This window comes from Elephas maximus, chromosome 22 (assembly GCF_024166365.1).
Source record: "Elephas maximus indicus isolate mEleMax1 chromosome 22, mEleMax1 primary haplotype, whole genome shotgun sequence".
Taxonomy (NCBI): Eukaryota; Metazoa; Chordata; class Mammalia; order Proboscidea; family Elephantidae; genus Elephas; species Elephas maximus.
In genome coordinates, this window is record NC_064840.1 from 8,883,330 (window position 1) to 9,020,302 (window position 136,973).

The 136,973-nt window shown below is 43.4% G+C and overlaps 2 protein-coding genes across 4 annotated transcripts; one reads left to right on the plus strand and one right to left on the minus strand.

The window, feature by feature from the left end:
* The first annotated feature begins 26,833 nt into the window (after positions 1-26,833).
* ATP2A2 (ATPase sarcoplasmic/endoplasmic reticulum Ca2+ transporting 2) lies at positions 26,834-75,749 on the plus strand. The gene is made up of 20 exons (XM_049865442.1): positions 26,834-26,951; positions 27,574-27,591; positions 27,677-27,759; positions 35,327-35,431; positions 39,043-39,181; positions 55,386-55,466; positions 57,031-57,116; positions 58,269-58,733; positions 61,924-62,012; positions 62,481-62,583; positions 63,570-63,701; positions 68,264-68,386; positions 68,482-68,700; positions 69,954-70,289; positions 71,241-71,461; positions 71,909-72,111; positions 73,422-73,507; positions 73,809-73,942; positions 74,514-74,631; positions 74,730-75,749. Exons 1-20 carry the CDS (start codon positions 26,834-26,836, stop codon positions 74,994-74,996), a joined length of 3,126 nt encoding a protein of 1,041 aa, XP_049721399.1. The 3' UTR covers positions 74,997-75,749.
* A 23,370-nt stretch (positions 75,750-99,119) lies between these two features.
* On the minus strand, positions 99,120-120,575 carry ANAPC7 (anaphase promoting complex subunit 7). 3 transcript variants are annotated; one of them, XM_049866235.1, is made up of 11 exons: positions 120,392-120,575; positions 116,152-116,338; positions 115,058-115,177; positions 111,777-111,888; positions 107,948-108,101; positions 107,065-107,207; positions 105,469-105,586; positions 104,749-104,945; positions 102,454-102,678; positions 101,663-101,813; positions 99,120-99,974 (listed from the first exon to the last, which is right to left on the minus strand). In XM_049866235.1, the coding sequence occupies exons 1-11, from the start codon at positions 120,490-120,492 to the stop codon at positions 99,785-99,787; spliced, it is 1,698 nt and encodes a 565-aa protein (XP_049722192.1). In that variant the 5' UTR covers positions 120,493-120,575; the 3' UTR covers positions 99,120-99,784. The 3 variants fall into 3 exon arrangements, with proteins under 3 accessions (XP_049722192.1, XP_049722193.1, XP_049722194.1); XM_049866237.1 differs by lacking the exon at positions 99,120-99,974 and adding an exon at positions 99,986-100,146 and having other exon boundaries at positions 120,392-120,562; XM_049866236.1 differs by lacking the exon at positions 115,058-115,177 and having other exon boundaries at positions 120,392-120,562.
* Positions 120,576-136,973: the final 16,398 nt, after the last annotated feature.

A 136,973-nucleotide genomic window follows, 5' to 3' on the forward strand; every position in this document is an offset into this window, starting at 1 on the left:
TCAGGTTATAAGATAAACATACAAAAATCATTTGGATTCCTCTACATCAACAAAAAGAACATCGAAGAGGAAATAACCAAATCAATACCACTCACAGTAGCCCCCAAGAAGATAAAATACTTACGAATAAATCTTACCAAGGATGTAAAAGACCTATACAAAGAAAACTACAAAGCTCTACTACAAGAAATTCAAAAGGACATACTTAAGTGGAAAAACATACCTTGCTCATGGATAGGAAGACTTAACATAGTAAAAATGTCTATTCTACCAAAAGCTATCTATACATACAATGCACTTCCGATCCAAATTCCAATGTCATTTTTTAAGGCGATAGAGAAACAAATCACCAACTTCATATGGAAGGGAAAGAAGCCTCGGATAAGCAAAGCATTACTGAAAAAGAAGAAGAAAGTGGGAGGCCTCACTCTACCTGATTTCAGAACCTATTATACAGCCACAGTAGTCAAAACAGCCTGGTATTGGTACAGCAACAGGCACATAGACCAATGGAACAGAATTGAGAACCCAGATATAAATCCATCCACATACGAGCAGCTGATATTTGACAAAGGCTCAGAGTCAGTTAATTGGGGAAAAGATAGTCTTTTTAACAAATGGTGCTGGCATAACTGGATATCCATTTGCAAAAAAATGAAACAGGACCCGTACCTCACGCCAAGCACAAAAACTAACTCCAAGTGGATCAAAGACCTAAACATAAAGACTAAAACGATAAAGATCATGGAAGAAAAAATAGGGACAACTTAGGAGCCCTAATATAGGGCATAAACAGAATACAAAACATTACCAAAAATGATGAAGAGAAACCAGATAACTGGGAGCTCCTAAAAATCAAACACCTATGCTCATCTAAAGACTTCACCAAAAGAGTAAAAAGACCACCTACAGACTGGGAAAGAATTTTCAGCTATGACATCTCCAACCAGCGCCTGATCTCTAAAATCTACATGATTCTGTCAAAACTCAACCACAAAAAGACAAACAACCCAATCAAGAAGTGGGCAAAGGATATGAACACACACTTCACTAAAGAAGATATTCAGGCAGCTAACAGATACATGAGAAAATGCTCTCGATGATTAGCCATTAGAGAAATGCAAATTAAAACCACGATGAGATTCCATCTCACTCCAACAAGGCTGGCATTAATCCAAAAAACACAAAATAATAAATGTTGGAGAGGCTGCGGAGAGATTGGAACTCTTATACACTGCTGGTGGGAATGTAAAATGGTACAACCACTTTGGAAATCTATCTGGCGATATCTTAAACAGTTAGAAATAGAACTACCATACAACCCAGAAATCCCACTCCTTGGAATATACCCTAGAGAAATAAGAGCCTTCACACAAACAGATATATGCACACCCATGTTTATTGCAGCTCTGTTTACAATAGCAAAAAGCTGGAAGCAACCAAGGTGTCCATCAACGGATGAATGGCTAAATAAATTGTGGTATATTCACACAATGGAATACTACGCATCGATAAAGAACAGTGACGAATCTGTTGAACATTTCATAACATGGAGGAACCTGGAAGGCATTATGCTGAGCGAAATGAGTCAGAGGCAAAAGTACAAATATTGTATAAGACCACTATTATAAGATCTTGAGAAATAGTATAAACTGAGAAGAACACATACTTCTGTGGTTACGAGGGGGAGGGAGGGAGGGTGGGAGAGGGTTTTTTTACTGATTAATTAGTAGATAAGAACTGCTTTAGGTGAAGGGAAGGACAATACTCAATACACGGAAGGTCAGCTCAACTGGACTGGACCAAAAGCAAAGAAGTTTCCGGGATAAAATGAATGCTTCAAAGGTCAGCGGAGCAAGGGCGGGGGTTTTGGGACCATGGTTTAAGGGGACTTTTAAGTCAATTGGCAAAATAATTCTATTATGAAAACATTCTGCATCCCACTTTGAAATGTGGCGTCTGGGGTCTTAAATGCTAAAAAGCGGCCATCTAAGATGCATCAATTGGTCTCAACCCACCTGGAGCAAAGGAGAATGAAGAACACCAAGGTCACACGACAACTGAGAGCCCAAGGGACAGAAAGGGCCACATGAACCAGAGACCTACATCATCCTGAGACCAGAAGAACTAGTTGGTGCCCGGCCACAATCGACGACTGCCCTGACAGGGAGTACAACAGAGAACCCCTGAGGGAGCAGGAGATCAGTGGAATGCAGACCCCAAATTCGCATAAAAAGACCATACTTAATGGTCTGACTGAGACTAGAGGAATCCCGGCGGTCATGGTCCCCAAACCTTCTGTTGGCACAGGACAGGAACCATCCCCGATGACAACTCATCAGACATGAAAGGGACTGGACAGTAGGTAGGTGAGAGATGCTGATGAAGAGTGAGCTAATTATATCAAGTGGTCACTTGAGACTGTGTTGGCATCTCCTGTCTGGAGGGGGGATGGGAGGATAGAGAGAGTTGGAAGCTGGCAAAGTTGTCACGAAAGGAGAGACTGGAAGGGCTGACTCATTAGGGGGAGAGCAAGTGGGAGTACGGAGTAAGGTGTATATAAACTTATATGTGACAGTCTGACTTGATTAGTAAACGTTCACTTGAAGCTCAATAAAAGTTAAAAAAAAAAAAAAAGTCCAGACTTAATGGTCTGACTGAGACTAGAAGGACCCCAGAGGTCACAGTCCCCAGACCTTCTGTTAGCCTAAGACAGGAACCATTCCTAAAGCCAACTTTTCAGACAGATTGACCTGGACTGTGGGATAGAAAATGATACTGGTGAAGAGTGAGTTTCTTGGATCAAGTAGACACATGAGACTATGTGGGCAGCTCCTGCCTGGAGAAGAGAGGGCAGAGGGGGTCAGAAGCTGGCTGAATGGACACGAAAATAGAGAGTGGAGGGAAGGAGTGTGGTGTCTCCTTAGAGGGAGAGCAACTAGGAGTATATAGCAAGGTGTATATAAATTTTTGCTTGAGAGACTGACTTGACTTGTAAACTTTCGCTTAAAGCAGAATAAAAATTAAAAAAAAAAAAAAGGATGTACAACGTTTTCTTTATAAACTATATTATGCCCATTGAGGTAGATGTCCCCGGAGACCATGGTCCCCAGCCCTCAGCCCAGTAATTCGGTCCCTTAGGGAGTTTGGATGTGTCTGTGAAGCTTCCATGACCTTGCCTTGGTCAAGTTGTGCCGACTTCCCCAGTATTGTGTACTCTCCTACCCTTCACCAAAGTTACCACTGGTCTGTTGTCTCCTTAGTGTTGATAAAATCTATTGCAAAGATTAGTTTACAGGATTGGGCTGGCTAGGCAAGTCTGAAATCCTTAGAGTGGGTCATCCAGAAGGGCAGGCTGGAAACTCTTGGACTTTGCATTCCACAGATGAAATTTCTTCTTCCTCAGGGAAGACTTGGTTTGCTCTTAAGGCCTGATTGGATCAGGCCTATCCAGATTGTCTAGAAAAATCTTCCAACTGATTATGGGCTTGGATCCCAACTACAAAATACCTTCACAGCAACACCAAGATTAGTGTTGATTGAATTAACTGGTTTTTTTTAATGTGGTAACCAAATTAACACATAAAAGTGACTATCACAAGTACCAGTCAGAAATGAGGGTGGAGAGAGAGAATGGGGTCAAATCCTCTGAGTTTTTAGTACAGGGTTTCCCAAAGCATGAGACTAATGCCAGTATAAGTATGTGCAGAGAGGGCACATGGGCAGACTTTAGCCGGTGCCAAGCATGGCATTACAGTAACAACAAGTATGTCATGGAAAAGCGATTCCCCTTTATAGTCACCTTCAGTCCTCCCGACTAACTGGGGGAGAAAGTCTCAGTTTGGTGCTCTATGATTTTTAACACCTGTAGCCTTTGCTGATAACCTCCCTTTTTTTTTTTTTTTTTATTTAACAGAATGAGCAGAAGCTGGCAGGCAACAGTATATGACAGTATTTAATAATATTTTTGTTGCATTTATGCATTTACTTATTCATTTTTGTTGTATTTATGTTTACATTACTTTTCTATTTATGGCAAGTGATCCTGGTTTTCCATTTATGGTAGTTACATGTTTTTTAAGTATTTTTAAAGTGTGCTGATGTAAAGAAAAATCTTACATAAATAACAGGAAGGTGGTATTTGGATACAGCAAAAATCACAAGGCGAATCCAGGCATGACTGAGGCTTAAGAAGCACAATTACAGGCCATGAGGAATGATTTAAGATGATTCAAGAAATGTTCATAATTGTTGAAGCCAAATAATGGTAAGTAGAGGTCCATTATACTATGTTTCTTTACTGTTGTTATGTTAGAAGACATCTATAATAAAAAACTAATTTTAAAAATGTATATATAAAGCTGGTAGGATGAAAAGGATGAACCAAGATGGGAAAACATTAATGGCAAGGAGACCCAGTAAGTTTATGATTACTTTCTCAGGGAGTCAAATTCCTGTTATCGTCCCTTATTCCAGAATTCTCCAACTGGATGTGACTTTAGTAGATGTCTGTTAGGATCCAAGGAGGGAAATTGGGCTCATCGTGAACCCCCTTTAGGTCTGGAATTTCATTTTTCCAGAGCTAAAGCAAGATAGGTCAGTTCATTGACACAGGTTCCAGCCTACCCATTTTCCCAGTAGACATTCTATCAGTAAGTACTCAGCCCAAAAATTTTTGGGCTGAAGGGAAGACTAGATTTTTAAAAATTTTTCTCTTTCTCTCTTCAACCCTACCCACTACTGAAACTAGAAGGTAAGGTCTCAAAGGGCAACAGTGGTATTTGAACATCTTTGTGTCTCCTTCCATCCCTGCTACCCTTTCCCACATGCCTAAGGGGGACCTCTGAATACCAATAGGTCAGATCCAGTGGTTGAAGCTCAAGGAATCAAGCACTGACAGATGCTAGACTGATCCTGGTTAGCATGGGGTTCAGGATTTCTCGCCTTCAAGAGTAACAGTAACCCAGCTTGCCCGCTGGTGGGCCAACTGCACAGAGAAACAGACTAGAACTTCCTGGTCTGATACGGAGCTTAAAGGGATGAGCTGAGCAAGGACCCCATCCTTCTATGACTCAGGAATTGAACTGAGCATACCTCTGGCCCTTGCCCTGTAAGAACTCAGTGCTATCAAACCCTTCAAGCCACAAGTTACCATGAGGAGCAAGAGAACTAAGAGGGAAGTTCTGCTAAAGGTTTGGATTCTGTGCGTGTGAGCGTCTGGGAGCCAGTTGCAACCCCTCAGTGGCCTGGAGAGCAGAATGACAGAATGAGGCCTGCAGTCTCCTGACAGTTCCATCTCTCTCCCTAAAAGGAAGAAGAGGGAAATAAGAAACAAGTGGCAAAGCTTCCCAGATTTAGAAAGTAAAAAATAGCCGATACGGAATCTGCAATGGCTCGGTCACTGGGAATTCTGGTCCTGGCCCGAGCCCTGCTCCATCTGCATCTGGAGTCGCCCTCAGAGGCCAACCCAGAGGGAAAAACAGGATGGAGCCACCTGAACCCAGAGCACTTGAGGTAGTCAGAGAGTTGAGTCCACAGAGTCAAGAGCAAGGGGTGAAAGAGGCTCCCAAACTTCAGGGGCAAAGCTTAGAGGCAAAGCAAGAAATATAGCAAGGACTGATGATGAGGTGGGCCAAGGTCAAATTCAACTGTGGGTGTGCCAGAGGTTGGCCAGGAATGAACTCGGGAGGGAAGCCTGTCTGTTGTGCAGGTGTGCCCCACACACATGCCTAGGCAGGCTTCCCTGACAGACCTCAGCAGGCCTTGTGGTCCACACCACAACACACTCTGGAAGGCCCAGAACACCCTCTTCATGCATGCTGGCTATTTTCCATGATACCCCCATGCTGATTTTGTTCCTCTAATATTTTTGTAAAATATTTTATTTTTGTTGTTGAAAATATACACAGTAGGACATAATACCAGTTCAACAATTTCTACATGTACAGGTCAGTGATACTGATTACATTCTTCAAGTTGGGCAACTATTCTCACCCTTCGTTTCCAAATTGCTCCTCCCTCATTAACATAAACTCACTGCCCCCTAAGGTTCCTATCTATCCTTTTGAGTTGCTATTGTCAAGTTGATCTCATATAAATAATTATTTAAAAGAGCACAATGCTTAAGGCAGACATTCTTTACTAATTAAGTTAACCACTGTTTGGTTGTTCCTCTAATATTTTGCAAATCAGTTATATACTTTGCCTCTCTAATAATAATAACCAGTGATAAATAGCATTTACTGAACGCTTATTACAAAGGAATTACATCATATAGAGGGAGTAAGGTGGAAATTAACTACACTCACCACAACCCTTGAATCCCTTTAATTAATTGCCAGCAAAGTACCTTACGTATGACTTAGCGTACACAAACCCATGCAGTCATTCTCAGGCAAACTGAAGCTTTGGAACCGCCAAGGTGTATCTCATTGGAAGGATCAAAAGGAATGTGTGCATGCAGAAGTCTGGGCATTCATACCATCGTGCCTTTACAATCACTCTGAAATACCCCTAATGGGGAGGAGAGGGGAGCAGTGGAAAATTCCTGCTGACCTGCAGGTTTTAATGGATTCTCTTTTTTTTAATATTAAGGTACTCCCCAAAGCCTGACAATAGAGAAACTGTCATCAGCCAATACCCCAACACACACACACACACACACACACAAAGTGCCAGACCCCAGGGCAATGCCAACCCCAGCATCTTCCAAGCGGAGCAGCATTCACAGTCTGAAAGAAGGCTGGGACCTGATTGTCACACCAGGATGAGTTCTCTGTAGTACAAACCAAACAGCCTATTGACAGGCAGCTGCAGTGTGAACCCTAAAAGAAGTCTCATCAGCCTTGGAAGCAGGGCAAAAATCACATCTCCCCAAGTCTTCTGGGGAAGAGTGATACAGTGAAATCCTCATCTTTGATTTTTTCTGGGGAACCCAACATTGTAAAAGGAGCCCTGGTGGTACAATGGCTAAGCACTCGGCTGCTAACTGCAAGGGTGGTGCTTTGAACCCACCCAGTGGCTCCGTGGGAGAAAGACCTGGCGATCTGCTCCTTAAAGATTAGAGCCAAGAAAACCCTATGGAGCAGTTCTACTCTGTCTCATGGGGTCGCTATGAGTCAGAATCGACTCGATGGCACCTAACAACAGCAACAACAGTGTTGAAAACTGGTTATCACATAAATAGACCACAGAGAGAAGGGAACCCTGAGGATTTCACCTTTTTCTGTGTTGTCACTTATTATACTTAAATATATGTAACTGTGTAGCAACCAAAAGGAATTAAGTAGAGCAACATGTATCCACATGAATGAATCTCAAAAAACGAGAAACAACATATGATGGTGAGTAAAAAAAACAGCAAGATGTGGGATATGCACAGAATTGGTGTTTATGTAAAGTGTGAAAAATGCGAAACAACACAGCTTGCATAATTGTTTATGGATCTATATATCTGCAGTAAAAATAAGCAAGAGAATAAACCAGTTGCCTTCGAGTCAATTCCAACTCATAGCAACCCTATAGGACAGAGTGTAAGGTTTCCAAGGCTGAAATCTTCACGGAAGCAGATTGCCACATCTTTGTGCCTCTGAGCTGCTGTTGAGTGTGAATCAAGAACCTTTGGGTTAGCAGCCAATTACTTTAAGCACTGTGCCCCCAGGGTAACTTTGCATGAGAATGATAACCCTAAATTTCCACTGAGAAAGAAAGGAGGAGAATGAGATCACAAGATACTTCAATTGTACTAGTAATGTTTTATTTCTTAAGCTGGATAGTGGTATATGGGTGTTTATTAGATTATTACTGTACTTTTTCCTATGCCTGTAATGTTTCTTACTAAAAGAAAGAGGAAAAACGTGAAGACTTTATATCTAATCTTTGGTAGCACAAACAGTTTGCACTTTGAACCTACCCAGCTGTACCACAGAAGAAAGTCCTGGCAATGTGCTTCCATAAAGATTAAAACAACAACAACAAATGAAACCTGTTGCCATTGAGCTGATTCTGACTCATAGCAACCTTATAGGACAGAGTAGAACTGCCCCATAGTGTTTCCGAGGAGTGGCTGGTGGATTCCAACTGCCGACCTTTTGGTTAGCAGCCAAGCCCTTAACCACTGCACCACCAGGACTTCCTATAAAGATTACAGACAAGAAAACACTACGGAGCAATTCTACTCTGTTACACAGTATCGTCAGAATTGACTTGATGGTAACGTGTTAGTTTTGGGGGAGGGATTTTATATCCACTGTTATGTTAGTGGACATATTCGTTGTTCAGAGATTAAGCCAAATGGTTCATGTTTTAGGAGAACTGGGTCCCTAAGATTATCCTAACGTGTGTCTGTGATGTCTTCTGGTACCATTTTCAGACACTGTGCTGCACACCTCACATGTGTCAGCTAACCCTCACTAAAGTCAAACGGGGTACATGGTACAAATAAATAAACAGAGACCCAGGTTAGATAGCTTGCCTAAGCGCATAGTCATTACCTGGTGGCTATAATCCTCTGAATTTGTTTTTTCTCAATTTCCAAAAGGTAATGTGAAGAAGGAGCCTTGGTTGCTCAGTGGTTAGTGTTTGGCTGCTAACTGAAAGGTTGGTGATTTGAGCCCACCGGCCACTCTGAGGGAGAAAGATGTGACAGTCAGCTTCTGTAAAGATTACAATCTTGGAAACCCTATGGGCCAGTTCTACTCCGTCCTGTAGGGTCGGAATGAGTCAGAATCCACTCAATGGCAAAAGGTTTGGTTTGGTTTTTGATTTAATGTTGTGAAGACCTGTGGTAATGTAGAACCTTGTATCTAGAAGAATAGGGCAAAGCACGAGGTAAAGTATACGTAAGCTCTAGCAGGTAAGAAGTACTGTGCTTTCAAAGGAGTGTCATTGCTTGAAGTCTGGCTCTAAGGCCCGCAATCCTTTCCCTCTTTTTAATTGACATTTGATTGTCTGCAGTCAGATTCCTTTCAACCCCTGTGCCTGCGGCCCCTGATCTTGGGGGACTAGTGGGGTTAGACCTGTCTTTTCTTAGATTTCCACTGACTTCTCATTAAGCTGTTTTTCCTTGTGACAATGGGCTTGATTGCACATCTTGCTCTGTTTCCCTCTCTGTGTGCATACTCGGGCAATCAGAATGCCTTTCTCCCATTATCGTTGGTGGGGAAATAAAGAATCCAGCTCTCGATATTAACATGGGCAAAATTAGATCAACAGAATGTGTGGTGTTGAGACAGCAGACACCCTGCAAAGGAACACGGCTCGCTCGCGGTGGGGGCTTACACTGTTTTGTGGCCTGTTTGTGTTGCTGTGCAGTTGTAATGGAAAACGAATAAAAATAAAAATCCCGGGGCCTGTTTTGGCCAGCGCCTCGGAAGTTAATCCCACTGCCTGGCTGCACACCAGCTCAGGTCCCTGTGTTCTGCTGGTGGGGCCTCCTCCTGCACTTCTCCTAGATGTCACTTTCTGGCCCACCGGCACCTGTGCAGTGAATGGAACAGCTGTTCCTTCCCTTTTGGGGAGGCCACATCTCAGTGGGCTCAGGAGGATCAGCTCTCCCTTGGCCACAGTGGGGAGGAGGGACAGATCTGGCACCAAGAAATCAACCTGGTCCACAGGCCACTCAAGGAGGTATTTGCTACAACCAAGATCCGCGTGTGTGTGGGTCTCAGAGTGCTTGTATGCAGTCCGAGGGGCACACTCTGAGCACTAGAAGGTTCTCAGGGATGGTCTAGTTTCCTTCCAAAGATCTGTGCCCATATTCCCTCCATTTGTTTTGTTTAACGTTTTGTCATGCAAATTAAAAAGTTCTCCTTATCTGAAGTACCTGGACATTTCTGTCCCCTCCACACCTATAAATATGCTTGTGTTACATATTTGCATTGTTTTATGGGGTTTTCTTTTTTCAGTGCTTAACTCTCTTCCCCACATGAAAACTTACTGCATTTCATGGTTTGGGGAATGGATCCAAGCTCATTCTTCTCCATACAGATGATCTACTTTTTCCAAAAATATTTGTTGAATCTAACCAAAAATCAGACCCGTTGCCGTTGAGTAGATTCCGACTCATAGCGACCCTATAGGACAGAGTAGAACTGCCCCCTAGGGTTTCCAAAGAGTGGCTTGTAGATTCGAACTGCCTGCTGACCTTTTGGTTAGCAGCTGAGCTCTTAACCACTGCAGCACAAGGGCTGTGTTTGTTGAATAGTGATTTCTAATGTTATAACTTTGACAAATGATATTCTCTCTGAGAATAAGTTTTCTATATCTGGGAAAGCAGGAATGATAGCAATACCTACCAGACTGGCCGGTACAGACGGAATGAGACACTGCACAGAAGTGCCCAGCCTAGTGCATGCACAGCAAGCAAGCAGTGTGCCCTTCCTTTTATCCGCATCCTCCTATTTTTTCTAGAACCCTTTCATGTACCATTGAAATGGAGACTGACTGCAACGATCCCATGATTGTCTGCCCCAGGTTTTCTATTAGGAAGCTACTCAGTGGAAAGGTCAAAGCCAGGAGAAGATGTAGGGACTGAAGCCATTTTCCTTGAAGAGACTCGTTGTGACACATCCACTTTCTTCCCTTTCGGATGCTGTTTCTGCCCAGGCCAGAGAATCCACTTGCAGGATGTTCTCTGTGGACTCAAAATGCTTTCCTCCCCAAGGGGCTGTGTCAGATCTTTAGGGGCAATCTGGTTTTTGAGGACAGAGCTGTGGGGGGTGGGGTGGGGTGGAGGGGGCAGGAGTTGGCAGTGGGTTCGCTGCATTCCAGGAAGAGGGAGGACTCTGCTCTCTGATGAGTCACGGAGGAGAAACGTCTAATGTTTGCAACCATCTCCAGCCAACCCAGCTTTCTTGTGCTCCACCCATCCCCCCATCCCTGCAGATTGGACGCACCTGAGGAAATACAAATGTTAAGATTGAAGGAAAGCAGCTAAGAGAAGGACAGTTGTCTTGTTCCTCTGGGCTTCAGCGAGTGAGGCACAGGGCAGGGCCCTACTATGGGTGCCAAAACAAAGAAACAAAAACCCATTGCTGTCGAGTCATTTCCAACTCATAGCTACCCTATAGGACAGAGTAGAACTGCTCCATAGGGTTTCCAAGGAGTGGCTGGTGGATTTGAACTGCCAAACTTGCAGTTAGTAGCCAAGTACTTAACCACTGTGCCATCAGGGCTCCACATATGTCCCCAAATCAGGACAGATTCTAGGTGGTGCACAGGGCATGAGGACTGAGGGAAAGAGCAGAGTTGCCATGGGGACTGGGCAGGAAGGGGCCCTGCGTGAGAACCCTTCCAGTCAACCCCTAGTCTGCAGAGAGTGTGAGATAGTGTGGGAGATGGGAGCAGAGGGGATGACAGCAAAGAAACCAGCACAGGGAATGAGGGGAAGCCTTGAGACCGATAGAAGATGGGACATCATCTTTTAGGGGAAAATGAGGCTGAGCGGCTGGTGAGGGACGGAACGGGGGAGGTGTGCTGGGAGAGCACCAACTGCTGGAGCCAGACGGGCTCAGGATGCAGCCTCCAGATGGAGCGGCTCAGCATGTCAGACCCCTTCACTCAGGATACACGGTGTCCCCTCCCTCCCCCCTCCAGCATCAGGAGGGGATCACAAGGTGACTTGGGAGGACAGCCAATCTCCTGGCATCTTTCGTGACCTATCAGGTAACTACAGCAGGATCACAATAGGAGACCCAAACATGCCTTCACCCTTCCCCTGTTCTTTTTCTATTGTGGGACATCAAGGGAGCAACTGGTCAGCCAGGAACAAAGGTCCTATTCTAGGAATTTGCCCACTGCAAACCTATCCTCCGTATTCACAGTCCCTGGGTGTCGGCCAGGCTGAAACCCTACCTGCTCCCTGTGGCTTCCACCACTGCTGGAGCAACACCCTGGCACCCGGCAGGAAGGAAGGGTCCTGAGCAACTTGTCATTTAAAGTTAAAATCCGGTCCCATCAGTGCTTGTTTTTTCTCCTGGGCTCACAGGGCTGTGTCTTCCCAGCATGTTAACCATTTCACTGGTTAGGATCTAAGCACCTCGGGGTGGGGGTGGGGGGCTGAGGGGTGGGAAGCAAGCAGGGCTTTAAACTGGTTCACCCGGTTTGGAACCCCTGCTGAGAATTTGCATTTCTCACAAGTTCCCAGGCGGTGCTAATGCTGCTGGCTAGGGACCAATTCTGAGAACCACCAGTAGAGTAGTGGGTCTCACAATTTATCATGCATCACTATGAGTCGGAATCGACTTGTCAGCAGTTGGTTTTGGGTTTAAGAATCACCTGGGGACCTTGTTAAACTGTAGATTCTGATTCCGTATACCCTGGGGTGGAAATGCAAATTCTCAGCAGGAATTTCAAACTGGAATGAACCAGTTCAAAGCCCTGGAAGGAAGGCAGTGAAGAACTTTTGAAATCTTTCCACAAAAAAAAAAAAAAAAATCAAAGAACAAACCGACTGGAGGGAAAAATAGCTGCTATATTTAAACTACATTATCCCATCAGGGAGCTCTGGTTTTGAAAATCATTCCACAGTACTTTGTTTGGCACTGTTGTATAGGTTTCGTTTTTTGCTTTTTTTTTTTTTTTTTAGATGGAGTTATCATAACTTGGCAACTTTTTTTTTTTTTTTTTTTTTCAGAGCAGTAATTGCAAAGGGAGGTCTGGGCTTCGTTAACTTAGTGAGCACCTGCTACATGCCAGGCATTGTGCTAGGCACCGGGACACACCATAAATAAGGAATACTCAAGCAACTCAGTGCATGTAATGACCATGCATCATTCAATAACTTTTATTGTGGTAGAAATATATATAACAAAACTTTGCCAACTGAACATTTTTTACGCGTGCAATTCAGTGATACTGGTTATGTTCATTCCTGTTTTGCAACCACCATCCCTATCCGTTTCCAAATTATTCTACCACCACTGATAGAAACTCAGTGCCCCCTAACCAAGGACTCTACCTTTACCTCTTCCTCCTACCCCTGGTAACTGCTAACAAACTTTGGTCTCTATGTAGTTATTGTTGTTAGGTGCCATCCAATTGGTTTCAGCTCATAGTGACCCTAGGTACAACAGAGTGAAACACTGCCCAGTCCTATGCCATCCTCACAATCATTGTTATGCTTCAGCCCATTGTTGCAGCCACTGTGTCAACCCATCCTGTTGAGAGTCTTCCTCTGTTTCATTGACCCTCTACTTTGACCAAGCATGAGGTCCTTCTCCAGGGACTGGTTCCTCCTAATAACATGTCCAAAGTATGTGAGACGAAGTCTTGCCATCCTTGCTTCTGAGGAGCATTCTGGCTGTAACTTCTGCCAAGATAGATTTGCCTGTTTCATATATGTGGGATCATATCATACAATATTTGTCCTTTTGTGACTGACTGACTTAACTCATAATAATGTTTTCAAGCTTCATTTGTGTTGTAGCATATACCAGAACTTTATTTCTTTTTATGACAGAGTAATTTTCCATTGTATGTATATACCACATTTTGTTTATCCATTCGTCTGTCGATGAACATTTAGGTTTTGCCCACACTTTGGCTATTGTGAACATTGATGTACAAGTTTCTGTTTGTGTTCCTGCTTTCAATTCTTTGGGGTATATACCTAGGATTGGGATTGCTGGATCATATGGGAGTTTTATGTTTATTTTTGAGGATCCACCATTCAATAACTTTTGGTTGTGTGCCTTCTAAGTGTATATGATCTCTGTTCTCCTGGAGTTTATCATCTGCTGGCAAAAGACAGTAAACAAGTGACTTAAAATGATAAATACTATGAAAGAGGTAGAGGGTACTATTTCAGTGTGCGTTAGCTCATTTGCTGTTCCTTCTGCCCCAAATGCTGCTTTGCTCAGCTCTTCGAATATTCAAAGAGCTGTGTATTATTCATGCTTATTTCTTCCCAGGCCTCCACCAGTCACTCTCCCAGGTGAGCCCATGACGCAGTCAAGTGGAGATGTCAGGTAGGCATTTGGGTAGATGAGTCTGGAATGTGTGTTTTATAGACATTTAGATGATGGCTAAAGCAATGGGCCTAAGAAGGGAGCAGGAGAAGGAAGAATGCTAGTGCTGAGCCCAGGGACACTCCACTTTTAAAATTTGAGTAGAAGAGGGGGAGGTACCTGCAGAGAAGCCTGGAAAGAATCACCCAGAGAAGTAGAAGGAACACTTAAGCTATAATATTAATAGTTGAGTAATAAGGAGCCCTAATGGCACAGTGGTTGAAGCGCTAGGCTGCCAACTAAAAGGTTGGTGGCTCCATCCCACCCACTCCATGGGAGAAAGATGTGGCAGTCAGCTTCCATAGATTTACAACCTTGGAAACCATATGGGGCAGTTCTACTCTGTTCTATAAAGTCGTTATGAGTTGGAATCGACTTAAGGCAGTGGGTTTGGTTTTTTGTTTTTTATACAAACTGCTGTGTGAGACACAGAAAAAGGAGCAACTAATTTCTGGAATGGTGGAGATGGAAGTGTTGGAGAGGGCCATTAACAGAAAAGCCTTCTAAGATGGAGTGGAATTTGAGCTTCCATTTTGAAGGACCAATAGTTCACCAGCCAGATCCAAGTAGAAGGAACAGCCTGGGCAAAGGTAGAGAGGAAGGGATAATGGCTCATTGTGGCAGGAGTTTAGACTTAGATGGAGGTTATAGGGGGTATATGGTGGATGAAATTGAAAACTGCAACGGAAGAATTTAGGGCATCTCCAAACAAAAGTTTCCGGTGTTTGTGATTCCTCCATACCAGAGCAGGTTTTTTTTTTTTTTTTCAAAAAAATTTTTTTTTAATTTGGGTTGTCTTAGTTATCTAGTGCTGCTATAAACAGGCAGATAAAACTGCAGGTAAGCTGGTAGCTCAAGTCCCAAGAAGCAAAGGTCAGATGAACAGGAGCCAGTTGCAGGATCCAGAGTGAGGAAAAGCTCACAAGCCTTGTCAGAATGTCCACTTATATCTAATGCAGACCACATGGCCAAGGAAACTCCGTTTTGATTGATTGGCTACTCACAGCACATCCCGTCGTGGAGGTGATCACGTTATATCAAATCTCATCATGGAATTTATCACAACATCATGTGACTGCCAAACCCCTGAGAACCATGGCCCAGCCAAGTTGACACATAACCTTAACCATCACAGTCCACCCCTTGTCAACTTGGTACCTGTAAACATCTCATTAAACCATACATAACCTTTCAATAAAAACAATTATAAAGTCATACTTGCACCTAACACGATACGGCAAACACACATACAACCAAAAATGCACTAGCCGTGTTAGCATCTTATATTTTGTAAGTGAAAAAAACAAAAATATTTGTTGCGCACATGCAAAGCAGAAGTACTCCTAATAATTACAGACAGTCCTCATTTCTGCAACTGGTCACATGGTCGTAACTGGTATTTAGAACTACCTTCTTTCAAAAAAAAAAAAAAATTTTTTTTTTTTTTCTTTCACCACCCATTTTGTATTCCCTTTGCCCTCAGCAAGCACTTCAGCTGGTCATGGTTCTTTGCCTGATGGGGTGACCCAAACCTTCATTCCTGAAGGATCTGAGCCATTAGTAGTCATGTCAGAATTGGGTTGCTGTGAATTTTCCATTGGCTTTAATCACAAGGCATGGTAGTACTAAGATATGCCCTAAGGGGTCTCCTGCATTCCAGACATATTCTTCTTTAACTCCATTATGTAATATCAACTTGATTTCCTCTTCATAATCAGGATAGTCACATCAGCCAATATGGTAACTCCCCTTTTTGCCTGTTGATCCAGAGGCATAAGTAGCCTGAAGTGGCCAAGTGGCATTCTTAGCTTCCAGTTCGATGGAATTAGTGATGTGTCTCCAGTTGGGAGCATTCTTCCCTTTAGAACTAAGACCTCTAGACACACAGAGCTTAAGGTCATGGGGACAGAAAGCAAAAATCTTTTGAGTGGGTGATTAAGAGTAATAGTGAGTGGTACCACTCCCATTTCCACCCCTTGATTCCTGGACTATGATCCTGGCTATGGTAGAAATAGCACTATATATTGGATGCTGATTTAGAGCATGTGCAGCCTCCTGGAGAACATTGCCTCAACCCTGCAAGGTATTGCCACCTAGCTGGTGCCATACTTGTGTCTTTAGAAGGCAATTGCATTGTTCTTTCAAGCCAGCTGCTTCAGAATGATGGGGAACATGGTAAGACCAGTGAATTCCATGACCATAGGCTCATTGCTGTACGTCATTTGCTGTGAAGTGAGTCCCTTTATCTGAGGTGATGCTGTGTGGGATACCACAATGGTGGATAAGGCATTCTGTAAGTTCACGGATGGTAGTTTTGGCAGAAGCATTGCATGCAGGGAAGGCAAATCCATATCCAGAGTGTCTAATCCAGTAAGAAAAAACACTGCCCTTTCCATGATGGAAGTGGTTCAATGTAATCAACTTGCCACCAGGTTGCTGGCTGATCATCTTGAGGGATGGTGCCATATCAGGGACTCAGTGTTGGTCTCTGCTGCTGGCACATTACTTTCCATCTCCCAGTCTTCACCTATGGCCTCATGGGGAGTTCTTTATGGTCAGTTGACTGAGGAAGAGAAAGCTCGTGCCTCGTTTACAGATGGTTTTGCACAATATGCAGGCCCCACTGAAAAGTGGACAGCAATAGCATTACAACACCTTTCTGGGACTTCCCTGAAGGATGGTGGTGAAGGGAAATCCTCTCAATGGGCAGCACTTTGAGCAGTTCACCTGGTGATCCACTTTGCTTGGAAGGAGAAATGGCCATATGTGTGATTGTATACTGGTTCGTGGGCTGTGGCCGATGGTTTGGCTGGATGGTCAGGGACATGACTGGAAAATTGGAGACAGGAGGTATGGGGAAGAGGTATGTGGATAAACCTCTCAGAATGGACCAAAGAAGTGAAGATATTTGTGTCTCATGTGAATGTTCACCAAAAGATGACCTTTGCAGAGGGGAATTTTAACAATCAAATGGATAGGATGACACATTCAATCAAGTGGATAAGACAATGGAGTGCTCCTGTGCACATCAGCTTTCAGTCAGACAACACTCAGCTCATGATGGGTAGCTCAGGCAGCATGGCGATTTGGTGTCCCATGATTAAGTGTTCAGTCTCTACTAAGACCCAGTAACAAGCCAAAAGCTGTTTCTCAAAAGGAGAGTAGTTATCTGCAGAGGATGGAAGGGCTTTGCTCCAAAATCCTAAGGGTCTGCACTGCATTTCACCAATAGGGGCCTGCCGAGGACTCCAAACAGCATCTCTATCTGCCACTGACACTTCAAGCACCATTGGATCAACCAGATCATCTGGCCCAAGGGGCAGAGAGGCTTGCACGGCAACCTGAACCTGTTGCAGAGTCTTCTCTTGTTCCAGGCCCCCCTCAAACTAGCAGCCTTTTGAGTCACTTGATGAATAGGCTGGAGTGGTACACCCAAATGAGGAATATGATGCTTCCAAAATCTAAAGAGGCCCACTAGGCATTATGCCTCCTTATTAATTTTGGGAGGAGCCAGATGCAATAACTTATTCACTTTAGAAGGAATATCTCACATGCCCTACACCACTGACCCCTAGAAATTTCACTGAAGTGGAAGGCTCCTGAATTTTTGTGGGATTAATTTCCCACCCTCTAGCATGCAAATGTTTTACTAATAAGTCCACAGTCATTGACACTTCTTCCTTTCTAGGGCCAATCAGGATAATTTCATCAATGTAATGGACCAGTATGACATCTTGTGGGGAAAGGCAATCAAGGTCCCTGCAGACTAAATTATGCCATAGGGCTGGAGAGTTGACGTAGCACTGAGGTAGGCAACTGAAGATGTATTGCTGGCCTTGCTAGCTGAAGGCAAACTGCTTCTGATGATCCTTCAAAACAGGTATGGAGAAAAAGGCATTAGCTAGATCAATAGCTGCATCCCAGGTACCCAGAAATGTATTAATTTGCTCAAGCAATGAAACTACATCTGGAATACCAGCTGTGATTAGAGTCACCACCTGGTTAAGTTTTCAGTAATCCACTGTCAATTTTCCAAGATCCGTTTTTGGCACAGGCTAAATAGGCAAGTTTAATGGAGATGTGGTGGGAATCACAACTGCTGCATCGTTCAAGTCCTTAATGGTGGCAGTAATCTTCGCAATCTCTCCAGGAATGTGGTATTGCTTTTGGTTTACTATTTTCCTAGATAGGGGCAGTTCTAATGGCTTCCACTTGGCCTTTCCTACCATGATAACCCCCACTCCATTTGTCAGGGATCCATTTGTGGGGTTTCGGCCGGTTGCTGAGTATATCTATTCCAATTATACATTCCTGAACTGGGAAGCTCACTACAGGATGAGTTTGGGAACACACTGGACCTACTGTGAGATGGACATGAGTTAAGACTCCATTAACAACGTGGCCTCCATATGCCCCCACTCTGACTGGTGGGCCAAAGTGACATTTTGGGTCTCCTGGAATTAGTGTCAATTCAGAGCCAGTATCCAGTAATCCCTGAAAAGTCTGATTATTTCCTTTTTCCCAATGAACAGTCGCCTTGTAAAAGGCCATAGATCTCTTTGGGGAAGGTTGGGAGAAAGATTAAACATTTTTGTGGTGTATTAGTCCTTCCTCAGGGGGACCTGGCCTCCCCTTCATTCAAGGGATCGTGGGTCTTTAAACTCCCTGAAGTCTAGGAATTGGTTGAGGGACTGCGACTCTCTATTCTGGCAATTCAAGTTAGACTGCTGTTCACTTGACCTAGAATTCATCTGCTTTTACGGATCAAGTAAATATTTAGAAATCCTATCTGTTTCACTCCTGGGGACACCATGACTAAGTAGCCAACGCCGTAAGTCCATAGGAGGCAGACTATTCTGATTACTGCCTTGACTCTGCTGTCCATTACGATAACCATGCCCACCTTGTCTTTATCAATTGAGCGTTGCCCTTGGCTCCTACTACCACAGGGTCCAGTCAGCCCCATTGTAGTTAAGCGTCTTAATTCAGTTAAGGCAGTTCCTACTGTCAAATCCGACTGACATAAAATAGCTATCACAGCAGTTTTTAAGGATGCTGGGGCTCCCCTCACAAATTTGTTCCTCACGGTTGTGGTGAAAGGTGTGTCCTCTTGGGCACTCCATGTGTGGGTCTGTGGGTCTAACCTGATAAATCCACTTTAGCATGCCAATTTCCCTAAGCCTTTAGATACCTTCTTCTATAGTATACCAAGGCAGGTGTGGTACTTTGACTTGATTTAGTGTAGGCCACCACATAATCCATGCTTCAAAAATCTAACCAAATAAACTATTAGATCCTTTCCCAACTTCTTGAGCTGAAACACTGAGTGAAGAATCTGTGCTTAGTGGGCCCATAACAATAAACTCAGACTGATCCATCTTTATGTTCCTTGCATCATTATCCCACACCCTTAAGAGCCATTCCCACACATTTCCCCCAAGTTTGTTTGTATATAATTTTAGAAAAGTCAAGCAGTTGTTTTGGATTGTAGCTTACCTAGAATTCATCCACCTGTACAGATCAAGTAAACATTTAGTAGATTTCCTATCACACTTTGTACTTCACCATTTGGGGCTCCTTGGGACTTAAGCCTATTTATAGGTCTAGAAGTCAGAATGGGGGGGGGGTTTGAGAACCTTCAGCATTGTCTTGTAAAGCATCTGCCTCAGGTGATCCCCATGCAATGACTCAGACAAAAACTCTTTAGACACAGCTGGGTGGGGTTAATCTTAATAGATGGGGGTGGAGGGGCTAATGGTTTTACTGGGGAGGGTGGTTTAGCAGATAAACACGGGGTAATCTCTTCAGACGGGAGTGAGAGAGCTGGTTCTTTTGGCAGGAGTGATTCAATGGAATTTAGGGGCTCAGTGTCTTCGGCTTCTTGATTATCTGCTCATATGTCCCCATCCCAAGTTTCAAGATCCCATTTCTTCCCAGTTAGTGCCCTCATTTTGACTTAAGATACTTCTGAAGGTTGGCAATTGAATTGGCATTATAATTCAGGCATTCTTAGGATAAGACTCTGGGTTTGGTTTTCGGCAATAGCAGCTCTGTTACTACAAGAAATAAGGCTTTCTTTCAAGGCACAAGTAGAAACTTTGAGGTCATTTATGTGGCACTTGAGCTTTGACTCTGAAGCTCTGAGTTCATCTCTTTTTTTCACCAGTTTGTTTAGCAAAAGTAGGACCAACCAACCAGCTTCCTTATACTTTTCATTATGACAGAATTGTAGAAAGGTATCACATGCAATCACCAGACCCTTGCCTTTCACCAATACCTGATAGTGGTGATATTTTATGTATTTCTATTGCCACCCTCGCCATGGATTAGAAATGTCCTCTTTACTAGTGGAAGCAGAGACATCAGCATGTTGAAATTAAGACTAACCATATTTGAGAACCAATTTAGAAAACACATTCTTACAATTTTTTTTTAATTGTAAATATATAGGTAACAAAACATTTGCCATTTCAACAGTCTTCACATATACAGTTCAGTGACATTAAATAAATAAGTTCATCATGTTGTTCAACCATCACCATTAACCATTCTTGAATTTTTTCATCACCCTTAAAAGAAGCTCAGTGTCCCCTAAACATTGTTTCTTCCTTTTCCCCTCCCTCCCGCCTGCCCCTAGTAACCACTAATGTCAGGGTAGATTTTTTACTTTTCTCAGTGAAGTGGACATCCATTATTTTGCTGGCCCAACATTCATTCCCCTTCTGATGACTGCACTATGATTTTCCTTTGGGGCATTGTTTTCCAGGGTCTGGGTCTTTGAATGAAGGCATTAACCCACCCAATCACCTGAGAACTTGTTAGAAATGCAAATTCTTGGGCCCCACCCCAGATCTTAAGAATCAGAATTCGGGAGAGGGTGGTGGTGGTGTTGTTAAGTCCTTTATGTCCATGCACAACAAAAGGCTCAGCTATCTGTGTTTTCACAGACCTCTCTCCATTGGAATTAGGTGGTAGATTAAATGGGAGATGTCCAGGGCCATGTTTGCCACCACCTGGAGAGCCTGAAAGTAAAAAGCAAGGGCAATCCAGGCAAGCCAAGAGATGGAGATTCACAGTGACTCTGAGCCTGTGGATCAAGCTGTTCTGAACTGGGAGTCTACTCTCAGTAAGTCCTTTTTTTGCATAAGCTAGTAAATTGGGTTTTTGCTACTTTGCTATCAAAAGAGTAGTTATTAGTGGGGGGGGGAGGCAAATTCTGGAAAAAAGACATTCTGTTGAGTTTGGTAGATTCTCATAAATGTTATAGTTTGTGGGCATGTAGAAAAAGTGGTCACTAGGCACTAGCCTGTGTTCAGTAACACAAGTGATATCAAACTAAGCACACTTGCGTGAAAAGATCCCTTCTTGTTGTTGATAGGTGTGGTCAAGTCAGCTCCGACTCATAGTGACCCTATGTACAACAGAACGAAATACCTCCTGGTCCTCCACCATCCTCACAAATGTTGCTATGTTTGAGCTCACTGTTGCAGCCACTGTGTCAATCCATCTCATTGAGGGTCTTCTTCTTTTTCACTGACCATCTATTTTATCAAACATGAGATCCTTCTCCAGGGACTGATCCCTCCTGATAACATATCCAAAGTATGTGAGATGAAGTCTTGCCATCCTTGCTTCTAAGTATTCTGGCTGTACTTCTTCCAAGATAGATGTGTTCTTTCTTCTGGAAGTCCATAATATATTCAGTATTCTTCACTAACACCATAATTTAAAGGCATCAGTTCTTCTTCAGTCTTCCTTATTCATTGTCCAGCTTTTGCATGCACATGAGGCAATTGAAAATGCCATGACGTGGGTCAGATGCACTTTAGTCCTCAAAGTGACACCTTTGCTTTGTAACACTTTAAAGAGGTCTTTGCAACAGATTTGCCCAATGAAATATGTCCTTCGATTCCTTGACTACTACTTTCATGGGTGTCGAAAACATCCCTAGAATGTAGATTTGGAGACTTGTAGACAATACGAATCTTAGCAAAGAATTTGAGAGAGGCTTCTTATTAAATTCTTAAGAACAGAGGAAAGAAATGTGGGCTGGATAATGGTGTGGTGGGCTAGAATCTGCATAATACCATAAATGACTTTCCTTGGCAATTTAAACAGCACAGGCAAATCTGCCCACTATCCCACTCAACAAGCTTGTGACCAGGAGTGAATGAGACATGGCGGGTGGATGCGAGTCAGCTGGATGGTCTTAGTTCCTGCCTGCCTCTGATGGTGCAAATTAGTGACTTTTCATATCATATGATCCTTAAGGCAAGGTGACTGCATCAAGTGCTCAACCAAAGGGAGAATGAGCTGTTCCAATGCTGTATAATAAAGTATTATGTGTGATTTGGGCTGGGAGAGGGCTGTATTGTAAGATTTTTACTTTACTGACTTTGGAATCCATAGTTAAGCTGGTTTATAGCATTTGAACAATTAGATCCAGTTGATTAGTTCTTTTCAATCTGGGTGATTCTCTAGAAGTTCTGTTGGATAAAGACATAGAAGGCATGCTGATCAAATCTGTGGGTAATCCAAAGCTGGGAGGTATAGCTAAAACATCTCTTGAGAGATGAAGACTCCAAAAGACCACAACATACTGCCAATATGAACCTGCTAACATTCAATTACAGGCAAAATTTCATCTGGGTTAAAAAGAATTAACAAAGCAAGTACATGCTGAGAAGATTTAACCTGTCCGCAGCTCACATACAGAGGACTCTGTTTTGAGTTGACTGTTAACACAGATCAACCATGTGCAGGTGAAAGGATCCAGAAGGTGGGTAGTGATAACTGTCCAGAGTTTTGTGTCCGTTAGTGGGCATCTGCAGTACTGGATGACAAGGATGCTGAGAGGCAGCAGAATTATGCTGTAGGAAGAACAACTCAGGGACTGAGCTGCTCTTTTTCAGCTGGGAAAAGAGACTTTTAGCACAATAGACATCTTGAAAGGGATATCACATAGAAGAATTAAAGTTATTCAGAGTGGTTCCAGAGAGCTAAACAAGAACCAATGTATAGAAGTTAATGGGAGGTATATTCATATTTGGCCCAGAATGAGACTGCTTTACTGTTTAGAGTGGTCCCAGTACGGAACAGGCTGCCTTTTGCAATCTCCATCACTTTACAGGAGGCGCATGGAAGGTTGGGGAGCTGACTGGAGCCTCTCATTTCCAAGTCACTCTTTTTGTCTCCCTAGCTTTTTAAACCAGGCTGCCTGACCAGCTTCTGTCCCCCTTTATTGATGCCTTTGAAGTTCTTTGATTAAATCATCTGTCTTTCTGAATCACAGGTTCCCTTCTTCTTTTCTCTCCCTGTCCTCAATTTATTGAATATAGCTGGAATCCTTGGTGGAAAAAAGAGAATATTTATACAATCCAATCTTGTTTTTAACCTTGCTAAGAAGAAACAAGTGTAGTTCAATAGATGAAATATATTGAGCACAAGTTTACTTCTACATAAGAGAAACTAGATCCATCTGCCTATGGGAGGCTGGGTTTATGGTAAATTTGGCCACCTATAAACATGCTTCAATATTCCAATTCAGAGATATCAACAGATTGAGAAATCAAGGGTATAATAAAAAAACCAAACTATTTGCCAGCGAATCAATTCCAGCTTATGGCAACCCCATGCGTGTCAGAGTACCACTGTACTCCATAGGATTTTCAATGGCTGATTTTTCATAAGTAGATTGCCAGGCCTTTCTTTCAAGGTGCCTCCGGGTGCACTTGAATCTCCGACCTTTCTATTAGCAGCCAAGCCCTTGACTATTTGCACCACCCAGGGACTCCAAGGGCGTAATAATTGGTATGATAATATAGAAGGGGGCAACCCTAGGTGAAAAATCCAGCCTACAGGAGATAAAAAATACTTGTGAAGAACAGCCGAGCCGAGGAGGGTGATGGCAATGTGGTAGCAGTACCAATGTGAACTTAAACATTACTCATCTCTGAGAAACCTATAATGTTGTCTAGCTTTGCTTTTGTTTATTTTAAACCTGATGAACCTTCATAACCATTCCTATGAGGCAAGTAGTTCAGAGTTCCTCCTATTTTTCACAAATTGGAAATCAGTGATCTTTGGCTCAGCAAAACTTCCCTGAGGCCCTCCCATGGGCAATGCCCTTTGCAAGCCATTGAACAGTTGGGGATGGGGGGACTCATTCATTCATTCCAATAGTAGGCACTCAGTAATTGATGAGTGTATACCAGAGACCGCTCTGGGTACTGAGGATGGATGAGACAGCCAACATCTTTTCATGGAGCTTACCTATATCCTAGTCAGGGGAGATAGGCAGCAAACAGCACCACAAAAATGCAAAATCAGGGATAAGAGCTGTGAAGAAAACAAAACTGAATAATGTCATAGAGGGTGCCTGGGGAGGGTAGCCATTTCAGATAGAGTAGTCATCAAAGACCTCTCTGGGAAGGTGATGTTTAAGCTGAGCTCTGAATGATAAAATGGAACTAGGCATGTGCAGGTCTGAAAGACCACCATTCCGGTTCTTCCAGTACAAAGGGCTGAGGTGGGTCAGGAGCCCCTCAAGAACCTCATGATTGCCCAGAGGCGCTTACAACTGTCATGTAGAGTCCGGACCACAGAATGAAGATCCAAAGTCAGATGCCCAAGATAATTTCCAGGCTGAGAAGAGGTACTGATCCTCCTGCCTGTGGTGCTTCTATCAGTGCTGAGGGAGGTGAAGCTGAAGAATCGGTAAGAAATGGCGGCGCAGACCTGGTGTCCAGGGACAAGAATCACCAGCCTTCTATCACCACATCCCCAACGATGGTCACGTGCTTCCTGCAAGAGGCTTCAATCCTGTGACCCAACCAGTTTCTACCTTGTTCTTTCAGTGCACTGCTTTACGCGAGCACTTTTTTTTCTTGTTTCGTGTAGGGCTTTTTTGGTCCAAGTATCAATCAGAACTGCGCGCCAGCCTCCACTCCTTGGAAATAATGAAATGAAATGACATGCCTGTTTTTTTCACTGGGGTAATATACTATGATTTGCATTTGCTGAAGGAATTTATCTGAAGTCCTGAGGCTGAGCTGTCTAGGACAGCTGAGGTGCTTTTTGCTCCGCTTTTGTTCATGCAGACGGTACACTACTGCCAAACAGTTAAGTGGCCTAAATGCTTCCTTCTGAAATACGCTTCATTAAGAAAGCTTCCCTTCCTTGTGAAGCCAGTATGTTCAGTTTTGCTCAGAAATTCAATGCAAAGGTCCGTCCCTTTAAGTAGGAATTTCTTTATATTGTCGAAATTTCTTTTATCTTGCTTGTACCTAAGCTTCGTACAGACCCCAGAAACAAATTATCTGTGACTTAAGAATAGCGTTAGGAACGAAGTCCCTTCTATTGGGGAAAGTGGAGTCTAGAAAATCACCTTCATCTTCTTCAAGTCCCAGCCAAGCATCCGACGCAATCCTAGCTGCAATTTAGCAGTTACGGTAGCATAGCCTGTAACTTCTATGCAGACATGCATCACAGGCGATATGGGCTATTACAAATAAAAAACCTCCCCCTCCCTCAGACTGGGGTTCCCTGTCAGGGTACAGAGCCCGCTGGAGAAGGGCTGATACGGCGTGCGGTGGCGCCCCGGCTGGGGACGTGGGTTGCGGCGTTCCTGAGGCGACAGATGAGGAATTTGAACCGTGTGGGAAGAAAGCTGCGGAATTCCTCCCCTCGGCTCCTTGGGGATCTGAGGGAGACGCACTAGCACCCAGAGCGCGGTCCTGCAGACAGAGGCGAGACCGCGAGCCGAGAGCACCACCGAGCGCGCCTTGGGGAAGCCCAGCGTGGACCGAGCGCCTCGGCCTCGCCCTCGCCTTCCCGGCCACCCACCCTGGCCGAAGTAGGCCCCGAAGGGCGTTTCCTCGGGGCCGCGAGTGCACGGAGGGAGGCCCCCGAGGCCAATCACACTCTGCCACCCTGGGTTCTGCGTCTGCGGGAGAAGCGCGGGCCGGGAGCCGCAGGACTGAGGAGACGCCGGGGCGCGCTATCCGCCATCCCGCTTCTGCCCTCGGGCCGCAGCGCGCACTGCGCGGGCACAGCGGCGCGCTCCGGCCTCGATCCGGGTTCCTGGGCGGCGCGCGGAGGAGGCGGGGCCTGCGCGGCGGCGTGGGCGCGAGGCGCGCGATAGGGAGGGAGCCGCGCGCGGGGAGGGGGCGGGGCCGCGCCGCCCGCGCCGCGCTGGGCGCTCTCGGCCAATGAGCGACGTCCACATGCCGCGGCGGCGGCGAGAGGGGAGGCAGCAGCGGATAAATGCTATTAGAGCAGCCGCCGCGGAGCCGTCCCCGACGCCACCTCATTCTCCTCCGCCGCAGTTCGCTCCGCCGCTGTCGGGGGTGCGGGGCTGAGGGAACAGGGCGAGCGCGCCGCACACCACCCCGCTGGCTCGCCTCCCTCGCTCCGTTCAGCTCTCTCAGGGGTCCGCCGGCGTCCCCTCCTGCGGCCCAGGCGGGGCGGCTGATCGCCTCAGGAGAGCGGGAAGCACTGGGGGCCGCGGCCTGCGCTGCCGGCGGGCCGTTGAGGGTGAAGGAGGCCCTCCTTTCTGCCGAGGGTCGGAGGGCCGGGGGCCCCCAGCCCGCCAGTGCGGGCGCCGGCGCGGACCGGCCTCGAGAGGGGAGGTTGTCGTGAGAGGAGGCGCGGGGTGATTCAGCGCCCGGGAGGCGGAAGCGGCCGGAGGAGGAGGCGGGGGAGAGGCCGCGATCGGCCAGCGCGCGCCTGGGCGCCCGGGGTGGCACGAGCCGGCGGCGGCCCGAGGGCGAGTCTGAGGCGAGGAGGCCGCGGGGACGCGAGAAGAGGCTGGCCGGGCCCCCGCCGCCATGGAGAACGCGCACACAAAGACGGTGGAGGAGGTGCTGGGCCACTTCGGCGTCAACGAGAGCACGGGGCTGAGCGTGGAGCAGGTCAAGAAGCTCAAGGAGAGATGGGGCTCCAACGGTAGGTGCCGCGCCGGGTGCGGGCGCCGCGTGGGCCCGAGCGCCAGGGAAGATGGCTGACCCGGCTCCGCCGCGTGGGGCTCGGCCGGGCGCCCGCCGGGGTCTGCAGGGCGGCTCAGGGCCCGGCCCCGGAGAGGGGCTGCGGCGGGCCGCCCCGTCGGGCTCGACCCTTGGCGCCCGGAGCTCTTGACCTTCCCGGCGCGCAGCTAGCGCGGTGGCCCCGTTGGAGGGAGGGCCGAGCCCTGCGAGACGTGTTCTCGTCCCGCGCCGCTTTCTGAGGGCGGCGTTGCCGCTGGGAAAGCCTCTGCTCTCGTACTCCCCGAAGTTACACATCTGGAAGAAGTGATGACATAGCTGAAACGACTCCTTCCTTCAGGAGGCCAGTTTCGCCGCGATGCTTTCCTCCTTCGGGTTAGACATAAGGCCCCTAAAAACTATTGTCTATTTCATTCTAGTATGCTTCATATTAAAAAAAAAAGATTGTTCATGTATCTAGGTCTTTCTTTCAAAGACAGAGGTGCTGATAATTTTAGCAGTTCTTTTCAGAAAGGCAAGAGTACTAAAAATTTTTTTTTTCTTGCCCTCTTTCGACATGCTGCTTGGCGAATTTCTTCATTTTACAGAGTTACCGGCTGAAGAAGGTAAGTCATCTTAAAAGGCCCCCCCCCCTCTTTGGTGTGCTGGTGTTAAGATGACAATTATAACAAGTATGTTTGTTTCTAACAGGAAAAACCTTGCTAGAACTTGTGATTGAGCAGTTTGAAGACTTACTAGTTAGAATTTTATTGCTGGCAGCATGTATATCTTTTGTAAGTATAAAGAAATTTATTTCTTCTCCCCCCCCAAAAGTTGAGGATATTCCATAGATGAAAAGCCAGAAAACAGTGGTGTCCATTGGAGGAAAACTTAGAGATTTATGCTGTCTCCATGTTTAAAAAAAAAGAAACATGAGATTTTCAGGTTATAAGCAAAACACTTGAAGCCATTCGTGTGCAGTACATATTAATAGATGCTTGATGTTTACAATGTAATTAGAAATTGTTCCCAAATGTGGCAGGGTCTTAGAAATTTTGTTTTACTACCAAAAAGTTCTTCATTGGGAGGCCTTTTTGGGTTCATCCATTGTTATGTTGTAAGATCGTACTAAGATGCTGTCTGGTGCCTCGTCAACTGTAAATAGAACTTACAAAAGGAATATTCTAGTTGCTTTCCCTTCCTGGTAATGGCAAGGTGACAGTTGTTCCTGAGAGTGACAAGAATGATGACGGCAGTGATGGCACCACTGTTGACCAAATTTGGTCACTGACCTTTAGGATGGTATATTTATCTAAATTGGACCCCTGTCTTGAGTGACTTCTGGGTTGAGAGAACTAGATTCAGTACATTGGTTCTGAATCTTAAAAGAAAAAAACCCAGCATAGGGTTTTTTTCTTGTTCTGTATGTGCTTACCGGCTGGAGTCCTGTACGGTTGCTAAGAAACTGGTGAAATGCAAAGAACTACAATAGAAAGGTTTGAGGGGGGGCGGTATGAGAGGATATTTCTAGGCTATTAATTTTTTTTCTGTTCACTATTAATTTTGTATTGCTTTTTTTTTTTGAGCCATGCACTTTTTTGGTAGATTTCCTAAAAACGTTCGTGAGCAGGACACAGATGTTCCTAATCCTCAAAGCTTGAGATCCCTTTTGTTTTTAAATTAGTTACAGCATTTTATTCTTACGAAAACCGTGATGGGAAGTGAAATTCATCCAGGCGGTACTTTTTTCTGGCTTCACAAAATTGACGCAGCTTGAAGGTTTCATTTTTGTATGTACGTATGCAAGCCCCAGGGATCTATCTCAGTCTGTGACAATCATGGATAGAGGACTATTTTGAGAACTAAATAAACTAGAAGTGGGCATTTAATTAGTTCAGGTGAGGGAAAGGATTGCTTTTATCTTCGTTTTTTTAAGTAGAGGGTGTCAAGAGGTGAACATCTGGTGTGATTTTGTACGTAAATTCTGTCTACTTAGCCAAGTGATATGTAGCCATTAATAATTCACCATCCCCATACTAGAGTCTTTTCTGTGGTGTTCATTGAATAAAATTGAGAGCATCGCATAGCAAACCGTTTAGCATACTGAATCACTCCATATCTCTTGTGTGTATGTTTTTGATTTAATCTTTTTAAAAATTTCCTCCCCTCCCCCGGTAAATGCTGCTGTATCAAATGAGATAAATTGAGTAGACCTGTTCGATTAACTGGAGCTGTATTACGTTGCCACCGGGCAAAACAAGTGACATATTTGGGCTAGTATAATATTTATATTTAAGTAGGCTACATAATTTTGAAATAGTCTCAGTTCACTTTGGCAGATAATAGGGTCCAATTAGGGTTCAACAAACTGTTGCCAAGTTATTCTGTCTGTTGTAACTTAAAGCAGTGTTAGAAATAATGTTGCTGATGTTACAATGAAGTATTTACTGGCTGTTTGGGTGGTTCTTTAACTCTGAAGTCATTATTAGGTGTTAATAGTTTCTAGGCATTTTCAAATGGGTTTTAAGTTTGCTGTGAAGTAGGACGTTGGCTTTTTAGAGCTATATTTTGGATTTGAAATTTGAGTTACGTTTGTGGTAACTAGTTGGGAGTTATTGTTCAGGAAAGAGCAGTGTTATGTTTCTGTTTTTGTGGGTTGCTAATTAACAAATGAATACTAAGTGTTAGGAAGTAGTTTTACTATAGAAATCACTTAAATTTGCCTTGCTTTGGTTTGTTTGGTCAAGAATTTGTGGGTGTTAAATCTGTTTTGTTGATTTCCTTCTTGTGAGGCTGGCACTGCTTTATTGTACTTGACCTTTTCACTCCTCATATCTTTATCTTTCAAAAGAAAGCCCCTGAGTCTTTTTTTTGTGGTAGTTTATTCCTGTTAGTTAAGCAGGAAAAATGTGGTAGGGTATTCTCTTTTGGAGAAGTAAACAGGTAGTTCTTACATACACATACACGATGCATCATCGGGTCCTGTTGGAGTTCAAAAGAAATGTTAGGCCTTAGTAGTTTATTTTAAATATCAAACTAACTAGTAGACTAACTGTTAACCATAGTTAATATTTTGCTGTAGCAGAAAGTTAGAAATGGTATTAATGTTTTATACTTGTGACTGGTAGGGATAAAGTTTAGTTAATTTGTAATATTCACCAAAAAGAAAATTTTTTCTTTTAAGTCACTTGGATTGGGAGAAGTGAGCTATATATTTCCTGGTACGTGTGGAATAATATTAAAAATTCCTCAATTTAACATTTGAGGCCCTCTCATTTCATTTTGTCTTTCTATCCTCAGTTACTGTCATTACCCTTCACATAGCTCATTATATTGCTGCTTAACTGGAATGCCCTCCCTTTTTTATTGAGTACCTGTTACCAGTCACAGTGAACAAAATGGACAAAGTCCCTGGCCAGGGGTGTACATGTTAGTGGGGACAGTCTGTTAGATACTGATAGTGCTGTAGAGAAAAATAAAGCAGGGAGAGCAGTCAGGAAGGGCCTCTAAGAAGGTGACCTTCAGGTGAGCATTAGGACCGTATTCGTCTCCAGTCAACTGTAAGGTCCTCTCTGGTAACACAGGTTCTGTCTACCTTTCGTCCACCTCAGCCACTTAGTAGATGGACCCTAGAATGCTAGTAAGGTTTTCCAGACTGCCACTGCTCACATTTGAAAATTTGTGTATGTCTTCTTTCTGTTAGAACTCCTTGAAAGGTATTCGTCATTCCTTACGGCGCCTGGGGTAGTGCTTTTGATAAAGAACAAGTAATTAAACAGATGAGTTTGTGGAGGTAGCATTTTCAAAATATGAGATTCACTTTGGTTTTCTCTGAAGTATATATTTAGGAAGTATTTGATACTGCATCATGTAATGCTTTTAAATTTTACTGTGTGTTTCTAGTATCTTTTTTTTTTTTAAGGAAAACATAATGGACAATTTTACTGGTTTTCCTAATTTATTTAGAGACTTAAAATATGGTTGGAAGGGTGAATGTGTTTTTGTTTTGATTTGTTTAGAAGATTGTATTCTTAAGTCTGAAAACATTGAAGGGTGTTATTTTTGACATAAGTTTTGTCTCTAGATCAGAGAGAATGAGATCTGGTTAATAATGGTCTAGATTTTCCTTTTTTTTAATTGTGCTTTAGGTGAAACTTCACAGCTCAAGTTAGTTTCTCATACAAAAATTTATATACACATTGTTGTGTGACCCTAGTTGCCTATCCCTATAATGTGACCACACGTTCCTTCTTTCCACCCCGGATTCCCCGTGTCCATTCAACCAGCTCCTGTCCCTTTCTGCCTGCTCTTCCTGCCTCCTGACAGAAGCCCCTCATTTAGTCTCGTGTATGTACTTGAGCTAAGAAGCACACCATTAATGAGTATCATATTATGTCTTATACTCCAGTCTATTCTTTGTCTGAAGAGTTGGCTTTGGGAATGGCCTTAGTTCCGGGTTAACAGAATCTGAGGGCCGTGTCTTCTGGGGTTCCTCCAGTCTCAGACCATTAAATCTGGTCTTTTTACTAGAATTTGAGTTCTGCACCCCACTTTTCTCCTGCTCCATGTTGAGTTCCCTGTCAGCGTGGTCATTGGTGATAGCCAGGCACCGTCTAGTTCTTCTGGTTTCAGGCTGATGGAGTCTCTGGTTTCTGTGGCCCCTTTTGTCTCTTGGGCTAGTATTTTCCTTGTGTCTTTGGTGTTCTTCATTCTCCTTTGCTCCAGGTGGGTTGGGACCAATTGATGCATCTTAGATGGCCGCTTGTCAGCTTTTAAGACCCTCAGTACCACTCATAATGGCCTAGATTTTCAATGGCTGAAAGAATATTTGCTTCCCACTTTTGAAAATTATCGTAACATTACTGGTGATCCTTTTTTTTTTTTTTTTCAATTTGCTAAAGTGTTTAATTTTTGATGCTTAAAAAAAATTCTGGTGTTTGTTTTTTTTGGGGGGGTGGGCCTTGTTAAGAGCTCAGCCCTTTATTTCCACATGTAGGTATATATGGAAACCGAGTCACAGTATCATGACTTTTCCCCAGTTTATACCAGAACACACATTTTTACCGTGGATTAAAATTTGCTTTGTTTGCTAATCTCTGCTATTCAGTATCTTTTGGCTGTCAGATCAGAAGTTAACAGTGCTGTGCAGAGATCGGTCTTCCAGATAACAGTTGGAAGATACCCTGTCCTATCCCATTTAAACAGTTTAAATTGTAGTTTAGTGTTGGATTAGCAAATTGTTACTTCTAAAATGTTACTGTGAAAAATTGGCAGATTCGAAACTTTGAACTTGCTTGCTAATGTCAACCCCAGAATACAAGTACTGTTATTAATAGTATAAAGCAAAGGGAAGAAGAAACACTGTTCAATTTATACCTAAAATTATACTGCAGTAGCCTTTCCTCTTGCTTTCCTTCCATATTGGTTAGGAAGTTGGTTATCCTTTTGGTTTCTTAATGTTTAAGTTTGTGTACTGCCACTTAGGGTCTTGTACCTTAGAAGTTGTATGAACCCTTATTTATTCACGCATTTATTCAATAAATATATAATCATTTTTCTTCTGTATAAGTAAATTTTGTATGTTGTTAGTTGCCATCCAGTCCGTTCTAACTCACGACAACCCCATGTGCATAGAGTAGCACTGCTTTATAGGGTTTTCAATGGCTGTGACCGTTCAGAAGCAGATTGCCAGGCATATCTTCCGAGGCATCTCTGGGTGGGTTCAAACCACTGATCTTTTGGCTGTTAGGCAAGGGCTTAACTGTTTCTGCCACCCAGGGACTCCTTAAATTTCGTATAACTTCTGGTAAACCACAACATGAGCTGGTTGTACTGTAACGATAACAGGGCATCTTTTATTTTGGTGGTAATGTCACTCATCTGGTTTTCCTCCCCATTCCCTGCTCCTTCATGTCTCATGGAGTCTTTTATTTGTCAGTATCATCTTCCCAGCTCCTTGGGAGGCAAAAACGGTTAAGCACTTGGCTGCTGACCAAAAGGTTGCACCAGAGAAGAGGCACCTGGGAAGAAAAGCCTGGTGGTTTACTTTGAAAAGGCCACAGCCGTTGAAAACCCTGTGGAGCAGTTCTTCACTGCACACAGAGGGTCGCTGTGAGTCAGAATCGAATCTGTGGCACCTGGTCTGTTTTTTGTGAGTTTTTTGTCTTACTGTCTTCCTACCCATACAACATAGAGGTTTTCTGATCGGTAGAACAAAACTGTGATGAGACATGATCTGCACGGAAGCAACTGGATGGGTTCTTGCTAGTTAGTTCAGTATGGCAGCCTTTCATTGTGGGCTCTAGCATTTAATTCTTTGGGTTATTTATGGTTTCAAAATAGGCTTTTAAAAAAGTCTCCAGGAAACTGGTGGTTGTCAGTGTTAATAGGTTTGGCTGGCACCGTCCTTCCATCCAAAAAAGATTTGCCCACTAGTTTCTTAGCCAGGCCATAATTAGCTTATCTCTGTAGAAGTTTCAAATAACAATATGAATGCCTGTGTTCACTACACATAAGCATTTGAAGGCCTTCTGCATTGTACATATTAAGACTGTTACATGACTGAGGAACATACTCTGCTCGTGAAGAGGAACTGCACGTTTCTCGAAAGGCAGAGGTTTGCTGTGATGATAGGCCTGTTACCGCTTGTCCTAGGCTTTTCCTGTGCTCCAGCTGTTACAGGGTATTGCTCTAAGTTTGCTCCTCGGACCTAGCTGCCAGGAGGGAAACGCATACCCGCCTTAACAAGGTGTGAAGCTTGTCTTAGAGTTGCTAATGCCTCACTGACCTTTTCAAAAGGTCGTGGTTACTCTTCAAGTTGAGCAATTTTTCTCCCCCAAGAGCTAATTAAGTTTCTTATTTCTGATAGGCTGTCTTTGGCAAATGTTTGGAAAGCTAGTATCAGTACAGCTGTGATCTTGCATCTTTCAAAATTTATAACTTTCTAGAGAAGTTTTCATTCAGGCATTCGGCCCGGCCTTAACCCCAGCAATGCCCTGGTGAAAGCTTGTGGCGGCATCTGTCGCTCTCTGGTGTCTGCCCTGCCTGCACTGGCGGCTGCGGCAGTTGGCATCTGTCAGGAGCGTTTTCCTCCACCCTGGTCCTGGGGCCTCCTGGGTTTCTTCTTGGTCAAATGGATATGTCTTGTTAATTTGTCGTTACTCTGTTGTTCTTGCCCGATGACATATTGGACCTTGCCTTGATTGTCTTTCTGATTGTTTGCCATTTGTAGAAGCTGACTTTAAAGTATTCCACTAGATTCACATGTGTTTCATGTAGTTAGATAGCTTCATCATTGTCGTAAATCCTGTCTAAATATATGCTAAAGGAGATCTGAAAAGATCCCATTCACTGTCCTCTAAATAGCTGTCTTAAAAAAAATGTTGTGAAATACGTAACCATTTTAAACAGTTTTTTTTTTTTTTTTAAGGCAAATCTCATTACCCAGATTGAATCATTAGATCCATTTAACACCATTTCTGGATTGTCTGGTACTTTACAAAAACTGGTTCTTAGATTTTTAACCATTTAGAAAATTTTTTTACTATTTTCTTTTATTATTCAAGATTCCGTGTTGGGGTCTTTTTTACTACCTTATGATGAATGAAGTACGGTGTGGCGCTTTTAAACCTTAACAGGGCTATGATTGTGTAAGCTAAAAGTTGACCCTCTGCTCATTTTGGGGGGGGCAGTCTTCTGTGTCCAGTTCACTGGACTTTGGTTCTCTCTGAGGTGCTGTATTGCTGTGCTAGATGTCATGGAAGGTTACCTTCAGAATACATTCCCAGTCACGGCAACCTTATAGTAATTTCCAAAGGGCCTTCAGTAATAGAACTGAAAGTAAATGGACGACTAACAGTTTAAAAAAAAAAAAAAAAAGTTTACATACCCTAAAATCTGAGAGAGTGATCGAGTTGCTTTTACTATGAATTTAATGCCACCTATGGATGTTATTTGATAGGAATACTAACCAAGTCAACATAGTTGTTAATGATTGCTTTTTACTTTAATTAAATACATAGTGTATGTTTTCTTCTGAGCTATGAAATGAATGGGATTTATTGCCCTCCCCTTCCCCCCCATAATGTTTCATTTGGGTTCTAAAATGGGGTTATTATTAAACTGAAAAATCATTTAACTCTAAGGGTACTGCTAGGATGTTTTGTCATTTGGACTCCCACAAATTATGCACAAGACATAGCTGGTTGTTTGTGTCATTACATTCTGCCACCATTTGTTTCTGGGTAAGGTAAGAAAAGAGATTTTGTCTAGTGTAATTCCTTCAGTGCCAGCCACCTTTGTTATAAAGTGGCATTAGGCCTAAAAACATAACAGTTCTAACAAATGCCATTTCTCTTCCAGGTTTTGGCTTGGTTTGAAGAAGGTGAAGAAACAATTACAGCCTTTGTAGAACCCTTTGTAATTTTACTTATATTAATAGCCAATGCAATTGTGGGTGTATGGCAGGTAAGCAGAAATTCCTGCAAGGCTAAATTGTCAATTTATGTAAGCAATTTAAACTGAGGTCATCTTTCTGGTATGTTTTCCCTGATGTGCTAAGCGAAAATCTCTGTGGAAAGTCTACATGTATTTTTTCTCATGTGTGTATATATAGATATACTTTGCTGTTAAAACTGTTCATCGTTCATGGTGGCATGAATAAGAGAAGCTACTTAACAGGGAAACCAGAAAATTTGAGAACCAGAATTTGTCTTTATGCTTTCTGGCTGTTTTCCTGTGGCAGACTTCATAAGCTCAGTGTCATCTTTTTTGTTCTCATTGCATTTTTTTGAGTTTACCTATAAAAATTGTTTAAATCCTAAATTTTTCTCCCTTCAGAGCATTACTCCTGGCTGTTTCCCCTCAGTTGTCCAGGCTTTCTTACTCAAAGAATGGAATCCTGTTTTACTACAGAAACATAAGGCGATTTTTGTTCTTATTCACAGTTGTTCTACTGCAGATAGCTCCTTGAGAACTTTTAACTTTTTTAGGACTTTGGTTCTGTTTCGTTTTTTGTTTTTTTTTTTGATAGATTTTAACAGACTCTGAGACTAATACTTCAAATTCATTTTGAGTATCGATCTTAATCTTAGATTTTTGATGGCTGTAGTCACTCCTTAAAGGAATAAAATGGCGCAGCATCTTCTAAACATCGTTCTGTCAGAATTGTAAACGTCTAATCTTATTAAATTAATAACTTTTGAAGACGTTTATGTGGTGGGCTCATATAGAAAGATGGCCTACTCAGAAGTATGTCTTAATTGTGCTGTTGCTTTTCTCACTTACTTAAATTTTTTTCTAAAAAAAGACAAATTTGTTTATATTTTAGTAGAAATGGCCCTCTTGTGAGTAATTTAGGCAAAAAAGACAAAATATACACAGAAGTAGATTATTTCCAAGGTAGTAATTTGTATTTTTTATAAATAATAATTTATGCCAGTTTTATTGCATGAGGTTCTTCAGGTACGTTCCCAATATCTTAGTTATCTAGTGCCGCTGGAACAGAGATACCACAAGTGGATGGCTTTAACAAAGAGAAATTTATTCTCTCACAATCTAGTAGGTTACAAGTCCAGATTCAGGGTGTCAGCTCTAGGGGAAGGCTTTCTCTGTTGACTGTGGAGGAAAATTTCTTGTCATCAATGCTCCCCTGGTTGAGGAGCTTCTCAGGCACAGGGACCCCAGATCCGGAGGACGCATTCTGCTCCCAGTGCTGCTTTCTTGGTGGTATGAGGTCCCCAACTCTCTGCTTGCTTCCTTTTTCCTTTATCTCTTGAGAAATAGAAGGTGGTGCAGGCCACATCCCAGGGAAACACCATTTACCTTGGATCAGGGAGGTGACCTCAGTAAAGGGAGTGTTACAATCGCACCCTAATCCTCGTAACATAAAATTACAACCATATAAAATAGAGGGCAACCACAGAATACTGGGAATCGTGGCCTAACCAAGGCCATACACACATTTTGGGGGGGGACGTAGTTGAATCCATGACACCCATTTTATGCTTATAATGATCTTGTAAGGCAGATGATAGCCCCATTTGACAGATGTGGTAGTGAGGTTCGGAGTGATTTAAGTGACTTATCAAAGGCCACAGAGCTCATAAAGTTCTGAGATTTGAATCCAGGCCCAGACTGAAATCTGAAGTAAAATCTTCCAGCAGTTTCACAAGACTTTCAAATTTGTGTTAGGTTTTGTGTTTTTTTTTTTTTGTTGTTTTTAATAACATTCTTCAATCTTAATCCTATTTCCACAATATGCAGAATGATATGAGCAATACTGGAGGGTTCTTGTCTTCTGGAAGTAAGGGAAATGATAATTGTAGAGTGAGGTCTCTGGTAAGTCACTTCCTCACCCTTCATGGGTATGGAGTGGGAAACAAGTATCATTTCTGGTCAGTGTCTTCAAGGAAGGCTTCTTAGAGGAGGTGGCAAGCAGCTGGGATTATAGAGCAGTGGAGTTTCATGGAGACTGGGGAGTGGCATCTGAGTTGGAGGGTTCAAAGTTTGAGTAGGAGATATAACTGGAGGGGTTGGGGGTTGATAGTTTGAATGCGGGGTGGGGGGCAGTGGCTGTTTAAGTGATTTTGACTGGCCATCTTTGTCCTCAAGTGTCTGAGGTGCTTTATTTTTTAAGAGTATGCTGCACCTTTGCTAACTGAATAGGAGCAAATTATGCGGTGTCCTTTGTAAGTTAGTGCTCTTGGGACATCTCATTAACCTTGAGCAGTACAGTTACACTTCACCTGACATGAACTTGAAGAGGGAGAAAAGGAGGTAAAATTGCCACTGTTCATAAATTGGGGTGTGGATCCTATGGAAAAAGAAGTTAGCTTCAGTTTGACTGTAACTGAATAGCAGCCATGCTCAGAATTTATTCTTTCTCCAATAGCAGTAACGTTTCAACTTAACTTGAAGGACCTTGATTGAAATGACGTGAATTCAAGTTTAATATTTTAGCAGTTGCGTAAGTTAGGAGGTGATTTATGTAGATATACTCATTCTTTAAGCGAATCTAATACGGGACTGTGAAATTACTTTTATTATGAATTTCCCAGATTCAAGGCTTCCTATACTTTTTCAGAGATGCATACGTAAAAAGTGAGGCACACATCCTATTTGCTGTCAGTTTTGTGACATCTTTAAGAAGGTTTAGGGATTTTTTTACAACAGGCCATACTTCGTACAGCGAACTGAAAAGAGACCACACGGTATTGAACATTAATTCTGTGCAAGTGAAGGTGAAGTTGAAGAGCTTTAGGATGAAGCCAGAATGTGAGGAGTGAGAATACTTCTCTTTGTCCAAACGCTGAGTAACTTCGCCTGGGCTTGCACTTTGTAGATAGCAGATTCGCTCCTTCACATCTAGTCGTTTTTTTCTAAAAGGAGAGAAGACGAATTTGACACCTTAGCTTTTCTTTGTTTTGTTTTTGTTTTTTTAAAAGCCATTTCCCATAGTATTTTCAATATGATTGTCATTTCAATTCTGCTTGTTTTTTGTTTTGAAATTGGGAATGAATACCTTTGTGACTAAGTCTTGATATATTTGGAGGTGATACTGTGGTAGATACGGTATGTGACTGGCGGTGTGATGGTGATGTTCCAGCCATCCATTGATCTTTAGCACTGGAGAGAGGGTTGCTTAGAAGTTATGAGGCATAACTTGATTTTCTTAATTGGTCACTCATACCATTTATTATGTACCAAACGTGGTTCTGAGCATTATACATGTCACTTTTAATCTTTACAACTCTTGAAGTAGGTACTATTGTCCTCATTGTATTGGCAATAAACCTGTATATCCTGTAACTTATCCATGAACACACAGCTGTCAAGTGGAAGAGCCTGGTTTGAGCCTGGGCCCAGACCATTATGCTCTTCCACCTTTCATGTGAGATAGAACGGACTTAAACAGCGTGGGGTGTGTGGATGGAGGTGAGGGGCGCCCATGTTCTACAATGTGCTTTCAGATGACAGGTTTTGCAGCTGCTTTTTATGTTCAGATTAGAACTCTAAGATTTGATTTGTTGGGCTGGAAACACGTATTTGGACCGTAATCTTCTGCTTTCTTTTTACAGGAAAGAAATGCTGAAAATGCAATTGAAGCCCTTAAGGAGTATGAGCCTGAAATGGGCAAAGTGTATCGACAGGACAGAAAGAGTGTACAGCGAATTAAAGCTAAAGACATAGTTCCTGGTGATATCGTAGAAATCGCTGGTGAGTTGAGTTTATCATTTCTGTTTTATTCAAGATTGTATTTTGAATGTTTTCTTTTTTTCAGGGCTTGTAATTATGTTTAAAATAATTGTCCTCATGTATGAATTATATTACTGGATTTTAGTGGTGTTTTTCTATAATTTCAAAGTGTTTTGGCATCTCCCTTCATGTGGTTGATAAGGTTGTGTTTAAGATTTTTTTCAAGATGTTTTGAGTTACTGTATTTACTAGTTTATGTACATTGTAGATCACTAACTCAAGAGAGGTGATGAACTTGATTTGACGCTTAATTGCACCAAGCGATTTGTTAGAATACTGGTTAATGGCGACACCGTTTTTTTTCTGTTTTGTTTCTTGGCACAACAAGTGTTAATTCATACTTGTAACTGTCAAATTAAGTTGATGGTTAAGGGTAATTTCATGATTCTAAAAGTTATGTTTAGAAATACTTTTAAGCAACCCACTGAGCCAGAGGTCTTAACCTGGACTCTGGGTGGGCTTCAAAGAGTCCATGGATCCCCCACTGCAAGCCCAGAGCTCTAAGCACATCTTGGAGGGCCATTGTCTTCTCAGCCCTAGATGTAGTCATGTGTGTAGACAGCCCCGAATGCCCCCGAAACCAACCAGAACAATCTATTATTATATTGGAATATTGAGATCCTCAGGCACTCCTAGCTCAGAATACTTGCTTTCTTTTTGTGCATCCTCTCATAGTAACACTTCTACTCTGCCTTGTGGGGAGGTGTGCTTCCTCTTTATTGTCTTGTTTCAGCGAAGGGAATTCTCAGGTATCTCTTGGCCTGCTTTTTACAATTTTGGCATCTGAGAAGAAATTGTCTTGTCATTTGTACTCATCTATAATTCTGGTTGTTTTTCCATAAAAACAGCATTGCATATACGCCAATAAGTTGGTTACCTAGGACTGCAAAGTATGTGTGTAAATAAATGATTTAACAACTTGCTTAAAATTATTAGCAGCGGTACATGTGAGAATGAAGTGTTTGGGATTTTTTAAACTTTTTATTTTGACATAATTTCAGACTTAAACATTACAAGAGGAGTAAGAGAATTCCCCTATAGCCCTCACTTTAAAAAAAACCCACTGCCGTCATAGAGTTTCCAAGGAGCGCCTGTTGGATTTGAACTGCCAACCTCTTGGTTAGCAGCTATAGCACTTAACCACTACGCCACCAGGGTTTCCTAGCCCTCACTTAGATTCTGCAGATGTTAATGTTTTACTACATGTACATTCTCGTTCTTTATCCGTACATACCTATATTTTTGTCTTAACCGTTTGAGACACGATACTCTTTACTCGTAAATATGTCAGTGTTTATTTCCGAAGACTGAGAACATTGTCTTAACTAACCCCAGTTCAATGATTAAAACCCGCAAATTGGTATAATAGTGTTGTCAGGTCAATAGACTTTATTCAGAGAGGGAAATCTGGCAGTGACATAGAAAATAGGTTGGAATCGGGAAGGCTAGAACCAAACCAAACCAAATCTGTTGCCATCGAGTCAATTCTGACTCATAGCGGCCATATAGGACAGAGTAGAACTGCCCCATAGGGTTTCCAGGGAGCGCCTCATGGATTTGAACTGCCTGCCGACCTTTTGGTTAGCAGCCAAGTTCTTAACCACTGCTCCACAAGGCCTCCGTTAGAAACAATGAGGGAAGGATTTTAAGAGTTTATTATGATAGTAATTCTTTGCACGTTAGAATCAGCTGGGGCATTCTTTAAATACTTGTCTCGACCCAAAGCATTGTCAGAGTCTCCCTTGGGTATGGAATTCTGGTCATGTGTAGTTTGAAAAAAAAAAGTCTCTGATATAGATGCAAAGCAGCAGATTTTGGTACTGAATGTGGGGTGAAGAGGGGTAGGATGGAGAATCAAAGATACTAGGCGGTTGGGTGTGATGATGCTAGGATGGGGAAGGAGACATGGGAGGAAGAGAGCTTGTCTTTCCACAAATGTACGTACACGTGGTAGGTCGGAGTGCAGAAACCGTCGCTTAAGTGTGTATGTGAGATTCTTTTTGATTTTGTGTGTATTTTCCCAGGTCTACAGCTTTATTTTACTTTTCAGCCTCTCAAAGTAAGATTATTTTGAGCGTTTTATGTTAGTTAGGCCATCTCGTTACCTCCCATGTCCATCCTTAGTTTGCCTCAGTAGATGCATTGGCTGGGGGGGTCGGGAGTGCTGCCTTCATACCTGGAGGCATCTTCCCTACAGCTAGCTTCTCTTCGACAATGGTGGTTTTGATTTCATTTTTCCTCTGAGTTCTGATTTCCTCCGGCCTTTCCCATCTCTGTAAGTCACTTCGGCCACCTAGTTAACTGAGCAACCTGGCATCATCCAGATTCTTCCCACCCTTCTCCACTAAACTGTTTTTAAAGCCCGTTGGTTCTGTCTCCCACGTCAGCCACACTAGTCTAGACCACCACCTCACCCTGCGATGATCACCATCTCTTCGTTTTTTTCTTCCCGTCCATTCTCCAGAGTGGTTTCTTTAAGGGCCATTTGTTTATTTATCCGCTGAAACCCTTCATTGGCTTCCCCATTGCACTTGAAGTACAACCTAAAATTCTTCCTTTGCCTTAAAAGGCCTCGGGTTGTTAGTTCCTCCTTGCCTCTTTGAGCTCGTCTCTGCCACACTCGCCTGCTCCTGCCATGCAGATCTCTCTTCAGTGTTCACTACCACCCCGTTCTCTTGACCTTTTTTGGGAAGTTGAGCATATTTTGTATCATTTATTAATCTTCCTGATGCATAATTCTCAGGAGCATAGTTTTAGTTTTCAGCCCTGATCTACATGACCTCTTACACATTGTGAAATTCCATTCCCTGTATCTATAAGTGCGTTTCTGTAATTGGTTTAACTGTTGGCATTTGGCAGCTTAGGAAGGACAAGTAATGGTCGATCCATAGTGTGTGTAACCTCAGATTCCTGTTTGCTAAGCCTGGGGAGGAGCCCTTTTAGGCGAATATTCTGCTGTCACTGCGCTCACACACATTTAAATCCATTTTCCTTTCAACTATTTGGAATTCTTCACGGGGAATGCTACAATGTCTTGGTAGTTTAACACATTTTTTCTCCAAGTTCTCCTTTCCCAGCCCTCCACCTCCACCCTGCCCATACTAATTTCTAAAAGCACATGCAGGCTTTGACATGGAGCTCTCATAGAATACTCTCTTCTTGAATTTTGACCATTCTCACTGAGGGATGCAGAGCAGAGGTGGTACCTAGTCTAGGGTAGCTGTGGGTATTTTATCAAACACTTGCATACATACTATTAGGCAGTGAGCACGTTGAGGGCAGAACTGTCACACTGACCTTTGTAATCTTGTTGAACATGTAAGAAGCTCTGGGCGAATAATGAATGAAATTTGAACGAGGAGCGTGTGAGGTAGGTTTATCCAATGCAAACGTGCTTATCGTGCAGCTTCTCTGCAGAACAGAACATTTGAATTTATATGTATGTGTTCAGTAATAATAGCTAAACAACTGGGAGTATATGCCAGAGATTGCGATATTCTTAGAGCTTGGCTTTTAACCATCAACCACACTATATAGGTATGTACTGTTACTCATATTTTACATTTGAGGAAACTTAAGTCTTTGTGGTTTATTGCCTCTGTCTTCAACTGCAGTTATTTGCTGTAGAAGGTCCAGTGGATTTAGTGTATACATAGTACGTGTTGTTGGGTCCTGTGAGTGGATTCCGACTCATAGCAACCCCATGTGACAGAGTAGAACTGCCCCATAGGATTTTCTAGGCTGTGATCTTTAAGGCAGCAGATTGCCAGGCCTTTTCTCCCACAGAGCACTGGTTGGATTCCAACCACCAACCTCTGAGTTAGCAGCTGAGTGCTTAGTAACTGTTGCACCACCAAGTAGGGGTGTGTTAACCAGTAAGCAAGGTAGCGTGGGCTTACTAATCTGTGGTGCAGTTTCACATGGGTTTCACCACCTCTTCTGATGAACAGGTGAAACTGCACTACAGATCAGTAAGCACAAGTAAGCCTGTGCGTACCTTGCTTGTTGGATAATCCATTCCTGCCACCAGGGCTCCTTATAGCATATGTGTCAATCATATTTCAGTTTGTTGGAGACCCAAGTCATGATTTTTTTTTTAACAACAGTTTTATTGAGATACAATTCAAATACCACAAAATTCACGCCTTTTAACTGTATAGTTCAGTGATTTTTTATATATCAGAGTTGTGCAGTCATCACCGCTAATCTCAGATTGTGTTTGTTATTGTGGTAAAGTAGATAATAAAAAAAATTTGCCGTTTTAACTATTTTTAAGCGTACAGGTCAGTGGCATTACATTCATAGTGGTGTGCTGCCATCACCACTGTAATTCCAGAACACTTTCATCCCTCTCTCACTAGCTTAGTGGCTGCTGGGGGCTAATGCTGCTAATCTACTTCCTGTTTTTATGGATTCGCTTACTCTAGACATTGCATATAAATGGCATCATACAGTACATGGCTTCTTCTGGCTGACTTCTTTCACTTAGCATGATGTTTAGAGGTTTATCCACGTTGTAGTATGTATCAGTATCTCATTCCTCTTTATTGCCAGATAAAACTCCATTGTATGGATAGACCATGTTTCATTTATCCATTCATCAGTTGATGGACATTCAGGTTGCCTCCACTTTTTGGTATTACGAATAATACCGCTGTGAACATTTGTGTAACACTTTGAAGAACTGCCAAGTTGTTTTCCGCAGTAGCTATACCATTTTGCAGTCCCACCAACAATAGATGGGAGTTTCAGTTTCTCTGCACCCACGCCAGTAGTTGTTATTGTCTTCCTTTTTTATATCTAACCATGAATTAAGTGATACCGTGATTTTGATTTATATTTCCCTAATTTCCTAATGATGTTGAGCATCTTTTTTATATGCTTACTTGCCATTTTGTATGTCTTCTTTGGGTAATTGTCTATTCAATAACCCATTTTAATTGGGTTATTTGTTTTTTCAGTGTTGAGCTGTAAGTGTTCTTTTTATATCCTGGGTACAAGTCCCTTATCAGATGAATGATTTGCAGAAATTTTCTCCTATTTTGTGGGTTGTCTTTTCACTTTCCTTGTGGCATCCCTTTGTAGCACAAAAGGTTTTCACTTTGATGAAGTCCACTTGTTTTTTTCTTTTGTTGCTTGTGCTTTTGTTGTCATATCCAAGAAACTGCTGCCTGATTGAAAGTCAGGAAGATTTTGTGTAGTGTGAGGTAGGGGCCCAACTTAATTGTTTTGGATGTGGGTATTCAGTTGTCTCAACACCATTTGTTGAAAAACTATTCTTTTTCCATTGAGTTGTCCTGGCACCCTCGTCAAAAATCACTTGACCATAAATGAAGGATTTATTTTAAACTCTCAATTCCTGTGCCAGTACAACACCATCTGGTTACTGTAGCTTTGGAGTAAGTCTTGAAGTTGGGAAGCGTGAATCCTCCAACCTTTTTCTAGATTGTTTTGTCACTTCTTGGGTCTCTTGTGTTTCCATATGAATTTTAAGATTGGTTTGTTAACTTCTACAAAAAAGTCAGCTTGGATTTTGGTAAGACTTGTGTTGAATTTTTAGATCAGTTTGGAGAATATTACTGTCTTAGCAGTAATAAGTCTTCTGATCCATGAGCATGGGGTATCTTTCCATTTATTTAGATCTTTCATTTCTTTCAACATTTGTATAGTTTTCAGTATACGAATCTTGTACTTTTGTTAAATTTATTCCTAAAATGTTTTAGTATTTTTAAAAATTATATTTTTTCGAAGGTATTATGAATGGAATTGTTTTCTTAATTTCATTTTCGGGTTGTTCCTTGCTAGTGAAAGGAGCCCTGGTGGCGCAGGTGTTAAAGTGCTGTATTGCAAACTGAAACGTTGGCAGTTCAAGCCTACCCAGCCGCTCCATTAGAGAAAGACCAGGACATTTGTTCCTGTGACGATTATAGCCTAGAAAACTATGTATGGGGCAGTTCTACCTTGTTGCATGGGGTTGCTGTGAGTTAGAATCGACTCGACAGCACCCAACAATGGTGTACAGAAATAGAATTGATTTTTGTGTATTGCTCTTCTACCTGGCAACCTTGCTGAACTCATTCATTAGTTCTAATAGCTTTTTATTTTGTTCTGTTGTACATAGGGTCGTTGTGAGTCAGGACCGACTTGATGGCATCTAACAACTTTTTAGTGGATTCCTTAGGATTTTCTATATACAGGGTCCTGTTACCTGAAAATAGAAATGGTTTTACTTTTTCCTTTCCAATCTGAAAACCTTTTTAAATTTGTTTTTGCCTAACTGCCCTGGCTGGAATTCTCTAGTGCAGTGTTGAATAGAAGTGGCGAGAATTGACATTCTTGTTTTGTTTCTGATCTTAGGGGGAAGGAGTTCAGTCTTTTACTGTTAAGTGTGATGGCAACTGTGGGTTTTGTAGATGCCCTTTATCATGTCAGGGAAGTCATGTCATGATTTAACTTTTAGGTTGTCAGTGTGCTCTGTGTGTTTTTGTTTGGATGGCTTCTTGGTGTATGTTGAGGCTTTTTTTACTTAAGCTCTGCTTCTGTTAGGGTTAATAATGTAATTAAACCTGCAGTTTGACACGTAGCCCAATAGTTCAGTTCTGTGAAACTAGAAATGAACTTCAATTCTAAAGATCTAAATTTTTTTGGTCAGTTGAAATCTTAACTCTCCACATAGCCCAGAGGGCTAAATGGCATGAATTGTACTTTTAGACATGGTAGCTTTTATGAAATCGGGGTGTGGGGAGCTTTCTGAAAATCTGAGAATCTGGAGAAAATCAAACTATTTTGAAGATGAAGGCAAACGCTGACTTGCTATTTTCATTCTTGCAGAAAGGAACTGACTTTTTGTAGTCATCATTTGCAGTGTTCGGGTCATCTTCTGACTGGGATGATAAAGCTTTGTGAAGACACCTGATAGGGTGGTTCTACTGAGCTTTTCTGAAGGCTAGATTGGACTAAATTCTTTTTGGGGGGGAGGGGTGCAGGGAGTTGAGGAAATGAGATTTTAGGTGTTGGCTGTATGAGCTAATAGCCTTTCGAAGGAGAAATTGTATAAGTACGCACGGCAAATGTTTATGTAAACTTTGAAAGTACTTAGAATGCAGGAGCCAGATAAAATTTATTTGGCAAATAAAAATGACAGAGACCCACACATTCATCTTCTGAAGTTACGGTAATTTTGCATTATCTTAACGCCAGGAAAATATTTCTCTGGGTGACTAGATGGAAACCAAAAACTAAAAGCAGATATAATTGTATGAGAAATGAACATCAGCATTTTTAGGCTTTCTGTGTTATCTATAATAATATAAAAGTTAGTCAAGACTTTTATAATAGCTATGTAAGTCTTAATTTTAGACTTTGGGGGGTTTTGGTATATTCCCCAGGGGATTATTTATTGATTTCTCAAGGGCTTAGTTCTCAGGAGTGTTTAAAACAAACTTCAAGTATCATGGTAACCTGGAGTTGATGACTAGCACGAGGACATAGTATCCTCTGGTGACTTCTGTCCTGCTGTAGACTCTGACACAGATCGCTTTAAGGTTATGTAAGTGACGAAGATGGCACAGTCTTAACACAGAATTGCACGGCTTCTGTAAGAAGGTAATTTTATGTTTCCAAAGATGAAGACTAAATGCTCACCAGTAGTGCCAGCAGTTTCAGGATTTTTCAAGAATAAAAAGGAAACATTTTTAAACCTGGTGGCTAAATAAAGGAAGAAGAGTTTCACTTCTGATAATCAACTTGCAGGAATGAGGTTTAGCAACATCTGTGAAGTGGCTTTTCCAAGCAGTTGAGGAAGAGGAAAGACAAGCCTGCGAAATAGACTACTCAATTCATGTAAGAAAACCTGGATTATTATCCTAATTTTTCATGATATCTGATGAGTATGGTAACAGAATCAGTACTTTTTTAAGGGGCTTTCTGGCTCTGAAAAGGAGCCCTGGCGGCACAATGGTTAAAAGTGCTCTCCTGCTAACCAAAAGGTTCATGTTTGAACCCACCAGCCGCTCTGAGGGAGAAGGATGTGGCAGTCTGCTCACATAAAGAGTACAGCCTTGTAGCAGTTCTGCTCAGCCCTAAGGGTCGCTCCCATAAACTCAGTGCCGTCGAGTCTATTCTGACTCATAGCAACCCTATAGGACAGAGTAGAACTGCCACATAGAGTTTCCAAGGAGCACCTGGCGGATTCAAACTGCTGCCTTTTTGGTTAGCAGCCGTAGGTCTTAACCATTATGCCACCAGGGTTTCCAAAGGTTCCGTATGAGTTGGAATTAACTTGACGGCAGTGGGTTTGGTTTGGGTTTTTATAGCATTTTTTGGCCTGGGCCATGAGTTCAGGTGAACTTTTCCTGCTTTTAGAAAGCTGTTGGGATTGGAGTGGCCTGGTTTTGAGCATTCAGCTAGTACATCCTTGCCTGCCTACCCAGCTTGCAGACGTGAATACTGGGTCAATTCTATGCTGAAGGGCAGGGTGTGTGTGCTCTTCTATAAAGGACCAGCTAGCGGATACTCTGGGCTTTGTGGGCCTGGTACAGTCTCTGTAGCAAAAAAAAAAAAAAAATTTCTGACAGTTCTTTAAAAATGTAAATCATTCTTAGCTCAAGGGCTGTTTTATAAACAAAAGAAATAAAACAGGACATGGATTTGGTCTGCCAGTGCCTGTAGTTTGCCTCACAGTGCTTCTGTAACTTCCTGTGCATAGGAATTGGTTGGGGAGCCTTTTAAAATGCAGATTTGGGTCTGTAAGTCTGGGGTGGAGCCTGGTGATCAGCATTTCTAACAGGCTCCCGAGAGGACCATGCTTGGAAGCAGGGCTCTAGAGCAGCGGTTCTCAATCATAGACCCTTGGAGAATTAATAAAAATCTATGAACTCTCCCCAAAGACAAATACTCAAAATTTTGTATATAATTTCAGGGGTTTTGTTTGCCCTCCTCCCCAGTAGTCCTTTCCAATAGCTTTAAAAATTAAAGTACAGGTAAACAGTATGATTAAGTTAAAAACTGCCTGGTATAAGCAATTTACATAGTGTTGGATGGAACATGGTTAAACATGATAACCATTGATCAGAGAAATAGAAGCAAGTAGGTATGACCAAATAAGGTGTTGAGCGTGTGTTTTCTTTTAATCTCCTCCCTGCCACGTGGAGTTGTTTCTCAGTGGGAAGGATGGGAGCACAGGGCTAGTTAGAGTTGAAGGTCTGAGATAACCGTATCCAGATAAGTGGTGTTAGTTGCTGTCGAGTTGGCTTAGAGTCAAGGCCACCCATGTACAACAGAAGGAAGCGTGGCCTGGTCCTGCGCCATCCTCACAATGTTGCGGGTTTGAGACGCCGGTATCCAGATAGCAGTAGAAATCATTATTTTCGTTGAGTTCCTATAAATGCATGTAGAAACAGAGATGTAAGTTCTTAATCTTAAAAGCTTGTATATATGTAGAAGAGCAAAACAGAAATAAGCAGAAATCACTGTGAGTATATTAAAAGCTGAGAAAGTTTGGAGACAAGAGCCATTCAGCATTGACTGGGTAGCTCAGAAGTTAAGAGCCATGAAAAATAAAGGAACTCTGGGAGGTCTCCCCAGCCATTAGATGACAGTGGGCTTGGGCTTGATTTGGGCCTGACCTGATTTTCCCAGGGCTGGCATTTCTTAATTGCCTGTAAGCATAGCTTCTCCCCACTCCCCATGACTCGGTGGTAGTCACAGTACCAGTAAGTGCCAGTGTTTCTATTCCACTGTGATTAAGATTTTGGAAAAATTAGAAGAAACTATGTGGTACCGGGAGTATCTTTCCTAAGCATGCATGAAACCACCATGATTGACAGATTTTGCCTGGGTAGAAATCTAAAGTGACTTTTATGTTGAAGGTAATACAACGATTTTTGAAAATATGAACTGTTCAGCATTACGAACGCTCAGGAAAATATAACATATTGAGAGTACAGGGAAATGGCAGGGACGTAAATTTAGTGGAGATGAAAATTTGTAGGAAAACTCTGCTTCTGTGAATCTACCCTACAGAAGTAATCAACTGTACAAGGGTGTTCACCACATAACATTGTAGTAGGAAAGATTAGAAACGCCTCAATGGCCATGAAAACGAGGAATGGTTAATTTGGTCCTTAGCGTGCTGTAAAACGCTGTGACCTTGAGCAGGTTACCTTTCTGTGCCTCATCTGTAAACTGAGAATAATAGCACCTTCCCTGGATTTGTGAAGATTAAGCGTAGAATAAGTATTCTCCAAATTTTAGCAAAAAAGAATGAGACAGATCTATGTTTATTACTTTGAAGGGTCTGTGATTTTATTTCAGTGAAATTTAGTGTTACGAAGGTCTAGAAGATACACACTGTTAACAGCTTGATGTATATTTGTTGGATGAGGGCAGTGAGAGATGGGGCTTTTCCCTTTAAAAAGTATATATTGCAATAAAAAGACTGGAGCCTGTCTTGGTGGGCATGTCAGAAACCGTGAGCTCTAACCTGGCTTAGTGCATCGGCTGCATCAGATGAGGGTGTTCCCTGCTGTCTCTCACATCTCCCTTACAACTGGAAACTCGTCTTCTCGGGCAGCTGTACCACTTGTCAGTTTTATCATAAAACATTCCTTAACGTGAGCTAGTACTTTTGTACTTTAGATTTTTGCTTTGGAACTACACAGAAGTCTAATTCCTCTCCATACGATGGCCTGTTAGGTATCAGAAGGTAGAAAAAATCACTTAGAGCTGGAGGGGAGCTTAGAAACTCTTATTTTAATGATGAGGATACTAAAAACTCTAAGCGTTTGTTACTTGTCCAAGAGCATGTGACGATTCGTGGTAAAACTGGACTCTCAACAGTGTGCTATAGCCTAAAAAAAGTTTTATTTCTAAATTAGTCTGAGCTCTTCCAGTTGTTTTATATTATTGATTTCAAACCCTTTGCCATCTTGATAGCTGCTCTTTGGTCTCCAGTTGAATGTAGTTAGGTGAATGGAACCTGATAGATATTCTAGATGCTTGTCTTCTGTTCTTAGAGCCTCAGGGACTTCTTTGGCAGCTGTAGTTGCCCTCTCAGTTGAAACCCCTGAGTCTTCCTGACGTGGGCTTTTCTCCTCCATTTCTAATCCTCCGTTAGTATAGATGGCTTTTGTTTTCAGTCCAAATACAGATTTTTCTTTCATTTTATTTTGCATTTTTAAAAGCTAAGGCACATCATAAATACCTGTTGCCATCGGGGTAATTCTGACTCATGGCAGCCCTACAGGACTGAGTAGAACTGCCTCATAGGCTTTCCAAGGCTGTGATCATTACGAAAGCAGACTGCCGTATCTTTCTTCCATGGAGCACCTGGTGGGTTTGAACCTCTGACCTTTCAGTTAGCAGCTGGGCACTTAACCACTGCACCGTCAGGGCTCCTTCATCATAGATGATGCTCCCCAAAACCAGATTTGGGGCAAATGCAGTGTGTTACAGTAATTTATAATGTTACTTCCTTGCTCACCCCGTGGCCTGGAATACTTGTCTGCAAATAAGGCTTCTCAAGTAAAGAATTTCATTCATCCTGCTTGACAACAAAAATTATGACTCAAAGTGGGAACATGGTAGAAATATTTGAGTCACAATTAAATGTTAAAGTAATTTGGGTTAATTCTGTTATGGCTTTTCTAAGGACCCATTTAAGTTAAAAAATAATAGTGGTATTTAGGAGGCAATTTCTGATCTTATATATAGTTTCCTCTTAGAGAAGATGCTAGTAACTGTTTGGAAACTACCACGATAAATCAGTTTTTTTGTTTTGTTTTGTTTTACATATAACAGACCTATAAAAAGGATTTTCCTGGCTAGCGCTGATTTTAACCATGAGTATTGGTTTTTGATGTAAATATGTAAAGCGTTTCAGGAATCACTGCTTATAAACATTCCTTTCTAGATTTTAAGGTAAAGAAAGCACATATAGTCATGCGCCACATTGGGCAGCGTCTGACCCACATACCTGTCCTAGTCCCATAAGGTTACAGTAGAGTTCAGAAATTCCAATTGGAGAATGGGACATAACCAGACTTGGTGCAGCAGCTTCCCTCACGCAACACGTGTATCTAGTGGACAGTAGAGGGGATCCAAGGGGATTGCAGGCTGTGTAGCTGTGGATGACCCTGAGGGGTCTGAACTGACCAAGGTAGAGGGGAGGGGAGGCTTTGCTAAGAATATGGTGTTCACACAACATCCAAATCAGAGACCGTCCTATTTCACAGAACGAATCGTGGACGTTAGGCGACACATGATTGTATTCAGAATAGTTCCAAAATGTGACAAATTATTATTTCCTTTAACTGACTCTGCTTGCATTCTTGGTGACCCCTAGAGAGTGTACTTGGAGGATTTTGTTCAGAGTGGAAATTACCTCTTCATTGCAGCAGCAGATTAAACAGCTGTGGACCTGGGGACCCAAGAAATGAATTTGAGAAGTGCCAGATGTTGTACAAATGGAAGGTGGTTTACTACAGAGTTGATTCTTTTATACCTGCCTGGCCCAAAGAGACGGGGATAATTTTTGGAGGAAAAAATGGCAGAGCATTCCCTTGGCAAGAGTTAGGATTTTCCACTAGCACTTGGCCTCAGGGTGTTGACGTGCCCCATCAGGGAAATATTACTAGATGTGATCTTCAGAACAGGACTGCCTGCTTCTCATGCACAGAACCATCTGAAATTCACAGAAGTCTGCGGACAAAGGAAAATTGTTCCGTCTTAGTTATTCAGTGGGTCTTTACTTTCATGGCTTTTCCACCTTCTTAGAGAACCTGTTTTTGGTTTTTTTGTTTTTTTTTTTTTTTTTTGAGAACCTCCTTTCTAATGGACACGATCCTAAAATGAATCTATTACAAACCAAAAGCATAGAGCAGAGTCACGCACAACAAGTTAAATGAAGTCTTTCATTAATTGAGGTAGGACTCCTTTTGCTTCTTCCTCATGTTAATGTCCTGTTGAAAATGGGAAGATGATACGAGGGCCTTCTCACAGAATACTAGAATATGGCATGTTTCTAAACTCATTTTGGATTCATGCTTTAGTCCCTTTCAAGTAATATCTCAGTTTCTAATGGAAACAGATTTAAACGTGAAACTTTGAGGTATATGTAGTACACCTCACAAGTGTTGTGAAGCTTAGGGTCCTCTTGACCTAGATCTGGCACACCTGGGACAAAGAAACATCAGGTAGTAAAAACTACTCTAAATAAACCCTTCAGGGGATCTATGACCCTAATTATTGTGGGTTTTTTTCTTCTACTAATCTGTTCAGTGCTTCTGGAAAACTTATTAAAATACAGATTTCTGGCCTCCCCTCAAATGCCCTGAAACAGACTTCTAGAAGAATGGTTCCCAAATTAATTTTTCTTTTTAATGCCTATATATTTGCCTCACAATTAGAATGACAGTTGTAAGATGGAAGAAATTTTGAAGAGAGCTTGAAGCCGATTTTTAAAGGGCTTTCCAGGTCACTCAGTCTACTCCAGCATTTGACGTATTACTGAATTTCTGGCCAAAATCAAATGTGTAGCTTCTGTACGGCAGAGAGATGCTCTTCATATATGTACATGGGCCTTTAGGGGAAGAAATTGGTTTCTTTATAATGTCAGTAAAAATATATTTTTTAGTGCCATGCATGTAAAGTATTGGTCCCACCTTAAACCAGTCACATGGCCCTGTTACCCTGGAAACAAATTTAACCTTGGCATTTATTGCCTTGAAGATAATTTTCTGTCAGTTAAGCCCTCTGAGCTTCCACTGAAGCACAGCGAAATAAATGCCAAGGCATGGCTTTTGCATCATCTTGTAGTTTGCCTTCATTTTGAGTGTTAGATTTGTATGAGTATGAGCTAGGATTTATATATGGAATTGTTTAAGTAGAATAAAGGGTTTCAACTTCCATTATGAAATCAAATGTTACACTCCTCTAGAATTGGCTGGTATGTGCTTAGCTCTTAAAGCGTCAGTGTGATCGTGTTTATGGATCGTTGGGACCTACCTCTGTGCAACACCAGATGGAAGTCTTGTCTTCTGCTCCTGTAGGATAGGGTATCAGTCGCTTCAGACAGTAAAGATACATTTTCAGGTAGTTTTTCCATTTGGGATCATATGTTCATCATTGAATTCATGCCATTTTCATGTTCAAGGGGATGTGGGATCAGATTACTTATGACAAGCCGACATAAAGGTTTTCTTTAATTTGGTTTAAATTTTTCATCTTAATGGGGGTAAGATTTTAACTGTTGAAGGTCGTCAAAGTTTAAAATACTGTTACTTCACCTTTCAGAGGGTGTGAGCGAAATTCTATTAAAATGGAGGGTTCCAGTTGATGCTGTCTGAATATTGCTGTTCGTTGCGTAAGCATTTCCAGCAGGAATTTCCCCTTAATGTGTCCCTGCAGTCAGCTGCAAGGATGAGCTTTGCCTCCTGAGATTACGCATCGCCCATCTCTTCTGTGCTGCCTTGTGACCACATTGCTTGCTTAGGCTCCAGGGTTGGTTCAGGAAGAAGAGGTGTAAAAGCAAACCACACTTGCCCTGAATTTAAAAGCTCCAAAGTGCAGGCAAATGGAAACAAAATTTAAGATTTACCAAGTGAAATAAGTCTACTTCCTAGGCAGAATGCCATTTTGCCAGATTGTATGTAAGTGCTGAGAAGGTTATAATGTAAAGTAAGTCTGGAAAATAAAGATTTGACTTAAAATGAAATACCATCTGCAATTCTAGGGAAGACTTATTTGTTATAATTTTTAGCTGTTCCTGCATAAGACTTCCAAAACCCCTTGGTTACCTTTCAGAAAGACAGGGTAAGCTGTTGTTCACTTAATGTCCAATTGCTGTGGTCCAGATGTACACTCAGTCAGCAGAGCTGGGCCATGGACAGTGTGCTGGGCACTGTTCCTAAAGGGCGTGTGAAGCATTGGCTTTATCTGTTACCGGGTCTGCGTGGTTGCATCTTTATACAGATGAGGAAAGGGCTCACAAGTGGGCCCTTGAAGAGCTATTAAAGGAACTGTTTGGGCCAGAAAAGAGGTTATTGTAGAGCTTCGTTCATTGATTTGATAATTCCAAAGGGACCAAAGGGTACAAGGTATAAAGTTGGCCCCCCTCCCGTGCCCCAGCTTCCCAGTGTTAGCAGTTGTGTTACACCTGCCCAGAGCAACTTCCTGATACCAGTGGTAGCCCGGTATACTTCATGTTTTGTACGTTTTTCCCCCAGTTATAATACACGTGCATCTTACATTTCACTTTAGTATGGATACAGTTGCCTCATCTTTCTACTGTTAACCAAAATTTATGCTGTGAACAACCACACTTTGTTGAGCATATCTACAGAATAAATTCTGGAATTTGTAGGTTAAAAAATGGCACATGTGCAATTTTGATAAATACTGTCAAATTGCCCTCCAGAGTTTGTAAAAGTTACCTTCATACTTGGCAGCATACATGGGGTGGCCATGAAGTCTGGGAACAGGGGTGAGTTAGAAATACTAAATCATACTAAATTACAGTACGGGGTGTGGTTAGTGACATATATCCAGCATTTGCAGCAGTCACGGTCACAACTCTCATTTATCACTGCACACACTGATGGGACTTCCTGGTGATTTGTCTCTCTGGTCTCTTAACTGAATAAAACTGCGCAGTGTCTAGACTTTATGGTTATCCTGTTCTGCTAACCTGGTGTATTTTCTCAACTCTTTCAAGTTTGTCGGTTTGATAGGTAAAAAGTGATCATCTCTGTGTAGTTGTTTTGGCATCTCTCTTAACTCACCCCCTTGTATGTATGTAATAAGTCCTAAGAAAAATACTATGTAAGTTACTTAATATTGCTAAACAGAAAAGTAGTCTTCAAAGTGAAAGCCTGGAGGCCTGTCTGGGCATATATAGTTAAACTCTTAAAAAAATAACATGCACTTGGAGGTTTTCCTTATTCTCTTCCTTCCTCTGTAACTCAGAACTTGTATCTACCCACTTAGAGTTTTTATGGCCCTCGGATAAGTTAATTATCTCACTTGTTTTAACAGATTTTTGTATATTTGCACTGTATGTATACTTTTTATTTTCTTTTAAAAATGTGTTAAATTTGCAGACAGACTCTTCTTTATGTAACATGATTGCCAAAGTTGCTTATTTTACCTGCCTTTTCCCCTCAACTAGTTGGTGACAAAGTTCCAGCTGATATAAGACTAACTTCTATCAAATCTACAACTCTGAGAGTAGACCAGTCGATTCTTACAGGTAAATATTGTGTATTGGAAGGTCATTAGATTCTGGAGCCTCTTCCATATTTCATGCGAATAGGTTGACTCTTGCCTGACTGTCCCTTTTATGGTATCCCATCTTAACCTTCTCTACGGTATTTATTTCTTAGTGCTTGATCAGTTAGGCTTTTTGCCAATATACGGGGCTTGAGGCATGAAGGGGGAAACGCAGCCCGATGATTTAAGAACAAAACAAACTTGGCCGTCATCTCATAAGGCACTAATTTAGTTAGCTTTTAATTTTCTTCAGAAATTAGTTTTTATTTAAAAGTGAAAAATGAAACCATTATTATGTTTTCACTTTTATCAAAAGGTTATAAATCCCTTCAACAGCAGAAATAGTAATCGTAACGTCAAAGCGTTCGTTACCTTCTTATTTTGTGGAAAGTGAATTATTACTTAGCGTCCTTTTTCCAGGCCATTATAGTTTCCAGGACTGTATTTATTTTCTTTGGAGAAATGCTAATCTCACATCTAACGTACTTCGCGATAATCAAATGTACAATTAACAAAAGTTAGAGCACAAAAAAGTTGGCAGATATTCTACTACCTGGATTGTTTGGAACATTTTCCCATTTTTGTTTAATAAAGGCACAGTCTAGGGTGGAGGGTTCCTATTAACTGGAAGTAAGGTTTTCAGAAGATTAACTTTAATACAATGCTAACCTGAATTAAATTGTGAATAAATATGAAATGTAAAGGTTTTTTCAAGATTTTCTATCTGATTACCAGTTTTTAAAAGCAACTAGTATTATAAAGGTAGTGCTGTGAGTAACCTGGGCCTCTGTTTCTTATTGTTTCCTTATGAATAGCTTGTCTATTAAAACTCCCATTAGCAGCGAAAAGCTGGAAACTAATGAAGCCATAAAATGTTGGGGAAACGGGCAGGTTGTGTGTATGAAATGCTCATTGTGCCCTTTGGAACTAACTGCCGTCTTAAAACTTCACAGAGGTTCTTGGTTGTCTGCTTTTGTTAAATAATCATACTGTAGGGTTAGGCCAGGTTGAGAATTCGATTCCTTTATGGAGCACTGAGAGTGAAGTTTGCTGCAGTGTAACTTGAGGTAAACATTTGGAGCCACTCAGATCGACCCTGAGTTTGAAGCCAAACTTAAGATATTTTAAAAGTTCTAAAAGTTAGTCTTTGACACCATGTGATCTTTGCAGTACAACTGCAAATTGCAGTTTAAGTATTGTATACACACACAATAAATGTGTCCAGTATGAAATGATACTGAAAATAAACTAAATTTTAAATTTGAGTAGTGACTCCAGAAAATAAAGGCAGTTGACTGGGATTTTACTTCAAAGTTAAGTTCCTGTATTTTGAAATTGTATTCATTTTAATCCTCACAGTAATTCTTTCCTCTAGAATTAGTTTCTGTCAGTCAAGGCTATGTTACTTCCTTTGAATGAATTGTGCCTTTTGTCCCTTTCCCGTACCGGGCATGCTGTGGAGAGGGCTGAGCTGGCAGGGAGGAGCTCTCCAGGTCTAGCATGGACAGCACACAGCTAACTGTCCTGTCTCACTACCTGCCTAGGTGAATCTGTCTCTGTCATCAAGCACACGGACCCTGTCCCTGACCCACGGGCTGTCAACCAAGATAAGAAGAACATGCTCTTTTCTGTGAGTAGTTCTTTATTCGGCACTGTTCTCAAGGAGTTTTAGTAGTCACTGCCTACCTTCAATGGTCGGGCTTTTAAAAGTGTTGGTGATTATTCCAAAGGGTAACGCTCTCTCCGTGGTCAGGCCCAGCTGTCAGCAAGCAGCAGTACTGCGTCTTAGCCATCTTTTTCTGTTGGCAAGTTTTTGAGGGGGGAAAAAAAATGATCAGGTCAAGTATCTTTTACGTTCTTACCTATAAACATAGTTTTAAAGCTCTAGGGTCGCTATGAATTGACTCGATGGCAACGGGTTTGCTTTGGGTTTGTGTGGAAAAGCTTTAGCTTGTAAAGGATGTTTTCAAAATATGCATATCTGTTGCTTGTATGTAGTTTATAAAAAAAGGTGTGTTCAGAGACAGAAGGCAAAAGTAGCAACACTAATGTTAATTAGTGAGTCTAGGTGGAAACTCATATGGATGAGTTCTCCATTGAACATGTGGAGGTGCGACGCACTCATTCAGTTTCTCTGTTGACCGGAAGAATTTCAAGTAGTGGGCTTTTTGTGGGTTAGTCTGGGAGACTAAGCACCCATAGTAAGTGATATACTGGATGGTTACAGTGAACATAATGAAGCAATGAAGCAGTGCCATTCTAGTGCAAGGAATTAAAATGAGCGAGAACTCTCGCATTTAATTTTGTTGAATTTACTGGTGCTGGAGTGAAGGTCATAAGGTGGCACCCCCTGGCGCTGGTTCCTCTTACATACAGCTGATCGAAGCAGGGGAGGCAGAGTGGTTGCAGCTAGATGTGGAGGAGAATGCTTAGGGTTGAGAGATGTGTGGAGTTTGAGAAATTGGGGGAAGGCAGAAGCATTAGAAGAAGGCAGAGGCTCCATTGAGAAGTAGAGATTCCGGGTGATTCTGTATAGAGCTTCGCTGGGGTAAGTGGGTGCCTATATGGAATTGGAATCAAGGAAAGACTTACCACCTTGCCTACATGAAATACTGCTCATTAGCAGCGTTGTGTGGCTGGTCACCTCAACAGTAGCCACAGGAAGTCCCAGTAGAATGTGGTGAGAGAAACTGGGCACCTTAAGTCAGAGTCCACAAAGCTAGAGTTGACTGGTCAGTCAGGTGTCCATCTTCTGACACATCTCCCTCTACCTCTGTCCTAGGGCACAAACATTGCTGCTGGAAAGGCCATGGGAGTGGTGGTGGCAACTGGAGTTAACACTGAGATTGGCAAGATCCGGGATGAAATGGTGGCAACGGAGCAGGAGAGAACACCCCTCCAGCAGAAACTGGATGAGTTTGGAGAACAGCTGTCCAAAGTTATCTCCCTCATTTGTATTGCCGTCTGGATCATAAACATTGGGCATTTCAATGATCCCGTTCACGGAGGTTCTTGGATCAGAGGTGCTATCTACTACTTTAAAATTGCGGTGGCCCTGGCTGTCGCAGCCATTCCCGAAGGTCTGCCTGCTGTCATCACCACCTGCCTGGCTCTTGGAACACGCAGAATGGCAAAGAAAAATGCCATTGTTCGAAGCCTTCCCTCGGTGGAAACCCTTGGTTGTACTTCTGTTATCTGCTCAGACAAGACCGGTACACTTACGACAAACCAGATGTCGGTCTGCAGGGTAAGAGAGTCATTTAAGAATCTTTCCTGCCTATTATTATTTATCCATCCTAAGAATCATGCCATCAAAGCCTTTGATCTATACTTTGATACCTTTTTATGCACTTTAAACAAATTCCATTGGGTTTGGTAGCCTGGACCCCAGGATAATTTCCAGTACTTCAGAGGAATTAATAATCTCGTTCTTAAAATCATTTCATGAGATACAGGACCTACATGGCTACCATTTTTGTATTAGGAAATTGACTTATAGGCATTCTGTAAATGGCTGTGGTGGTCCTGTAAAATGTAATGTCCCGTTACCCACTGCCATTGAGTTAATTTCGACTCATAGCGACCCTGTAGGACAGAGTAGAACTGCCCCGTAAGAGTTTCCAAGGAGCACCTGGTGGATTTGAACTGCTGACTTTTCGATTAGCAGCCATAGCTCTTTACTACGCCACCAGCGTTTCCTTAATGTCCCTAGGTTTGACTTAAACAACTTTGTAGCCAGAGTATAACTTTTGAAAAGCTATACATACACTCCTATGAACACGTGTCAAAGATTTTATTTGGTTTGTTAATGAGGAAACCATTATTAATGGTAAAACTGATAATAAGAGCACTTGAGAAACTGGGTGTTTATAGACAAAAGAATATTAGAAGAGGATTACTAGGTTAGAGTACAAAAATGGCTGGTGTCCTACAAGACAGTAAAATTCTAGGTCATCTTTTTTATAGTGCACAAATTCAGGACTTAATATGAGCTCTTAATTAATAATAAATAGCAGAGTCAAACAGTGTTCCATTTCCCTAGAAAACTGAATCACCTCTGTTAAGTAATATTTCTTTCTGTAGGTCGTTGAGAGAGCATAAGTGATCCTCTTGGCCTCATTTATAGGTTTGGGGTGATTTTTCTTATCACTGGAAGTTATTTTGGTTTTAACATAATTAAGCCTCTGAATCTTTATGTTGCCACTTTTAAATTCTTTGTCTAGTCCAAACCCAGGTTTAGAATTGATGGATGGGTATTTAAAACAAATGGGGTTGTATGGCTCTCAAGCAAGTACGCTTCTGGGCTTGTTCTACATTTCTCTAGTAGCTGAGGGATTTGACTGGTGGTCTACTTAAGTTCTCGCTCCTTGGACCCAAAAAAGTTTCCCTAAATGGGCCAAAAGCTAGTTTGGGAGGGGAGAGCATTTCACGCTTAGTATTTAGTTTTCCCTCAGTACATTGTTTAAACTTAGTCTGAAGGCTGTAATTCCTCAGCTAGTCTTTATTCCAGGAAAGTAAGCAGTGTGTGAAATTGAAATGACCAGATTTTCAAACTATGGAAAAAATTGAGTCCATTTTTATAATAGTGATTCTTTTTAGTCTCCTTTAAATGGTTTGATTTAAAATATTTTCTTTTGTTAAAAAGCTGGCCTGCTCTGAGGCAGGTATTGTGTTCCCCCTCAGCACCAGGAACTGTTCTCAACAGCATTCCACGCGAGGCGGCTTGCAGTGTGTTGCATAACTGCCCTTGACCTGGGGCCACTTTCATCTTGCAGCTCCTGAGTGGTTTCCTTGCTTACAACCTAAAATAAGTGCATTCAGATCTAGTCAGTGTGCATTAGCGTTCTGACGTCTTGGGCTCTATGAAAAGTGAAATTCTTTGGGGTCTGGACTGTAGTGTTGTTAAAGAAATAGCATGGGGCGTAGTAATAATACTAGCTTGATTTGATATTGTTTAGTGCAGTGAGTTTTCACACTTGACTTTGACTCTTAACGGCAATCCTGCTCAAGAGGTTAGAAAATTAAGGCTTTTTGAGGTTAAGTGATGTGTCTGAGGGTCACATAACTTTTAATAAAAGGTAAACTTGGATTTATAGTTAATCCTGGTCTCCTCTCTCCACTTAATTGTGTGACCTTGACCATATCATTTAACTTCTGTTCTTTGTCTCTTCTACAAAACACCAAACATCTTTGTGAAGAGCATTTTTGACAAGCTTCATATTTTAGGTGTTGTATTTGTTAGGAAAAGTACTGTCGGAGTCGGAGATCCTCTGTGTCTGACTTTGGGTGAGTCTTTTCCTCATTTGACACACTCTGTTTGGACTAGAACCTCTATAGGAGTCTTCCCATGTTTTAAATTCCATTGTATTTTTTAAAAAGCATTTAGCTCTGGGTATGCTTTTGAGATGAAGCCTTTGGAATTTAATATTGAAAGTATGTGCTATATATATAACAAATCTTGTAAGGCAAAAGAAGTTATTTTAAAATACTAAAATACAGATTTTTCTTATTGAATGTGAGTCTGAGTGCTCTGAAAAGATATTTTTAAGGCACAGCACGGCTCTTCCTGACTTTCTTAACATTTAAAAAATTTCTCACTGCAGAATGGTTTGATATTATTCTTAATTGCCCAGAGCGATTGTGGCATGAAAATGTACAAATGGGGCATCATTTTTTTTGTAAGAGAAGATTGTACTGTTTAGTTTCAGTGTGCAATGAAACAAAATCCTATTCCTCCAAACTGGGCTTCTGAAATAAAAAATTTGAAAACCAGAATAACACCTCATCCTTAAGAAAACTGCTCATGTTAACTGTATTCTATAAAATTCGGGCTTCTTTTCTAAGCATGCTTCTGCCCGTATTGTCCTGGGAACATAGTGCTGAGGGCTTATCACGGTCTACGTGGAGTTGTAGGGCTGCATAGAAAATGAGCTGTTGCCACAGCAGAAATAAGTGGGAAGGCGCCGGGAAGCAGTTTGTCTAGTTGACTCGGAATGTTTACTCAGCTCTGAAATGTGAGTTTATTCCTCCCAAGATTTTACTCTAAGGCAAGACTACCTGATACCACTTTCTCAGCCAGCATTCGAAATGTGGGGTTGGAAGCATCTAGAGAGCAGTGCTGTCTTTGGAAGTGATGTGCTGGTCCAGAGTCGTCCTAACTCAAGCGTCCTGTAGGTAGTCCTCTGTCTTTAGTGCCACTGCTGCTTATTACTAATTCATCCCGTGAGTGATGGTGTTTCTTACGCTTAGACAGACTGCCGGGACAGGGAGGCATCTGAAATAACTAAGGGGCAACACTTTCAATGCTCGGCTTAACTTAGTGACTCGTTAGTTAAAACTGTTTTTCTTAAACGAGAATGGCTTGTTGCCTTAAGCTCATGCTCTTTTCCAGTAATATGCTTATTCCTTTTAATTGCTGTTGCACTTTTTTTCTGCAGATGTTCATTCTGGACAGGGTCGAAGGCGATACTTGTTCTCTTAATGAGTTCACCATAACTGGATCAACATATGCACCTATAGGAGAAGTGTGAGTAGCCCACTTTACTGTTTAAAGAACCTATTGTGGCAGGGTTGGTATTTGTATAGGTTTGCAGTTTATCTAAAAAGTTAGGACAGCTTTCTGAATGTGACTCACATAGTTACCCGTCATCAGAGTAGTACTCCCCTGCGCCTCCCCCCTCCCGCCCCAGACTATGGGTCTATAACGCACATTTTGAAAGAGAAAGCAGTTATAAGCCAGTGACACTTTTCACCTTCATTTAGCTGCCTTGAAGCTCAAATTTTCAAATGGTATTTCTGTTTGTTCTTCACTGATACCAGTGGTGTGGGGAATTTCACAAGAATTTTGAGTCTTGCCCAAAAATTGAGTCCTGGTACCAGAAGTTTTTAGTTATTGTCTGATGTTGACTCTACCATAAAGTTTCTAAGAGCAGTCACTTAAAATCAGTAGCCGTGGCCACACTGCTTTTTAAGGGTCTGTTTTTTCTTTCAACAGGCATAAAGATGATAAGCCAGTAAGATGTCATCAGTATGATGGTCTTGTAGAATTAGCAACAATCTGTGCTCTTTGTAATGACTCTGCTTTGGATTACAATGAGGTAAGAAATTAGGCCTGGTTCTTCCTAGTTCACGGATCCCTGGGAGTGCAGTAGTTAATTAGAGCTTTGCTGTTAACCAAAAGCTCTGGCAGTTTGAATCCACCAGCTGTTCTTTGGAAGCCCTATGGGACAGTTCTGCTCTGTTCTATAGGGTCACTATCAGTCAGAATGGACTCAACTGCAATGGGTTTGCTTTTTTTTTTTATTCCTAGTTCAAGGGTGGGGTGGGTGGAATGAAAATTCAGCCTGCCTTCTTCTGCCCTTTTAAAAGTAAGTGTTCCTGATTTTATTTCCCCTTTCCAATCAAGGGCCTATCATCAGGGCCAGCCTGACTTAGCAAAAAAGGGGAGCACCTTCCTGTGTCCTCTGTAACTGGGTGTTGCAGCTGCTTACTGAGAGTTGTAGTGCACATGCCTTCGTGGTCTGTTTCTAGTATAGTTACCCTAAGTGGAGGAAACCGGAGATAGAGAATATTTTCGTGAAAACACAAGGTATTGATTGTGCTTTTTAAGATGGGTAGCATTACATCTTTGAGGATAAGGTGTGGCTTAGAGGGTAGTTTTGATGATAGTGTGATAATAGAAAATTTAACCAATAGAAAAATACTTATTTAAATAGTGAGGGAAATCCTTTGGTTTCAATCTTATAGTCAAGGTGATCCCCATCAAAATAGAATGTAAACTTTCAAATGATAAGCAATGATGAGGAATTAAAAATACCGTGTGAATGCTCTACTTAGTAAATACTGTGATTCATGGCTTCTTGTATTTAACGGACACAAAAAAAAAAAACCAATTATTACAATAAGAAAATGCATACCTGTGCTTCAAGAATATTTTTATGTATCTGGGTCATGTGCTCTATCATGGGCTAAAAAGCATGAACTAATGATGCCTGGAGGACAGGTGGCCTTCTGTGGAAAACTTTTTATTAAAGAGAAATTTACCTGTTCCCTTTCCCACTTTCTCCATCTTCACCCAATACAGGCAAAGGGCGTGTATGAAAAAGTTGGAGAAGCTACAGAGACTGCACTCACGTGTCTGGTAGAGAAGATGAATGTATTCGATACGGAATTGAAGGGTCTTTCTAAAATAGAACGTGCAAACGCCTGCAACTCGGTCAGTTATTAGAATTTGGTGTGTTGTTCCTGTCCATCGATCTCCCTAGTCCATTCACTGTCTTACTATTTAGACAACAGATTAGACCTTATCTCCTCAAACTTGCAGTATCTGCTTCCCTACATTCACTCTCAGGTAAAATTGTTTTGCTGTCTATTTACTACCAGGAAATAATGGTTTATCCTAAAACTTTTTCCTCTCTCCAGCCACCTCACTTCTTCCTTTCCCTTGATAGTAAAACTCCTCAAAAGAGCTATTTTTGTGTACTCTCTGATTTCACTCGCTCATTTTTTGAATCCACTCCAGTCCATCTTTTGCCTCTATGAGAACCCTCCTTGTCAAGGTCACCTTATGGTGAAGCCAGTGTTTATGTGCATGCGTCTGCTAGCACATGTAAAGTACGTGGAGCAACAACTGCCAGAAATAAAAGGAGACACAGCCACAATCAGAGTTGGCAGTTTTAGCGTGGTAATTTCTATCTTGGCAAAGCAGACGAAAAATCAGTAAAGATATGGAAGGCTTGAACAACACTAAATGTACTCAACCTACTCTGTATAGTTCTGTTACGCTGCTCCCACTGTGCTTTTCAAACGCATAAGGAACATTCACCAAAATAGACCACAATTGCTGGTCTGTTGAAGCAAGACTCAATAAATTGCAAAGGATTGCAGTGGTAGAGACTGTATTTGCTGGCTGCAATGGAATTAAACTAGAAATCGATAACCAAGTGTTTGGAAGCTAAACAAAACATTCTTAAATAGTCCACGTTTAAAATCAATGATGCAAGTATTCACCTCAAACTAGAAAAGTAACAAAGTAGAAAATAACAAAATCATAAATCAATTATGCGTAACTTTATACCAATAGATTTGACTATTTAGAAGACGTTAACACATCCCTCAGAAATACTGTTTTCTAAAAACTTCCACAAGAATTTTCCAGGCCCAGTTAATTTCATCGATAAAGTCTGCCAGACATTTAAGGAAGAAATACTACCACCTTTACACAGACTTGGATAATAGGAGGAAGAGGAAAAGGAAACCCATCTGATGAGGCCAGCAAGCCCCGATAGCAAAACCTGACATGGAGACTACAAGGAGAGGCAGTTACATACTACCCCGATTCTTCATAGTATAGATGCAGAAGTCCGAAACTAATAGTAGCAAATTAAGTTCAGGTAATACATAAAAAGGTTCACACAGCATCACCAAGCGGGATTCCTACGAATGCAGTCAGTTCGACATTCAGGTCCATCAGTGTGACTGCACTGCAGGAAGCCGGGTGTGATGGGACGGTGGCTGTGCAGGGCACAGGTCTGCTGAACAGACACTGGCCTGTCCAAGCCAGCATCACCAAGACCAAGGCAAGGGTGGGAGCCTCTAACCACCAGCTGGACCTGAGCCTTCACGATGTGCACAAGGCCCCCATCAAGGACCTAGCTGCCCTCGCAGAGGCCACCAGATTGGATCTTCCTGCAGTGAGCTACTGTATAGTGGGATTTCTGTGGCAAAGCCAGATCTGAGTGAAAACAAGCGACAGCAGCCGCTGATGGACTTCCCCCTGGTCTCAGCAGTAGACTGGCCACCCTGCCTGCCTCTTTGCTCAGCTCCAGAGCCTGTGGTGCGTGATGACCTGGGTGAAAAGCAGTGAGCAAACAGGTGAGAGCACACAAAGCTTGTACAGGCTGACCAGGAGCGAGAGGTGGAGGAGCCGTGTAGGGCCAGACTGCAGAAGCAGGAGAAGACAGAGAGAATGTGTTGGAGAAAGGAGGATGATGCCCTCAAAGCAACCAAGCAGGAATAAAAGGAAACAAATCAGGCTCTGGAATCTAAGTCTTGCTCTTGTCTCTGCAAGCCACTACCCCGGAAACATCCCCAGCCTGGGCAGTGCTGAAGCCATTCCTGCTTTTCTGGGTGGCCAGTGGGCTGGTGGCTCGTTAGGTCACAGCCACAAGACCCTCCGGGGGCCCCTGTAGGCCTGCCCAGCCTGGAGCATGGACTCGTGGAATTGGGTTCTGCAGATCACACCCTCTTTTTAGTGCCAGACCTGCCTGCCTTCATCAATGGCTGCTAATCGGTACTTGAGACGCCTCTGTGTAGGGCTTCTTTGTTCCTTAGAGTTCCCTGGTAGGGTAGGGACAAAAGGGAGGTGGGCAGTAAACCAGACCAAGTGTTCCTGCATTCCTAAAGGCCGAGGCCTGGTGTAAGGAGAGGTGGAAATAGCCTTTCTGGTTGGTTATGCAAAGCTATGCGAGGCTTATTTTTTCTAAATGGTCAGCTGTTGGTACCTTTATGCTTTTGTGTGTCACAAACCCTTTCATCCCTCCCTGGTAGCCAGTAGGATATTGGGGACTAAGATGACACCACAGTCAGAGCAAAGCCAGCCCAGATTGGGCAGGGGGCAGTATGTTCACTTACGTTCTTCCTCAGCCATTGAAGTATTTTGGTGACCACACAAAACCTCAGGATCTGAAAGGGTTTCGAGGTGACCAGGCAGTCCACTGTAGCCCATACGGGTAGGGAAACAGGCCTTCCATGACTTGCCTGTGGTCTCCCAGCTAACGTGAGGCAGAACTGGATTCTCACTCCAGTGCTCTTCCCATCCTTTATATCGTTTTGTCACCTTTATGACATCCTGAGAAAACAAAACTCAGACAGATTGAGTATAGAAGTATAGATTGTGTCACAGCAGACAGATTCATGATTCACAAATAGAAGTCTCATAGCCAGGAGGGTCGTGGCAACTCCTGTGGATTCCTGCCCCATCTTAAGTGGATTCCGTGAAACGGGAACAGTCTAGGCTCCTGCCTTCATTTGAAAGCATCAACCTCAACTAAGAACTGCCACCTCTTTGATCAACAACCAAGGATGGGAATCCTGGCGGGGTCACACCGCCTGTGCCATCTCTTACTAGTCGGTGTGACTAAATACCTCAGAGGCAACCTGAAAACTCAGCTTCTCCAAACTGAGGTTTAGAACTGCTTCATTCTAGACCTGGAACTACACCTCCTACTGGCAGCAAACAAGCAGCCTCCTAGAGCTGACCCACAGTACGCAACCAGTAACTGCACACCAGGGTGGAACTGGCCCTACACTCATCGGCCTGGTGTCCTCTGCCTCATCCCTTTCACAGCAGCTAGAGGAAGCCATCAGAAGTGATGTGTCATGGTGCTGGGTCACTGGGGAAACTCCTGATACAAACTCCTTGCCTCTCCTCAGAGAGAGCCAAGAACCTGACACCGTTCAAAGATGGAGGGCAAGGTCCAGCTTTCAGCCCTAGTGGCCACTGGACAGGATCCCCGCTCGTGACCATCCTGCTGGAAGATGTGACTTTGTTTTTTCTCCCCCTGGGGGCGCTCTGCTGTAGGGTCCATACCTTCCTCAGAATCACCACATACCCCTTTATTCTTCCTCCAGTTAGCTGGTCAGAACACAAGGTCAGGCACAGTGATCACACCCTGATCTTTGCTGCTGGAGGTGGCTTAGGATGGCTGAATCTACGCAGCCAGGGAAACCAGCCTGCAGACGTCAGTTATGCCGCATCCGAGAAAGGATGCTGAGGGTCTTTGGGATTTCTGTGATTAAGTATGAGTCTTAGTGGAAAGAAATGTAATTCACATCAACCAAATGAAGGTAGAAAACCACATATTCATCTGAATACATGAAAGAACAGCTTCTGTTAGAAATTTGATCTTTGTTCATAATAAATTATTTAGCAGACTAGGAACGCAGGAGCATGCCTTCAAGCTGATATATTTACAAAAAACCGCACTACACTGGGGTCCTCCCACACTGGATACCTCCTTGGGCTTCTTTGCCAGGGGGATGGTGAGGCTTCAGGGCCTCTTCTGTCTACTCTTCTCCCAAGTTGGAGCTTACGTATCGTCAGTGTGCTAAAGTCTGATACAGCAGCCACTGTAAAGGAATTAGAAACAGGTCCTCAGGCACACTAGCTAGCCACGTGTAGCTGCTACGTGGATAGTGCAGACGGAACATTTCTGTTGTTGGACATCCCTGCTGCAGCCTGACCACCTCCACCCCTTGGATTGTTTGCACTCCCCTTCCGCCTGTGCTTCACATAACAGCTGGAGCACAGAACTCTGCCTTGTCTTCCCGTTTATACAAGCCAGCTGCCTCCACCGCCTGCCATGACCGCACAGCCTCCCTCCACCATCTGCCATGGCCCCTCTAACTTCCTCCCTGTTTCTTTCCACAAACTCTGCAGCCCCATCTGACCTCCTGGCAGCACCTTGAATGTGAGTGTGTGCTTGGCCTGCGCCACCTTTTCACTGCCTGTCTTAGTAAGGCTCTCCCCAACCCTATTCAACATTGCAGTCTACACGTACACAACGTTCTGTCCCTGTTCTCCATTGCTGATGAGTCATAGCGACCCCATATACATATACCCCATATACAGTACAGTTTCATGAAGGCAAGAACGTGTCTGTTGTTCGTTGCTCTGTCCCTAATGCCTGCCATGTAAAATTAGCTCAGTGGAATATTTGTTGAGTGAAATTTTTTTTTTAATTATTATCCAATGATTGCATATTCTCTTTACAATAGGTCATTAAACAGTTGATGAAAAAAGAATTTACCCTAGAGTTTTCACGCGATAGAAAATCAATGTCGGTTTATTGCACACCAAACAAACCAAGCCGAACATCCATGAGCAAGATGTTTGTGAAGGCAAGTACAGCACCCTGAAATCAACCCATTCTCACCAGGACCAGGGTCCCCTTGAGCCAGCTAACAGTACTGTTCATCTGAACCTTTGTTTCCAGGGCGCTCCCGAGGGTGTCATTGAGAGGTGTACCCACATTCGAGTTGGAAGCACGAAGATTCCCATAACTCCGGGGGTCAAGCAGAAGATCATGTCTGTTATTCGGGAGTGGGGCAGTGGCAGCGACACCCTGCGCTGCCTGGCTCTGGCCACTCACGACAACCCAATGAGGAGAGAAGAGATGAACCTTGAGGACTCTGCCAACTTCATCAAGTATGAGGTGAGTGGTTCTTGGTCGCACCCCGCTTGTCATCGTGGCCAAAGGGCTCGCCTTCGGGTAAAAAAAGGTCAAGGTCTGGGGCTTTTACCAAGAAAGAGGCATGGTGATTTGTTCAGCCACGGGCCACATGCGTCAGCCTTAAAGCTTAGGTGGTTGTTGGAAACATACACTAGCTAACGCCTTAACAAAAGGCTGTTACCGTGAAAGTAGAATAATCAAGATGTCAGCTACATGAGCTTGTGAAACCTATTTTGCAAATTTCATGTAGATTAAGATTTTTTTAATTAGGAATGTTTTTAAAATACACATTAGTTATTGAAGGTTAAAGTAGCCAAGTTGAGAAAATCCTTCTACTTCTCTTCTGCTCATAGAACAACTTCAGATCAGGGATGTTTTCTCCGAAAGCTTTGAATGAAATGAACAAGCTCTGATGGCCAATTTCAAGACGTTCTTACTCCTAGGGTGGTTTTTTTCCCATTTCACATTATTATTATGAGAGTTAAAGAATGATTTGGTAACAAGGGGATAGTGACATTTCTAATCCTTCCTGATTAATTGAAATTAATACTATTTTATATCAGTATTGTGACTTTTATTCTTAGATGATAAGAGTCAATGTAAAATTGCATAATTTTTTATCTCATAAGAAAATGGAGAACAACAACTGGATGGTGCCCAGGTATCATTACTGAACGTTTTGATCAAAGTTTCTACAAAAGAATCCTGATCAAAAGGGGGGAAACAGAGAACAGAATTTCAAAACCTCATGGAATCCAGACTTTCTGGAGCCACAGGGGCTGGATGAACCCCTGAAACTACTGCCCTAAGATAATCTTTAAACCTTAAACCAAAAATATTGTGACATCTTAAAACCAAACAATAGTTTAGCTTAACTAGTAAAGAATGTCTGTGTTGAGCATTGTGCTCTTTTAAGATCTGTCTATATAGGATGAAGCTTAGGGGGCAGTGAGTTCATGTGAATGGGGGAGGGGCAGTTCAGAAAAGGAGGCTGAGAATGGCTCCACCACTCGAAGAACGTAATCAGTGTCACTGAATTGTACGGGTAGAAATTGTTCAATTGGTGTATGTTTTGCTGTGTATATTCTCAACAACAGCAAAAAATAAAGTATTCAAAAAAGAGAGAAAATGTAGACTCTTTTGCTCTTGATGTATTATTAGCCATGGTTTAAATTGGGGGGTGGCGGAGAGCCAGAATTTTCCTGTTTAAACATAAAGTGATTCTTTCAATTCAGACCAATCTGACCTTCGTTGGCTGCGTGGGCATGCTGGACCCCCCGAGAAGTGAAGTGGCCTCGTCAGTGAAGTTGTGCAGGCAGGCAGGCATCCGCGTCATCATGATCACGGGGGACAACAAGGGTACCGCTGTGGCCATCTGTCGCCGGATTGGCATCTTCCGGCAGGATGAGGATGTGACGTCGAAGGCCTTCACAGGCCGGGAGTTTGACGAGCTCAGTCCCTCAGCGCAGAGGGACGCCTGCTTGACGGCTCGCTGCTTCGCTCGTGTGGAGCCTTCCCACAAGTCTAAAATCGTAGAGTTTCTTCAGTCTTTTGATGAGATTACAGCTATGGTGAGTGTCCTGGGACAACACCCTACAGGTGATTGAAACTGCACCCATGCACAGCAGACTCTGATTTTGATCATTAAATTTTTCACAGTAGCTCCCTGATTTGTAATTTCTTGATTTTGTTTGGATCTGGGCTACTTCTCTAGAATCCTGTTGACCCATAGTTGGTATGATGTACGTTGCCTGCAGGGAAGATGCTAAGAGTAGCTTAAGACCCAGAGGTGCCTTCTGAATCAGTCAGGAAATATTTGGTGGTGTCTAGTCTTTGTCTTGGTTAAAATAGGCTTGTTTTTATCTTAAATTTTCTAAAAAGTGATTCAGGGTGTTGTAATCAGCTAGCTCCTGTCGCCCAGCCTTTGAAAACTCCACCCTCCATAGAACGTGCTGGTGAAACGTTCTCTCAGAGTGCCTGCTCATGACACCGTTCACTGGCTTCTTCCTCTCCTGATTGTCAACCAGAATTAGCGTGTTAGCACTTTGCTTTCTACATAACTTTTTAAAAATTAAATTTTTCAACCAGGTGTTCTAGTTATATGCCTCTCTGGCCCCCTTTTCCTTCCTCCTCACCTTCTCCCAGAGGCATCACCACTCTGAATTTGTATAGTAATTGTCTTCACACAAAGACCTGGGAATGATATTATGTATCTGTAAACCGTGTTTACTATGTCTGCATAAGTCTTTCATCCTCACTGCTTATAAGCTGCTTTCAGAAAACAGATTTTACCTGGGAAGTGTGAAATTGCCAAATGAGGCTACAAAAGAGACATCAGAGGAGAGTGAACTAAGGGGGCTTCAGGTTTATCTGTATTTTTTACCAAAAAACTTATAGAGTAGGATGATGGAGTACTTACATCCACGTGGATAATGTCAAAGAGAATACCTGCAGACTACATTCTGGAGGAGCCAGAGTGTCTCATGCAGATGTCTGTAAACCAGACTATGGTTCCCTCACAGACTGGGGACGGTGTGAACGATGCGCCTGCTCTGAAGAAGTCTGAGATCGGCATCGCCATGGGCTCCGGCACCGCCGTGGCCAAGACTGCCTCTGAGATGGTCTTGGCCGACGACAACTTCTCCACCATTGTGGCGGCCGTCGAGGAGGGACGGGCAATCTACAACAACATGAAGCAGTTCATCCGCTACCTCATCTCGTCCAACGTCGGCGAGGTCGTCTGGTAGGTCTCTGTGACGGGTCGCTTCTCTTCCTGTATCTAAGACTGGAGGTTGTGATGGCCACCTTTCGTACTGCAGCAGTTTTTCTCTCTGTGTGTGAGTTGGGGGTGGGCAGACAGGACACGGATCCCTTGTGGCGGTCATGGCCTCAGAAGGGCACCGCGGCCACCTTGGTGCACACACAAAAGAAACCCTTCGTAGTGTAGAAGTGACTTTAAATTAACCATATAAAATGGCACAAAATTCTTGGTCCTCTAAAAGTTAGCTTTAATTAGAAATTGGGTATACTAAATGTTTAATGATCACCCAAAAAATTATTTCCAGCAATTTCAGGCAACCACTGTTGCCATTCCTTCATTTTGTGGAGAGAGGAGAGGGATGATGAGGTTGGTTAAAACAGTGGCCAGAAATAAGCTGAGGTCTTCCTCTTCTTTCCTTGGTGGGAGCAGTATTTTCCTGACAGCGGCCCTGGGTTTTCCTGAGGCTTTAATTCCTGTCCAGCTGCTCTGGGTCAACCTGGTGACAGACGGCCTACCCGCTACCGCCCTGGGCTTCAACCCTCCTGATCTGGACATCATGAATAAGCCGCCCCGGAACCCCAAGGAGCCACTGATCAGTGGGTGGCTCTTTTTCCGTTACCTCGCAATTGGCTGTGAGTAGTTTCTTAATATTACTGGGTTTTAAACAAAATGTCTGTGGGGCTAAATTTTGTAATGTCGCTGGTTTTGTGAAAACTACCTTTTTCTTCTGTCCTCAAGTTAGGGTAGCAAAAAAAAATCCAAGGCTCTCTTATCATTTAATGAGCTACTTAGGCCACTCTATACCTTATAGTCCCTTGTCTTAGCATCCTTGGTGCTTCCTTGGCTTTTGTGAATGAGCAGTCACGCAAGGTTTTCCAATGTAGCCGTGTGTGCCAAGGGATAGGAAAACGAGAGAAACCCTTGATGAGATGCATTGACACGATAGCCAACACAGTGAGCTCAAACATGCCCACGATCGTAAGGATGACACAGGACCGGGCGGTGTTTCGTTCTGCTGTCCATAAGGTTGCCATGAGTCGGAGCCGACTCGACAGCAGCTAACAACAACAAGCCAAAGGATACAAAGACCACTCAGGCTGCCCTCTTCGAGCCCCTAGGTGAGACCTGAGCTGATAATAACGACCAAGATATAAATACCTGTTCCTGTGAGCAGTAAGAGCAGGGAGCCATGCATTTACCACCACGAACCCTGTGCACACACGGCACTGCCATGGGCCACGTTATGTTCTGCTTGGTGTCTGTGTAGCCCTCGTCCTCCTGAGCCCAGGTGCTGGAGAGTAAATAGCGTCCCTAGGATCCCAGAGGAGGGTGCTGTGTTATGTTTTGATAGGATAGTCTGTTAGCACACTGGGACATTATCTCATTCTGACGTCTCCCTCATAAGAAACATCCTGCAGTTGGACTGATGGCTGAGGAGGAGTGCTTCCAGCATCTGCTCCAGGAACGCCTGCCGCTCTGCACTCCGCAGTAGCCGCTCTGCACTCCGCAGTAGCCTCTCTGCACTCCGCAGTAGCCGCTCACACCGTGTTGCCCTGTAATGGCTCTGCCAGCCCTTCAGTGGCATCAGTAAAAGTGGTCGTGGTGTGGTCTGGTCCTCCAGCGCTGTCGCCCTGTGTGGGCCACACATGTGCCTGCAGCTGGTGAAAGACCGGCAGAGCTAGGCAGAGGTTGACAGGTTCCAGTCGGTTCCTTTTCTTACAAATTCTGGAGAAAAGGCTGGCTGGTTCTTCGGAGCTGGCAGCATACCCCCTCCCCCCGTGCCCCCCCACGTAGTCCCCGTGGTCAGGCTGCTGTGGCGGATGCAAGTCTGCAGTCACTGGGGGGTGGTGCACAGCATGGTTCCCCCGACACACGGTCTTTCCTCCTTGTCCTTGTGGGAGTGGGCGCCACGTTTGTGAGCACCGTGACCTTCTGTCCCCAGGTTATGTTGGTGCCGCTACCGTGGGCGCTGCTGCGTGGTGGTTTATCGCTGCTGACGGCGGTCCCCGGGTCACCTTCTACCAGCTGGTATGTAGCCACTTGTTCCCGTGCCTTGGCTACAGTGCTTTGAGTTGTTCTTGACCTCTCCTGTGGTCTCCATGTCTATCGAACAACTCCAAGGCTTATACAACCAGCAGGTTGCTTGTAAGGTCAGCAGGTTGCATCTGAGGCTATTCTGAATGAGCAGGGCTTCTCTGGGAAGTGGGGTGACATTCCGTGGCTCTCGTATGTACACGGGGGTCTGCGTGCTGGGCTTGGCGTGGGATTAGCACACGGACTTGGGAAGGCTGCCTTGCTGATCCGGACCTTGATTGGCATCTGGTTGCAGAGTCACTTCCTACAGTGTAAAGACGACAACCCTGATTTTGAAGGAGTGGATTGTGCAGTCTTTGAATCCCCGTACCCGATGACAATGGCGCTTTCTGTTCTTGTAACCATAGAGATGTGTAATGCCCTCAACAGGTGAGTGAGTCTTCATGGCCAGCCTCAGCAAGTGTTGTGCCCACAGGGCACTGAGGGCTATTGAGTCACGGTTGACTAAGAGCACAGGACAGAGCTTTCCTCCCAAAAAGACAGGAACGAGCAGCGCCAGTTTAAGAGCTGAACTTCCTCACCCCTAGGACGGAGTGGGAGCGCTAAGCCACATGCTGCCTGAGTTCTCCTGAGACGACAGAGGCCCAGAATAGGAACTCCTGACCCCCACCTGCCAGTTCCCATAGGGAGGAGCTTCTGCCCTTTAGCATTGAGAAACGGTATTCTCCAGTTAAGCCAGTGACAAAAATGGAAACTTGTAAATAGTCTGTGCCAAGGGCAACTGAAGGCAGCTCTGAGCCTGCCAGAATGGAACCTGCTGTGCCGAAGCCTAGATTTGAAATTGGAAGTTTGTCCTACATTTGAAGAGTCCCTTGGGTCGCTTAGCCAGAGGAGAAAGTAGTCAGTCCGTGGGCTCAGTCGGGTCAGGACCTGGCGCAGGGTGAGGGAGGCCCCTGCGGCACGCTGCAGAGGTGCCTCACAGACCACTCCTCGCCCACAGCTTGTCTGAAAACCAGTCCTTGCTGAGGATGCCCCCCTGGGAGAACATCTGGCTCGTGGGCTCCATCTGCCTGTCCATGTCCCTCCACTTCCTCATCCTCTACGTGGAGCCCTTGCCTGTGAGTGCCAGGGGCTCAAGCTGGCGGTGGGGCCCGGGCAGGCCGGGCGTGCTGCTGCCTGCCTAATGGCCGCCTGATGAGGCTTCTCTGTGTTGCAGCTTATCTTCCAGATCACACCGCTGAACTTGACCCAGTGGCTGATGGTGCTGAAAATCTCCCTGCCCGTGATCCTCATGGACGAGACCCTCAAGTTCGTGGCGCGCAACTACCTGGAGCCTGGTAAAGAGTGTGTGCAGCCGGCGCGGCCATGCTCGCTCTCAGCGTGCACCGACGGCATCTCCTGGCCTTTTGTGCTGCTCGTAGTGCCGCTGGTGGTCTGGGTCTATAGCACAGACACTAACTTCACCGATATGTTCTGGTCTTGACTGACAGCTTGGCCTAAAGAAGATGTTTAACTTAATCAATTAATTTTTTTTTTTATTGTTTAAAGCAACTGTCTATTTCTGCTGAATTTTCACATGAACATATTGGCTGGTGAAGGAGGTTTCATATTCTAGATTTTGTTTTGCTTTTTCTGAACTCCAGTGGGGCAAGATTTTCCTTTTTTTATACACATAATTAAAGTGTCCATTGACATGTACAGAGAACTAACACTATTTTATGCAAATATTTTTTTGTAGATGAAAAAGCATGTACAGTGTTCTGTTTAATACTTGTCCTTGTATAAAAAACATAGCTGAGCCAGCAGACATTGTCAGCAGTTAATTGGCAGCAGATTTTAGGCAAGGGATGTGTGTGGTTTTTCTAAAACTAAATAGCATGTGTCGTGTCTTCTGCATGATCATCTGGGTTTAATTTGATGTCACAGTCTAATTGTATTCCTAAGCCAATTTTTCTGCACTGAGCAGAGTCCTGCTACCTCAGTCAGTATTTTTTGGTTTGCCACTTCCTCACCCCTGGCCCTCCGCTTACCTCCACCCCTCCCCGCTCAGCTTCTCCTAGGGTTTCCCGTGGTTCTGTTTACATCAGTCTTAACAAGAGGTATGCCTGTTCTCGCTTGTGCAGAAAACATTGCTCCAGATTCAATCTACTGGGTTCATGGCCCCTCACGTAGTTTCTAAGGTTATTTATTTAAATGTCTAATGTATTTTATTGTGACAGACATTTTTTTTTTTTTTGCCAGCATTGCCTATTTCAGTGGCACTTCACAATCTAGTTTAAAAAGAAAAAATAAAACATTTTAAATGGACAGAGAAAAAAATAACTGTCTTGTTTTTAACTCTTAAATGGCTGAGCTTTAAATATCCAACTTTCTTTTGCGTTCTTAGCTCAGACCCTTAGTTAGCATTCCTGTGCTCGGTGGGAGGGTCCCGTCAGCTCAGAGCGAGCAGCAGGAGTCTGACCTGAGGCACAGGCACTCGCTGTCATCTCTGGTCCATGTTTTGTACAAACTCCTGCCGGCCTGTCCCGCCTGCTGTAGAGAACACAAGGGCAGTGTGCGTGTGTACGTGCGTGTATGTGTTTTGTAAAATCTGTAAATAGCACGTGACCAAATGAACATATTGTATAGAACTATTTTTATTTTACTGTGGCGCTAACCACCACCATCATTCCTGTGATAAATGTTTGCGCATGTTCCGAGATCAGTCTTACCAACAGTGTATAAATCATTAACAGTCCTAACTCTGGTGTTTTTCTCCAATGCCTTCCAACATTCATCAACTAAAGTGAGTATTTTCTTCCCTGTAACTTGGATGCTTTAGCTTACAAGTGACTGTCACAACATGAGATAGCTGTGTGATGCTAATGAATCAGTAGTGACTTCCTCCATCCCCAGTGAGGCCGGTGTTGCTCTGCCGTGCCAGCTACCCCGGCAGGGACGGCCTGTGGCAGCAGCCGGGTGGCACGAGAGACTCGGCGCAGCACTAGCTGACCGATGTGACTCTGCAGATGCCACACGCTGCCTAGGACAGTGGCTCGGCAGGATTTCTGGGAGGGCCACGCCAGGCAGGCCCAGGGAGCGGTGCTGGTCCAGGGCTGAGATGAGGATCCACAGAGATGTGTCTGGTTCTTTTGATCTTTTTTAGCGGCAAGGACTGGGCCCCAAACATTGCTGCCTCGTTCATTAGGAAGCAGAAGGCTGGTGAACGCCGAACCAGCCACAAACCCCGAGTCACGAGGCTACTTTTAAAGAGACTTCTTGTTTCGCCCCCTGGGTCAGTCCCTTGGTGGCCAAGACTTTTCTCTCCAGGGCGTGTTAAAGCACAGGTACCAACCCGAGGCTCCACTCAGTCCCCGTCAGCCCCGTCGTAGTCCACATGAGCGTGGCCCCGTTTGTATTTGAGGTGGCAGGGAAGGGGCTTCAGTGCTGGCCATCGGGCCAGCAAGGTGTGATGGGAGCACTTGGCGTTTGGGAGGAGTTAATGGATGTCAAGCAGGACAGGTGCTGCCGAGTGCAGAGGTCGCAGTCTAACGGGACACAAGTGGAGAATGGAAACAGGCTCTGAACATGCGGTCTCGACCCGCTGAGGCTCTCAGGGAAGGGAGGCTGCTGTCTTTAGCATCAGAAAGCAGGAGAGGAAACATGTTGAGTGAAGCATTTTAACTGCAAACCAAAACGGTGTCTGGGCTGGCTGAGCAGGGCACTCAGTACCCACTGGAACCAGAGTGACAGAGCCAAGTGTTTCGACCGAATTCCTCGACTTGGTCACATGGGTGGGGCAGCTGCAGGACCTTGTCCACCCCAGTGATGGCACCAGCCGTGGCTCCTGCAGCCCCTGGATTTGGTTTAGGCACCCACTTCCCTAGGCCTAGACAGCTGGACTCTGAATAGATGAACCCACAAAGACAGGGGTGCCTCCAGGGACGGCCAGCCAGCGCTCTGCTCCCCCACCCACCCAGCAGGAGGACAGGTGGCGGCATCTCAGACCCACTCAATACCTGCTGTCGGGCAGCCCTTGCCCGAAAGGCTCCATGTTCTCCTGACACGCAGGTGGCAGAAGCCTCTCCTGTCTGTCCTGCTTTCTGCCCCCTACCTCTCGCAGCCTCTCTGATAGGGCCGTGCCCTTTGCCCAGGGGCCCGAGGGTGCGGGGCAGAGGCGGAGTAGCTGGCCGGCTTTGCTCACAAGCAGCTGCTGCCATGTGTACCTCACAGTGGTCACGGCTGCATGGTGGGCAGACCCCATAGAGATTGTGTCTGCCGGCCACCTGGGGTGTCTACAGTTATCATGAGCTCCATGTTGCCCTTTGACCTAAACCACTGAATTCTGCAACCCAGCGCCCTGCAGTTAAGGACAAGGCAGCCTTCAGCTTGTGTGTCAGCCGGGGATGGAGACCATGAGCCGGACAAAGCTGTTTTCCCTGGCAGGGCAGGGCCTGGCCCCTGCAGAGGCTGCTCTGAGGACAAGGGGAGAGCTAGGGGCTCTGCACCACCGCTCGCTGCTCCTCTGTGCTCCGTGTCCTTAACCTCTGCACTGCTAACCACCCCCTTTCCTCTGGCCTCTCTCACTGCTGGTAAACACCCGAACCTTCTCCTGAAGCACCCACCTGCCAGCCCGCCTGTGGCAGCCTCCTGCAAGCCAGGGTGGCTTTGTTCTGCAGCCGGAAAGCCCGAGGGGTGTGTGTCACTGAGCCAGGCCTTCTGGGATGCAAGCCTGCTTGGGTGCATCTCAGGAACCGTTAACCAGAAATGCTGGCCTTAACCTTACAGATCAGACTGGGTGTCCTTTTCATCTGTCACCATTAGTCTTAAGTAAACAGTTATTCTAACATTTCCTCCCTGTGTTTCATAAAGCTGATTTCCTCTCTCTTTCCTTTTCAGCAATACTGGAGTAACCGCTTCCTAAACCATTTTGCAGAAATGTAAGGGTGTTCGGTTGCGTGCATGTGTGTTTTTAGCAATACATCTACCGACCTCTGCATGATTGATGTTGGGGGAAGGAGACAAGCTTCCCTGACTCTGTGTGTTCTGTGGAGGAGATGTGTATTAGCAGTGGGGTGTTTAGCTTTTCAATGAGAATAATTACAAATGTACAATTTAGCTGAATGAACCAGAAACCTCTCCAGAGAAGTTTGGTTTCTTTGCTGCAAGAAGAATGAGGTTCTGCAACCTCATCCAAGAACTTAGAAGCCATCAGCCAAGTCTCCATTCTTCTCTGTGCAAAACGTCCCAGCTTATGTAAATGTATAATATTCAGTTCTCAGTTGTAATGCATGCCTTCCGTTGTAAGTAGCCAGATTTCTCTCCGATGTCATTGAAATATGCCACTTTTTAATTGGCCCTGTACAGTTTGCTTATTTATAAATTCATTGGAAACACTACATGTGTTGAATGGTTAAAATGCAGCCCTCCAGTTCATAACTTCAGTCACTTTTGAGTGTGCAGACAGCTCATTTGCGCTGTATTAAACGTAACTTATTTAATGAGATCAGAAGCAGTAGACAGATGTTGGTGCAATACGAATATTGTGTGCATTTATCTCAATAAGATGCTAAACGTCAGTTTATCACAACGCATGTGTGACTTTAGATTGTAAATAGACATCAGTTGTTTATTTCTGTGCTGTAACCAACATTGCACAGACATGGTTTCAGGTAAATAAATCTATTCTACGATAACCTCCTGCTGTGGTGGTAACTTCCCTCTGGGCCGCGATGGGTACACGTGGGTCCCCAGCCCGGCGCCTGGGGACAGGGTGACGGTGGCAGGACAGAAAGAAGCTGTACCCCTCTGGTGGATAAAAGGAATTTCCTGGACTCAAGTTTTTAGGTACGAGAGCATGTGTTTGGGTGAAGCCTCTAAGATAGTCCCACCCCAGGGGGGCTCCAGGCAGCTGTGACTGCTCGCTTGCACGACGCAGAGCTCTGTGGTCCCTCCACAGGTAGACGTGCCGAAATAGGTGCAGGAATTACCTTACTACAATACGACGAAAAGTAAACCAAAAACGTTGAAGTGACCAGAATCACTCCAGGTCTCCACCACGGTCCACGACTTCACACTGTTATGGAGACACTGGTCACTAGTCGGTCAAGGGGAGGGGCGGGCAAATACCTAGGAATAAGCCAGAAACGCAACTGGAATCAAGAGAAACACCTCTTGTTCTTGGATAGGAAAGCTTCATAATTCAGCGGGAATTCACACCTTAATGATGCAAATGATTTCTAATTCGCAGAATAACAATATATGAAACTGCCAACAGATTTTAATCAAACAGGCTGATGATAATGTGAGAACTAAAAAAGCCTTAGAGCAACAGGGAGGTGCCAACGGCCTCGTTCAGACCTGAAGCTACAGTAACTGCGGTGCACTTTTGGGAAAGGTGGCATTTCAGCCTGGTGTGTCAAAGAGCTCATTCAGTATGTGGGTGGTCATCTTGAGAAAATAGAATTGAGCCCTTTGTTATATCCAACAAATTGCAAATACATCAAAAGATTTGGGAAAAAAAAAACTGTAACCCACAAAAGAAAAATGATTAAATGATATAAACAGGAGAAAACCCAAGTAGCCTTAAACATGCCCAGCCCCACTGGCAAATTACAGTCACGAGGTACTGTCCGTCAGAGTGACAAAAACCAGGTCTGCCAACACCAAACGTTGACAAGGGTGTATAAATACTGACATAGCCACTTGAGAGAAAGAACAAGATGCTTTTAACATAGAACCCAGCAGCCCCACTCCTAGAGAAGCCCTCGTACACGCCTAAGAGCCAGGCCAGAGTGCTTACAAAAGGAAATGGAAATGCCCTAATTGACCAGCAGGGATTAGTACATGGTGGTACATTCAAACCACACACAAGGGCAGTGAGAAAGAAGCTACAGGAACCACCACAGATAAACCTCAACAGAGTGCAGGAATCCCTAAACTAGAGAAGTTTAAAGTATGCAGAGCCATTCCTTCTCATCAGTGACCTGCTCTCAGTGAGGCCCGGCCATTCTGTTAGGCGATGAGGTGCCCTGCTTCAAGAAAGTCACTGGAGAAAAAAAAAAAAAAATCAGCTAACCAAATCACTGTGAAGGGGTGGACTAATGAGCAGCAGACCAGGAACAAGAGTTTGCAGAGAACAGCTCTGAGGATATGAAACCCCAACTGGATGGGGTCACTGTGGGAGGGAGAGGTGAGATGAGGTGGGCAGGCCGGGACACCCCTTACACCAGTAGCAGTGTTGGAATGCTGTGCAGACAGTGCTTGCTATGCCTGTTTGCGTGTCAGGGTTTTTTTTTTAAGTGAACATCCGAGCACATGGAAGATGAAAGGCCTTTCGAAGCATGACAAAAACTCCAGGAAATGATAAATTGACTACCTAAGAATTTAAATTTTCTAAATAGAATACTCCTCTCAAGTCAGGAAAACACAGACTGAGATGCATACAGGCAAAGGGCTAATTTCCTTCCGGTCTGACTGGCAAAGATCAAAGTTTGACATTGTTATGTTCTTTGCAGATCGCATTAAGAAACTGGTTTTCAAACAGGTACGCGCCGATGATGAGAATAAAAATTGGCCCAGTCTCTGGAGGGCAATTTGACAAGATGACCATACCCTTTGATCAAGCACTTCCACTTTGATAAATTTATCCAACAGAAATCTTCCCATACGTTCATAAAAAGCAATCATAGCTACACCAAAGACAGAAATAACCCAGGTGCCCATCAATAGGCAAGATGTTAAGGAAACTGGAGAACATTCATGCCATGGAACACCATTCAGCCCTTAAAAGGATGAGGTAGATCTGTGAGTAGCAGCAAGGAATGACAGTCAGTGCTTGCTGTCTGTCCACCAAAATAGTCATGCGCACAGCAAAACCTAAACCGCTGTGGAGTCGATTGTGACTCCTGGCAACCTCACGTGTCACAGCGTAGAACTGAGCTCCAGAGGGTTTTCTTGGTTGTGATCTCTATGGAAGCGGATCCCCAGGCCTTTCGTCCGCAGTACTGTTGGGTGGGTTCAAACTGCCAACCTTTCAGTTAGTAGCCAAGCGCTAACCTCTTGTGCCACCCAGGGACCCTATGTGCAGAGCAGTTTGTATTACATGCTACCATTTATTTTAAAAACAGGAGGGAGAGTAAGAGTTTCCAGTAACGAAGGCTGCTGAAAATAACTAAATATGTTGACACATAGGCGGCAGATGGTAGGAGCCAAGTTTCTCACTGTTGGGAGTGGGAGGTTACACATAGGCAATGCTAGAGGCCTGAATGACCCATGTCATAGTGGATTAGAGTTGGAGACATAAGGATGAACTCATGTTTAGCTTAATACTGATACAAATGCTTTCATACAGAAGTATTTGTTGTTGTGTATATATATATACACACATATTTCCCTGCACTGTCAGCTGAGAGGACCAAGAAGCAAGGATACCCCAGTAGCCATGAGCACACCTAACTCCCAGGTTTAAGTTTCTAATACCATTCTTTAACAAAAGGAACAGGGATCCTTGGAGAAATGGCTGATTCTCGGACTGGAGCAGGAAATACACATGTCCCTGAGAATCCAGAAAGTAAGACCACAGAGGTAAAGTGTGCCAGAAAGTAAGGTGCTTTAATAAAAATAAAAGATGGGACTATGTCAAAGGGACACAGGAACCAACTGAAAGAGCTCCCAATGGCCAAGGCTGGAACAATTTGAGCAACAAAGTAAATAAAGTAGTACTGAATCAGCCCAAAGTATAAAATAAATAACTGCGAGTCCATGGTGATATAATTACATGGGGGAGACGAGAAATCTCCCATGTAGAAAGACTCCAAATAAATTATATACATACTCAAACCGCAAGCAGGTGGAGCATGACTCCCCACTCCTTAAGTGTGGGCTGTAGAGTGACCTCATCCAAAGAGAACACATTATGTAGGGACAGGAGGCAGTGGGGAAGGCTAACTTTTAAGAGGAGAACCTGACAGACACTACCTCAGCCGGTTGTCAAGATGAACAAACGCGCTACCTCATTCTCTTTTACATAGGGTCGCTAAAAGGCGGAACTGACTTGACGCCACCTAATAACCACCAGCTCAGTGATAAGTCATCTTGAGACCATGTACCACTGATATGATGAGATGAAAATGGCACTTTACTTCTGTGGTCTTCCTCCCAAAAACATATAACCTCAATTTATTCATGAGAAAAACATCAGACAAATTCCAAAAGAGGAACATTCTACAAAATGCCTGACCAGTACTCCTCAAAACTGTCCAGGTCATCAAAAACTGAAACAGCCAAGAGGAACCTAAGGAGACATGATGACTAAACATAATGTGGTGTCCTGGATGGGATCCTGGCCCAGAAAAAGGTAAAAATTAAGGAAATGAGAACAAAGCATGGACTTTAGTTAATAATACAGGATCAATATTGGTTCATTAATTGTGATCAACATACTATCCTGATGTAAGATGTTAATAAATGTAAAATGATCATAAAATTAAAACGTTTTAAAATGCTGGGAAAAAACTTTTTTTTTTTTTTTGAACCCTCACATAAGCATTGAAGAGCCATGAAATAGTAAAGAATTTCCAGGCCAGAATCTAAGAGAAAGGGAAGTGGAGCCAAGATGGTGGACTAGTCAGACGCACGTAGCCATCCCTTTGCAACAAAGACCCAAAAAAAACAAGCAGAACAGACAATGGAGGTCAATCCTAGAACCCTGAACTGATGGGAGAAAGTATTAGATCAGAAGCCACTGTGAAGAAGAAACTGACTGAAAACAGCTAAGGAGTAGAGATACGGAGTGGAGGTTCCCTGCCAACCAGCACAGCACAGCACAGCACAGCACAGCCATCTTGAGATAAAGCCAACAACCCCTCAGGAGAAGCACAGAGAGACACCTTCACAGAACTCCCAATAGGGGACAGAGGAACAGTGTGGACACATCCAGAGCAAGGTAAGGTCCTGTTTGCTGGCTGCAGCTCAAGGAAGTACCCAGACACTCCCACACGTTAACCTGTGGAGCATGCTCCTAGAACCCCTGCCCTGGCGAGTAGTGGCATGAGCCAGCTGCCCTAGCTGCCGGGGTCCACAGTACAAACTCTCCCTATGTTCCCCCTCATCTAGCCCTGTCCACCCCCGCTTTATTCCCCCTTCCGCCAGTCATACCCTGCTGCTCCACAGCTGAGCAACCTGGCACAGCACCCCACCCTCCTGCCGGCCAATCTAGCTGCTCTGTAGCTGAATGTCCTGGCCCTGCATCCCTCACCTCTGCACCAGCCCCACTCTGCTGCATCACTGCTGAGTGTCCCAGCCTGCACCCTGCCCTTCCCAGCTGAGCAACCCAGCTCTGCACCCTTACCTTTCTGCTGGCATAGCCCAGCTACACTGCAGCTGAGCAACCCAGTGCCGCACTCTTCCCTTCCCACTAGCCCCACCCCTCTGTAGCCTCCTTGAAACACAGACAGCAACAATCCCAGACAGGGAGTACAGGAAGGCAACTTCACAGAGTTCTCAACAGGAGACAGAGCACCTGGCAAACAGAGAAATAAGCTTTCCCATCCCTCACACTTTTGCCCCATACACCACCTCCTCCCCCTTCCTGCCAGACCCTGCTGCGCTGCTTCAGCTAGAGTGTTCCTGGAGCTCAGGCTCACTGCTGTACCAGCCCCACACCACCCCTCCCCTCTTACCATTTGACCAGCTGCTGAACCGTGGGAAATGAGCCCATACCACTCCCTGTCCGACACCCATGCCCATTTGGCAAGGCACTATGAGCACTCCCACACAGCTGGACCAACACCAGGAGGCAGCCAGCGTCCACTCAGTCCACCCTCAGCCACTTTGCCAAACCAGTGTACAGTGAAGTGGGCTTGCCCTGCCAGCTGCTGCCTTGCTCATTCAGACCAGGTGGTGAGAGCTATCATGCCCACAGGTAAGCAAGAAACAAGGCATGCCCAGCCTGCCCACCCTGACATATGAAAACAAAAAAAAAAGCAGGATGAAACAGATAAACATATAATTAATAAATGAGGAATACCTGAATGTTTCGGAGACAATATCAAAACACTAAAAAAAAAAAAAAAAAGAAGACAGGCAAAACTAAGAAAAAAATAATGGGAAACACAGACAAAACCAACAAAAAAATAGCTAAAATCAAGGAAAACACACAAAAGCAATAGAAGAATTCAAGAAATTAATAAGAGAACAAAACTTTAAAATAAATAATGAGAAATCATACAAAAACGGCAACAAGAAATCCAAAAGATAAACAACAAAATTTCAGAAATGGACAACTCAATAGAAGGTTTTAGGAGCAAATTTTTGAAATAGAAGACAGAATCAGCAAAATTGAAGACAAATCCATTGACGCACTTTATTGGAGGAAAAAACACAGTTAAAAATGAAGACAACCTAAGAATTACGTGGGACAGAACCAAAAGCAAAAATCTGCACTTGATCTGAGTTCCAGAACGGGGAGAAAATGAAAAGTGAAGAGGGCAGAAAACTTCCCTAATATCATGAAAGATGAAAAGCTACCATCCAAGAAGCTCAACGAACCCCGTATAGGATAGATTCCAAAAGAAAATCACCAAGACATATCATAATCACACCAAAACCAAAGACAAAGAAAGAATCCTGAGAATAGCTCAAGAAAAATGAAGTTACTTACACAGGGGAAACAATAAGACTAGGCTCTGATTACTCAGCAGAAACTCCGCAGGCAAGACTCAATGGGATGATATATACATAAAACCTTGAAAGAAAAAACTGCCAACTAAGAATAATAAATCCTGTAAAACTCTCTCTCAAATTTGATGGCAAAATTAGGACATTTACAGATAAACATAAATTAACAAAACCAAACTTACAAGAAATATTAAAGGGAGTCCTTAGGTTAGAGAATAAGCAACATCAGACAACAACATGAGTCTAGGACACATGACAGCATCAGCCAGATATCAACTTGGTAAAGAACTCTCAGTAGCAAAACAAAGCTAAAAGATTTAAAACAGGGAGCCAGAGACTTCAACTGTGTTATGGATTGAATTGAGTCCCCCTAAAATGTGTGTCAACTTGGCTAGGCCATGATTCCCAGTATTGTGTGATTGTTAACCATTTTGTCATCTGATGTGATTTTCCTATGTGTTGTAAATCCTACCTCTATGATATTAATGAGGTGGTATTAGCAGCAGTTATGTTAATGAGGCAGGACTCAATCTACAATACTAGGCAATATCAGGTTGTGTCTTAAGTCAGTCTCTTTTGAGATACAAAAGCGAGAATCAAGCAGAGATCAGGGGGACCTCATACCACCAAAAAAGCAGCGCCAGAAGCAGAATGTGTCCTTTGGACCTGAGGTCCCTGCACTGAGAAGCTCCTAGACCAGAGGACGACTGATGACAAGGACCTTCCTCTAGAGCTGACAGAGAAAGCCTTCCCCTGGAGCTGACATCCTGAATTTGGATTTCTAGCCTCCTACGCTGTGGGAGAATAAATTTCTCTTTGTTAAAGCCATCCACTTGTGGTATTTCTGTTATAGCAACACTAAATGACTAAAAAAAAAAAAAAAAATTTTTTTTTTTTTTTTTAAATGACTAAGGCGATCTGTAAATGATAACAATGTCAAAACAATAAAAGAGGTAGTAAAATGGTACAGGTATAGAACTTTCAAATGCAGAGGAAGTCAACGCAATATCAAGTAATAAAAGACTGGTTTAAACTTAGGAAGGTAAGTGTGAATTTCAAGGTAACCAAAAAGATAGTTAATACAAACCTACTCATCAAAATAAAACAGAAGAAAAACATAAAGACTCAGTAGTAAACACAAAATCTATAACAATGGAAGAAATGAAAATAAATTCCACAAAAAAAGGGGGGGCAGAACTCGGCACAGGAAAGTAAGAGGAACAAAGAAAACATCAGCACCACCCACACACAAAAAAAAGCACAACAAAATGACAGCAATAAACTCACGCTTATAATCACACTGAATGTAAATGGCTTAAATGCACCCATAAAGAGAGAGAGAGTGGCAGAATGAATAAAAAACACAACCCATCAATATACTGTCTACAAGAGACACATCTTAGACACAAAGACTTAAGTATATTAAAAATCAAAGAATGGAAAAAATATATCGAGCAAACGGCAAACAAAGAAGTGGGAGTGGCCACGCTAACCTCAGATAAAAGACTTTAAGGCAAAATCAACCATAAAAGACAAAGAAGGACATTATATGATTAAAGGAACCATCCACCAAGAAGACATAACCTTAATAAATATCTACACACCCAACAACAAGACTCCAAAATATATAAAACAAACTCTAACAGCACTGAAAAGGGAAATAGACAGTTCCCACAATAATAGTAGGAGATTTAACACACCACTGTTGAAAGGACAGAACATCTAGAAAGAAACTCAACAAAGATACAAAAGGTCTAAAGGCCACAATTACCCAACTTAACATCACAGACATATATAGAACACTGGATAAAATCCAAAACACCAAAATAATACAAAGTCTCTTCTCTGATCACAATGTCATAAAAGTAGAACTAACAGGAAGAGCAAAGGAAAAAAAAATCAAACATATGGACACTGAATAACACCTTGCTTAAAAACCATGCATAATAGAAGGAATCAAAGAGGGGATAAAAAAAAATCCTAGAACCTGGAAGGCATTATGCTGAGTGAAATTAGTCAGTTGCAAAAGAACAAATATTGTATAAGACCACTATTATAAGATCTTGAGAAATAGTTTAAACTGAGAAGAACACATTCTTCTGTGGTTATGAGAGGGGGGAGGGAGGGAGGGTGGGAGAGGGATATTTACTGATTAGATAGTACATAAAACCTACTTTAGGTGAAGGGAAGGACAACACTCAATACAGGGGAGGTCAACACAACTGGACTAAACCAAAAGCAAAGAAGTTTCCTGAATAAACTGAATGCTTCGAAGGTCAGCAAAGCAGGGGCAGGGATTTGGGGACTATGGCTTCAGGGGACATCTAAGTCAACTGGCAAAATAAAATCTACTAAGAAAACATCCTGCATCCCACTTTGAAGTGTGGCGTCTGGGGTCTTAAACACTAGCAAGTGGCCATTTAAGATGCATCAATGAGTCTCAACCCACCTGGATCAAAGGAGAATGAAGAACACCAAGCTCACAAGGTAATTATGAGCCCAAGAGACAGAAAGGGCTACATGAACTAGAGACTACATCATCCTGAGACCAGAAGAACTAGATAGTGCCTGGCTACAACCGATGACTGCCCTGACAGGGAACACAACAGAGAACCCCTGAGGAAGCAGGAGAACAGTGAGATGCAGACCCTAAATTCTCATAAAAAGACCAGGCTTAATGGTCTGACTGTGACTAGAAGAACTCCAGCGGTCAAGGTCCCCAAACCTTCTGTCGGCCCAGGACAGGAACCATTCCCGAAGCCAGCTCGTCAGACATGGAATGGACTGGACAATGGGTTGGAGAGAGATGCTGAGAAGTGAGCTACTTGCACCATGTGGACACTTGAGACTGTGTTGGCATCTCCTGTCTGGAGGGGAGATGGGAGGGTAGAGGGGGTTAGAAACTGGCAAAATGGTCACGAAAGGAGAGATTGGAAGGAGGGAGCAGGCTGACTCATTAGGGGGAGAGTAAATGGGATTATGTAGTAACTTGTATATAAGTGTATATGTGAGAGACTGACTTGATTTGTAAACTTTCACTTAAAGCACAAAAAAATTACTAAAAAAAAAATTCCTACAATCAAATGAAAATGAAAACACATCATACCAAAACCTTTGGTACACAGCAAAGGCAGCGCTCAGAGGTCAATTTATAGCAATAAACACACATCAAAAAGAATGGGCGAAAATCAAAATGTTAGCCCTATAACTCAAATACAAAGAAAACAGCAAAAGAAGCCCACAACCACTAGAAGAAAGGAAATAAGAAAGATTAGACCAGATATAAATGAAATAGAGAGCAGGAAAAACAATTGAAAGAATCAACACCACCAAAAATTGGTTCTTTGAAAAGATCAACAAATCACTGGCCAAGCTGACAAAAGAAAAACAGGAGAGGACGCAAATAGCTCAAATAAGAAATTAGATGGGGAACAGTAAAACAGATCCAACTGAAATAAAAAAAAAAAGATCATAACAGAATGCTATAAAAATTGTACTCCAAAAAATTTGAGAACCTAGGAGAAATAGACAAATTTCTAGAAACACACTACCTACCTAAACACAAGCTGAGACAGAAAATCTGAACAGACCCATAACAAGCGAAGGGACTGATGAGGTAATAATAATATAAAAAAACTCCCAACAACAACAACAACAACAACAAAACCCTGGCCCAGACAGTTTCACTGGAGAATTCTACCAAACATTCAGAGAAGTGCTCACACCAGTACTTCTCAAACTATTTCAGAGCATAGAAAAGGAAGGAATACTCCCAAATTTGTTCTACGAAGCCAGCATAACCCTGACACCATAGCCAGGCAAAGACATCACAAAAAAGAAAATTACAGACCAGTATCTCTCATGAATGTAGATGCAAAAATTCTCAACAAAATTGTAGCCAACAGAATTCAGCATCATATCAAAAAAATAATATGCCGTGACCAAGTGGGATTCATACCAGGTATGCAAGGATGGTTCAACATTAGAAAATCAATCAAGGTAATTCACCACATAAACAGAACAAAAGAAACAAATTCACATAATCATCTCAATCGATGCAGAAAAGGCATTTGATAAAGTCTAACATCCAGTCCTGATAAAAATGCTCAATAAAATAGGAATACCCAAAATATATAATACATGGAATGAATATATATATTTTATATATCCATATACATATATATTTAAAATCAGGAAAGGTGTGTTTCAGGGTTGTATCCTTTCATCATACCTATTCAATCTGTATCAATCCACGAAATTTGACTCTATGAAGAAGAATGGGGCATCAAGGTTAGAGGAAGATGCATTAACAACCTGCATTATGTGAATGACACAACCTTGCTTGCTGAAAGTGAAGAGGACCTGAAGCACTTACTAATGAAGATCAAAGACCACAGCCTTCAGTATGGATTACACCGCAACATAAAGAAAACAAAAATCCCCACAACTGGACCAATAAGCAACACCATGATAAACAGAGGAAAGATTCAAGTTGTCAAGGATTTCATTTTACTTGCATCCACAATCAACACCCATGGAAGCAGCAGTCAAGAAATCAAAAGACACATTGCTTTCGGAAAATCTGCTGCAAAAGGCCTGTTTAAAGGGTTGAAAAGCAAAGATGTCACCTTGAAGACTAAGGTGCACCTGACCCAAGCCATAGTGTTTCCAATTGCCTTAAATGCATGGGAAAGCTGGACAGTGAATAAAAGAAGACCAAAGAAAAACTGACACCTTTCAATTGTGGTTGAGGAAGAACACTGAATATACCATGGACTGCCAAAAGAACGAACAAATCTGTCTTAGAAGTACAACAAGAACGCTCCTTAGAAGCAAGGATGGCGAGAGTTTGTCTTACATACTTTGGACATGTTATCAGGAGGGATTAGTCCCTGGAGAAGGACATCATGCTTGGTAAAGTAGAGGGTCAGTGAAAAAGAGGAAGACTCTCAACGAGATGGAATGACACAGTGGCTTCAACAATGGTCTCAAGCATGGCAACGATTGTGAGGATGGTGCAGGATCTGGCAGTGTTTCATCCTGTTGTACACAGAATCGCTGTTAAGTCGGAACTGACTCGACGGCACCTAACAACAACATACATATACATATACACACATACACATTCACGTAACCCAGTCCCAGTGCCGTCGGGTACACCCTCACACACAGACACACATATATATATATATAAATAAAACAGTATATACACACACGTATATACAGTACAATCACAGTCTTGGGTTGGGGGACTCTTCGCTCTGACCTCAGCTATTCTAAGTAAAAATAAATTAAAAAAAAAAGGTCAATGTACCTTTTCTGAATGTGAAAAAGCAATTCAAAATTGATCGAGGATCTAAATGGGAGAACTGAGACCATGAAATTCTTAGAAGAAAACAGGGGCATGGCTACGGGACCTAGCTTTGAACAATGGATTATCAGGTATGATACCAAAAGCACGACCAGCAAGACACAAAACAGATAAATGCGACCTCATAAAAATTAAATACTTTTGTTCATCAAAGGACTCTATTGACAAAGTAAATGAACAGACAAACCTACAGCTGGGAGAACACTTTTGGGAACCATACATCTCATAAGGGTCTAATATTCAAAATATATTTTTAAAAACTTCTACAACTTAAAAAGACAAACAACACAATCAAAAAATGGGTGAAAAAGGCTTGAACAAACATTTCACCAGAAAGGATATATAAATGAATGGCCAACGAGCACATAAAAAGATGCTCAGTGTCATCAGCCATTAAATCTGTTGCCAGCACATCAATTCTGACATAGCAACCCTATCAGACAGAGTAGAGCTGCCCCAAAGGGTTTCCAAGAATCAGATGGTGGATTTGAACTGCCAACCTTTTGGTTAACAGCCACATTCTTTTTTTTTTAATAATTTTTTATTGTGCTTTAAGTGAAAGTTTACAAATCAAGTCAGTCTCTCACACAAAAACCCATATACACATTGCTACACACTCCCAATTACTCTCCCCCTAATGAGACAGCCTGCTCTCTCCCTCCACGCTCTCTTTTCGTGTCCTTTTCGCCAGCTTCTAACCTCCTCCACCCTCTCACCTCCCCTCCAGGCAGGACATGCCAACATAATCTCAAGCGTCCACCTGATCCAAGAAGCTCACTCCTCACCAGCATCCCTCTCCAACCCATTGTCCAGTCCAATCCATGTCTGAAGAGTTGGCTTCGGGAATGGTTCCTGTCCTGGGGCAACAGAAGGTCTGGGGGCCATGACCATGGGGGTCCTTCCAGTCTCAGTCAGACCATTAAGTCTGATCTTATGAGAATTTGGGGTCTGCATCCCACTGCTCTCCTGCTCCCGCAGGGGCTCTCTGTTGTGTTCCCTGTAAGGGCAGTCATCGGTTGTAGCCGGGCACCATCTAGTTCTTCTGGTCTCAGGATGATGTAGTTGAACAGCCACATTCTTAACCACCGTGCCATCAGGGCTTCTCATTAGTCATTAAAACCAAAAAAAGCAAACTTGTTGCCATTGAATCAATTCTGACTCACAGCAACCACAAATTGAAACCACAATGAGATATCACCTCACCCTCATTAGAATGGCAATGATCTAAAAAATGGAAACCCATAGGTGATGGCCAGGTTGTAGAAAAACAGGAACACCTCTCCATTGCGGGTGGGAATGTAAAATGGTGTGGCCACTGTGGAAAACAATTTGGCGGTTCCTCAAAAAGTTGAACAGAGAACAACCGTGTGACCTAGCAATTCCACTCCTAGGTATATACCTAGGACACTTGAAAGCAGCCACGCAGACACATGTACACCAATGTTCATGGCAGCACTATTCACAATAGCCAAAAGGTGGAAGCAGCCCAAGAGTCCATAAACGAACGAATGGATAAACAAAATGTGGTATATATGTTGTTGTTGTTGTTGTTGTTGTTAGGAGCCCGTTGAGTCGATTCTGACTCACAGCGACCCCATGCACAACAGAATGAAACACTGGCTGGTCCTGAGCCATCCTTACAATCGTTGTTATGCTTGAGCTCATTGTTGCAGCCACTGTGTCAACCCACTTCATTGAGGCTCTTCCTCTTTTCCGCTGACCCTGTACTATGCCAAGCATGATGTCCTTCTCCAGGGACTGATCCCTCCTGATAACATGTCCAAAATATGTAAGACACAGTCTCGCCATCCTTGCTTCTAAGGAGCATTCTGGTTGTACTTCTTCTAAGACAGATTTGTTCGTTCTTTTGGCAGTCCATGGTATATTTAATACTCTTCACCAACACCACAATTCAAAAGCGTCAATTCTTCTTTGGTCTTCCTTATTCACTGTCCAGCTTTCACATGCATATGATGAGATTGAAAATACCATGGCTTGGGTCAGGCGCACCTTAGTCTTCAAGGTGACATCTTTGCTCTTCTTGATATATATAAACAACATAATTTTACTCAGTCATAAAGAGAGATAAGTCCTAATACATGCTACAACATGGATGAATCTTGAAAACATGCTGAGTGAAGTCAGTCAATCACAAAAGGACAAATGTTGCATGAGCCCACTTATATGAAATATCTAGAATAGGCAAGTGTATAGAGACCAGAGTTTACTAGTGGTTACCAGGGGCTGGAGGGAGGAGGGAGGAAAGGTGGGGTCACTGATCAGGAACCACTCAGTTTCCGTGTATGGCGATGGGACATCTGGTAACGGACGTGGGTGACGGCTGCACAACACGTTAATGTAATTGATGACACTAAACTGTATACTCGGAAAATGTTAAACTGGCAAATATTGTGTTATATGTATTTTTACAACAATCAGAAAAAAAAAATGAATGAGGTATCCCACAATATACGTGACTAGTACTTCTCAAAATTGTCAAGAGCATCAAAAACAAGGAAAGTCTGGGAAACTGAAACAGCTGAGAGGAGCCTAAGGAGACATGAGGACTCCATGTAATGTGGTGTCCTTAGTGGGATCTCGGGACGGAAAAGGGATGTTAGGGAAAAAGTAAGGAAATGCAAAAGAAGTACGGACTTTAGATACATAAGGATACATTAATATTGGTTCATTAAATGTAATAAATGTACCATACTAATGCAAGGTACTAATAATAGGGTGTATGGGAACGCTGTACCATCTGCTCGATTTTTCTGTAAATCTAACTAACGATTCAAAAAAATAAAATCTATTAATAAAAAAGGTGAATGAGGTCGCTTAGGGGGCACTGAGTTTCTGTCAAGGGCAATGGAAAAACTTGGCAACGGATAGTAGTAATTGTTGCACAACATGATGAATGTAATGTCACTGAACTGTACACGTAAACAACGTTGTAATGGCAAATATTTTATACAAACACACACACATGCATGTATATACACCACAATAAATAAGTGAAAATGAATGAGGTATAACAGCATTCACATGGGGTCAATTTGGTTGAGCAAAAGGTACTATGGAAGAATACATACATGACTCCACTTATGTAAAGTGCAAGAACAAGCAAATAAATGTTATTTAGGATAAAAGCATGGTAAGCTTTAACAATTAAACAAGGGAATGATGGTGTTATTTTATAGGTAAGAAAACAAAGGTTATATTTGCCTGAGGTTCAAACAACTTCCAGGATTTAAAAAAAAGAGGAAGACGAACGAATTTCAGGATAGCGGTTACCGGCATGAGGGGAGAAGAGGGGCAATTACGCGAAGTGGGCTTCTGGGGTAGCAGAAATCTTCCATTTCTCGACTGGGTGGCATATATTGTGTGTTTGTTTTATCTGTGGTCCTTTAAACAGTACATGTTTTCATACAGTTCTGTAGATATGCTTTATTTCATACACTTAAAAATTATATTTAAAAAAATAATAAAATTGCCTCCCTGCAGAATTATTCTGAACTGGAGCCACTACTCTGGGGGCTTAGGGGTGTCCACACAGTCTTGGCCTCAAGATGGCCCCCCTGGCCTCCCTAGGGTCACAGAGCTGCCCTCCAGGTCAGCACATGGTTTGAGAATTCTGGAATTTACTATCCTGGAAGGAGCTCCAGATGGGAAGACTACACGGGGTACGCTTCTCTGTCCCTCCACGTCACACACTCTCAAGTTGGTGCCATGTGAGCAGTGGGCACTCTGGGCCCACAGGCCGGACAGGGCATTGGGTGCCAGCCAATCTCCTCATGTCACAGATGGGGCTTCAGTCTGGATACCACCCTGCCTGGACCAGGGACAGGCCCCTGCTTGCTGCGACTTCCACGCAATTCCTGGACAAAGTCCCTGCTACCCCATGGGGACTGACAAGAGAGGCTGGTGCAGGTGGGCCAAGGCTACTCCACAAAATAAAAAATAGCTTCATTGTCAATCTAGCCCCAGAGGGGCCCAGCCCTCCAGGCAGGAGAAAGGCTCATGTGACGCTGTCCCCACAGACCAAAGTTTAGCCCTGGGGGGGTCTGCAACCCTCCCCCAAGCTCCAAGTGCTGACATCTCGGCCACTGAGTCCCTTCCATGTTATTTACCCCCCATGCCCAATAGCAAGGAAAGGCGACCTGACTCTGAGCACCTTCCAAAGGAACAGACAGGCTAAGTGAGCTACCCACAGTCACATAGCCAATGGCAGGCCATGAGTCTGAGGCTTCTGTGGGGCTCAACCCTCCTGGTGGAGAAGGTCGGATACCCCAAGGGAGCACTGAAGGAAGGAGGGGAAGCTCAGGGAGGTCACAGCCAACCAGCAAGCCCCCGGCCACACACAACACACCTCATCAAGCGAAGGGTCTCCCTCAGGCCCAGTCAGGGGAGATTAGACCCTGTGGGACCCAGCCAAGACCTCAGCAACTCTCCACCCTCAGGGCAGGACACAGGAGGTCCTACTGGGGAGGGCCCCAAATCCCACAGGCCCAAGACGACAAAGGTGGGGTCCTCAGGCTCTGTACTGCTGAGGGGCAGTGGGGTGGACGGTTCAGAGACTGGGGAGCCACATGGTCAGAGAGGAAGGAGAGGCCCAGGGCTGGCCTGGGTTCACAGATTCACTGTACAGGGAGGACCATGAAGCCAGCTGTCTTGAAAGCTCCAAAAATGACCATTGTGTCCTTTCACTCTGAAATCCCCTTCTAGGAATTTACCCAAAGAAGGAAAAGGCTGTGAGCACAAAGGAGGTCACTGGAGGGTTGTTTATAGACAGACAGAGCCAGGAAGATTTAAGTGGCAGCAAGAGTGCGTCGTGAGGCGCTGGCTGTCCTGCCAGACCACTGGCAGCCTTTAAACCTAGCCAGACTGAGGACGGACTGCAGCTACAGACAGACAGACTGACTGCCATGAGATGAGCTGAGGGCGGGCTATCTTATCTTGAACAGAATAGAAAACTGTAGAGACTATGGTTAAGGCCATAAGAATGCTCCAGGATGAGAGATCCTGGGCAGACGACAACAGCCTAGATGCCTCATCTGAGTCTGTTTGCTCATCTATCAAATGGGACACTTCCTCCTCACACCTCACCAGGTGTGAGGATTAGGTGTGATAATGTAGGCCAAGGTCTTGCCTCAGTCCCTGGGTACTGCAAATGGTTCAGTGCTCCGCTACTAGTCAAAAGGTTGGCGGTTGGAACCCACCCAGAGGTGCCTCGGAAGACACCCCTGGCACTCTGCTTCCAAAAGGTCACAGCCTTGAAAATTCTATGGAGCAGTTCTACTCTGAAAGAAGTTGGAATCGACTTGGCAACTAACAAAAAGGGCTTGCCTCAGACCCAGCCTGGAGGCAAACAGCAGCTGAAGCAAATCGAACCCACAGGTATTTTTCACACCTGAGATTGGTAAAAAACCAAAAATGCTTGATGATACCCTTGTTGGTGAGGGTGCAACAAGCAGTCCGGCTGAAGTCAGTATAACCATTTGGAAAGCAAACCAACAGCACCCACCAAGTGTAAATGCAATATACTCTGAGACCTAGAAATTTCACCGTAAGGAACTTGACCTCAACACCCACTGTAATAATTAACATCCACAACTAGAAACAAGTGTCCACCAATAGCAGCAGGTTACAGAAACTATTCCATCCAGAGAGAAAAGGATTCTGTGGAACTATTAAAACCACTGAACAAAGAGCAAATGACAACACAGGCTTGGAATGTCTTCAGTGGATAGATAGAATGACCCCTTCAGTATAATATCTATATATGTACAAGTAGGTAAAAACACAACACTTTTCCTAAGTTTTTTCTTGATTTCTTACTTTATTCTGTGGAGGGACACTGGGATTCAGTAGAGATTGGGCAATATATACATTTATTTATACCTTTCTCTGTCAAAATTTTTTAACCATGTGTACTTTTACCAGTCTTAGAAGAAAAGCAACTAGAATGTTCCTTAGTAGTATGGATGGTGACCCTGTGGCTAGCTTACTTTGGGTGTATCAGGCAAGATCAATCGCTAGAAAAGAACATTATGGTTGGCAGAAGGTCAGAGAAAAGGAGAGAAACCCTCCCTGAGATGGACTGACCAACAGCCACAACAATGGACTCAAATAGACCAATGACCCTGAAGATGGCACAGGACCGGCAACGTTTGGTTGTGTTGTACATAAGGTCGCCATGAGCTGAGGGCGACCAACAACGACTTTTATGTAACGCATATCTATTACAAATACATATTGTACTTTGTATAGATTGATGTGTTCCGGGGGTTATCTGGGTGGCAGAATTAAAGGCCACTTCCTCACTCTGTTATTGGAAGTATTTTCTCTCACCGACGCGAGCCCCGGCCTGCGCCATCATGGCGGCGGCGTGGCGGCCGTCGCGGACAGCCCCAGCGTCACCCGGAAACGCCCCGCGCCCCGCGCCCCGCGCCCGGCCGACCCAGCCGGCTGGCCCAGCCCGCGCCCTCGGTGCCCGCGGGAAGGGCGCGGAAGCGGAGCCTCGCCGTGCGCTCACCTCACAGGCCTCCTGCCCGGGTCCTGGGGCAGCGCGTGTCCAGTCAGGCCCGCGTCTGTCGTCGGCCGGAGAACGCGGCCCTGCGACGCACAGGGCCCGGCCCGTGCCAGGCGCTCCGCGGAGCGTGCTCGCCGCCGACCGCCAGGACGTAGCCCGGGCCTGCCCAGGTGCGCCCGCCCAGGGGCTGGAGGCCGAGCGCAGCTGAGGCCTGTTGAGACGGGTCCCTTCCAGCCAAGGCAGGGCAGAGCCCCCGGGCCCCTTGGAGATCAGGCTGGCGCCTTTGGGACCCACAGCCCCCTCCCCGGGGTGTCTCCACGTTTGGCCCGGGAGCACCTAGGTGGGGAATGTCTAGATTCCAGCATGCTTCAGTCTGAGAATTCCGGCTTTGAGCAAAGACAGCTGGTCTTCGCCTGAGTGAGAACTGGGTGGCACGAGTGTAGGCCCCAGGGCAGGGAGGCACCTGGCCCGGCCAGGTGCTGACACACACCAGGGGCTCAGAGGTGCAGTGTGAGCTGTGAAGGCAGAGGGCAGGGAACAAGGCCCTGCTCACTGAGGCTCTTCCTGAGATAGTCATCCCACCCACCCTGGTGACTTGGGCTGAATCAGCCTGGGGACAGAGATGTTTACAACAGGCACCCACTAACTGTATCCTTCACCAAGGCGGCTGGTTCTAAACCCCGAGGCCTACAGAGGCTAACCAACCACCCATGGACATGCAGCCTCCTGAGTGGAGCTAGGGCTCTGAGCAGGTAGCTTGGTGTCTGCTTCCAAACCTGTGCTACTTGCAATCTGAGGGAAAATGATAGCAACCAGTTGGGACACCTCCACACTGGCTGTGTGAGTGAAGCTCAAAGTACCAAAAGGTACCTGTGGGCTTGCTTTCCAGGGGAGGGCAGCTCAATGGGACTGGACAGCCTCTTGTCCCTGCACAAGTCTGTTTCCTGTGACTCCCTGTCCTCAGGCAGTTAGTTCTATACCAAGGGGGTTGGGGGTGGGGACAGGATAGCAGCAGTGCCCAGCGAAACCTTCAGCACCCTTCAAGTCCAGCTCCTCCCATCCTTTGTGGACCTTTGTGAGGTCCTCGGGGAGGAAATGCTGGAGCTGCCAGTAGGCAGGCCTGAGGGTGTCACTGGGATGGAGAGATCTGGAACCCGCAGGCCAGGCCAATCCAGGGGCTCTCTGCAAAGCTGAATGGGACAGGCCAAGGAAAAGCCGGGAGAGCAAAGCCGAGAAGGAAGGCAACGCTCGAAGCTTGAGGCCCGGTCCTGGTCAAAGGTCCCCTCAGGGGTGTGCTAAGTGGGAGGGGGCTGGCCTTCCAGGAGTCAGAGAAATGGCAGAGGCTTCCCCTTTCTTCTCAGGGACTGGACTGGAAGAGCTGCTCAGCCCAGAGAGGAGGAAGCACTGAGATCCTAGCAGCGACCCCACATGTGCCTGCTGGGCTCTGGAGCTTGGTGGCCAGGTGACTCCGGGCAGGCTCTGGGGCTTGTACTGAGAGGTATTTTAACAGTAACTTGCTGAGCATTTTAAACTCAGCAGTTATCAAATGTTTTGAGTTTAGTGCACATTTACATTATTTTTATACTTTTGGATATCTACTTATATCACACATTTTTTAACATCTTTTCACTAATTTTGTTTTAATGAGAATTTGGTGTTAGCTGTGACATATCCTCCCCATGACTCTCACCTCCAAATAATTAGAGTTCATTGTATACTCAAAAGGCACTGGCACCTTAAGAAACAAGGGGGAGAGGATGGACCCAGAACAGAACACTGAAACCAGGGCACCAACCTTCTCCAAGTCAAAGAGCCAGGCAGAATCGGCCCCAAACTTCGGCCAATTGAAAATGCAATTGGCTGAACCAGCTCTATGTTACCTGAGGCCTCCAACCCACCCCTGCTCCCAACACCAAGGGAAGAAAGAGAGACTACCGCAGTTACGGCAGGTAATTATGGGGCTGCATTGATGCATTCTGAGTAAGAGACCAAAGACATTAAGAGTCTATAAGAGGGCTTCCATTCTGATCAACCCAACAGCACCACTGTACAAAAAACAATTTTATTACTTTATTATTCCAGGTCCGCCTCTGCTCATGCTCTGGGTCACACCTGTTTCTCAGATCCACCCCGGCACATAGGCAAGTTACCAGATCAGCAAATAGGAAAACAGTTCTGCAAAACAGCAACTGTCAGCTTCAGGCATTACCAACGTTGCAGAAGTAAGCGAGGTGACTGGGGAAGTCTGGACAGCCCAGGACGACCACTTCTGGGAACAGGAGACCCTTTCGGAGAGGGCCGGTTCATGCCACTGTTTGGAGAGAGGACATCCTTGCTCTGGGATGTTTGGCCACTCCTTTAAACTCATTCAGAACATCGCCAACACAACGTTGTCTATTCCTCGAACTTTCAGATTTAGAAATAAGTTATAAAAAAAAGCACATCTTGTCCCAGAAGCCCCGGCCAGAGTGTGGGCCTCACAGAGAGCTCAGAGCACAGAGTCCTCCTTGGGTGCAGGAGGAAAGGGTGGAGATATATATGGAAGGTTGGTCAGGCTCAGTTCTTAAAAATGAAGTCACTATTAGAAATCCGCAGCGAGGGGCAGAGACCCCTGCTGCCATCACCTCCTCCCGGAAGTGGCTCCTACGGGCGCCTTCCGTCCACTGTGCCCTGCTCAGCACAGGTCAGTGTGGCCCAGGTGTGGCCTCCTGCCTCACTGCATGCCGAACCACTGCTCCTGGTCGGCCCACTGGGCTGCCTCACTGTCGCTGCCCTCCAGGTCCCCTTCTTCCCCACTCCCTTCCATGTCGTCCACATCCTCCTCCTGAGTGGCATCCGTGGGACTCTCTTCCTTCTCCATCTTCTGCATCCCCTCTAGAGACTTCTGGTCATTGGGGTCCAAACTAGGGGACAACAAAACAAAGGAGAGGCCTGAATCTCTGCCTGGCTTCTTGCTGGCTGACTCGTCATCTCCCTGGCCCGGCAATGAAATGACCACAGTCACAGAGAAGCTGCTAAAGCCTGGCCTCTCCAAACAACTCCGGGTTCCACGGGCTGCATCGAGGGGGTCCACCACTAGAAGTGAAAAAAGGTGTCTTTGCCTAATTTTTAGAATTCTCAGCTTGAGTTTTTCTCCATAAAATTTCAGAACATTTTCACACCCATTACCCCTAGAATTCTGCCAGAGAAAGCTACCACGTAACAAATGGAAAAGTAGCAAACAAACATTAATAAGAAAATTCAAATGTAATTTCTGTATTGAGTTTTTGAGCTATGGGGTTACAGAAGAATTATTTTCTGTGAATAAAACTGTTCCATGTTGTAATTAAAACGTACCAGTATTTCAGTAGTCAACAATGCTGTACCATGGAACAGATGTGCAAACTCCTAGGTTAGACCCCTGGACCCCAAGGCTAGCCTGTATGTGGGCATTCAAGCTCAGCAGCTAAGGGTCCTTACACATGCCCACAACCCCCAAAAGCTTCTGACATTTGTCTCCTACGCAGTCTTGCTTCTTGCCTTGTGACCATCCCCCCCGCCAGCAGGTGTCAATCCCAAGCACATCCCAGCCCTGATGAAAGGCTGCTGTTTTATTTTCTGTTTGCTCTGGGCTTCCAAGAAGCAGACAAAAACCATGTTGGCATTCTATTCCTCCTTATATAACTGTAACTGATTTGAAACACCTCCTCTGAGACCTTCCATACAGCTCTCACTCCAGTCCCAGGCTGCCCCTGACCCCGCAGTCTGCAGACTGCTATGAAAACATTTAGCACGTGGTACCAATCATGTTGCACGTCTGGCTCCCTCAGACTGCGCTCCCAGCATCCCCCCTGGTGAATGAGATGCCAGGCACACGACTGGTGCTCACCTGTCTGCTTAGTGAGTAGATGAACGTGATCAGACTCCATGACAGACAGGCCTTCACCATAACCTTACACACACACAGACAACCCTCAAAGAAATCACTTCTATGTTACGTAGTAATAATACCACTATTTATTAAGTATTTACTATGTACCAGGCACAGTGCTAAGAGCTTTACATGAAATAATCATTTAATCCTCATTTAATCATTTAATACCTAGTAAGGTTTTTTTTTAAGGTAGGTAGATATAGACAAGGAAATTTGTTAGTAACTTGCCCAAGAGAACAATAAATAGGTGATGAAAGTAGTATTCAAACGTCAAAGCTCAAGTTCTTAACTACTACAGTAGCTAGAAACATGGGAAAGGACTTAACAATGTCTGGATTTTAAAAAGCAGAATATAAAATATATACTACTTGTAACCCTATAAAAATACATATATGTGTGGGCAAAGACAGGGAGATAAGCTGTCAAAGGAAAACAGGTGTTACAGATGTGAAGAAGGTTGGCTGTGAGTGAAACAGGTTTTAAGGTTGCGAATAGACTTAAGAAAAAAATTGAGGAATCCTGAATTCCCCAAGAGCTCTTCCACTATGACTATTATCATTCTGCCCTCCGCTCTGGGTACCGACTGTGTGTACGTGTTTCTAGAAGTCCTGTTACAGAGTTCCACTGCCTCCTCTGTCCCTCCTCATCAACCTTCCCCCCGGGAGGCTACGTGCCTACCTTAGTGCTATACTATACTGGTCCATTGCTTCCTGATACTCATTGACAGCTACAAGGAAATCTCCTAGGATCCGATGCAAGACACAGTCACTCTGATTAGCCAGTGCGTTCCTCAGCAAAGCAATTCCATCTTCGTATTTCTGTTCTCTGCCTGAAAAGACAAAAACCCTTCATTTTCCTCCAACAAAATTTTGAAAATACATTCCCATCTCCATTCATCTACACGAACCACCACGATGGGCGCAACCTAACGCTGGATCTTTGGGTGTCACCGGGAGAATAACAGTGCCGCAGGAACGGGAGCAAGCTCATCGGAACTCCTGTCCCCGAGGAAGCCTGAGGTTTGAGTTCTGATGTTTGAAATGTACTCTCACCCTGACTTCCAAATGCACTGTATTTGCCAAACTAGCCCAAACCCAGGAGGTGATCACAGATCAGGACTGAAGAAACCAAGGCTAAAAGGGAAGTCAAAAGAGAATCCAGAAGGCTCAAAATAGTTCAAGCTGGATAAATCCAGTTGTGTTCAGCCCAAACTAGTTCAGATCAAAGTAAGCTAAACACGTACCAACCAACCATAGCTGGTTTCAGGCAGTCCAAAATAAAGTCAGCCGCCACCTAGCCAGGCAGGTAGACGCCAGCTCCATGTAGTTGTGCTAAACATCAACCAATCCAAACAGGCAGCAAAAAGGATCTTTCTGGTCGACTAGAACCAGCTGGGTCTGGGGAATCCAAGTGAGGTCAGGTTCTATAAAAATTAACACTGAATGGTTGAGAAAATAAGACACACTTACTAAGTAGCTCTGCTTTTTTCACCACGGCTTTAATGTAGTCTGGCCTCTGGGTCAGGGCTTTATCTAATAACGTTTTGGCTTTCTCCTGTGTGACTGGGTCTTCAAGACAAACAGTGGCTAAAAGGGTGAGGGTTTGTGCATTCGCTCCCAGAGTTTTGTAAACGTTGTTCGCCATTACCATCGCTTCACGAATACTGTTGGAGGCTAAGTAACATTCGATGAGCCCTGGGAAAATAAAACACGAGAGAAGTTCAGGCACATTACCATTCCAAGCCACGCTTCCACTCTGACAGCCTTCCAAACTGCAAACTCTCACATTTTCAGACAAAGGCAGGCTGGGGGAAAACTGATGGGGAGATTAGACGGGAGGGTATGTTGATGGAATAGCTATGAAGTTCTCTTCCCCAGAGCACTTAATGAATGTGGAAAAAGCCTGCACTGCACAAAGGCACCTTTGGTTAGAGGAGGAAACAAACAGGCCTAAGGAAACGCAGCGCCGAGGCAGCCCACCCAAACGTTGGAAGAACAAAAACACCAGTCGTTAGTCTGCCTGCTCTTGACCATCAACACATGGTCACACCGTCCAGCTGCATTCAGTCACCTTTTGTCCCAGGTTACGGGGGGAAGGCACCTACCACCCGAAATCGAACGTCTGGTTCTACAAACTAAAAGGACCTACTGCAAGCCACCAGTAGGAGAAAGGAAGATTTTTTCGTTGGAAACACAGACCCCTCAACTCAACGGAAAGCACTTGATCAGATGAACCAAATATAATGAGATTTGCAGCTCCTGCCTCTTCACACCCGCAGCAAGATGCCCTATGGGGTCACTTCAAGTAGAGTCAACTCTAAACTATTCATGCCAAAGTACTCATCAAAACAAGAAAAGAGCTTCAACTCCAAACCCACAGAAGCCCTGGCAGGTTCTGTCTGCATCTTCCTCCAACCCAGCAGCATGCACAACACGTGTGCACACTCTACCAAACACCGTCGTAACTTAACCAGAAAGTAGCTAACTCTTAAGGGCAATGTGTTGGACTCAGAATACAGCTGTTTGCTCTTATTGAGTAGTTTTACTCCCCCGCTAAAGCCACAATGGAATTTCAGAAGGAAATGGAAAGAATGCACCTCACTAATCCAGGGCCTCGACCAGGAAAGGACAGGTGCTGTACTGGAAGGTGCAAAAGCACGAGAAGATTTAACTTATAACTCGACCCATCGTTGCCCAAATCGCCAAATGGCAGCTTGAGAGCAGGCAGCCCATGACACCTCACTGGCCCACTGGAGAACGTCCCCTGTCCCCCAAGCACCCTCATTCCCAAGTGCTGTGGGGGGTTTCTATGTCGGCCCTGCTGGGCTCTGTATAACAGGCATGCTGCAGAATGGGGGGCTAGGACAGTCACAGTTTCATGATTATGATCTGAAACCAAAAGCTTGGTTTGCTAGGGCTTAAGAACGAAGGCGACACTCCCTCCCCAAGGGGCACAGCTCGCAGGGTACACACGCAGATCTGTGCCTTACCCCAGTGCCGAAATTTTTATTTCTCAAATTCGAACTCATCTCGCCGTTAAGAGCAAGTCGCTGCTAGGCTCCTGGGTTTATTTTTAAATCCTTGTAAAAATATGCTTTGGAGGAACTGCATCTTGTAAGCTCTATTTTAATGTCTGTGACTGAGTCACCAATGTTGCTGAAGCTGGCATAGCTCCTTTGAACCCTGAGGGTTAGTTCACATGAGCTTAAAATATTATATAGCAAACAAAGAGTGACCCTGATCGTGCCCACTTTGGAGGTCACAACAAACAGACCCGTTCCCACACCAACACTGCTGTACGGATGTAGAGTTCCCTATAAAGACACACCCGAGTGATCCAACACCATGCCCGGCAGTTACTGAGCAGGACACATTTTTGGGGGGAAGGAAAGATAAAAAACTACCCCCACCAAAAACAAAGAGAGTAAGATGATGGATTCTGAAAGTTCTGGAAGAATCCAGGGACAGCCCTCGGTGAATCTAACTGCCTAATGCAATGGTTCCCACACTTGTCTGCACGTTGGCATTACCTGGGGTCTTTAAAAGATCCTGACGCCATCGCCCAAGCCCAGCCACTCTGATTTAACCAGTATTAATTAGTGGCACATTTAACCAGTGTTGTGACCTGCCTGTGGGATTTTTAAAAGCCCCCTGGATGATCCTCACGCACAACAGCGTTTGGGAACCGTTGGCCTAATGAAGCTTTCGAGCCAGGTGCCTCCACACATGCAGGCTGCCACTCCTCGTCCACATTTTCTGTCTTACCTTCGTAACAATCTAAGCGACAAGGGGCGAGCCGTATGGCCTCGCGGAAGTGGATTATGGCTTCTTGGACTCTGCCCATGTTCCTAAGTGCTGCTCCCTTCAGTAGCAAAGCCTGAACGCTATTACTGTTGAGCTGAATGGCCTTGGCCCCTAAGTAGAGGGCCCGGGAGTAGCGTTTGCTGTAGAAGCTGTGACACCTAGAGGGGAAAAAAAAACAGCCACAGGCTACCTGAGAGGAGGTTCTAGAGGAACTTCATGCAAAAGTCAGAGAAAAGGCCCTACACATGCTCCTTATTACAAACCTCACTTAGAGCTTTAACCTAAGATATCACTGAAAACGCAAAACAGACAAAAAGATCCACTCAATACTGAAGGGAGAAAATCTTGATATGGAAGGGAAAAACTAAGGAAAAAGAACGCAATAACCTAGATGAGTTTGTTAGATAAGACACTGTGAAGCCAGGTCAGCACAGAGCAGCATCTCCTGGGCTGCTGGCTCACCATCTCACTCCATGTCACCCCCATCAAGCAGGGGCTCCTATCCCCATTTTCCAAATAACAAAAAGCAGACTCAGAGACGTGAGCAATGTGACCACGATTTGAATTCAGGTCTAATTACCTCTCACACCTCTGCCTTTAACCTAGATTCTATCCCGGAGGAAGCACAATTTCCCCAAGACTTTATGGAAAACTGGGAGAAAGGCAAACGGCCAAACATACCCAGAGACCACCCAGGGTTCTGCGTGCTGGTCCGAAATGTTGAAAAGGCGGCAGCCGAGGTTCTCCACGTCCTCCAGACGCCCTTCTCGAGCCAGGAGGTAGCCATACACATCCATGCCTGGGAAGGAAGGACGGAGCAAGAGGAGGTTCTTTGAGCAAAGCAGCAGGTCCTTTATAAAAGAGCAGCAACCTGGACACGCCCCACATCAGGCCCTAGCGCCTGAGGGTCTGCACCCTTTCCATTAAGGGCTCCTCCGCCAGTACTTTCAATTTCTTACAAAATCACCATCAGAACGGCAAACCTCATCCAAAAAGATAAAGGAGCAGAAGGACCTACCTCACAATCTGAACGCCCATTATTTTCGGGAACACTTTGTCCCTACATCCTGCGGCGTGATGTGTAGCTATACCAACTCATGACCAGAAAAGGCATCAAATAAATTCTCTCTTCCCAGAGCTCCAGGCAGAGTCAGGAGTAAAACGCTTGATGTGCTCAAAGTGCCGGTTAGTCTCACAAAGAGTTGGCCTATTCCAGAAAAAGCATGTAGTTCTTTCTGGAATCGAGTTTTGGCTCACTGGTTTTCCAAGCATTCTATAAAAGGGCCCCTGCTCACAGGGGTCACCCATCTCTTGCCACCATTCTCCCCTACTCTTTGCGAGCCCTGCAGACTCCCATGTTGCCAAGGTTATGCAACACTTCCTGCTGGCCCCTGCTCTCAGGCCTGAGCTTGATGCCAGGCTGCCTACTGTTGCAGATTAGTATTTCCAGAACAGCCTTCTTACCATGGGTGTGCACAGCTTGGAGAACAGGAATAAGCACCGACCACCAGGGAGACCCTGAGCAAACAAACTCATTCTGGGTCTGTTTCCCCACCTACCTGCTGTAAAGGTCCCCTCCCTGTTCTGCCATTCTCTTGGCTTAAGAGCCTGTGAGACGGCTGACTGTATGGTCACAGGCTGTATTGTTCTGGGGACCTTTTTTAGTCCTTTCCAAGCAGACCTCATCCTATCTATCTATGCTTAGTCTCACTATTCCTGGCACACGCCTTCCACTCACCACCAGTCACCTGACAGCTTCCTTTGGAAGTGTCTCTGGCTTAGCCCTTCAGCCGCATTCTTCTTTCAGATCGCTGATTTTTTGGTTGATGATCCCTAATTACTTCCTTCAATCACCTGATCCCTTTCTTAATATCTGGTTCACTTATTCCTTTTTAATTATTCTAACAACCCAGTAAGACAAAATTCCCTAAAAGGCTATATGGCTCTGGGATGCCATCCAAATTCTCAGTTAGGCACGTCATAAATTTTATAAATCATAAGGAGGGGCTATGACCCCCTAAAAAGAAAAAAAGCCAAATGATGATCTGTGGGGAGGCTTTACTTAAATTCAAGCTAAAACAACTGCTCAAAATGGAATTACAAAAGTGTTAGAGACATGTGTTAAGACCTAAAGAAAGGGAACGGGCTGGTGTAATAAATTTTTACAAAATATTTCCATGAAAAATGCTATCAGGAGTTCTGCTACAGTTCCTCCCTGTCTTCTCTGATCTGCCCCCGCTATAGCCGCGCCCGCCCCACCCCAAGAATCACACTTGCCTTTGATCAGATAAGGATCCAACATCTGCGCCTGTTCAAACTTGAGGACAGAGTTCTTATTGTCTCCAGCTCGGAAGTACAGATCTGCTAAGCTTCCCAGCAGGTCCACGTTATCCCGCAGTAAGGACTTTTTCTCCAGTGAACTTTAAGACATTAAACATTGAACCTTAAAACCGATTCTAAATCCTCATTGTTGAGTCTGGTTGATGGCTACCATTCTCTTTTCAATCTATATATTTATCATAATAAAAAACTTTAAAAACTACTGTGCACTTAGATTTTCTTACTTAAGCTTATGATTTAAAATGAAGCTGTACAGGCAAAGGTAGCAAATGCAGAATAAAGGAGAGATCTTTCACTACCCAGAAAGAACTTTCTGGTTGAAGTTTTTCCTAGGGCAATATACAGTAAACGACATTAAATGTATTATCATTCACAAGTGACAGCTACTTCTTTATTGAACCGGATGGCTCTGTATACACACCCCAGTCTCTTGTCCTTGGACTTTACCTGACTAGAATGAAAATCCAAGTCCTAAGAAGGCAACTCACATCAGATACTGCAACCAAATATGCTTCTGGGGCCTCGAAACAGATTTTCACCCAGGTTCAAGCATATGACACACTAGGAAGTCTGCTTTGCCAGGATTACCACCTCTGTAAGTACAGAGCTGAACTCAGTCCAACTGTACATTTTTAACACAGGACCAGAGGTGATTACATCTGGGACCCTTCAGTATCTTCAGACGCTAACAAAACCCCGAGACAACAGACTGCAACACTAAGAGATAAACATCTTGTTTTTCTGTTTTCCTAATTTAGATACATCAAGCCTCCAGACAAGGAAAGGGCCTCAAGCACATTAGTTAAGTTGTGGCTCTCACCAGATGGTATTAATCGCTCTCGAGTTGTCACCAGTGTGCACAAAAGCATATGCTTTGATCCACACAGAGAGCCAGTCCAAGTTAGGCACGGTCTGGATCACGTTCATTGTCATGGATGCCACCTCTGCACCTTTTACAGAAAGGGACAGCAAACCTGTACAAAAGAAAACAGGAAGGAGATGAGGCCCCGAGTCCTTTCTACACAAGAAGCAACAAGCTACGCTCTGCCCAGGCTCCACGGGCAGCTCCTCTCTTATCCTAAGCAAGACGCAGATTTACTATTTCTGGGTCAGTGAGAGAATATGTAGCAACGGTAATCTTCTGGAGGTGAGGCTTGGGCATCTTTTAAAAGTAAGGCTATTCTTATACTGATGTGCATTGCGGCACTATACACGATAGCCAAAAGGGGAAACAATCTAGATGCCCATCAGCAGATAAATAGATAAACAAAAATGTGGTACATACATACAATGGAATACTACTCAGCCAGTAGGAGAAATGAAGTCTTAATACATGCTACAGTACAGACAGAGCTTGAAGGCATATGCTGAGTGAAATAAGTCAGTCACGGAAGGACAAATATCATATGATCTCACATATAAAAAGGTAAGGAAGGGCAAATGTATAGAGACCAAAGTGTATTAGTGTTTACAGGGGTGGGAGGGAAATGCAATAAAAAAATTGCATTGATTAAGGGTCGTGTTACACAGCTAATTACCGTAACTGCTGTCAATAAGTTATACACCTGTAAAAAGCTGAATTGGCCAAAGCTGTGTGACAGGTATATTTACAACAACGCCAAAAATAAGAGTAGCTGCTGAGGCTGCTTATGTACAACCAAACACCTCATGGGATTTGGTTTCTTGGTTTGGAGGTTTAGAGTCATGGTTTCATGGAGCATCCCAGTCAGCTGGCCTAATTATGTGCTTAGTCCTTCTGCTCTACCTCCTGGTTTGCTGCATAGCGCCTGGGGTCTTAAAGGCTTGCGAGCGGCCATCCAAGACACAACAGTTGGTCTCTATTCACCTGGAACAACAGAGGAAGAGGGAGAGCCAGTGATAGGAGGAGGACATGGAATATGCGGCTAATTGCCTCCATGAACAACTGCCTCCTCTGCCATGAGACCAGAAGAACTAGATGCTGCCTAGCTACCATTACTGAACATTTTGATCAAAGAATCGATAAAAGAATTCTGATGAAAAGGGGGAAAATGCAGAACAGAATTTCAAATTCACATGAACTCTAGATTTTCTGGGGCCATGGAAGGTGGATAAGCCCCTGAAACTATTCCCCAGAAATAATCTTTAAACCTCAAACAAAATATCCCCTGAAGTCATCTTAAAACCAAACCACAATTTACTTAAACTAGTAAAAAAGGTCCACCTTGGGCATTATGCTCTTTTAAGAACCATCTATATGGAGTTTCAAGCTGAAACTGAAGAAAATCAGAGCAAGTCCACATGAGCCAATATATGACCTTGAGTATATCCCACCCGAATTTAGAGACCATGTGAAGAATAGCTTTGACGCATTGAACACTGGTGACCAAACACCGCATGAGTTGTAGAATGACATCAAGGGCATCATACATGAAGAAAGTAAGAGGTCATCGAAAAGAAAGAAAAGACCAAGATGGATGTCACAGGAGACTCTGAAACTTGCTCTAGAACGTCGAGCAGCTAAAGCAAAAGGAAGAATTGATGAAGTAAAAGAACTGAACAGAAGATTTCAAAGGGCGGCTTGAGAAAACAAAGTGAAGTATTATAATGACATGTGCAAAGAGCTGGAAATGGAAAACCAAAAGGGAAGAACACTCTTGGTGTTTCTCAAGGTGAAAGTGCTGAAGAAAAAATTCAAGCCTTGAGTTGCAATAGTGAAGGATTCTATGGGGAAAATATTAAATGATGCAGGAAGCATCAAAAGAAGATAGAAGGAATATACAGAGTCATTATACCAGGAAGAATTAGTTGATGTTCAACCATTTCAAGAGGTAGCATATGATCAGGAACCAATGGTACTGAAGGAAGAAGTCCAAGCTGCTCCGAAGGCATTGGCAAAAAACAAGGCTCCAAGAATTGATGGAATATCAATCAAGATGTTTCAACAAACGGATGCAGTGCTGAAGGTGCTCACTCGTCTATGCCAAGAAATATGGAAGACAGCTTCCTGGCCAACTGACTGGAAGAGATCTGTATTTATGCCTATTCCCAAAAAAGGTCATCCTACTGAATGTGGAAATTATAGAACAATATCATTAAGATCATATGCAAGCAAAATTTTGCTTAAGATCATTCAAAAATGGCTGCAGCAGTGTATTGACAGGGAACTGCCAGAAATTCAGGCCAGTTTCAGAAGAGGACATGGAACCAGGGATATTACTGCTGATGTCAGGTGGATCCTGGCTGAAAGCAGAGAATGCCAGAAGGATGTTTACCTGTGTTTTATTGACTATGCAAAGCCATTCTACTGTGTGGATCATAACAAATTATGGATAACATTGTGAAGAATGGGAATTCCAGAACACTTAATTGTGCTCATGAGGAACCTTCGCATAGATCAAGAAGCAGTTGTTCGAACAGAACAAGGGGATACCGATTGGTTTAAAGTCAGGAAAGGTGTGAGCCAGGGTTGTATTCTTTCACCATACCTATTCAATCTGTATGCTAAGCAAATAATCTGAGAAGCTGGACTATATGAAGAAGAACGGGGCATCAGGATTGGAGGAAGACTCATTAACAACCTGTGTTATGCAGATGACACAACCTTCCTTGCTGAAAGTGAAGAGGACTTGAAACACTTACTAATAAAGATCAAAGACCACAGCCTTCAGTGTGGATTACACACCTCAACATAAAGAAAACAAAAATCCTCACGACTGGACGAATGAGCAACATCACGATAAACAGAGAAAAGATCGAAGTTGTCAAAGATTTCGTTTTACTTGGATCCACGATCAACAGCCACGGAAGCAGCAGTCAAGAAATCAAAAGACGCAATGTATTGGGCAAATCTGCTGCAAAGGACCTCTTCAAAGTGTTGAAGAGCAAAGACGTCACCTTGAAGACTAAGGTGCGCCTGACCCCAGCCGTGGCATTTTCAATCGCATCATATGCATGTGAAAGCTGGACAACAAATAAGGAAGACCAAAGAAGAATTCAAGCCTTTGAATTGTGGTGTTGGCGAAGAATATTGAATATACCATGGACTGCCAAAAGAACGAACAAATCTATTTTGGAAGAAGTACAACCAGAATGCTCCTTAGAAGGATGGCGAGACTGCATCTTACATACTTTGGACATGTTGTCAGGACGGATCAGTCTCTGGAGAAGGACATCATGCTTGGCAAAGTACAGGGTCAGCGGAAAAGAGGAACACCCTCAACAAGGTGGACTGACACAGTGGCTGCAACAATGGGCTCAAGCATAACAACAATTGTAAGGATGGCACAGGACCAGGCAGTGTTTTGTTCTGTTGTGCACAGGGATGCTATGAGTCAGAACCGACTCAACGGCACCTAACAACATATGGAGTCAAACTGACAAAAGCAACTTGAAAGATTAGATAGGAATCTTAGGGGACAGTGAGTTCATTAATACGAACTCACTGCCCCCTAACGGTGAGAATGGCTGCACAACTCAAATAATATAATCAATGTCAGTAAATTGTATAAGTAGAAACTGCTGACTTGGTGTATGTTTTGCTGTGTATATTCTCAACAAGAACAAAATAAATAGAACTTAGGGGGAAAAGAAAGTTATTCTAATGTACAGCCAAGACTGAGAACTACTGCCCTAAACGGTAAACACACCATCAGCAGAAAAGTCTCTACCTAGAATGGCATCAAGAGCTAACGGGCACTGCCTTAGCACTTCTTTATAGCTGGTGACAGAGGGGCGCTCCTGGCCGGCCTTCTTATAGAGGTTTGCCAGCATCATGTTTATCTGTAATAAACAAAAACAGAAGAAGGTAAGTTAAGTATCTCCTGCCAAGAAAATATCTCACCGTGAAAAAGTCCTGATTTTTATTACCAGCTACTCCTTTACTTTTTACTGGAAAATCTATCCGTAGCCTCATTCTTGGAAACAAAAAGAGAAATGACCGTCTTTGCTTTTCCTAGGTTCTCTCATCCCTAAAAGAAAAGTCACATTACACTCTCACTTACCAAACCAAAAGGTCCAACAATATCTGGACCAAAGTTGCTGCCTCTGGAAACTGGAATAGCATTCATTTGAGAATTGTTACAAAATTACAGTTGCCTTCATTCTTCCTTGATCTCAAGACGGCAGATGAACCAGCCGAGAAGTACTCAAGTTTACTTATTTTAAATGCACTTAAAATACTGAGAAACTCTTAACACGGCTAGTCGAGAAGGATCAAATGCATTTTCCCCTAAAAGGAAAAGATAGCTAGAGAAGTAGAACACTTGGCTTTTCTCTGACGGTCATTCTAACGCTAGACTCTTTCCTTTCTAATGTTCAAAGCTTTGATCCACAGGCGCTGTCTGACTCACCCAAGTTGTGCTACAAAAATCAAATGGTGACTGACCTGCAGAGGTGACAATGACCCAGGTATTGGCTACACTACTTACACCCAGTGAGGGCAGGCATCTGCACCTTTAGCACAATTCAAATATGTAACTTAAGAAAGCTCTATTAAGTTCCAAAGAATGTAGAAGTTACAGGGACAGGATGAATGACTTTCTTAATAACAGTACAAACTGGAAAACAGTACTCCAATTTAAAATGAACAGATTCTAAATATAATGCAGCATTTGCCAGATCATAACCTAAGGAACAGTTAACATGAGGGCATAAGACAAAAAGTTAATCCCCAATCTCTTCAATTGTCTGTGGCTTGCTATGCAACTTAAAACCCTGATATTTACTCAGAAGAATGGCTCTCAAGAAGAAGGTCATCTGCTCCAATTATACACCTACAGTATATAAAACAATATAGTACGGCATTAATCCACACAAATTCAAACAATGAAGTAATGAAATACTAGAAATAATACTAGTTTTTATCTGGCCTCAGATTTTCCATTTTAGGCTATTTTGAAAATGCAAAGGAAGGTACTTAAAGGAAAACTCCAGCATTGGTCTCAATACTTGAAGAGAATAAAAGGTTAAATTTAAGATCCTTTTGACTGCTCGTTATTATAAACTATGGCTGATGGACCATTTGTCTCCACAAACATCAAAATTCCTTGTAAGCTACTTGACGACCGTCATTTTGAAGAATGAGATGGGTACTGTCTAGTGAGAAAGTCAGTTTTTTAAAAAAACAGATCCTTACTTGGGAAGATCATAAAGCCACATTTCACCAGTTACAAGCACAAGCAGTGATCATTTTTCAAAACTGAGTGAGAAGTTGTATGTTGGCATGTTTACTCTTAAAAGTTGAAGATTTATTGAGAATTATACTCTAACACTGGAATTTTCCTTTAACATGTGAGGGAATGCATGGCAACGTTTACTATACGCTAACAGACATTCATTTAGACGTCTTTTGACTCACTTCCTTGTCCTTTACACAGACTGAGAAACCAGTTAACTCCCCAACGGACATGAAAGAAAAGCTGTAAATATTATGGGTTTCTGTTGGAGGCACACATCTTTGTTTGCTCCTGGCTATAACAGCTCTACAGAGTGAAGGATATGAACTCCTACCAAATGCAGACTCCACCAGTCCCTCTTAGAATGATGACTGTAAACACCAGAGCGCTGGATACCACAAAACTGGGCTTTTTTGCATTATTCATTTTCCAAAATGCCCCCCAAACGGCTACAAGTTATTAAGGAAGGCATCATGGTACATTCCCAATAAATAGGGAATACACATCATTCATAATGGCTTCTTCCAAAAGGAAGACACCTTGAGTATAGTCGCAGACACCCTTCATATACACAAAAAAATTATTCTTGGGGTAAGAGAAGGCTCTCGTAGATTCCCAAAACACAATTTAGTACACAGCACCCAAGCTTCCTGTGTTGACAGGATAAGCTCCCAAATGTTTTTAATAGCAGTCACTACCATAGATACACTGGGGAAATACCCTCGTTTTAAAAACTCAGAAAGAGTAAATAATTTCTCAATGTGAGGTGCGTTAACATGTTTTCATCAAGTTTAACGGGTTACTTTTTAAAAGTCAGCAACAGTGTGGTGAAGTAGCACTAACTAAAATATACCAGGTCTTTACTGCTTCGATCCCTTTTCTCTTAAGGGCAGAAGGATGTTCACAGACATCTTCATAAAATTCCTTATTGTTAAGCGTAGATTGCACAGAACAGTTTGTCAGTGAGGAGGGCAGATGACATAAAAGTATTTTTAGAATATTAAATAATGATGTAAATCCCATCCTTGGAGCAAGGATTCTCATTGCTCTTCTAAACTGGACTTCAAAAAAACACTGTGGTCAAAGATGCTACAGAACATTACAAAGTATTTTCACATACATGAACTTATTTTTCACAAAAGTTAGCAGAGATGATATTAGTATCTATTAGTATATATCCACATCTTATAAATAAGAAAAAAAATAAAGCTCAGACTAGTTAACTTGCCCGAGTTCACAATGCACACAGCTTGTAGGCTCTGAACTCAGACAAGACACCAAATCTTTTGACTTCAGTCAGAGGTGTTTTCTTCATTATAATATGGTATCGAATCAAACATGAATACATATCCCATATACAAATAAGCACGAATAGACCTTGCGGTCTTGATTCTGGGGAAAAAAAAAAAAAAGTGGAGGGAGGCTAATAAAACCATTCCCATTATCAAATGGGCACACACATAGAATTAAAAAAAAAAAAGTTCTAAAAAAACCGTTGTTGCCACCGGAGGTGTTCTGCAAATCACTATTTCCTAGAGTAAAAAATAAGAAAGGAGAATAAGCCCGTGTAGAATTCTACGGCGACCATTTCACCAGCTGAATTTTCAGGGTCTTGTAAGAGAGTCGTTCACCTATCTCACTTATCCCCACGGCATCAGCAGAGGAACAAGGTGAGAGAGTCTTGAACAGCACGTTCCATGGACTCCCTGATGCACACAGAAAATATGGGGGAGCAGGGCTGGGAGAAGACATAACAAGGTGTTAATGCAACTTACTTTGGGAGTTCTTTGTCTTGAAGGTATCCCATCGAGTATGGCAATAGCATCTTTATCTTGTTTTAGCATTGTATAGCACTCAGCCATTTTGTATTTCACTTCAATTTCAGATGGAAGACACTAAGAGGTAATGAAAACACCTCTTCAAAATATCACTTCAACAGGCTGGCATTTCCTCAAAAAGTTAAACAGAGTTTCCGTATGACCCAGCGATTTCACCTCTAGGTATGTACCCAAGAGAACTGAAAACATAAACCCACACAAAAACTTGTACAGGTATGCTCACAGCAGCCTTATTCATAGTAGCCAAAAGGTGGAACAATCCAAATGCCCATCAACTGATGAAAGGATAAACAAATGTGGTATACGCATACAACGAGATGTTATTCAGTCATGGAGTACTGATCCATGTGACAACACGAACGAACCTTGGAAACGTGATGCAGAGTGAAAGAAGCCGAAAACAAAACACCACATATAGTATGACTCCATTTACGTGAAATGTCCACAAGAGGCTAAACTATAATTTAACCAGGCCCTTCTGATTGACACTTATTTCCAGTGTCTTACTATTATAAACAGTGCTGCAATGATCAGCCTTAGATACCCTGGAGACCTTTTGTGAGTCTACTGGATGGTTAATTTCTAGCAATGGGATGGCTCAGTCAAATGGTGAGGACATTACAAGTTATTTCCCCTTATATAACTAGTATTTATCAAGCCACCAAAATTGCTGAGAATTCTTAAATTATTTCCCATAAATTTTCCCAAGTACTCACAGTTCCAACAATCGAATGGAAATTTAAAAGTCATATTTCCATTAGAATTATAAACATTTTACGTTTAGAGTTGTGTTTGCACAAAGGGGAGGGACAACGTGTGGCTCTGGTTAAGGCCCAGACCACGTTTCATCCTACTTTCAGGTTCCTACAGAGTGAACATTGCTCTTAACCCCTAATGCTCGATGGGATGCATTCCTGCACCCAAAAAGTGGTTATCTTTGCTTCCCCCGTCAGCTCCCTTTTTAAATTACTTTTCATTTTATCATCTACATCGAATCAGCTGTCTCTAGAGTCTTCTAGTCTCTCCATTACCTGACTCTGTGGAGTAGATGCAGAATTTCCAGTCGAAGGTCTCACTTTGGAAGTTTTACTCAGGGCTTTCTTCTGCTGCAAAGCCATGGTGTACTTACTCACAGCATTGCGATACTCCTTGTCATGAAAGAGAGAATCTGCGTGATATACCAAAAGCTGGTACTTCTGAGATGGGGAGAACAGCTCACTAGAAAACAAAAACAGTACATTCCCTACATGGGTTATTTTGAAATAAATGTAGCCAAAACACCTCCTTTATTGTCCACATAAGCCTAGCACAAAGTCTTGTATAATTATAGCTTACAAAAAGGTCAACACACCTTAAATGCTAGTCCCTAAACTGGGAGGCATGAAAGTCACTCTATGCTAATACAGTCAACACATTTAGGGTATTGTCTTAAACTGCTCTCTGTTTTGGGGGACAGAAGCTGGCTGAATGGTCACCACGGGGAATACAGGGTAGAGAGGAGGAGTGTGCTGTCTCATTAGGGGGAGAGCAGCTAGAAGTACATAGTAGGTTGTATGTAAGTTTTTGTATGGGAGACTGACTTGATTTGTAAACTTTCACTTAAAGCTCAATAAAAAAAAAAATTACTCTCTGTTTTAATATACTTTAATTTTTCCTTTACTTATTTCTTTTTTTTACTGTGCTGTAAGTAAAAGTTTACAATTCAGGTTAGTTTCTCATACAAAAAGTTATATACACATTGTTGTCTGATCCTAGTTGCCCTCCCTACAATGTGACAGCCCACTTCTTCTCTCCACCCTGTATGCCCCATGTCCATTCAACCAACTTCTGTCCCCCTCTGCCTTCTCACCTTTACTTATAAAAGCAATGCATACCCATAAATCAAATCCAGTAACAGAGATTTATGAAGAAAAAATGCAGTAAGCTTTTCCCCCTCCTCCTTTAATCTAAGCCCTCTTAACAGTCTGAAATATATCTGTCCACACTCTGATGTTAACATCAAATTTCAAGGATAATATAGATAAAGGAGAGGAATCACAACAATTTAACTATGTTACCAAAGACGGGTCAAAAAACCTGGAAAAGGGAAACCTCACCATTTGAATCCTTTATAGGAAGAAGTTGAACATAAAGGATTGGAAGGACTTGAAAACTCTTCAAATACTGAAGAAAATGCCATATTGAAAGACGGTTAGCCTTGTTTGATATAATTTTTTTTTTAATCCAAAAGTAAATTATTAACACTAGATCAATTCTTATTTTCTTGAGTGTTAGGGGTTTACGGACAGTGTAAAGGACCCAATGTTTCAAAACTTTTTCTTTAACCTTGAATACTGCTCGTAAGCACTATAACTGGCTAGAAGCCAGCATTCTGAATTCTTAATGGGAAACTCATACTTTTAATTTCCAATCCCACCCTGCCCCTTCATTCCCAAATGAAAAGGAGCTTAACATGGTTTTCTTTGACAGGTAGAAACTATAGCTGCTTAAAATTAAAGAACAGAGTGAGTGAAAGAACTCTGTAGACAGTGAGTTTCTCAACAAATGGAGGTGTATTCAAGAACAGGTACAATAGGGACAGAAAGTAAATATGCAGTGGTTGCCAGGGGCTGGGGAAGGGTAGATGGAGAGTAACTGCTAATGGGTGTGGATTTCTTTTTGTGCAGGGTGATCAAATGTTCCGGAATTAAGGTAGTGGTGATGGTTACACACCTTATGAATATACTAAAAACCATATAATTCGACAGTTTAGAGGTTGAATTTTATCTTATGTGAATTCTATCTCCTTATAAAAAATAATAATAAAAAAAAAAGGATAGGCTAAACACTAGATCAAGTTACAAAGGAAATTCAAGAACTGTAAGGTACAGTGCAGATGACTTCAGATTTCTTCCAACTCTGAGATTCTATGTATTTAGTGAGAAGTATGTATCTGATGCTTGGATAAAGAACAAAGTATCATCATATACACAGAACACATTCAGGTATTTATATAATGTAACATACACGCCTATTTATGTGGGCAGAGGTGAGGTTCTCTCAGGAATGATACATGAAAAACTGTTAACAACTGTGGCCTCTGGAGAAGGGAATGGTGGTGTGGTGCTCAGGAGCTAGGGACAGACACTATCTGCATATAAGATGACAGAGCACGGGGCAATAGTTTCATTCTGTTACTGAGACAACTAACAACAACCCTTTCTGTACTTTTTTTAAACTATTAGCATGTAACTGTCTATTCAGTAAGAAATTTTAAAATATAAAGGTTAGAACTTAAATATATAGATACATGTTGTGTCTGCTCTTCTTTATTGATATTCTCCTCTAGAGGCAGAAGCTAGGAAGCTGCCAGTCGAACTTCATATGAAGAAGCCTAGGCTAACTAAAGAGCAGCCCGAGGATCAGACTATCCTATAACTTCTTCAAGAAACAATGAGTACCCCGGACCCTTTGATAGCCCAAGACTGGAACCATTCCTGAAACCAACTCTACAGACAAGGATTGGCCTAGACTCACATGAGACCATGTGGGCGATTCCTGCCTGATGGTGAGATGAGAAGGAAGAGGGGGACAGGAGCTGGTTGAATGGATACGGGGAATACAGGATGGAGAAGAGGAGTGTGCTGTATCGTTAAGGGGAGTGCAGCTGGGAGTACACGGCAGGGTGTGTACGGCTCTTTGTATGAGAGACTGACTTGATTTGTAAACTTTCACCTAAAGCCCAATAAATAAATTAAAAAAAAAAGAAAAGAAAAAGAAACAATGAGTAATGACTAACTGGTGCATAAATCCCAAGTGTGGAAACCATATGCTTTGGCAAATCACTCTGGAGCAAGTGAAAGGCTCCAGAATAAACACAGAAGGCTGACAGAAGCCAGGGCTCCTTGCTGTCAGCATTAAGTGGATGGTGGCAAAATGATGGGTCTCACAGAGTGAAGTCCAAAGCACGTTCATGGAAATGAAATGGGAAGCAGTGGCTGCACTACAGGCACTTAAGGCCTTTCCCTTCTGACGTAGACTGCTTCTAGAGCAGACCAACCACACTGGGTCCATGCTAAGTAGGAAATTCAACCACAATGCCATTTAGGCTGTGGTGGGTCAGCACGGAGGCAGAGAGGACCAAGGTCCCATCCCGGATCCTCCACCTACTAAATGTGTGAAGTTGGACAAGGTATTTCACCAGAGATCGTACCCACTTGCTTATCACACTTAATAAACACATGAGTGCTTACTGCACACCAGGTTAAGTGCTAAAGATACAGCAGGGAAGGCAATTAATAGGGCTCCTGCCCTCATGATGCCTACGGTCTGGCAGGGGAGGTAGATGTAGATGAAATAACAGAACTTCATCAGTGACAAGAGTGATGCAGAAAATAAAACAGAGCAATCGGCTAGAAGAGTAGGGAAAAGGGACAATTCTAGTGGTCAGAGAAGGGCTCTCCAGGAGGGATATCTGAGCTGAAAACTGAATGAAGCAGCAGGAAGAGCAGTGTAAAGGCCCAGAGGTGAGAACAAGCCTGATGCGTTTAAGTCACAGAAAGAACTGTCGAGGGGGCTGGAAGGCAGTGAGCAGAGCAAAGGAGATGAAGCCGGGTTGGGCCTTGCAGGCTATGTTGAGCACAATGGAGGATTTTAAGCAGGGGAATGACAATGCGATCACAGCTGGAATGAGGCCGGTGCTTCATCCATCCTAAGACTCAGTAAGTGGCAGCTGTGAGAATATGAAAGGGGCACGCTCTGCATCTCCTGGGAGTCCTGGGACCTGACATAAAGAGGCGCCACTCCCACCTGATCATCGAGGGAGCCGCCCGTTTTCAGGGGCTTGTCTAGGCGAGACATTCAAAGGAGAAAGGCAATCCCAAGGGTGGGAAAAAGGAATAAAAGGCAGGGGGCTGGGCCCCCTGGAGCTGCCGAGAGCGGGAAAACGTTCTTCCGGAAGGAGCCGGGAGGGCAGGATTCAGCCCAGCGACGCCTGACAGCCGCTCTGCTCGGCGCCAGGTGCCTCAGCAAACCGGTCGCTCCCAACTTTCGGGGGACCCTCTCCAGGGCAATCCTTTCGGGGGACCCCCTTCAGGGCAATCCTGGGAACCTCCCGCCGTGCAGTCCTCCGCGGGGAGCTCATCCCAGCGAACTCGCCGTGCGCTCCCACGTCGGATCCGCCGACGAGGCCTCGCTGACACCTGAGCCTCACCTGGGGCCCGCGGCCGCTCCACCCCGCTCCCAAACCGGCGCCGCTTTGTCTCAGCCCAGCCGCTCCCCGCCTCGACTCACGGGTTATTGTTACTCATCGTCAGTAACAAGCTGCTGAGGAGCCGCACGTTGGAGTGCAGCCCCGCGGCCGCCATATCCCGCACGTGGTCTATCACGTTCATTCTACCCGACGAAGCCGCAGGCAGCGGCACCGAAGGCCGGTACAGGCGCCCTAGAGAGGCCTCCAAAATGGCGGCCCCGCCGGGGTCCATCGGGTCCACGTGAGGCACCGCCTCCAAGAAAATAGGCGACTTCCGTAGTGCCTGCTTAAAAAGTCAGGTCCTGGCCGCCCCGCGCCTCCTGTGACGTACTGGGGCGCTTGATTTGCAATCCCCCCTCCGCCCCGTAAGGAAAAATTATGTTATCATTCCTAATCCGCAAACTTTATTGAGGGCTTACATTGGGCTAGGCTAGGGACCGAACACCTTTCAGTAAGAATAATTGCTCAATTGAAGTGAGATGAGTCTGAGAGGAATGTGTACCTCAAAAATTAATTACTAATGTATACACATTTATTATAAATAAAATCAAATTTGAAAAAGTAGAAAAAATACAGTAGGGCGCTGAAAAATTTTCAACGTCGTCGTCGTTAGGTGCCATCCAGCCCCTTCTGACTCATAGCGACCCTGTGTACAACTGAACAAAACACTGCCAGGTCCTGCACCATCCTCACAATCCTTGCTATGCCTGAGCCTATTCTTGCAGCCACTGTGTCGATCCATCTTGAGGGTCTTCCTCTCTTTCGCTGACCCTCCACCAAGCATGATATCCTTCCTGACGATATGTCCGAAGTACGTAAAGCCAAGTCTCACCATCCTTCCTTCTCAGGAGCGTTCGGGTTGTACTTCTCCCGAGAAAGATTTGTTCATTCTAGTAGTTCATGGTACATTTAATATTCTCCAAAATCGTAAATCAAGGGCATCAATTCTTTGGTCTGACTTATTCATTGCCCAGGCTTAGCATGCATATGAGGTGATTGAAAATACTGTGGCTTGAGTCAAGCACACCTTAGTCCTCAAAGTGACATCTTTGCTTTTTAACACTTTAAAGAGGTCTTTTGCAGTGGATTTGTCCAATGCAATATGTCATATGATTTCTTGACTGCTGCTTCCATGGGTGTTGATTGTGGATCCAAGTAAAATGAAATACTTGACAACTTCAGGGTTATCTCCATTTATCATGATATTGCCTATAGGTCCAGTAGTGAGAATTTTTGTTTTCTTTATGTTGGGGTGTAATCCATACTAAAGGCTGTGGTCTTTGATCTTCATCAGTAAGTGCTTCAAGTCCTCTTTGCCTTCTGCAAGCAAGGTTGTGCCATCTGCATGTCATAGACTGTTGATGAGTCTTCCTCCAATCCCAATGCCCAGTTCTTCTTCATACGGTCCAGCTTCTCGGATTATTTGCTCAGTACATACAGATTCAATAAGTGCGGTGAAAGGATACAACTCTGATGCACACCCTTCCTGATTTTAAACCAGGGAGTATCCCTGTGTTCTGTTTGAATGACTGCCTCTTGGTCTATGTACAGTTTCCCCATGAGCACAAAGAAGTGTTCTGGAATTCCCACTCTTTGCAATGTTATCCATAACTTGTTATGATCCACACCATCAAATGCCTTTGCATAGTCAATAAAACAAGGTAAACATCTTTTTGGTATACTCCGCTTTTAGCAAAGATCCATCTGACATCAGCAATGATATCCCTCATTCCACATCCTCTTTTGAGTCCAGCTTGAATTTCTGGCAGTTCCCTGTTGATGTGCTGTTGCAACCGGTTTTTAATTATCTTCAGCAAAATTTTATTTACATGTGATATTAATGACATTGATAATTTCCACTTCCTATTGGATCACCTTTCTTTGGAATCGGCACAGATATGGATCTCTTCCAGTCAGTCGGCCAGGTAGTTATCTACCAAATTTCTTGACATAGACAAGTGAGTGCTTCCAGGATTGCATCCCTGCATTTGTTTGTTGAAATATTGCAACTGGTATTCTGTTAATTCCTGGAGCCTTGTTTTTCACCAATGACTTCAGTGCAGCTCAAACTTCTTTTAATACCATCGGTTCTTGAACATACACTACCTCCTTAAATGGTTGAATGTCGCCCAGTCCTTTTTGGTACAGTGACTCTGTGTATTCCTTTCATCTTCCATCTTCTCTTGGTGCTTCCTGCATCATTAAATATCTTGCCCATAGTGTTTCAGTATTTCAAATCTAGGGTTGAATTTTTCTTCAGTTCTTTCAGCTTGAGAAACGTTGAGCATGTTTTTTCCTTTTGGTTTTCTAATTCAAGATCTTTGAACATTTCATTATAATACTTCGTCTTCTTGAGCTGCTCTTTGAAATCTTCTGTTCAGCTCTTTCATGTCATTTTTTCCATTTGCTTGACTTACTTTACCTTCAAGAGCAAGTTTCAGAGTCCTTTCTGACATCCGTTTTGGCCTTTCTTTTCTGTCTTTTTAATGATCTTTTGCATTCTTCAGGTATGACGTCCTTGGTGTCACCCCACGAGTCCACCTAAAATAAATCCTCAATAAAAAAAATTAAAAATTTTTTTTTTTTTTTTTTTTTAAGCTGGAGTTAAATATTTTAAGCAGGCGCCAGGGGCAGTCCTAACTGCTCTTCCTGTTGCGCTTGCGCACTAGACTGAAGGCGCCACACCCCCTCCTGGCAGGTGTTTCGTGCGTTCTTGGGGAGTCAGACATCCCCTCCTGGATAGCTGCCTTCCGTGCGAAAGGGCAGTTTTACCCTGTGAAATGACTCGCTAGCTCACAGTGAATGAAGAAGGCGCGTCCAAAAATGAGCTGGTACTCATAATAGCCAGCATTTGTCTAACACAGTTGACATTTTACAAAAGTTTTACACCAGTTATTGCATTGAATGGGTTGCTCACAAATCAGTCTGTAAGGTTGAAATTGTTATCTTTTTACAGGTGGAGAAACTGAGGCCGCCTGCTTAAATTTTGTGCCAGATATTTAAATGGCTGTTTCCAAAACACCTAATTACACAGTGGCAAAATATATTAGATCGCCACTTCAGATGCGTATGAGGGCCAGGGAGAAAATTGAACGAGGCAGGTTAGATGTTTGAGCTAAACAGAGTAGGAATATTCTCCACTTCTTACCAAAAAAATATGACCTGTGGCTCTTTGGAATTTATTGTGAAATGGGGCTTTTATTAATCTCCACAAATTTATCCTTATGTTTACGACTTTTCATAACTTTGCATATCTGGTGCTTTGAAAGTAAAATTAATAAGTGTTTTTTTAATAACCTATGAGCTTGTGCTACAGTGATTGATGACTTTTTTTTACCGCTCATTGAGTACGAATATGCCAAGACAATCAGTTTTGACAAAATGATCGACAAGGTTGCAGAATTTGAGGAACAAAAATAGAAACTAATATTTATTTCTGTGCCAGACCAATGAATAAAATACAGGTTTGTTTTTTGTTGAAAAAAATTTTTAAGTTTTAAGCCATTACCTTTTTATACTGTAATATTTATTAAATTTTTACTGTCATTATTTAGATGAAATTCAGATAAAATATGTTTTCATTGGTTATTTTCTGGCCATTACGATTACTTCTTTCATTTCAGGATCATTGCTAAAAGTAATTTTGTCATGTACTTTAACATACCCAAAAAAAAACCCAGTGCCCTTGAGTCGATATAGGAGGTGTAAAAATTATCTACTCTGGGTGTCAAACTTGCTAAGTATACCACTGTATCTAACACGCTCAGAGCAATGTCTGGCACATAGTAAAAGAAAAAGGGCCATATAAAAAAAACAAACCAAAATCTTTGCTGTAGAGTTGATTCCAACTCATGGTGACCCCATGTGTTGCAGAGTAGAGCTATGCTCCGCAGCTTTCAAGGCTGTTACAGTTTGGAAGGGAGCCCTGGTGGCACAAAGGTCAAGCACTTGGCTGCTAACAGAACGGTTGGCGGTTTGAACATGCCAGCTTCTCTGAGGGAGAAAGATGGGGCAGTTTGCTTCCGTAAAGATTATAGCCTTGGAAACCCTATGGGGTAGTTTCAGTCTGTCCTATAGGGTTGCTGTGAGTCAGAATTGATTCGATGGCAACGGGGTTTTATCTTTTGGAAGCAGATTGTAGGCCTTTCTTGCAAGGCACCTCTGTGTTGGTTTAAATCACCAATCTTCTGGTTATAGTCAAGCGCTTAACTGTTTGCGCCACCCAGCGACTCCTAAGCACTACATGTTTGCTATTATATATTTTTCTACATTTGAAATATTTTGTAAGTAAAACCACATCTGATAATAGCCAAAAAGTGGAAATAATCCAAATGTCCATCAACTGATGAATAGATAAACTGTGGCATATACAATGAAACAGTATTCAGCGATAAAAGGGAATAAAGTACAGCCAAAACATGAATGGATCTGAAAAAAAAAATTATTCTGAAAATCATGCTAAGTGAAAGCCACCAGAGGTGAAAGACCACATAGTCTATGCATCCATTTCTATGAAATGTCTCAGAAAGTAGATTAGTGGTTGTCTGGCTGGGTGGGGGAGTGAGGATTGACCACACGGGGGTCACTTTGGGTTGACAGAAATGTTCTAAAACTGGATTGTGGTGATGGCGGCACAACTCTGTAAATTTACTAAGAATCATTGAATTGTACACTTACAATGGGTGAATTTTACTGTATGTAAATTATACGTCAATGAAGCTTTCAAAAAATAAAAACACATAGGTTACATAAGGAACCCTTGTGGCTCAGAGGTTAAGCACTCAGCTGCTAACCTAAAGGTCAGTGGTTCAAAGCCACCAGCCGCTCCGTGGGAGAAAGGTGTGGCAGTCTGCTTCCGTAAAGATTACAGCCTTGGAAACCCTATGGGGTGGTTCTACCCTGTCCTATACAGTTGCTATGAGTCAGAACAGACTTGGCGGCAATGGGCTATAGGTGACATATGAAAGCAAGCCACCAATTTACAACCTCTGCTGTAAATCTAAAATATTTATAACGTAAGTCTAAAATATTTAGATTTACAGTATGCTGTAAGTCTAAAATATACTTAGGTTCCTATCTGATTTGACACGTTATTACACATTGTCACAGATCCACTGACCCTGGAATTAACCAGAAATCCTAGACCCAAGAAACGTTTTCAGTTGAAACGGCCGCACCTCCTCCTACAGGCCTCCCCTGGCAATCCTCCTGTCAATTTCATTTCTGATCTCTCAGTTCTCTGAATGGGGGTTATTGTTTGGACAACTCACTTGATAAGTAATGACTCCACCGCCTTGGACACCTCTCCTTCACTGTATTTAAACCTATGATTGTTAATTTGCTCTTCTAGACTCTATAAACCTTTCTACCAAGGGGGCGGAGTGGCTGGGAAGCTTCTTAGCATTCCGGACAGTCCTGTACCCACCTCAAGCCTGCAAACTGATGAGGGCAGGTGTCGTCTCAGTCTTGCCCACCATTATGTGTTCTGTGCCTGGCATGTAGTAGGTGTTCAATAAATACAATGAGTGAATGAGAAGCATGAGTCGATGACCTATCACGTTGTTGTTGTCAGGTGCTGTCAAGCCGGCTTCCAACTCAAAGCGATCCCATGAGACAAAGTACAACTGCCCCATAGGGTTTCCTAGGCTATCATCTTTAAGTGGTTAAGTGTTCGGCTGCTAACTTAAAGATCTACAGTTCAAACCCACCCCACCAGCCACTCCACAGGAGAAAGATGCAATTATCTGCATCCATAAAGATTATAGCCTTGGAAACCCTATGGGACTGTTCTATTCTGTCCTGTTGGGTTGCTAGGAGTTGGAATCAACTTGACAGCAATGAGTTTGGTTTTTGGTTTGGAATCTTCACAGGAGCAGATGGCCAGGTCTCTCTCCTGAGGAGCAGCTGATGGTTAGCAGGCTCTCAGTTAGCAGCTGAGCAGTAACCATTGCCTATCCGATACCTCATTTGAATTAAAGGTTTAAAATACCCATAAAAATGCTTTATAAATTATGCCACACTATACAAATGCAGGAAACCCTGGTGGCATAGTGGTTAAGTGCTACAGCTGCTAACCAAAGGGTCGGCAGTTTGAATCCGCCAGGGGCTCCTTGGAAACTCTATGGGGCAGTTCTACTCTGTCCTATAGGGTCGCTATGAGTCGGAATCGACGGCACTGGGGCGGGGGTATGGGGTATACAAATGCAGGAAACCCTGGTGGCGTAGTGGTTAAGAGTTCGGCTGCTAAACAAAAGGTTGGCAGTTGGAATCCACCAGGCACTGCTTGGAAACCCTCTGGGGCAGTTCTACTCTGTCCTATAGCGTCACTATGAGTCAGAGCCGACGCAATAGCAACGGGGTATACAAATGTAATCATTATTATGAGACATTGATTGTTAACTGATTTGTCCTCCTCTATTTCCAGCCTCTTCACTGTAGTCAGTCATCACTCAGTCATTCAACATGTATTTATTGTGCACTTTCTGCGTGCCACAAGTTGTTCTAGATCAGAGGATATAGCAATGGGCCAAACACACCAAGACTTCTGTTCTCACAGAGCTAATACTGTAATCAGGAGAGATAAGCAATAAATGAAATAAATAAGCAGTACAAATGGTGTGTTACAAAAAACGAAAAACAAATCCATTGCTGTTGCGTCAGTTCTGGCTCATGGTGACCCTATAGGACAGAACAGAACTGCCCCGTAGGGTTGTTAAGGCGTGGCTGGTGGATTCGAACTGCAGACTTTTTGATTAGCAGCCGTAGCTCTTAACCATTGCACCACCAAGGCTCCAAGTAGTATATTAGAAGGTGAGAAAACATACTGAAGTATTGTGGAAGAAAAGATGTCTGGGGTTTACTTTAAAATAACTCCCGGGAGTGGGCGGGGAGGTGCAGAGAGATGAAACAAAATTAGCAAAATATTGGTATCTGCTGAATGGCAGGTACATGGGCATTCATTATGCTATCCTTTCAACTTCTGTGTATGTTTACTTTTTTTTTGGTAACGGTAAGCAAGGAATGTTGGGGCAAGGGCTGCCCCTTTAAATCAAGTGGGCAGGGAAGGAGGCCACACTGAGATGACTTGAGGGAGATTGGAACAGTCCTTTGGAAGGCAAGTGGGAGATGAGGACATTTCTGAGCACATTGAGTTTGAAGGGCAGCTGACCACTTAACCTGGAGATACCCAACAGGCAAATAAGACTTGAGAGGCATGAGGTACTAGCAGGATTAGGAGGTAGAATGTGATCCCTGAGACAAATCAGCAGTTAGGAATCCGGAAGAAGGCAAGAATTAGCAAGGAATCAGTCTGAGAAGAGGTTGATGAGTAAGGTATAGGGATCACAAGAGAACTGGATGGTGCCTGGTTACCATTGCTGAACGTTTTAGTCAAAGATTCTATAGAAGAATCTTGATCAAAAGAGGGAAAGTGTAGAACAGGATTTCAAATTCTCATGGAATCCAGACTATCTGGATCCATGGAGGTGGGATGAACTCCCAAAACTACTGCCCTGAGATAATCGTTAAACCTTAAACCAAAAAATATCCCCTGAAGTCTTCTTTAAACCAAACAATGGGTTAGCTTAAGTAGTAAAGAATGTCCGTCTCGAGCATCGTGCTCTTTTAAGAACTATTTATATGGCATTTAAGTGACAACAGCAACTTGAAAGATTAGACAGGAAGCTTAGGCGGCAGTGACTTTATGTTAATGGGGGAGGCACAATTCAGAAAAGGAGAGAATGGTTACACAACTTGAAGAATGCAATCAGTGTCACTGAAGTGCACGTGTAGAAATTGTTGAGTTGCTGTATGTTTTGCTGTGTATATTCTCAGCAAAAACAACAAAATAAAACGAAACACACACACACAGCATGGGGGTCACAGAGAGGAGTTTTTGGAGGGGGTTGTTAACAGCATTTAAATCTTGGAAAACTTGGTTTTATGGCAGTAAAACTTTTCCTGGGGCAAGCCCTCTTGGTTTTGCATTTGTACGTGAAAGAGTTAGTTATTCTACCCTTACTTGCCTGAACATCTCATGACCAAAATGCTCTGCCAAACACCTTTACCGAGAAGAGGGGAAATGGTTTGGAAAGAAGGCTGTATTTATTCACTCCAGGCGTTCAGGCCAATTCTCTGTCCTGAAGTTACTTTTCCACTGCGAGGAAGGCTATTACTGCCAGCAGACACTTAAGGGATGGTAAATAACGTTTCCCTCCAAGCAATTTACAAGTGTTGTGTTTTTTCCCCTTGTACAAAAGACAGATCTAAGAAAAATGTCAAATCCGGCTGGTAAAGATTTTCATTCTTGGGAGACTGCTGGACATTTAGAAATGAACTTAAGTGGAGCAGAACGTTTAAATGTATAAATTGTTCTCTAATGTAGCTGATTCAACCCTCCATCCTGGATCCGCATCGTTACGCATCCGCTAAGTGATTTTCCTAACACTGGCCTTCGGCTGCTCATGACAATGACCTTGCCAGAGCCTGTTTCCTCACGCATAAAATGAATGAAAATAAGGTAACCTCTAGAGTCTCCTCCAGCCCCAAAATTATGATTTTAGAAGATGAGTTCCATGAGGAAGAGGAGGTCTCGTCTCCTTGGACATACAGCAAAACTCCTCACGATAACTGTCCATCTGGATTGTCTCACACTCGTCTCTTCCTAGCCTGTCCCGACCACCACTTCACTGGAAGGTTCTGGAGAGCCTCGACCACATTTACATTTCCTGTGTGTCCTCTCGCTTGCTCGCTTGCTTACTCACTGGCACAGCGTAAAGAATGGAGCAGTCACCCAGATCTGGTTGCATGAATACTTTACGGAGAACCACAAGGGAGCCAAGTGACCCTGTTAATATGGCTGACAGGACCAGCCCTGGATTCAGTCAGACTTAGGTTTAGTGACCCCCATTCTGCCATCTTCCAAGAGCGTAAGTCTGGGCAAATTCATTATTTTCAGTAGGCCCCATTTCTTCAGCTGGAAAAGGGGATAGGACTGGTATCTTTCACACAAAGTTCTTGCAAGGGTTAAACAGGATTTAAAAAAAAAAATGTGGAAGTGCTTAGCACACCCTCAGCTTACCTGTGATTGGAGCTGCAAAGTGGAAGATCGTGACTGAACATTTATCTCAAAATCAACGCAGAGCAGATGGAGCCCTAAACTGACACTCTCCTAACAGAATGGCCTTCCAAACTTCTATACACAAAAAAGAGGGGGAAACAAACCAAACGGCTTCTGGTGTAGCATTATTACATCCCTCTCTGGACAGAGCTCCCAACTTTTTATTAGGGTTGTTGGTACTAATGGAGCCCTGGTGAAACAGTGGTTAAGCATTCGGTTGCTAACCAAAAGGTTGGCAGTTCGAATCCACCAGCCACTTCTTGGGAACCCTACTGTGTCCTATAGGGTCTCTATGAGTTGGAATCGACTTGACGGCAACCAGTTTGGTTTTCTTTTTTGGTTTCAGTACTAATAATTTTGAGAAAAAGGAAAATGCAAAATAAAACAATTCTCGTAAATCTAGTTTAAGTATTTCCACGGACTGTAAGCTTTTACACACACCATGACAGTAATTAGTGGCATGTGAAAATGATGAATGTAAACAGGAAGCTTAAAAAAAAAGATCAAGGTGGCTGTTGTCCCCAGCCTATTTTTGGCTAATTGACTTCTGTTTCAAAATATTATTTCCTATCAATCTTTAAAAGGAAAAGAAAAAGCACCCCCCATGCCCGGATATCAGTAACGCATCTTACTGAAACATAGATATCTATCTTAGAATGTAGAAGTCCTTGTAATCTCTCCTGCCCCAAGATAATCACTGTTAACAGTGTGGAGTATATGTTCCCATATTTTTCCTGGAATACATGCACTTAAAAAACAAGAATAGGATCATACTATAATACTGTCCTCAACCTCTGTTTTTTTAAATGATGTACCTTACAATATTTTTTCCATGACTGGACAGAGCCACCCGGTTATTTTTAATTGTTGTTGTAGTTAGGTGCTGTCGAGTCGGTTCCAACTCATAGGGACCCTGTGTACCATAGAACGAAACACTGCCTGGTCCTGTGCCATCCTTACAATCGTTACACTTGAGCCCATTGTTGAAGATACTGTGTCAATCCACCTCATTGAGGGTCTTCCTCTTTTCCACTGAGCCTGTACTTTACCAAGGATGATGTCCTTCTCCAGGGACTGATCCCTCCCGACAACATGTCCAAAGTATGTAAGACACAGTCTTGCCATCCTTGCCTCTAAGGAGCATTGTGGTTGTACTTCTTCCAAGACAGATTTGTTAGTTTTTTTGGCAGTCCATGGTATATTCAATATTCTTCACCAACACCACAATTGAAAGGCTTGAATTCTTCTTTGGTCTTCCTTATTCCTTGTCCAGCTTTCACATGCATATGATGCAATCAAAAATGCCATGGCTTGGGTCAGGCGCACCTTAGTTTTCAAGGTGACATCTTTGCTCTTCAACACTTTAAAAAAGTCCTTTGCAGCAGATCTGACCAATGCAATGCATCTTTTGGTTTCTTGACTGCTGCTTCCATGGGTGTTGATTGTGAATCCAAGTAAAATGAAATCTTTGACAACATCAATCTTTTCTCCATTTATCATGATGTGGCTTATTGGTCCAGTTGTGAGGATTTTTATTTTATGTTGAGGTGTAATACATATTGAAGGCTGTGGTCTTTGATCTTCATTAGTAAGTGCTTCAGGTCCTCTTCACTTTCAGCAAGCAAGGTTGTATCATCTGCATAACACAGGTTGTTAATGAGTCTTCCTCCAATCGTGATGCCCCATTCTTCTTCATATAGTCCAGTTTCTCCGATTATTTGCTCAGTATACAGACGGAATAGGTATGGGGAAAGGATACAACCCTAAAGCACAACTTTCCTTACTTTAAACCACTCAGTATCCCCTTGTTCTGTCTAAACAACTGCCTCTTGATCTATGCACAGGTTCCTCATGAGCACAATTAAGCGTTCTGGAATTCCCATTCTTCGCAATGTTATCCATAACTTATGATCCACACAGTCGAATGCCTTTGAACAGTCAATAAAACACAGGTGAACATCCTTCTGGTGTTCTCTGCTTTCAGTCAGGATCCATCTGACATCAGCAATGATATCCTGGTTCCACGTCCACTTCTGAATCTGGCCTGAATTTCTGGCAGCTCCCTGTCGATACACTGCTGCAGCCACCTTTGAATGATCTTCAGGAAAATTTTGCTTGTGTGTGATATTAATGATATTGCTCGATAATTTCCGCATTCGGTAGGATCACCTTTCTTGGGAATAGTCATAAATATGGATCTCTTCAAGTCAGTCGGCCAGGTAGTTGTCTTCCAAATTTCTTGGCATAGGCAAGTGAGCACCTCCAGCACTGCATCCTTTTGCTGAAACATCTCAATTGATACTCCGCCAATTCCTGGAGTCTTGTTTTCCGCCAATGCCTTCAGGGCAGCTTGGACTTCTTCCTTCAGTACCATCAGTTCCTGATTTTATGCTGCCTCTTGAAATGGCTGAACATCGACTAATTCTTTTGGTAAAATGACTCTGTGTATTTCTTCCATCTTCTTTTGATGCTTCCTGCATCATTTAATATTTTCTCCACAGAATCTTTCAGTATTGCAACTCGAGGCTTGAATTTTTTTCTTCAGTTCTTTCAGCTTGAGAAACATTGAGCATGTTCTTCCCTTTTGGTTTTCTGTCTCCAGCTCTTTACACATGTAATTCTTATACTTCACTTTGTTTTCTCGAGCCACGCTTTGAAGCCTTCTGTTCAGTTCTTTTATTTCATCTTTTCTTCCTTTTGCTTTAGCTGCTCAGCGTTCGAGAGCAAGTTTCAGAGTCTCCTCTGACATCTATCTTGGTCTTTTCTTTCTTTTAATGACCTCTTGATTTCTTCATGTATGATGTCCTTAATGTCATTCCACAACTTATCTGGTCTTCGGTAGTTAGTGTTCAACATGTCAAAGCTGTTCTTGAGATGGTCTCTAAATTCAGGTGAGATACATTCAAGGTCGTGCATTGCCTCTCATGGGCTTGCTATGACTTTCTTCAGTTTCAACTTGAACTTGCATATGAGCGATTGATGGTCTGTCCCACAGTCGGCCCCTGGCCTTGTTCTGACTGATGATATTGACCTTTTTCATCATCTTTCCACAGATGTAGTCGATTTGATTCCTGTGTATTCCATCTGGTGAAGTCCATGTGTATAGTCGCTGTTTATGTTGGTGAAAAAAAGGTATTTGCAATGAAGAAGTTTTTGGTCTTGCAAAATTCTATCATTTTATCTCTGGTGTTTTTTCTATCCCCAAGGCCATTATTTTCCAACTACTGATCCTTCTTCTTTGTTTCCAACTTTTGCATTCCAATCACCAGTAATTATCAATGCATCCTGATTGCATGTTTGATCAATTTTAGACTGCAGAAGCTGGTAAAAATTTTCAATTTCTTCATCACTGGCCTTAGTGGTTGGTGAGTAAATTTGAATAATGGTCATATTAACTGGTTTTCCTTGTAGGCGTATGGATATTATCCTATCACTGACAACGTTGTACTTCAGGAAAGATCTTGAAATGTTCTTTTTGATGATGAATGAAAACACCATTCCTCTTCAAGTTGTCATTCCCAGCAGATTATTTTTAATGGCTGCATCATATTTCATTTTATGGATGTACCATAACTTATTTACCCAACTCTCTGTTGAGAGAAGTCTGTATTATTTCCAGGTGCTTTTTTTTTTCCTCCTCAGCCTTCAACAATGCTTGAAGGGGAATTGCTGAATCAAAAAGAATGAACATTCAGAAACTTGCAAGCTATTAATAAATTGTCTTCCCTAAAAAGTCAGACCTTGTGACGGTCTTCACGTAATGTTGGCATTACATTTTGATTAAATCTGTATATTTAAATCCATTATACTATAATTCACACAAAATTGACTCCAAATCCCTTGGAAACTGTTTTCTCAAGTATACTAACAAAACAAAACCTTGCCATTATACCACACCAAAGAGAAATGTTCGCTGATGCCAGGATTTTTCAGTCCTATTTTCTGCGCGCCCCCTGCTGGCACTGATAGAATAGGCCCCACAGTAAACTGGTTTCAATAGCAAAGGTTTCAAAATTAAAAAAAAAAAATCATATTTTGTTACTAACAAAACTTTATTCTTGAAATTAATCACTGTTGCTTTCCTTCTTTCTTTTTCTCTCTTTCTGGCTTGTTTCTGAGTCTGTAACATAAGTTCCAACCTAAAAGCCAAGATTCTGATTTCAGATAAGAATTTTAATTAAAAAACAAAAACCCACCACTGATACTCTTTTGGCTTCAACTTACAGAGTATGTTTTTATACCTATACTCTCGGGCACATGAAACGTGATACTCTGTAACCCATGTCTTCAGTGAATAGGTGCTTGAGAACATTTAACCCATACATTAAAATCACTTATTAATCCATAAAACTAAAAAGGAAATGCTCTAGTTGCTTCTGTAACACTGTAAAGCTCCAATGTTAACAAAACGTTAAATTTAGTTCTGCTTCTCTGAAGATACTGTGGCAGACACTGCTGTAGACAGTCTTCCCTTTGTCCTTAATAACCCAACACAAATAATCAGGGCAGCAATAGGTTCAGTTAAATTTTTCACCATCCCAGACTTCCTTAAAGCCAGAGGGGTCTGTGGGATCCACACTTCTGGGTAGGGTTTCTGGGAAGAGTATTTTAAGGTGGTACTCAGTTGGCACGCCCCTCCTGCCCTCCTGCTCTTCCCTCCTTGCTGCCATACCCAGAGATGCAGAAGCCATCTTGAGATTCTGAGGATAGGAGCCACATACACAGGAGGACATAGGAGGAAAAGAAGAGGAGCCTGGGTCTCTGATGACATCCTCAGATGGCTGCCCTACCCTGGGACTGCCTACTTCCAGAGAGAAAAACAAGCTTCCCTAAGGTGCTTCTGAAAGGTCGCAGCCATGTAAACCCTATAAAGTGCCGTTTTTACTCTGTAACACGTGGTTACAACATGAGTTGGTATCAACATGAAGGCAACTGGTAGGTAGGTAGGTAAGGTACTGTAGCTTGTGGCCAATACAATCCTGACATAAATGCTAAAATGACGGTTTCCTAAAAGCCCTAGTATGGGGGCGGGGCCAAGATGGCGGACTAGGTGGACGCTACCGCGGATCCCTCTTGCAACAAAGACTCAGAAAAACAAGTGAATCGATCACATACATAACAATCTACGAACTCTGAACAACAAACACAGACTTAGAGACGGAGAACGAACAAATACGGGCAGACAGCGATCGTTTTCAGAACTAGGAGCCAGCGTACCAGGCAGGTGACCTTTGGAGCCCGAGCTGGGGCAGAGCCCAGGGGGGCAGACGGCACAGACAAGGGGCCCAGCCCTACCCCCCCGAACCCATCCCGGGAGGGAGTCTAGCTGGTTGGCATGGGCGGCGTAGCGGCGCAGCCGGTGGGAGAAGCACCCGGGAGGCAGTGACTGATCTTGGAGCGGGGAGAACAGCGTCCCAGCCGGGGAGCCGTCCCGCCGGGAGTTTGGCTGGGATCAGCCATATTTCCCTAAAGCGACCCCGAGGGGGGCCCATACGTTCGTGCGGGGGACGCCCACCCAGTTCGCGTGTGCGGCGCGGCGCACCAGAGGGAAAAATCCCTGGGAGGAAGTGACTGGTCTCAGAGTGGGGAGAGCAGCGTCCCAGCCGGGGAGCCGTCCCACTGGGAGTGTGGCGGGAAGCGGGCGTGGCGCGAGCGTGGGGATCAGCTATATTTCCCTAAGGCGACCCCGAGGGGGGCCCAGACGTTCGTGCAGGGGACGCCCACCCAGTTCGCGCGTGCGGCGCGGCGCACCAGAGGGAGAAGTTCCCGGGAGGAAGTGACTGGTCTCGGAGTGGGGAGAGTAGCGTCCCAGCGGGGGAGCTGTCCCGCTGGGATTTTGGAGGACGGGGGCGGAGCGTGAACGCGGGGATCAGCTCTATATTCTGTGGTGCTACACTCCTAGCTCTCTGATCCCTCCCCCACCCTCCACAGGCGGCTCCATTAACATCCGAATACCCTGAGCCAGAGGGAGAATTCAGATAGGGATCTGACTGCATTTTTTTTTAGCTGATTACCTGGAAAATTTAGTTTCCCAGTGATGGCTCGGAAACAGCAGTCCATATCAAACCACATAAAGAAACAGACCATGACAGCTTCTCCAACCCCCCAAACAAAAGAATCAAAATCTTTCCCAAATGAAGATACAATCCTGGAATTATCAGATACAGAATATAAAAAAACTAATTTACAGAATGCTTAAAGATATCACAAATGAAATTAGGATAACTGCAGAAAAAGCCAAGGAACACACTGATAAAACTGTTGAAGAACTCAAAAAGATTATTCAAGAACATACTGGAAAAATTAATAAGTTGCAAGAATCCATAGAGAGACAGCATGTAGAAATCCAAAAGATTAACAATAAAATTACAGAATTAGACAACGCAATAGAAAGTCAGAGGAGCAGACTCGAGCAACTAGAATGTAGACTGGGACTTCTGGAGGACCAGGGAATCAACAACAACATAGCTGAAAAAAAATCAGATAAAAGAATTTAAAAAAATGAAGAAACCCTAAGAATCATGTGGGACTCTATCAAGAAGGATAACTTGCGAGTGATTGGAGTCCCAGAACAGGGAGGGGGGACAGAAAACACAGAGAAAATAGTTGAAGAACTCCTGACACAAAACTTCCCTGACATCATGAAAGACGAAAGGATATCTATCCAAGATGCTCATCGAACCCCATTTAAGATGGATCCAAAAAGAAAAACACCAAGACATATTATCATCAAACTTGCCAAAACCAAAGACAAACAGAAAATTTTAAAAGCAGCCAGGGAGAAAAGAAAGGTTTCCTTCAAGGGAGAATCAATAAGAATATGTTCAGACTACTCAGCAGAAACCATGCAGGCAAGAAGGGAATGGGACGACATATACAGAGCACTGAACGAGAAAAACTGCCAACCAAGGATCATATATCCAGCAAAACTCTCTCTGAAATATGAAGGAGAAATTAAGATATTTACAGAAAAACACAAGTTTAGAGAATTTGCAAAAACTAAACCAAGACTGCAAGAAATGCTAAAGGAGATTGTTTGGCCTGATGACCAATAATATCAGGTACCAGCACAATACAAGGTCACAAAACAGAACGTCCTGATATCAAGGCAACTCAAATAGGGAAAGCACAAAAACAAACAAATTAGGATTAATTCTAAAAAATAAATAAATAAACAAAATAATACACATAACAGGAAATCATGGAAATCAATAGATAAACGATCACAATAATCAAAAAGAGGGACTAAAAATAGGAGGCATTGAACTGCCAGATGGGGAGTTATACAAGGCGATATAGAACGATACAAGTTAGGTTTTTACTTAGAAAAATAGGGGTAAATAATAAGGTAACCACAAAAAAGAATATCAATTCCATAACTCAAGAAAAAAGCCAAGAAAAACGTAACGACTCAACAAACATAAAGTTAAACATTATGAAAAAGAGGATCTCACGATCTACTAAGAAAAATGTCTCAGCACAAAAAAGTATGTGGAAAAATGAAA

Excerpts from the sequence above, each read along its gene's own strand:
- ATP2A2 (XM_049865442.1), top strand. The coding sequence starts at position 26,834 with ATGGAGAACGCGCACACAAAGACGGTGGAGGAGGTGCTGGGCCACTTC. Across the intron at positions 72,112-73,421 it reads CCGTTACCTCGCAATTGGCT|GTTATGTTGGTGCCGCTACC; the intron begins GTGAGTAGTTTC and ends TTCTGTCCCCAG. Across the intron at positions 73,508-73,808 it reads GGGTCACCTTCTACCAGCTG|AGTCACTTCCTACAGTGTAA; the intron begins GTATGTAGCCAC and ends ATCTGGTTGCAG.
- ANAPC7 (XM_049866235.1), bottom strand. The coding sequence starts at position 120,492 with ATGAACGTGATAGACCACGTGCGGGATATGGCGGCCGCGGGGCTGCAC. Across the intron at positions 105,587-107,064 it reads GGATCCTTATCTGATCAAAG|GCATGGATGTGTATGGCTAC; the intron begins GCAAGTGTGATT and ends CTTCCTTCCCAG. Across the intron at positions 101,814-102,453 it reads GAAAAAAGCAGAGCTACTTA|GCAGAGAACAGAAATACGAA; the intron begins GTAAGTGTGTCT and ends TTGTCTTTTCAG.